This window comes from Dasypus novemcinctus, chromosome 6 (assembly GCF_030445035.2).
Source record: "Dasypus novemcinctus isolate mDasNov1 chromosome 6, mDasNov1.1.hap2, whole genome shotgun sequence".
NCBI classification, from domain to species: Eukaryota; Metazoa; Chordata; class Mammalia; order Cingulata; family Dasypodidae; genus Dasypus; species Dasypus novemcinctus.
The window spans coordinates 55,730,514-55,862,956 of record NC_080678.1 but is presented as its reverse complement, the minus strand read 5'-3'; the positions used below and the strand labels follow the sequence as shown (position 1 = coordinate 55,862,956).

At 38.0% G+C, this 132,443-nt stretch overlaps 3 protein-coding genes and 1 pseudogene across 3 annotated transcripts; 3 read left to right on the top strand and 1 right to left on the bottom strand.

Annotated features, from left to right (window-relative positions):
* The first annotated feature begins 10,031 nt into the window (after positions 1–10,031).
* Positions 10,032–10,901, top strand: LOC101447717 (nucleophosmin pseudogene; annotated as a pseudogene).
* A 15,862-nt stretch (positions 10,902–26,763) lies between these two features.
* On the top strand, positions 26,764–41,354 carry LIPN (lipase family member N). Its single transcript, XM_058299506.2, has 9 exons — positions 26,764–26,868; positions 27,465–27,582; positions 29,637–29,835; positions 31,383–31,492; positions 34,011–34,147; positions 35,851–35,997; positions 37,377–37,448; positions 38,347–38,418; positions 41,121–41,354. The coding sequence occupies exons 1-9, from the start codon at positions 26,764–26,766 to the stop codon at positions 41,352–41,354; spliced, it is 1,194 nt and encodes a 397-aa protein (XP_058155489.1).
* A 19,385-nt stretch (positions 41,355–60,739) lies between these two features.
* On the top strand, positions 60,740–101,774 carry LIPM (lipase family member M). Its single transcript, XM_058298836.2, has 10 exons — positions 60,740–60,797; positions 69,071–71,642; positions 77,855–77,972; positions 90,813–91,011; positions 92,012–92,121; positions 95,418–95,554; positions 95,689–95,835; positions 96,460–96,531; positions 97,732–97,803; positions 101,271–101,774. Exons 2-10 carry the CDS (start codon positions 71,496–71,498, stop codon positions 101,547–101,549), a joined length of 1,281 nt encoding a protein of 426 aa, XP_058154819.1. The 5' UTR covers positions 60,740–60,797; positions 69,071–71,495; the 3' UTR covers positions 101,550–101,774.
* On the bottom strand, positions 97,841–132,021 carry ANKRD22 (ankyrin repeat domain 22). Its single transcript, XM_058298837.2, has 6 exons — positions 131,685–132,021; positions 113,545–113,736; positions 109,767–109,874; positions 107,580–107,657; positions 104,480–104,578; positions 97,841–103,784 (listed from the first exon to the last, which is right to left on the bottom strand). The coding sequence occupies exons 1-6, from the start codon at positions 131,703–131,705 to the stop codon at positions 103,707–103,709; spliced, it is 576 nt and encodes a 191-aa protein (XP_058154820.1). The 5' UTR covers positions 131,706–132,021; the 3' UTR covers positions 97,841–103,706.
* Between the last annotated feature and the right edge of the window lie 422 nt (positions 132,022–132,443).

The following is a 132,443-nucleotide window of genomic DNA, read 5'->3' as shown; positions in this document are numbered from 1 at the left end:
GTTTAAATATTATACCAACCTTGCATTTCCAGAAAAGGTGCATTATCAATTTTATGTATTGTTGAGTTTGATTTGGTAATATTTTGTTAAGGAATGTTATATCTATGTTCTTGAGTGATATCAATTTATCATTTTCTTTTCCCCTTGTACTGACTTTCTTCTCTTGGTATTAGGATAACATTAGCCTCATTGAATGAGAATCAAAGTATTTCCTACTCCTTTAGCTTTTTCAAGGGAAATGTAACATTGGTGTTTTTTCTCCCTTAAATGTTTGATAGAGTTCATTGGTGAAGTCATCAGATCCTGAACCTTTCATTGTGGGTAAATTTTTCATTTCAAATTCAATTTTTTCACTTGACATCAGTCTCTTCAATTGTTTGGTTGTTTTTTTTTTGTTGTTGTTGTTTTTATTTCTTTTTGAGTCACTTTTAGTAAATGATTTTTTTTAAGTTGAATTTGTCCATTTTATCCAGGTTAATGAATTGTTTGCATACAGTTGTTCATAATAATCCCTTATTTTCCATTTAATGTTTATAACATCTGTAGTCATGCTCTATCTCTCATTTCTAATATTGGTAATTTGTGTCTATATTATTTTTTTCTCTATGAGTCTAACTAGAGATGATCAATTTTATTGTTCTTTTCAAACAACCAGGTTTTTTTTTTTAAATGATGTTCTCTGCTTTCCCCCCTCTTTTTATTGATTGCACTCTTTACTATTTTCCTTTTGCTACTTTGGGTTCCATTTTCCCTTCTTCTACCAGTTTTTTAAATTAGAAGCTGGGATAATTGATTTTAGGCCTTTGGACTTTTCTAATATAGACACTGAAATTGATATATTTCTCAAAGCACTGCTTTAGCTGCACATCATAAATTTTGGTATGTATTTTCATGATCATTCAGTTCAAATCTTTTCTAGTTTCCTTTGTTAAATCTTTCTAATACCTTGTAGCAGTTTGATAGTGCTTATGAATTCCAAAAATAGATATTGGATTATGTTTATAAACTGGTCTGTCCTCTGGGTATATTAAATTGTATAAGGTCAGAGGATTCACTTTTACTTTAAATTAAGACTGTCATTTTGATTTGGCCATATCAGTAGTATTCTCACAGAGAAAACCACACAGCAGAGGATAGAGTTGGAATATTTGATGCTGCAGCCCCCCACACAGAGAAGCAGATATGTGAGGAAAGAAAGCAGGCTCCATTAGACATGGCAGAGGCCCCGGGAAGAGAGACAAGCCAGTTGCCTGACAGTTTACAGCTGGCCTTGTGGAGAGAACAGAGCAACTGATCCTGAAAAGAAACAAGCCTTGGGGAGAGGGACAAGCCTTATGCTAACTTTCAGCTGAGAAAGGAAGGAGCTGGGACTATGAAGCCTTAGGAGGAAGAGGAAGGCTGAACTCTTACAGATGTAGGCAGCCATCTTGCTCCACACATGGCAACAGACTTTTTGGTGAAGGAAGTAATTTATGCTTTATGGCCTTGTGATTATAAGCTTCTACCCCAAATAAATACCCTTTATAAAACTCAACAGACTTCTGGTACTTTGCATCAGCACCCCTTTGGCTGACTAATACATACCTAGTTGTTTAGAAAATAAGTTGTTAAATTCCAAATATTTGTGTTTTTCTTTCAGATATCTTTTTGGTATTGATTCAGAGAACCCATGCTGTATGATTTCAATGTTTTTAAATCTTTTATTTTGTGGATAATATATTATTGATATTCCATTTTATTTCTTTTATTATATTAGTGTATTAGCTATAACTTTTTTTTATCCCCCTTGCATCTTTTTGCTTGCTGTCTGTTCTCTGTGTCCATTTGCTATGCGTTCTTCTGTGTCTTTATTTATTCTTATTTATCCATCCCCCCCCCCCCCCCCCCCCCCGCCTCGTGGCTTGCTTGCTGTCTGCTCTGTGTGTCCATTTGCTGTGCACTCTTGTGATGCTTGTGGGCTCGTGGCACTCCATGGTGCCTGGGCTGGTGGCTCTCCACAGCATGCAGGTGAGCTTGCCTCTACAAGGAGGCCCTGGAACGTGAACCCAGGGCCTCCCATATGGTAGATGGGAGCCCACCTGATCGGGCCACAACTGCTTCCCTAGCTATAACTTTTTATTTTTAAAAGTTATAAAATGGTTGCTTTAAGGATCACAGTATGAATCCTTAGTATTTCATCATCTACATTCAAATAATATTATCCTACCTTCTATATAATTAAAAAATCTGACACCAGTTCACTTACATTTCCCATCTTTGTGCTATTTTGCCATACAATTTACTTTTACACATATATTCTAAATCCCAAAATACATTGTCATTTATTTGTCTTTGAGGCAATTATTTTTGAAAAGTTAAAAATGAGAAAATATCACTTATTACATTAAGAAAACTCATTTCTAGTGAACTTTATTAATTTCTGTAGGTACAAGTTTTTATCTTGTTTATTTCTCTTACGCCTGATAAATTTCATCTGGTACATTTATTGTTTTACGTATCTGTTAGTGCTTTATCCTTTCAGTGTTTGTTCATCTGAAAAAAAAATCTTTATTTTGCCCTAGTTTATAAAAGCTATTTTTTTCTGAGAATAGAATTCTAGATTGATGTATTTCATTTTTGTCTTTATTTCAGTGCATTAAAAAATGTTGTCTTCTGGCATGCGTAGTTTCTGGTAGGGATTTCTTATTTATGGTTCTCAGTATTTAATGTACTTTTTTTTTTCTTTGCTTTTAAGACAGTCTTTTTTTTTAATTTTTAAAAATTATTTATTTATTTATTTATTTCTCTCCCCTCCCCCCCCCCACCCTGGTTGTCTGTTCTCTGTGTCTATTTGCTGCATCTTCTTCTTTGTCTGCTGCTGCTGTAGTCCGAAGCACAGGAATCTGTGTTTCTTTTTATTCTGTCATCTTGTGTCAGCTCTCCGTGCATCTTGTGTAAGCTCTCTGTGCATTCCTGGGCAGGCTGCACTTTCTTTTGCACTGGGCGGCTCTCCTTAAGGGGCATACTCCTTGAACCTGGGGCTCCCCTACACGGGGGGCACCCCTCTGTGGCACGGCACTCCATGTGCGCATCAGCACTGTGCATGGGCCAGCTCCACACGGGTCAAGGAGGCCCGGGATTTGAACTGCGGACCTCCCATGTGGTAGACGGATGCCCTAACCACTGGGCCACGTCCGCTTCCCAAGACATTCTCTTTATGAATGGTTTTTAGTAATGTGATTTTTTTAAGGAGATACTGAGGATTAAATCTGGGACTTCGTACATGGGAAGCAGACACTCAACCAGTGAACCACATCCACTCCCCAGTAATTTGATTTTGATGAGTCTTGTGGTTTGTGTGTGTGTGTGTATCCTGTTTGTAGTTTGAAGACCTTCTTGGATCTATGGATTTATAGTTTTCATCAAATTTAGAAAACTTTTACCATTTGCTCTTCAAATAGACCTCACATCTTTTCTGGGTCTCCAATGACATTCACATTAGACACTTGTTATTGACCTCCAAGTCACTATTTTTTTCCCAGTATTTTTCATTTGTGTGCTTCATCTTAAATAGTTATGAACAGTATCTCATCTACTGTAATCATATCTAAATTTTTTCATTTCTAGAAATCACACTTGGGCCCTTTTTATATTTCTTTTCATCGTTTTCATGTTTTTATTTAAATCCCTGAGCATAAGGAACATACTGTAAACCTACTTCAAGATTGTTGCGTTTGAATGTAGGACTGAGATAAGTGGGGGTTAAGAGAGGGTTTGTTCTCTCAACGTACCTTCTCTTCCAACCTCCTGCTCAACCACTTATGCTGTCTGCTCGAGACGGCTAAGGCAGGGGAGACAGGGGACACGTGGAGAGGGACGGAAGAAGCCGGACCGGAGAGAACGCACCGCAGCTTGTAGGAGGGAGTATGAGAGAAAAAAGGAGAGAGATTGAGAGAGGGAGAGAGAGGGAGAGAGATATGCCTTTTATGGGTCCCCGGCAATCTCAACTCCGGCAACAAGGTGAGCGGTGAACGGAGCAAAGTTCTCACACAGAGTCCACTCCAGAGACGCAGGCTTTGTAGCACAGGTCTGGTTTATTGAGGAAATGGGACAACTTTTATGGGCGTTTAAGGGGAAGGACCATGTAAGGGGTTGATTAGATGATATTGGCGGAGTGAAACGTACCTCAGAGCTCTAGTGCTGGTTGCCATGCCCTTATCAGGTTTGTGCAGGTCTGTGCTCACTCGGTTTCGGTTGCCTTTTCCCGGAAATGGGCTGGTTTCCAGTACATGCTGAGTCATTGCCCCAGGCGCTCTTTTGTTACTTTCGCACCGTTTGGTTGCCCCAGGTGCCATTTTGATAGCTCTAGGTGCCATCTTCCGTTAGGGACTTTCCAGTGGGGGGACTTCCCACACAAGATATTGGTTAATATTGCTTATTCCATTATCTCTGTCATTTCTGTTTGTTTTTCTATTGTTTTATTTTCTTTCCCTGGTTATGGGTTATATATTTTTTTCCTGGTTGATTCTTTTCTTGTTTATGGGTTATATTCTCCTGCTTCTTTATATGCTTAATACTTTTTTGGTTGGATATTGGACATTGAAGTTTGCATTACTGCATGCTGGATTTTGTTTTATTCATATTAGTGTAGGAGTTTTTTTTGGCAGGTGGCTAAGTTGCTTGCAAATCAGTTTGATTGTTGTGGGCTTGTTTTGCATCTCCAAGGGCTGGTCTTTAGTATCCTCTACTCTAAGAAAGTTTTGCTCTGCTACTGAAGCATGAAACTTTTGAGGTCTGTCTTAAATATCCCAGATATTCAAAAAGATCTCTTCACACAGGTGGTGGAAGCTTAAATTAGTCCCTATGTGCACTTTGTGAACTCTAGGAGTTGTTTTGCTTACAGTTACTTGGTAATTGTTCTTTCTCTAGAAATTTACTTTGCCTGGTCTTGTGGAATTTTACCCTTTGCTTATGCAGATTATTATTCAGCCAAGAGCTTACAGGAATGCCTATTCAAATTTCTGGAGCTCTTTTTCTACATATTTCCTCTTTCTCTGATACTCCGAATCACAAATTTTAGTGTTTTCAACTTCTCTGTCTCCTTAAGTCAATCTTAAAGCTCCTTAAGTCATGGAACTCTATTTAGGTTCTGCTCTCTGCTACAATATAGAAATTGATGCTAGGCAGAAAATTGAGGTCCTCATAGGGTTTATATAATTCATTTCCTTTCTGTCAAGGTTCATAGTTCTATACTACCAATGTTTAATGTCTGAAAACTGTTGTTTATTATTTTGGTTATAGTTTTCTAGTTTTTATAATGCAATAATTCCAGACCCTGTTATTCCCTCATGGTCAGAAGTATCAAGATTATTTTTTAAATTTAGATCAGACATAGTGGGAAGATGGCAAAGACTAACAGGCAGAGATGAATGCTCTCACAAAAACAATGGAGAAAGAGACAAATACTGTCTGAGGGACCTTCTTTGGGGGTCAGCAGACCAGGACAGTACTACACAACTCCCAGGAGGGTGAGGGACCAAGTGACAAAGAAGCTGAAAAAACAAACATGAGTTACTAAGCCCCCATGGCAACAGGGAAAGGATCCCCTTCCCTACCTCAAGATATTAAGCTGAGCTAAAACACCTGGCTCACTGCATTAACTGAGAGGGGTGCAAACATCTTCCTCCCTGTCAGTTGTTTCAAGGGAAAAAGGAGGGGAGGTTGGGGTACTTTTCTTCAGTGAATTCAGCCAGCAGAGCCTGCTTTGAATCTCCAGTCTAGAGATTTAACACAAGAACACAGGAAAGTCAAGACTAAACACCTCTGTGGAAAGGTATGCTGACTAGCACCATCTGCTGGCCAGTCTGGAAATTGCATGGACAAAAATTGTTCCAGTTCTCTGTATCCAACCACTGGAACAAAATCTGTGCCCCACTAGTGAGTCCCTGGCCCAATTCTGGTAACTTATACTGGGCAGTTTTAAAGACTGAGAATACGTTGAACCAAATATCAAAGAAGAGCTGTGAAAAAAACAATAGGCAAAAGAGAGAAATTAACCATCAGGGTAAATTCACCAACATATTCAGATGCCTAGACAGCAGCAAAAAATTACAGGCCATAATAGGAAACAGGAAGAGATTTCCCAGCCAAAAGAACAGTATTTCTTGAAGGGTAGGTTTCTTATTGGCATACTTTCTTAGTTTCTGTTTATCTGTGAATATTTTGAACTCTCAATCATTTTTGAATGCCAACTTTTCCTGATGGAGTATTTATGGCTGGAATTTTTTTTTCTTTTAGTACCTTGACTATATCATAGCACTGTCTTCTTGCCTCCATGATTTCAGATGCAAAATCAGCATTTAATTTTATTGAGTTTCCCTTGTATATGACAGTTTTCTTCTCTCTTGCTGCCTTTGTTATTTTCTCTTTCCCTTGAGCATTGCATAATTTGACAAGTATATGTCTTGGAGTAGGCCTGTTGGGATTTATATTGTTTGGGGTGTGCTGTGCTTCTTGGATGTGTACATCCATCTCCCACTGGAAATAATGGTTTTCAGCCATTATTTCCTCCATCACCCTTTCTGTCCCCTTTCCCTTCTCTTATCCTTCTGGGATGCCTATAATGTGTATGTTTGTGCATTTTGAGTTGTCATTCAAATCCCTAAGTCCCTGCTGGATTTTTTTCCTATCTTTTTATCTATTAATTCTACTAACTGTTTGATTTCAGATGTACTGTCTTCCACATCACTAATTCTTTTCTCTGCCTGTTCAAATCTGCTGTTATTTGCTGAGAGTGTATTTTTGATTTCTTGGATTGTGCCATTCATCACCATCATATCTGTTATCTTTTTGCATATGTTTACAATTTCTTCAGTATGCTCTCCATTGTTTTCTTAATATCCTTGATCTCTTCCTTCAGTTCATTAAGTTGGTCCATGGTATTTGTTTGGACAGCTTGAATTTCTTGCTCAAAGTTCTGCTCCTCTTCCTGGTTTTTAGTTTGTTTATTGGACTGGCCATGTCTGATTATTGGTATAGTTTGTAATTTCTTCAGTATGTTCTCCATTGTTTTCTTAATATCCTTGATCTCTTCCTTCAGTTCATTAAGTTGGTCCATGATATTTGTTTGGACAGCTTGAATTACTTGTTCAAAGTTCTGCTCCTCTTCCTGGTTTTTAGTTTGTTTATTGGACTGGCCATGTCTGATTATTGGTATAGTTTGTAATTTTTTTTTTTTTTTGCTCTCTGGTCATCATTTTATCTTGATGAGTTTGTTCAGTTGATTAGCTTCTCTGTGTAGTCTTAGGTTTTATTTACTTGCTGCTTTTGTGTATGTATTAAGTTTTCTCTTTGACACTTTGTTCTTCTTATTCTATTTCATTGTTGTTGTCTAAATTCCCTTGAAGGAAAAAGATTAGGGCCAGGGAAAGTAAAAGAGGTAATAAAAGAAAAAGTATAATAGTGATATTGATAGTAAATTTTAGTAGAAGAACTGTATGAAACCTAGGAGACTGAATATTAAATTCATGTAAGCAGTGTAGAGTTATAGGAATAAAAAGGTGGACTACCTACAATGAAATTGGAAACCGAATATGAAGAAGAAGATAGTATGAGTTAAAAGGCCAGCATGATGAGGAGAGAGGGAAAAAGAAAAGAAAGGACAAAAACAGAGCTAATAAAAGATAGAAAACAGAATAGAAGTGTTAGAAATAAAAAGCCAGACAAATTGGGGGCTAAACAAAGAGAGGTGGAATGTAAGAGCAACAACATAAGGCGGAAGATAGAACGATGTAGGAAGGAAAAGTGATAGTGTTGGTACCCAAAATCAGTACACACAGAAAAGAGGAAATCAAGGAAGAGGAAACACAGCAAACAAGAAACAAGCTGGCAGCACCTAATTAAAAAAGGGGGGAGAGGGGGAAGAGGAAGGAAAGACAAGAAAACAAAAAAACAGAAACCCACAGGCAAGGAGTCAACCAAACATTAAGAAAAACCAAACTTCCCTTGCAAGCCCCTATGGAGCTTGTCAGGCTGCTGGTGTTTCTGTTTCTCGCTACAGATTTTGAAGTGGGTTTTAGTGAGCAAACTAAGTTAAATTCTATTACAAAAGTATTCTTTTTTTTTTTTTTTTGAAAAATAAGAGACCCAAGGGAAGCTAATACAAGAATAATGTCTATGTTTTCCCTGACCTAAAGTATCAGCTAGATGTTTAGTATCTCAGTGGGTCACTAATCTAAGAGGAGCCGGGAATCAAATTAGAGACCTTGCACATTCAAGGCTGAAACTCCTCCACTGAGCTAAACTTTCTGGGTTGATTTGCTCTTCAGAAAGAGTCCCTTTCCCTGGGGTAGGATCAACTCTTTGCAACTGGATAAACTGCTGATTAGGAATCTGTCCTCCCCCACCTCCATTTTTCTCCTATCAGCTTTCTCTCTCAGGGCAGCAGGAAGCCTGCCTGAGAGTTCCCTTTTGAAATTCAAATAGGACCCTGGTGACTTAACTCATCACAGGGGAAAAAAAAAAAAAAAGAGATTGAGAAAGAGCACCCACACCTTTCCAGGAACCCTAAACATGCTCTTGCAAGCTTATTAAGCACTTCCTACTGTCCCCCTCACTTAGGAGTGTTGCACAGGGCAGGTTAATTGCCTAACTCTACCTTCTCCCAGGCCAATTTTACCTATCCCAGATAGGTTAGGTAAATCAGGCTGCCTCAGCAGATTTGCCTCTCCCCTCTTCCTGGTTTCTTCTCAAGCCAGCTGGTACGTACCTCAAAGCTCAAAAAAGGGGTTCCAGACAATTGAACCCACACTCAGGGGACCCCTCTCCACCCTTCACCAGAACCCTCCCACTCTTGGAGTTTGTCTCCTCCAGCTGAGTGACCAGCAAGTGTCAGGGAATATCACAGCTTTCTGCCCTGAGGGAGGGGCCTAGCTGTCCCTCAGCTCCAGCCTCAAGTGCCAGAAAATCACAGTTTTACCTTGAGCAATCACTCTTTTTGTCCTACTTTCTCCAGATCTATCTCCTGAAGCTTCCTACTTTGTGGGTTCTCAAAACAGCTCACTCAGGCAGGATTTGGTCCTCACTCAGGCATTTTTTGTAGGCGAGATGATGAGGGTACACTTAATCTGATGCCATCTTGTCCCTCCTCCCATTGAGACTTTAAGTGGATGTCCAGGGTCTCTGAGTTAGTGACAATAATTGCCATCACATCTCTGGAATGTTGATCCAATGCTGTTTCTACCAGATCAATCCTTCTCTTCAAAATCTTTATTGCTTCCTTCCTAATAACTCTAACTACAAGCTTTCCCATGGGTCCAACTTCCCTATTAGTCCCTGAAACAATGTTTCACTATGAAATATCATTGTACCAGCACCTACAATCATTCCCCCCTTTTTATTATATACTATTAAATCCTAATTCCTCTATCTGTCTTTCAGGGTTTTTCCATAATCTAACTCTACGTGCTTACCCAATTACATTTTTCTCTGCTTCCTAACCAGATGTACATCTTCCATTCAAGGGAAGATTTTATCCTCAAACTTCTCACATACTTTCTCATTCTTATTCATAGGATTTACCCATACTGTTTACTCTAAGCTGAATGGAACTTAAAACTAAATCACATTAGATATCTCAAGTGACATTTTCATTTTAATTGTTAAATCTTAAGAAGATTCTTTATTTATAATTTATTTCCAGTAGAAAATCAGGTACATTATATTAATTTCATATTTTTTGTTTGACTTTTTGTTACATACATATTTGGAGTGTCTGAACACACAGTTTCTAAAGGGGAGAAAATTTTAACATTGAACTATTTTCAAATCCACAATAACTCTAGTTTCTGAAGCACACAACCTAGCAATAAGATTGTGGTTTTTTGTTTATTTGTTTATTGTAATCCCTGCCAAAGCAGTTTCCTTAAGATTACAAACCATTAATTAAAAAGTATTGTCCCTAGTGTGATTCTGTCCTGCACAGTTGTTCTCTGGACCAGTGGTTGCCCATCTCTCTCCACCTTCTCTCCCACCTAACTGCATGTCACCACACCATGGAGGATTTAATGGACATGGACATGAACCCCCTGTGCCCCCAGAACTGTCTTTTCAGTTATGAACTAAAGACCAACAATGATTATCACTTTAAGGTGAATAATGATGAAAACAAGCAGAAGTTATCTTTAAGAGCGGTCAGTTTAGAAGCTAGTGTAAAGAATGAATTTCACATTGTTAAAGCAGAGGAAATGAAATACGAAGTCAGTTCAATTAAAGTAACACTGGCAAGTTTGAAACTATCTGTACAGCCCACAGTTTCTCTTGGAGGCTTCGAGATACCACCACCTGTTGTATTACAGTTGAAGTGTGGTTCTGGGCCTATATATATTAGTGGACAGCACTTAGTATTTGCAGAGGAAGATGCAGAGTCAGAAGACGAAGAGGAGGAGTTGGATGTGAAACTCTTAAGCATGTCTAGAAAGCGAGTTGCCCCTGGAAGTGGTAGCAAGTTTCCAAAGAAAAAGGTAAAACTTCCTGATGAAGATGATGGCAATGATGATGAAGAAGAAGATGATGATGATGATTTGATGATGAGAAAATGTAAGAAAAAGCTCCAGTGAAGAAATCTATCAGAGAAACTCCAGCCAAAAAGTACAAAAATTAAACCAGAATGGAAAACACTTAAAACCATCAACATCCAAAGCAAAAGGTCAAGAATCCTTCCAAAAACAGGAAAAAAACTTCTAAAACACCAAAAGGACCTAGTTTTGTAGAAGACATTAAAGCAAAAATGCAAGCAAATATAGAAAAATTTGGTTCTCTTCCCAAAAATGGAAGCCACATTCATCAGTTACATGAAGAATTGCTTCCAGATGACTGACCAGGAGGCTGTTCAAGACTTTTGGCAGTGGAAGAAGTCTCTTTAAGAAAATAGTTTTAAAAGTTTGTTAAAATTTTCTCTTATTTCGCTTCTGTAACAGTCGATATCTGGCTGTCCTTTCTATAATGCAGAGTGAGAACTTTCCCTACCATGCCTAATAAATGTTGTCCAGGTTCCTTTGCCAAAAATGTGTTGCACAAAATGCCTATTTAGTTTTTAAAGATGAAATTTAACCCTTCGCTTGGTTTTAAGTATGTATAGAATTTTATGATAGGGCATAGTCGTAGTGGTGGTCAGACAAGTGGAAATGGTGGGGAGTCAAAATATACATATGAGAAAAATTTGGTATTTTAATAAAGTTTTTTAAAAAGTATTTTTACCCTGGACCTGAAGATATGGGTGAAACAAGAAAAACATGGCCCTTTTCTTTACTGTATATTGAATTTAAAATCTGGTGGGGAATTTTAACCCTTAGAGCATAGTAATAAAAATAAGTAACATAATTTAGTACTTATGTGCCAAAGACATGGCTAAGCCATTTAATGCTGCCCACATCTCTGTGATATAGGTACTAAGATTATTTCATTTTATAGATAAGAACACTGATGCTGGAAAACTTACATATTAGCAGAGGTCAAAATTTAAGAATTAGTAGCAAATCTGGGTCTTGAACCTACATAAAAAACCTGGTCTTAAGTCTTCCTTTCATTGTGTTCCTGAAGATGTAGATAATGAAGCCCAAATGGAGTGTCCTGGTCAGGAAAGCTCAGAGTACCTGGTGGTAAGAGAATTCTTAGGAATCTGCAAAGGCAGAAGGGCAGAATTTGGGACAGATTTAAAGTGAATCGAGAGACTAAAGCAAAATCAATGTCACAAGAGCTAGAAAGAGGGAGTGGCTGAACCAGTAAGAGGGGCAGGGGAGGAAATAGGCAAAGCCAGGAAATAATAGGCGTGTACGTGTATATGTAAAACAGATTACCTAAGTGCTGAGTCAAAACCAGCTTGGCAGAGGAGGGCTAGGGCTGCCAGCTCAATTTGTCCCCATCATATTGAAATCTTTTGGCAGGTCTGTTTTTGTTTTTTTTTTTCCCAGTGTTTTTTTGTTTTTTTTTTTTGTCTTTATTTTTTAAATGTTACATTCAAAAAATGTGAGGTCCCCATATACCCCCCACCCCCCTCCCCCCACTCCTCCCCCCATAACAACAACCTCCTCCATCATCATGAGACATTCATTGTATTTGGTGAATACATCTCTGAGCACCACTGCACCTTATGGTCAATGGTCCACATCATAGCCCACACTCTCCCACAGTCCACCCCGTGGGCCATGGGAGGACATACAATGTCTGGTAACTGTCCGTGCAGCACCACCCAGGACAACGCCAAGTCCTGAAAATGCCCCCACATCACATCTCTTCCTCCCAATCCCTACCCCCAGCAGCCACCATGGCCACTTTCTCCACACCAATGTCACATTTTCTTTGATTACTAATCGCAATAGTTCATGAATAGAATATCAGTAAGTCCACTCTAATCCATACTCTATTCCTCCATCCTGTGGACCTTAGAATGGTTGTGTCCACTCCACATCCATATAACAGGGGGCTTAGATTCCACATGGATGCTGGATGTAATTCTCCTGCTTTGAGTTGTAGGCTCTCTTGGCTCCCTGGGGCAGGTGTGTTTTGATGTCTTCTTCATAAGCAGCAGTATCTGAAGACAGAAGCCAGGAGTCACAGCTTTAGCTGCCCCAAAGTAATCCCTCTCCAGGGGCCCTGCCTTGCAATACTGAAGAATTACCCAGGCCCCAAAATAACTTTCTCTCCTTCTAAGTAGAATAGAATCCACAATTTTGAGAAGTCACTAATTCCTGAAAGGGTGAAGCCTTTGTCCTATCTTCATACTGAGAGTTAGTACCTGAGGCCAAACATTTTCACACCTTGGGTTCGTCTTCCAGGCCCAGTCCCTTCTATGTTGGTTGGAACTGTTGCATCCTTCTCCCCAATATGGTGTCAGAGGGATACATTTGGCTTAGTAAAATGAGCTAGTTCTCTGGCAGGCCTCTTTTAGGGTATTACCCTGACGACAATACCAATAGTTATAAAGATGGTTGTAAGAACAAACGCTCTTGCTTCTATGGCACTTCGTGTTCTTTTCAAAATGTTTTCACAGGCATAATTTCCTTTCTTTTTTTTCCAATATTTTAAGCTGTTTTATTGAGATAAAATTCACATAAAATAATGCCATTTTAAGTGTACAATTCCATGGCTTTTAGTCTATTTACAGAGTTGCCCATCTATCACTAGAATAAATTTTAGAACAATTTCCTTTTCTAAAAAAGGGAGAATGTTCATTCTGCCTACCCTATAGATCATCATGAAGATTAAAGATGCATATGTAAGCATGTTTGTGTAGTATAGTGGTTAAATATGGGCCTTGAAGTCAAATTGTTTAGGTTTGATTCCTGGCTCCATTATTTATTATCTCTCTAGTGAAGGCAAATTAGTTAATCAATATAATCTGCATTTTTACCATCTATAAAATGGATATAGTGTTTTTATGTCTATTATTGAGTTGTAGTAGGGATTGCATAATGTTTTAAAAGAATTTAGCACAATTCCACTTACATAGAAAGGGCTTAATAAACATTATTTAGTATTATTTATAAAAGCTATGTAAAGATAAAGGCTTAATGTTAAATAGGACCAAAATCCTAAATGACTAAATAGAATTCATAGCAACAGAGAAATAAAATAAAAAATAGATTAAATAACATATCTAAATAATCCAGATATCTAGACATGCCTAAATAATCATAAGATCCATTTCCTTGGCCTAACTGAGAATTTTATATATTTCATCTTAATAATAGTTGCAGACATAATCTCTATCCATTAGTTTTAGGAATGTAGTATCTGTCAGGCACTATGCAAAGTACCTTCCATGTGTTATCTGGTTTGATTCTTCTCATAATCCTTAGGAAAGCTCTATTATTTCCCACATTTCACAGATGAGGAGACTGAACATCCAGAAGGTTAACAACTTCCTGAAATGGTGAAATCAGGGTATGAACACAGAGTTGCTACATTTGCCATATTCATCTGACCTCTTGCCAACCGGTTACCAATTCTTTAAGCATCTTGACAATTTTTAGCAAGAAAAACACTTCCACAACTCTTGCTTTCCAAGAGTTCATCAAATCCCAAAGCATGGATTTTTATGCTACAAGAATAAGCAAATTTATTTCTCATTGGCAAAAAATGTATTGATTGTAATGATTCCTATTTTAATTAATAAAGATGTGTTTGAGCCTAGTTATATTTAAAATTCATGGTCCAAAACTGCAATTCTTTTGCACCAACATAATAGTTCATAAATACTCTTAAGTTAAATATATGATGAAAAGTTATGTAGTTGAGGTGAGTACTATATGAAAATTTTGTTGAAAAAAAGTTGGGGAAAAAACCATACTGTCCAATATGCAGCTCCTAGCTACATGTGGCTGTTGAGAATGTGAAACGTGGCTAATCCTAACTGGGACATGCTGTAAGTATTGATGTGGGCTATGGGTGGGAGGCTCGTCATCTCTTTAGATAACCTAAGTTGTCTGTGACTTGTGGGTGTGGGAAGGTTAAGAGGCTGCAGTTCTGCACTTGGTCACCAAATGTGCTAAAAGCTTATCTAGAACATATAAGGCCCATGCTAAAAGTTTACCTAGGATGTGGATGAAATATGCTAATTCAAGCCTATTGAGCATTGAAACAAAGAACAATTTAACCCTTCCTCTATGTATAAAAGGAACTCAAAATTCTTGTTCAGGACTTGGGTTTAAAACAAAAAGCTTCTGAGTCCAGCTGGCCGTCAATAAACCATTTTTCCTTCTCAAAATCATTCCTGAGTCCTGGCCTTTCTATACACAAATAATTGAACCTCTCTCAACTGCTACAACAGTATAACATACAAAACAGATTCATACATAGTGGATTTCAAAGACTTAGATAAAAAAATTAAAATACCTCATTCATAATAATACTGATTGCATGTTGAAATAACATTTGGATTCATAGGTTTAATAAAATATACTATTAAAATTTATTTTGCCTGTTTCTTTTTTAATGTGGCTATCAGAAAATTTAAAAATATATATGTGATTCACATTACATTTCTACTCAATAGCACTGGTATATAGCACTGGTATATAGCACTGGTATATAGCAAAGAGTAAGCTAATTATCTCCTAAAAAATCTGACTGTAGATAAACTTGAATAAATCTGCATTTATAAAATTTTTTTAAATATATGGAGGAGTAAGAGAATATGGAATGTATAATAATCACTGGGTTTAAGAATAATTTGGTAGCTGAATATGAGAGAATATGTTATCAAATAGCAATTTTTTATTATATTAGCATGCCTTGCAATCTAGAATGGTGTACTTATTCCAACATGGTTCAAAAACAGCAAGATTGATTTTCCTGTGAAAGTCCTCTGTCCTGTAAAATTTACTAGTAATTATATTAAGAAAAATGTCCATTATATACACTGAAGAGCAAGGAGATCCAGTAGAATTTATAGGCAAGCTGATAGTATATCAATGTGAAACACCTAGCATGTAGTAAATAATTTATTAATGATTCACTGTAATCAATAATATTATCATTCCTTGATAACTAAGCTAAATTCTCTGGACTTCTGGATTCATTCATCTATTCATTTATTCACTCAGTAAATATTTTTGAGTGCGTACCATGTTGACGGTGATTAGGGGAGGGTTAAAAAATCAAGAAATTTAATCAAGTTACTTATACACTGAGAGCCATCTACTCATTTTCAAGAGCCCCGGGGAGGTTTGAAGTTGATTTCATAGTAACTTAACAAAATGGACACTTAAATCAGGAAAGAAACAACAGCAGATGACAAAACAGCCAATGTTACCTCTTTGCAAATTCCAACAACCGCTTATTTACTTCCACAAATTGATGAGACCATATCTAAAAGTAGAACCAACTTGAATTTCTCACTGTCTTTTATGTGTAGTTTTTTAAAAAGAATCACCATTTGAATATACCTTTGTATTAATAAGTCAAAGGTGTGCTGATGCAAAATACCAGAAATCTGTTGGGCTTTACACAGGGTATTTATTTGGAGTAGAAGCTTACATCTACCAGGCTATAAAATGTAAGTTACTTCCCTTTCCAAAGTCTGTTGCCACATGTTGGAGGAAGATGGTGGCTGACATCTGCAAGGGTTCAGGCTTCCTCTTCCTCCTAAGGCTCCACTGTCCTACCTTCCTTTCTCAGCTGTAGGTTAGCATAAGCCTTGTCTCTCTCCCCAGGGCTTATTTCTTTCCAGGCTCAGCTGCTCTGCTCTCTCCATAAGGCCAGCTGCAAACTGTCAGGTGACTGGCTCCTCTCTCTTCCTGGGGCCTCTGCCATATCTAATGGAGCCTTCTTTCTTTATTCACATATTTGCCTCTGTCTGTGATTATTTCCCCAGGGCTCCAGCATTAAAACTCCAACATCCAAAACTTGAACTAACTCCTGTAACCTGTTGTTTTCTTTGTGAGTCCCCACCCACCAAGGGAGCAGGGACTCAATGTCCTACTGATGTGGCCCAATATCAAAGTTGTAATCATTATTTAATCAAGTAAAAGTAAAACCTCTGAGTCCAATAACCTCTGAATGCCCAGAGGAACAGATCAGTTTACAAACATTTTACAAATATTTACAAAATTTGGGGAATTCATAAACAATATCAAACTTCTACAACCTCCTATAAAAATTCAAATATAAAATGAGTCGAAAGAGTACTACAAATAAATCCTACACCTTAGACAAGTGGTGAGGCAGATAAACCTTACTGAGGAGCAGATGGTGTCAGCTTCCTGCTGGTTGATGGTATGGTCCTTCCTCTCCATTCTTACAAGCCCTTTGCCACCAACACAGTCCTGATGCTGCCACTTCAGGATGTGGATGTCATCAAGGGCAGCCACCAGCATCTTTCTGCAATAACTTCTCTTACAAATGCAAGTGATCTTTCCTTTGAGCTTTTTGAATTGGGATGAGTGTGCATTAAATAGTTTATCATGGCCTCTTTTCACAAATCTTTAATATTTCAGTTATTTATGATCAATAGAACTTTTGATTTGTCATTTCTTCTGCATCCTTTTTTAACAAATCGATTTTATTGATACATAATGATAACGCAAACAATTTATCCAAAATTATAATCATTGGTATTTGGTATAATCACATATTTGTGCATTTATCACTTCCATCATTATTAAAGCATTTTCATTATTTGAATAATAATAATATTGACAAACAAAGAAAAAAGAAAGTTCTTCCTCTCTCAATCTTTGTGTTTCCCCTGCTGTACATAGCTGCTATTTCTGGGTATTCTTGCACAATTATTTATTTGTTTATTAAGCAGTTTTATTGAGATATATTCACATGCCATATGATCTATACAAAGTGTATAATCAGTGGCTTTTTTTTAGCAGTTTAAAAGTGCTTGTTTGTGAAATTGTAAAATAAATAGAAAAATAGATTGAAATTACAAATTTTAAATGAGAGTGCAAGCCCAGGTTAGATTTAATATAATCACTTATAAAAAATAGATACCATAGCAACAAACATTTATAAATGTAAATAATATTTCAATATAATAGAAATTATTTATAACATAATTCTAATTTTTATATTACAGCTCAAACTATTGACATAATAATCTCTAAGAATGAAATAAATTATTGATTTAGTAATTTAATTTCCATTTAGAACATTACTCTTTCTGGATAATCAAATTCCTATTTGGAAATTCTTCACACCTTATTGGAATGAATTACAGCAAACAACAATTTGCCAAGTCATAATTTTACGAGGCAGAAAAACTCAAAATCTTATTCAACATTAGTCATGATAAATCATTATTGATCCAGACAGATTATTTTAATTAAAGACTATGAAAGAAAGGGTTAAAGAATAATGAAGTATCCAAAATTATATCACTCCTCCAGCCCTCCTCAATTAAAAGCAAATGTTTATTTTATATGAAAAAAATTACAGAATACTGATCACAGGAACAATTTGCCAGTTGTAGTGACTAATTATCACTCATATACTATAATGCTGCATTTATCTGGTCTATTCCAGCTCTTTTTTGGTTACTATTTGCATGGAAAGCCTTTTCCCAACATTTCACTCTTAATCTGGTTGTGTCCTTACATCTGAGATGGTTCTCTTGTAGACAACACACAGATGGCTCATATTTTTTAATCCGTTCTATCAGTCCATGTCTTTTGATTGGGGAGTTCAATCCATTAACATTCAGTGTTATTACTGCAAAGGCATTACTTCATCCAATTTGTCCTTTGGCTCTCTATTGTCATATGGTTTCATTGTTTATCTTCTTATCCTTTAGTTTACCCTTCCTAAAAATCTTCATTTCTAAACTGTTCTCCAAATCTCTCACCTTTGTTTTTTCCTTTCAGGCTGCAATCCCTTTAGTATCTCTTGAAAATCTGTTTTTTTTGGTAACATATTCTATCAGTTTTTGTTTGTCTGTGAAGACTTTGAACTCACTCTCATTTTTCTTTAAGATTTATTTTATTTATCATCCCCCCTTGCCGCTTGCTTGCTGTCTGCTCTCTGTGTCCATTTGCTGCACATTCTTCTGTGTCTGCTTGTCTCCCTTTGTTGCATCATCTTGCTGTGCCAGCTTTCAGTGGGTGCAGGCCATCAGCTCTCTGCTGACGTGGGCTGTCAGTTCTCTGCAGGTGTGGACCAGCCTGCCTTCACAAGGAGGCCCTGGGAAGCAAACCCAGGGCCTCCCATATGGTAGACAGGAGCCCAATCACTTGAGCCATATCCACTTCCCCTCACTCTCTTTTTTGAAGAACAGCTTTGCCAGATACAGAATTCTTGGCTGGCAGTTTTTTTCTTTCAGTACCTTAAATACATCATACTAGTTTCTTCTCTACCCCATGGTTTCTGATGAGAGGTCAGCATTCAATCTTATCAAGTTTCCCTTGTATGTGATGCTTTGCTTTTCTCTTGCTGGTGTTTCAGAATCGTCTCTTTATCTTTGATATTTGTCATTCTGAATAACAGGTGTCTTGGGGTAGGTCTATTCAAGATTTATTCTATTTGGGATGTTGTACTTCTTGGGTGCTGATATTTATGTCCTTCATAAGGGTTGGGAAGTTTTCAGTCACTATTTCCTCAAATATTCTTTCTGTCCATTTTCCATTCTCTTTTCCTTCTGGGATGTTTGTGTGTTTCACATTATCATGAAATTCCCTGAGACTCTGTTCAATTTTTCCATTCTCTTCTCTTTCTGTTCTCTGTCTTTTATAGTTCAAATGTTCTGTTTTTGAAATCACTAATTCTGTCTTCAAGCAATTCAAATCTGCTCATATGTGCTGCTAATGTATTTTTAATCTCATCCATCAAGTCTTTCTTTCCCATAGGGTCTGTTACTTTTCTTTGTAGGCTTTTAAATTGTTGTTTATGCTCTCCTGGTGTCTTCTTAATATCCTTTATTCTTTTAGTCATATTTTCTTTAAATTCTTTGAAGTGATTTAGGAGAGGTGTGTGGTTATCACTGATTGTCTTTATATCTTCAGGATATTTGGTTTGTTCTTTTGGCTGGGCCATCTCTTTCTGTTTTCTAGTATGGCTTGTAAACTTTGCTGATGTCTAGGCATTTTAATATTCTGGTGAATTTACTCTAATGGCTAATTTCTCTCTCTTATCTATGTGTTTTTTTCCACAGATCTTCTCTGATATTTGGGTCAACATATTCTCAGCCTTTAAAATTGCCCAGCTTAAGTTTTCAAAATCAGGCCAGGGACTCACTAATAGGGTACAGATTTTCTCCCAGGGGTTGGATACAGAAAGCAGGATGTTTTCATCCATGCAGTTTCCAGACTGGCCAGCAGATGGAGCTAGTCAGTGCACCGTTCCACCAAGTGTTTCAGTCTTGGCTTTCCTGTGTTCCTGTGTTGAATCTCCAGTTCCAAGATTCAAAGAGAACTCTGCTGGTGGAATATACCAAATAAAGCACCCCGAACTCCCCTCCCTTTTCCACTGAAACAGCTGAGAGGGAGGAAGATGTCTGCTTTCCTCTCAGTCAGGTGTAGTGAGCCAGGTCTTTTACCCCAGCTTAATATCTTGGGGGTGGGGGAGGGGAACCCTTCCTGGCCCCAGGGTGGGGCTTGATAACTCATCTTTGTCATTTTGGCTTCTTCATCTCTCTATCCCTCACCTTCCTGGGAGTTGTGTAGCCTTGTCCTGGTCTGCTGAACCCCAAAGCAGATTCCTCAGACAGCTTCTGGTTCTTTCTCCATTGTTTCTGTGAGAGATTCAGCTCTGCCTGTCAGTCTGTTGCCTTCTTCCCACAATCCTCACATGCAGTTTTGCTCTGCATCTTTAATACAGCCATACTGTGTTTGAAGATGGGTATTATATAGTGGAGCTGAAACAGAAAATTCACTGACACCAACACTAAGAGGAACAGGCTCCATTCTAGCAAATAATTTCAAATATAATATTGTTCCTTATAGATATCATGAACATTACCAACTTTGTTTTATGCATTAAAAAATGAAATTTTAAAATGTAATTTAAAGTGTTGTTGGGAAGCGGATGTGACTCAAGTGATTGGGCTTCCATTTACCATATGGGAGGTCCAGGGTTCGATTTCTGGGGCCTCCTGGTGAAGGCAAGCTGGCCCATGCAGTGAGCTGGCCTGAGCAGAGTGCTGGCCCACACAGGAGAGCTGGCCTGAATGAAGAGCTGGTGCAGCAAGATTATACAACAAAAAGAGATACAGAGGAGAAACAATAAGAGAAGTAGCAGGCCAGGTTGCTGAGGTGGCACAAGAGATTGAGCAACTGTCTCCCACTCTGGAAGGTCCCAGGATCAGTTCCCAGTGCTGCCTAAAGAGAACACAAGCAGACACAGAAGAATGCATAGTGAATGGACACAGAAAGCAGACAATGTGAGGGGTGGGGGGATAAATAAATACATAAATCTTAATAATAAAATAAAGTTCATTCCTCCGGCCAAATGTGCTAATTAGTCATTTTATACACACACATACTTATGGCTCTGTGTGAATTTCTGGATGCAAGAAGGATTAGATAAATTATTTGGTGAGCAAGGGACAAGTGCTATGTTCTTGTCCTTGCAGGGTCTTTTATTCCGAGATAAAATGTGTCTCAAAAGTGTGAGATTTCAAATTATTCCTTTTTCCAAAATTCTAATTGGTTTCAATTTTGTTGGTTGCAGCCTCATCTTTTAACTTTCAGTTATTTTCTAGGGAAAATTAAGTCATTTTTTACAGAACACAATGTATTAAGGAAAGGCAGTCTTTGAGGATATAGGGAAGAAATCAAACAAAAGAAAGATAAAGTATTGTAATAGTAAATGTATTTTGAATTAGAACATTGAGAGGAAACTGAAAATTATTTTCACAGCTAAACACCAACATCAAGGTTCTATGTTCAACCATGTATTCTCAACTGTTATTATAATTGAAGGGGCAGTTATCATATAATTTTCTCAGTTATAATATGATCCTCAGATCAAGATACCAGGAATAACACAAGCCTTCTGACAGGTTTTCCATTAGACTACATTTTGCCCAAACTTCCTTTCAGTTTTAATATCATTAGTTCTAAGAAAAAGAACAGGGAAAATTTAAACTTTTAGAGTATAGGGATTACCATTTTGTATTCCCCAGGGCCAAGGAAAACTTTCAGTTTATTTCATTTTAATGCTTTGAATGTCATTTACCAAAACAGCAAGGTCACATAAGAAGAGTGATGAAAACATTGTGGAAAATATTCACTTTAGTTATCTGAAACATCTTTGTTTTTGTATAAATAAAGGAAACAGAAAGTTGGAAGAATTGTATACATTATTTAGATAACCTTCAAAACTGAGGAAGAAATATAAAAAGTCAATACTGTAGAACTATTTCTGAAAATCTGTGGTAGTTTACAAACTGTAAAGACCTGAGAAATTGAATTATATTCATAGTATTTGTACATGAAATCATGATAACACATCAAAATCAATATTAATAACACTGTGTTTACTCAATATTAATAACACTCTCTGAAGTGTCCATTAAAATTTTGTTAGTAGGGATTGTTTTTAAAGTCATAAACCTTAAGAGATTCCAAGCAAGTCCACGCATCTATGGCACTGTTCTGTCAATTAGTATGGTTGAATCTTTCATCAAAGACTGAGTGAGTTTGGAGTTGTGCAAACTTTTCTACCTGTTCCTGTATGTGGTGCACTTTCCTTTACTCCAATTTGGTTAATTGGCAAAAGTGTTTCCACTCAAGTGGAGTAGACCTTAGAATTTAGACATGTATGAATAATATTCCTTCTGAAAGATTTGCATATCGGTCCATAACTAAAAGAACAGAAACATCTGTGACGTGTTGAAAACAACCTTCTTTATCCTGGGATGAAAGAGATTCATTTAATGTTTAGTGAAGTAGAAAATTGAAGCATACATACCTCAGTTATCTGGACTTACAGGTGTGGTTTAGAGCTAAATTGTCATCATTATCTCTTTAGGTATCCACTTCTACCTTGCTTAAGGGAGTAGTTAAATAGTTTGTCAGTTTGTGGCAATCAAACACCAACAAGCCAGATAATCTAGACAAAATGGACAAATTCCTACAAACACACAATTTGCCTAATCTGACTCAAAAAGTAGTAGAAGATCCCAACATATTTATAACAAGAAGTTGAATCAGGAATCAAAGCTCCCCCATCAGAGAAAAGTCCAGAACCAGCTGGCATCCCTGGTGAATTCTACCAAATTTTCAAAGAAGAATAATACCAATCCTGCTCAAACCTTTCAAAAAATTGAAGACTAGAGACCTCTAACCTCACAAAATGAGTCAGGAAGTATTACTCTGATACCAAAGCCAGATAAAGACATCAACAAGAAAACTACACATCAATTTCCCTTATGCATATAAATGCAAACATTCTTAATGTAATATTGGCAAATCAAATCCAAAAGTGTGTTGAAAGGATTATATGCTCTGATTAAGTGGAATTTATCCCAGAATTGCAAGGGTGGTTCAACATAAGAAAATGAAGCAATTTAATAAAGCACATTAATACATTAATAGTATTAAGGAAAAATTCACCTGATCATCTCAATAGAGGCAAAAAAGGCATTTGACAAAATCCAACTCATTTTCATAATTAAAACACTCAGAAAAATAGGATAGAGGGGAACTTCTTCAACATTTTAAAAGACTTTATATAAAACCCACAGCTAACATTGTATTCAATGGTAAGAGACTGAAAACTTTTCCCTTAAGATTATTAACAAGGTAAGAATGCCTGCTTTCACCAATACTATTCACCACAAGCAAGAAAAAGAAATGGAAGTTATCCTAAGTGGAAAGGAGGAAGTAAAACTATCTTTATTCACATATGATGTGACCCTATATATAGAAAGCCCACAAGAGTCCACAAGAAAATTAATAAAGTTAAAAAAACTAATTCAGCAAAGTTTTAAAGTGCAAGATTAATATGCAAAACTGAATTGTGTTTCTATATGCCATTGGTGAATATTTGAAATGGGAATTAAGAGAAAGCAATTCCATTTACAATAGCATCTCCAAGAATAAAATATCTAGGAATAAATATAATCAAGGAGATGAAGGACTTGCACACTGAAAACTGAAAAACCCTACTGAAAGAAATTAACAAAGACCTAAATAAATGGCAAGACATCCCATGTTTAAGGATCAGAAGATTTACTAATGTTAAGCTGCCAATACTACCCCCAAATGATCTGCAGATTCAAATCAATCCTTATCAAAAATCTAGCAGGCTTTTTCACAGAAATGGAAAAGTTGATCCTCAGATTCATATAGACTCACAAGAGGACCTGAATAGTTAAATCAATCTCGAAAAGGAACAAAGTTGGAGGTTTTAAAATTTCCAATTTCAAAATTTACTGCTAAGTATTCATAGTCATCAAAGCAGTATGATACTTGCATAAATATAGATATACAGACCAATGGAATAGAATTGAGAGTCCAGAAATGAAACCATACATCTATGTCCAAGTTATTTTTGACAAAGGTGCCAAGTACATTAAATGGGGAGAGAACAGTCTCTTCAACAAATGTGCTGGTAAAACTGGAATGTTCATGAATGTCCACATGCAAGAGAATGAAATCATGCCCCTACTTTACACCATATATAAAAATCAACTCAAAATAGGTCAAAGACTTAAGCATAAGAGCTAAAGTCATAAAACTCTTAGAAGAAACCATAGAAGAAATTTTTCATGATCTTGGATTTGGCAGTGATTTTTAAAATCTGACATTAAAGGCATGAGCAAAAAAAGAAAAAACTTAAAATGAATGTAATAAAAATTAAAACTTTTGTGCATCAAAGGACATTATCAAGAAACCCACAAAATGAGAGAAATAGTTGCAAACCATATATCTGATACAGGTTTAATATCCAGAATATATAAAGAATTCCCACAACTCAACAACAAAAAGACAACCCAATTAAAACATGGGCACAAGACTTGAATAGACATTTTTCCAAAAAAGATACGCAAATGGCCCATAAACATGAAAAGATGCTCAAAATCATTAGCCATAGGAAATATGCAAACCAAAACCACCATAAAATATCATTTCACACTTGCTTGGATGACTATTATTTAAACAAACAAACAAACAAAAACCCCAGAACACTAATGGAAGGTGTTAATAAAACGGTGTTATATGGGAACTCTGTATATTATGCATGATTTATCTGTAAAACTACAACCTCTCTAATTAAAAACAAACAAACAAACAAACCAGAAACTAGAATACAGGTTCCCAGGGTCTGGAGTTAAGATGAAAAGTGGGAGAGTTAATGCTTAATTGGTGTTTGAGGCGATGGAAAATTTTTGGTAATGTAAGCAGTGATGGTCACACAACATTGCAAATACAGTTATCACTGATTTGTACACTTGAAAGTGGTTAAAATGAGAAATTTTGAGTTATATAGTACATGATAAAAAGTTAAAAAATAGTTTGTGGAACAGCAACAACAGTTGCTTCAAAAGTTGGCAAACTGCTGGTTCCAAACTTCTTCTGGCCTCAAGAGTTGGGAGGCATGACTGCCTCACCTTCTCCATTTAGTTGCAATCATTCAAACTCCCACGTATTCCATTGTTGATCCGGTAGTATCACAAACATTGCTTCATTTGACCCTACGAGTCATGCTGTGGGTTGGGAAGGCAGATATTAGTATGTGCTTTTGTCCCTTCGGATCCTAGACCCCTACTTGACACACTTTTGAAAATGTTGCCACCCCTCTCAACAGCAGCAGGTACTCAGGTGAAACATGCAGGATTCAGTCAAACTGGTTATTTGGCATCATGCAGGCCACTATTTCCCAACATGCAAGCACATCATGGCATTTGGTGTGTCAGGAAAACACCCTAGGAGTGTGTCACAGTTCCGGTTGCCTCATTTCCAGAGGCTTCCTGTCTCTCACCTCCCTAGCTTCTAACTGTCACTGCAACCAAACTTCATTCTTCAGCCAGATGCCAAAGGCAAAACATCAGACGTTCCTAATCAGAAAGGAGTCCTTGGGAGCTAGGTAAGAGAGAGCTTTAACACAACCCTGAGGCAAGTTGGAGTGGCGGTCAAGTGGAAAGAGATTACCGGGAGGCTTCCAGGGCTCCCATCCTGGCTCTGTCATCTGCTAGCTCTGTGAACTTGGGCTGGTCTTATATCTCTCTAAGCCTTTGTTTGTTCATGGATAACAGGAGGGTAATAATGGTACTACTTCGTGGAGTTTCTGTGAAATTTAAATAATACACATGAAACATTTAGAACAGTACCTGGCACAGGTACTCCCTAGATACTAGTGATTAGTGGCTTCAAAATTTAAAAACATACCTAGCAGTTACAGATATACAATCGACCATACAACAAATATATAGGAAGCTATTTAGATTCAAAAGCAATTTCTTAATTCTGAAAACTAGTCACTTCATCGGTTGGAGTACAGGCTTTTTATAATGCTGCTCTCCTGCTCATTGATAGAAAAAGAAAAACAGTGAAAGCATTTTTAAAGGACTTGCCCTGTGCCGAGTGCTTTGCATATATTATGTCACTTAATCCTACTATAAAACTATGAGATTTGTTATATTATTACCCTACTTTTATTAACGAATAAACCCAGAGAGACAAAGCTATCGAATAACTTGGCGAAGATCAAAAAGCTTATTCCTGGTGAGGCTGGACTTTAAATTCAGGCTATTTGACCGCAGCACTCAAATGATGAGTTCATGGCACTATTGCCAGCCTTTGAAGAGACGTGCTTATAATCCATGGCAAGAGAGTGAGACTGCACATTTTAATGCACAATATTGCCTTTGGGTGTCTGCGTGAGAAATACGTCACTGGGAGCCGGTCATAAGCTTATGAGTTTGAAAGTTCGTTTGTTTGTTCCTTAATCTTTTTGTGTGTGGCGGGGGGACGCTGGGCTAAACTAGGGGATAACCCTACCCTGCCAGGTTGCTATGGTGTGGAAACTTCCCATCTGAACCTTTAGCTGTTCTGGCAACTCACAGGTGAGCAGAGAATTTAAGTTTTTGAAAAACTGATATTAAAATAAGACAAAAATTAAGGCTCTGGACTATGTTAAGACATTTTCTGTGTGGAAAATAGATTATTAGTGCTCTAAGTTTGCTCACTGACTTTTTTCAGTGAATTTTTTCCATATTTTCTCAGCTTTCTGTGGTTATTCAAGTTTTTGTTAGGGCTCTATTTGTATTTCATTAATCAACGTGGAGGGATTAAAAAAAAATCTGTGACTATTAAATGTTTTTTGCCAGGCATTCCCAGGATGTGGCTGTTTTTAACAACAATGTGTTTGATCTGTGCAACTTTAAATGTCGATGGATTATTCAGTTTTCAAAAGGAAGCGAATCCTGAAGTGTGGATGAATATTGTAAGTCATGGAAAATTCCAAAAAGCAACAAATAAAGCAGGATTAATTATTAAAGTTCCTGATATAGCAGAAAGTTTCTGATAAGAAAACAGGTAAAACATAGGTAGTTTTTAACATCTAAATGAAAATCAAGCTACATAGATCTGGGGTTTTTTGGCAGGATAAATAATACATTCTAATATAGAAAAACCAGAATTCCACTTTTTATAGATCACCCCTATTTTGACTTAATATTTTAAGAACATTAAGCCATTTGAATGACATATGTGAATGACCTCTATTGGTCTATGGTTTTATTGTTTTAAAATCAAGAATGGTCTCAAAAGACAATTGGCTTGAGAATCTAGACTTGTCAGAAAGAATGGGCCAATACTAAATATTCTTCCCACCCAAAATATATATGCCTATACTCATCTCTAATCAACATTTTCTATTTATTTTGATCTAAACTTTATGCAGTAAATTAACTTTACAGCTACCAGGTCCTGCAGATTTCAGATAATTCATCCCAGTGAGCACACACTGGACACTGTCAATTTTCCTTTGATATTCTTTCGAGAAGAGGTTCAGCTAATGTCTATATTTTTGGTGGACAGAGTGAAATCATCACCTACAATGGCTACCCCAGTGAGGAGTATGATGTCATCACTGAAGATGGCTACATACTTAGCGTCAACAGAATTCCCCATGGGAGAAGAGATTCTGGGAGCACAGGTACAAGATGTCGCTCCTGAGAATGAGGTCTGAGTGTGTCTGAAATTCACTGCTGGCTGTTCATCAGAGGGAGTGGCTGATTCATCTTTATTGTTTGGATTATTGCCTTAGTCTTTAAAGGGTTAACAGGGAGGCTTGCCCATTCCACTTGAAATCTCTGAAGACAGGCAAGATCCTAAAAACACAAAGGGCAAGCCTGATCTTGCTAAGTATAATGATGCATGTTTGTTAGGGTATAAATGCAAAGGTGGAGGTGACATTTTGTTAGCACCTGACTGATTTCTCATGTGGAAACACTCCATGCCCCAGAAGAGTGGATTTCCTCACTTTTGGAAAGAAATTTGCTGGATCGTGTGAAGTTGGCTGTGGGGCACCCCAAAAGAGTCTCTCTTACCTCCACTAGAATCAGTGGGGCTCCCTCTGCAGGGTAAAAATCAAATAAATAACATTTCTGAAACTTTCTCCTGGAAAGGAAAAATTAATGTTCATATTTAATTATGTATGCATTTAACATAAGGGAGACATGAATTATGTAGTGGAAGAATCATGGTGTTAATAAGGCCTGAATTCTCTAATGAGAAGGAACTAGACATGAAAAAGCAGGGAAATGACATTCCTTAAAATGTGACCAATATAGTGCAAAGCCTCTAAGTGGGAAAAAATGAGTAAGCAAAATACCTGCAAAGGCTTGTGTCTCAAATAATTTACTGGCAACTTCTTACCAGGTACACCCTGTTATCTTCTCTCTCACCCTCCAGCTAAACCATGGTGTTCAGCAGTCTTTTCCCTGTGGAAAGAAATTTGTGGTAATTCAAGAGTTTCAGAATGAAAAATGGGATAGGGGAAGACAGGATTACTAAACAAACTTTGGGAAAGCCATTTAAATTTGAATTTCAGATAAACAAGAACACTCTAAAAAGTTATTAATCATTTATCTGAAATTCAAATTTAACTGGACATCCTGGGTTTCTGTTTTATCTTTTGCTAAATCTGGCAATACCAAGCATGGGAGTGGTGTGGGAAGTTGTGAAATATAAAAGGAGAAATCTTTTATACAAAGGGTTTTGCTAAAGGAAGGAGAGTTTTAGAAAGATTTGGGATTAAAAAACATTTAAGTATACTGTTCTAATGTTTTGCATGAATTAAATCAGTTAAACCTCCCAGCAATCCCATGGGGTGGGTGCTCGTCATAGTTTAACATTTTACATGTTAAAACTGAAGCACAACAGGTAGTACAGTTGTCCCCAAGTCTCACAAACAGCAAGTGTCAGAGCCAGGATTCAAACCCAGGCAGCCTGGCTCCAGAACCCTTGCTCTTAGCCATTGAATCATAATGCCTTTTCTGGACTTTCTACCCAACTTCTCATGTCCCTGAATGCTCTTTCCCTCAGATATTGGGAGTTGGCAGAGGGATGTTAAGCCGGTTTTACAATTAACATTTTCATGTGCTCTCCAGTGGGCAAAGGCTGGAATGTGGACAGGAGCTTGGTGACAAATAAGTCAGTAGCCATTCACGCTCACCTCCATTTCCTCTGTGGAAGAGATACAGGACTCCATTAAACAGGATAACGTTCATGCTTTTGTAGCCAAGCTTAGCATATATAACATATGTCAGTAATAACAGGTACAAATACACTCGTCCATACAGCAGAGCAGTTACAAATGCATGCTGTAGTATGAAAACAGAACTAAGATCATGTTCCTGCTCTATACTTTGTTGGCTGGGTGATCTTGGGAAAGTTATTAACTACCTTAAGCCTCAGTTTCAGCATCTGTAAAATGAAGGTCCTCAAAATAGCAGCTGCTTTATAGAGCTATAAGAATTTAATGAGATAATACATGCAAATCAGTTGGCATAGCAGCGGGAACAACATTTTTTAACTTATATGATTATAATGCTCTACACTAATGACAAAGGGAAAAAAATAATGCTGTTTTTTTTTGTTTTTGCTTTTTTCCCATGTATGTATGTGCATGTTTTTATCATGTTCCTGAGATGCTCAATTTACTATAAATTATTTTCTCTCCCCCCAACCCCGTCTCTGTCCTTCCAGGCCCCCGGCCAGTTGTGTACTTGCAGCATGCTCTGTTTTTAGACAATGCCTCCTGGCTTGAGAACTACGCCAGTGGCAGCCTTGGATTCCTTCTAGCAGATGCTGGTTATGATGTATGGATGGGAAATAGTCGGGGGAATACTTGGTCAAGAAGACACAAAACACTCTCAGTGACCGAAGAGGAATTCTGGGCCTTTAGGTAAACTGTATCTAAGAAAACTCAAGACAATTTCTTTACAGATATTGTTGTTAATAATATTAATAACAATCTATGAGACTTGGAGTCATATAGCTCCTTGTAGTTTCCACTATTATCATCTCAAAGGAGAGAAACAGCGAGAAGCCTTGATTCCCACTGATCCTCCCACAGGCAAAGGTTGCCATTTCAACAAGATTGTTTGAACACCTAATTCTATATAATCACATATGAATTTGCCCCAGGAAACAGCTCAGGAAATTTTGCATGGCCAATGCCTGCATGCATTCAAATGACATTTATTGAGTGCCTGCTTCTGTACCAGTTTGGGCACTGAGCATTCAATATGAATACAATAAAGTCCCTATCCTCTTCAAGTTTATATTGTAAAAGTGATGTGATTACAAGTTTTTTTCCTGAGCAGTCAATCAATTTTGCAATGATGATGTGTGTTGTATTATATTTATGCAGAGAAACCATGCTTGAGACTGCACAGAACGCCGTTTTCAGGCAAAATCCAATATGAGGTTTTTAAAATTGTGTTACTGGGCAATGGAGAAGACTCTTTGGTTATGTTGACTCTTTTCAAGGAAGTGGTTTTTGCTAGCTCCAGAGGCCAGGCCGATGCCCACAATGGACTTCCCTTCCTTGGGCCCAAACTCCCTGATTATTTGCAAGTCTGCTACTGGAACACAGTACACAAACCTGTCATGTTAATGAAATATTCTGCACCCAGTGGAGGGTTGACAGGAGAAGAAGATAGAATAAGTTTTTAGGGTTGAGCTCTGGACAGGAGTAAGCATCAGGTAATATTTTAAATCTCCTGTCCTTGGCTGAGTGTTTAGAGCTTGCTTACTTTGAGGAAATACAACAATTCTCTTATCCTTGGGAGAATCAATCTAGAAATTCCCTCACATGAGTTTTTAATAAACAGGTCTCTGGTTCTTGCGGTACCAAACTTGACTAAGTATTATGGACGGCTCTTTCAGTTCTTTTGTATTAATTCAAGTGTAAGTGGTTCTATAGTGTTTTGACATCTATTGGACTCTATATGGACTGAAATATTAAAAACAGCAATATCAAATTCAGTATCTACTGGAGGCCAGAGGCCTATCTTCATACTAGCCAATCCCTACAACAACCCTGCGAACCAGGTCCTATCACGTTCATTATGTGGATGAGAAAACTGAGGCTCAGAGCATTTAAGTAACTTACTGAAAGATCTTCAACTGATAAATTGTAGAACCATGATTTACAACTAGTCCTGTGTCCAAAGCTGGGCATTAAATGACCCTAAGAGTCTTGGAGAAGTCAGAAGTAGAGACATGCAAACTAGATTGAAAGAGTGGAGGAAAAAAAAAAAGCAAGACAAGAGAATGAAGCAGAGGGATGATAAGATTAAACTTCGGATACATATCTTAAAATCCTTTCCAGTTATTAGAAAGTAAAATATATAAATGCAGTAAACAAAATCTACAATAGCCCACGTTTGCTTTCATAATAAAATATATGCTGAGTGGATATTGACTAACATCTATTTTATTTTGCAGTTTTGATGAAATGGCCAAATATGATCTCCCAGGGATAGTAGACTTCATTGTAAATAAAACTGGTCAGGAGAAGTTGTATTTCATTGGACATTCACTTGGCACGATAATAGGTATGTTTAGAAGAGCAAACATTATCAGAGTCTTGCAAGGGTTCACCTTTAAACTGGAATAAAGTAACTGTCATATATGGCACCTTTAATTCTCTAGGCTGTGAGGGACACTCTATTGCCTTAAGTGGAGAGAATGCCCTTCCCAGCATGCCCAGGGACTGTGATTATGTAGAGCTAACCTTTCCCCATTCTGAGGTCCCACCAGCCCATTTGTAGTGGTGCTGTAAACTCTCAGGAACAACATGGACCCCAGATTCAAAGAAACAATTCCAAACAGCAAGTCTCTAGGTCCCTTCACTCTGAAAAAGTAAAGCCTAAACCATGAAATATCCCTGAGGAATGGCAAATATATACCAATCAGACCATCCTCACAACCCACATTTGACCTAAAAAATAATTTAAAATATATTATTACTAATAAATATGTCATTAATATATTAATAATAAATAATTATTATAAAAATAATAAAAGGGACCAGTTTATACTTACATTTAAACAAATTGAAAAGATCTGGTTACATATTGTTTATGGGTTGGAAAAGAAAAGCTCACTGTAATAAGTCAACTGGGCTGATCCATTTAGTATGTGATTTAATATTTATGTAAAAGCAGTTAAATGTCAGCACCAAAGGAGAAAAAAATTTAAAAGTTCAAGACCTGCTCTTTGGAAATTTATTTTTTTAATGATTGCCTAGATCTTTAGGGAAGAATTCAATAATCTAATTCTAAATAAAAATGAAAAGGAACCTATACTAGAAAACAATTAAATTTTTGTTATTGATTTTCCACTAAAAATTTTCAATTTTAGGAGATTGTTCCATGTAGAAATCCACTATTTTAGTTTGGGTGAAACTGTGAGAGACAATTAATAATATTACAATGTTCTCATTATCACCATTATCATCAATAGCAAACACATGTCGACCAGTGCTTTATGTTGATTCTCAGTTTACAAGCGTGAAATAGTCATCATCATAGAATATATACTAACAGAGTATCAATAGGAGATACTAATAGGAGACAACCCCCCCCCCAAATGCCACTAACAGCCAAATAATTATCCCAAAATAGCTAACACATGGAGTATTTACTATGCGTATGGCCTGTGTTCAGAGCCTTTCACACATTATCTCCTCCTGCTCTTCAGAACAACCCTGCTATTATTATCTCCATTCTTTAGAAAAGGAAACAGAAGTTCAGAGAAATTGAGTTGCCCAAGATCTTTTACCACCTAAGAGACAAAGCACAGATTCAAACCAGGTCAGTCTAACTTCACCAACGGGGTGCTTGGATACTGTGCAAAAAGTGCAGAAGGGAGGAAAGACTTAAATTAGGTCCAGGAAAATGGGCCTAACTTAGATGTGCTCTTATATCTTGTCTGCAAAGAAAACATGGGGAATTTCATCAGTGTTTTGTGTTGTAATTAAGTCATGACACTTTTCAATGAGCACCACTGGTGTTTTGAACAGGGCACTTTTTATTATGTGGGAAGGGCCCGCTCTTGGTAAAACATTTAGCAATCCAGGCTTCAGCCCACTGAATACCAATAGAGCTTCCCAGTCAGTGTGAGCCCCCCAAAACCCACTTCTACACATTTCCAAACACACCTTCAGGGTCAGGGTCAGTGCTATGCCTGGTTTATTCTTTATCTCAATTGCTCAACCAATTATTAACATTTCAGTTTTTCTTTTTTGCTGGCCAAGTCTTTTTCACTATTTCAACAAGAATTCCAGACAAAAGTCTTTATTAATGGCTTCACACACACACACACACACACACAAAGTGGAGACCCCTAAAAGCACCTTGGGGAACTAAAATAAAGACACTCCCCTTAGTTTTTCCTGTGTTGTGCTGTGTCCTCCCTCATCCTTCCCAGACTATATGGTTTCTACTGATGGAAGAAGAAAGTAGATGGAGACTCCTGGTCCTTAATGTGAACACGGTGGGCCCAGGGCAAGCCCTTCCCTATTGGAAGCAAGGAAGGAGGGTCTGGGGATTGGTAACCATCCAGTGCAGCACTGGAAGCAGTGAATTCTCATTCCATTGTGAAAAAGCAAACCTGTGGAATAACTGGATGATCAGAAAGAACTGGTTGATTCCCCTCCCATAAGCTTCTGGATTACTTCCTCCTGAAAGCTCTGTGACTCATTCTGGCATCTCAGATCTGGGGGTGAAATGACATTACCCATGGCAGGGAATGAGGTTGCCTACAGTTCACCCCAGCAGTAGCTACTTCGACAGGTTCTTCCTCACCTTTCCCCCACCAGCTACTCCATTTCTCCCACCAGGTTAAATTTTCCATCAAGGGAATATGAGAAAATTGGGGACCTAGGAGTAGAGAAGCCTGAGGACAGCTTATCTCTGCAGAATAACTCAGATAGAAGAGTTTCCCAACTCATCCTCAGGATCAGGGCAATAGCAGGATAACAGGAAACCAGAGCCCCACTATTAGTATAAAAGAAACATTGCATAAGTATTTCTGATTTTTACAAGATTGTCTTGTCTCTTATTCTCTCAGGGTTTGTAGCCTTTTCCACCATGCCTGAACTGGCACAAAGAATCAAAATGAATTTTGCGTTGGGTCCTCTGTTCTCGTTCAAGTATCCCACGGGCATTTTTACCAATTTTTTTCTACTTCCAAATTCCCTAATCAAGGTAGGGCTTCTCCTTTTGCTAAAATTTGAGCATCTCTTTCTGGATTATAGCCTCTTATTACTTTAAAATGTATTATGATGTAAAAGTAGGAAATTTAGGTTAAATCTATAGAAATCAGACTCTGTGAGCATGTGCTTGTGTATGTGTCTGTGCCTGTGTGAGTACATGTCTGTACAATAGTACCTATGACTCCCATCTTCAATTTACTATATTCAGTCTTTAATGTGAATTTATAGCTAGGACAAGGGCAATTTTGGTATAGGTTCTATTCACAAGTTTTCTTGTGGCATTCAGTTGGGTAGGTCAAGGGATTCACAATGCCAAAATGGAAGACTCTTTTGGAAGTTCATATAACTCGTGATGTCCTTGAATTTGATGTTAGATAAGCCTGACGGATATCACTTCCCATTTGGGATCTTGCTCTAATTTACTAAAGCTAAGATTCCAAAGCCAGAATATCTTGCAGCTCAAGTATTCATTCAAAAAATATTAGCTATTTTCCAAGGATTGAAAAAGTCATTTGGCTGCCAATAGTAAATTTATTCACTGAAAAAAATTTTTTTCCTCTTTGTTTTTGTTTCTTTAAAAATGGCATTGCTACAATGAATATAGTATTTTACCAAAATTGCTCATTCAGTCTGAAGTGAGGGATGAATTGGATTGTGGCTAAAATAAAGTCAAGGAAACAAGCTGAGTTCACAATAATTCCCCATATAATAAGATGAGGCCCTAGCTATGGGTAGTGGTGGTGGGAATGAAAAAAACTATATATTATTTGTGAATTAGCACAAGGAAAACTTTCCATAGGACCTAATGATTGATTTGGTAGCAGTTTTATTTTTTTGCTTACTGTAAGCACAGTGAGGTAACTTCTCATTTTTGTGGCTAGTATTACTATTTCAGAGGTGTTGTCATTAGTTTTGGATGTTTCCTATACTTGGGCAGGGTTGAACAGACTAATGTGTTAACTTAAATTCAGAGGCAGACACACGTATTTTTAAATAAGCCAATTTTGTATATATTTATTGTTCTGACTACCTAACTAAGGGCTGAAACAAAGAATGCCCTGTCTTCTTTCAGTTTCAATTCCCCCACTGCCAAATTTCCTGCCACTTCAAGTCCCATGCCCACCCCCACCCCCACATTTTCTGTTTCTGAACTCCAATTGCCCCCAGAAGATTCAGAGATCTAGAGATGCCTGCCCAATCTCAATTTCCAAAATCACAGAATTTTTAACCGTGCTGTCTTCCATTGAATCATCAAATCTTTTCTGCCCAGTGATCCCTCACTTCAATGCATCAATACCTGCTTTTTAGCAAGAGAGCTAGCTAATTTGGCACACTAATATTAAGCTGAAGTGCTGAGGGTAAGAGGGGAAAGGCCTGCTTTTCCTTCCTATATAAGGCAATATCTGATCTTAGGGGGGAATTTTTTGAAAAATAGAAATATTGGCAATCTCTCATTGGATAGAATGCATAGGAAAGTGAATTTGGGGTTTGGGAGGGGACTTACAGTAATCGTCTTATAAATAAGTCCCATTTTGGAGATGGATTCATAAATCACATTCCCTGACTGTCTTGGTCTCCATGACCAAAACATCAAATACAAACATATCCTCAAGTATGGTTCATTCCTGGGGTGAAGGGAAGGTCAAGACGTCTGAAGATGGTCTTTGAAAAGATAATTGTTTTTCATTTTTACAGGCTTTTTTTGGTACCAAAGGTGTCCTTTTAGAATATCAGAAAGGGAAAGTACCTTCTGTCAAAATTTGCAACCATAAAATACTCTGGGTAATATGTTCTGAATTTATGTCCTTATGGGCTGGATTCAACATGAAAAATTTCAATACGGTATGTATAATGATTATGGGATTGTGTAATAATTTAAGAAATTTCAGCTTTCCTTTGATTCATTTTGATGCAGCTCTTACACTGCCTATGGCATTCTAAACTCTCAAAAGCAGAGATTCACTGTGTGTAGAAGATATGTAATTAACAGAGCAGAATCCATGGATTCAGTCCTTTGTGAATGTTATGACTGGAAAGGAAAATAGGCAGCTTCACCCTTCCACTCCTGGTCTAATTTAGGAGAATGATGGTTCCACAATGGGTGGTATTTCCGTATGTTCACAATCAGCCACCACCAAATATGATTAATTTGCATTAACAATTAATGCAGTGCATAAATCCTAGAAAGACGCACACATAGGCATTGAACTTATTAATATTTCACATGTGCTTCACTTTTGAGTGATTTTGGCCTCAAATGAAACCACTTAAATTGAAATATGCAGACCGAAATGGAAGGGAGCTGGGATCTACTTCTATGAAGAAGCAGGAGTCTTGTTTCATTATTTCGAATATAAAAAGAAGGAAGAAGAGGAGAATAGTTTACACTAAGAGGTCTGTTATGGTTGAGGAGTTTTCTCTGTCATTTTCCAAAGGACAGCCAAGGGGACTTACAGTGAAGCTAGGCCTCAGAAAGAAAGCTATTCTCCACTAGCCCGCTTCACCCCCATTCTTTAAGAGGATAAGTTGTGTTAGACTGAAAACATTGAAGAATAATTATTCAAAGTCTGCTTCCTAAAAAGAAAAGATTTTTAATAGTTTCCCTAAGATATAGAATTATGATTACTATTATATCACTATAATTTTTCATCTGTATAATGTATACAAAAAGTGAAGTACAATGCATATGGAGGTGATTTTTTTTTCTGCTTTTCTTTCACAATGTGTTATTTTAGCCTCATAGGAGTCCAGCAAGCTGGTAGCTTCATTTAACAGATGAGAAAACAGACACTCAGAGATGTTAAATAACTTGTCCAAATACTCAAAGTTTATAATTAACAAAGTTAGGGCCTGACATCCGGGTTTTCTGATCTTCTGGTCTGTGATTGTGTTCACACGTGCACACACGCACTTGCTTGCACACGGCACTGTTCCTAGTTGCTTTGCTCTATCATGTCCATTGCTGCTCCTTCTACTTCAAAATCAGCAAATTATCCCACAGCCTCAGCTGTCAAGCTGGTGGAGGTTTGATCTCAAGCAACCCATCCCACTAGCCAGCCCATAATTTACTCACATCCAAGTGGCTGGCTTGGAACACATGTCTACATGGTCCTGCCTCCCCATTTTGAAGACTCTGATATTCATTTATTAGTTCTTAACATATTCATTCTCTGCTCCTAAAAGGCATCATTAATTTCATTAGTAATTTTTTTTTCCTTCAGAGTCGAATGGATGTATATTTGTCACATGCTCCTACCGGTTCATCAGTACAGAACATCCTGCATATAAAACAGGTAAAGTCTTTGTAATGGAAAAACCATTTCAATCTTGATTTTCAAGATATGTGAAAAGACAGAAATGACCCTGATAGCAGGCCTACTCTATGAAGCTTAGCAGCTAGCTTCCATTTTGTCCTTGGTCACCGTATTTATGCTCTGATTTCCCTAGATTTTAGTATGGTACAGACTAAACAGATAACACGAACGAAGCCCATCTTAAGCCAGACTTCGTAAAACAGATCCCAAGCTGAAGCACGAGGAAAACTGGAGAAGTCCCAAGAGAGCTGAGCCTTCCCCAGAAAGAGTCTTGGTCTTCCATAGCCTTTACTTCCAACTAGAAGAGGAACCATTGCTTCTCCCCCTCTGTTGGACCCTGTTTTTCAGTGGTAAAAAGGTTTTTACACCTTCTGGTGATCCAGAAACCTTATTTTATTCCCAATGCACAGTGTTTTTTAAGATTTGCTGTTAGCTCTTTTGATTCTTACCCTTGTAAAAAGACAAATTGGAGTCAAGTTTCCAAATTAAAGCATTTTATTTCAGGACACCAAAAGTTTTGCTGTCGCAAGGGAGCCTTTTCCACCTATAAAACTGGAAGAAGATTACATCTTCTAGGGATGGCAATGATTCCTATAGCAATAGTCAAGGGGGCTTGATTCCTATTGATTGGACAGGGGTTTGCCCATCTCAGAGGGATGGGTTTAGGACAGGTGGACTTTATTTTTATTAATGAACTAGGGACTTGATTCACTATCTGGGTTAGCCACCTTGGTGAGGATCTTAAATTTCAAAAGCTATCAAAAGGAAATCCAAGAGGAAGTGCAAAGAAGAAGGTACAGGTGTTTTGTTTTGTTTTTTACTTTGAGGGGACTTCAGGGCTTTTTCTATATTATGTTAACACCCTTATTTATTTCAGCTTTATCTGTCTAATGAAGTCAGAGCTTATGACTGGGGAAATAAAGCCAAGAACATGTATCATTACAATCAGGTGAGCTATCCTTTGTGAACCCTGTTTAGTGGGAGAAGAATCCTACCTGGAAATTTGTGGCCTTTGTACTGATAGAGCTTTAAAAATAATTCTATTTTATAATTCTAATATTTCATTGCAGAAAATTTAGAAACAAGAAAAGCACATACAAAGGAAACTAATAAATAATTTGTAATAATATTTTGGTGTATTTATTCCAATCTGCTCAGCAGCATACTGCTTTTACATAACTTGTAATCTTGCTCTTTCTTTTATATTTCTATCCAGAGATAACCAATTTTACTGAGCTGATTTTTAACACCAATTTTAATGGCTGCATAACAATGGAAAGTGTTTCATAAAACTTCTTGATACCAATGGAAAAAATCAGGATTCCACATGGAAGTTAAAAGACTATCATCTATTCTTGAAGAGTCTTATAGTATTTTTAAATTTTTTTTTTGCCTATGACTTTATGAACTAAATTTGTAGACTCATTTAGCCCTGCCCCTTTAATCACCCTTGTTGTCACCTTTTCTATTCCCACCAGCAAGGTCTGGGATTCTATATATTGACTAAGCACATTAAATTACATTTTCCCAATGCATTTATTCTTCCCCAAATTAACATATTTAAAGCTATTTATTAATTGAGAGCAGTCCTTTCTCAGTAATGGATTGAATTGTTAGAGGAATAATTCTACCAGTCCTTACAACTACAAGAGCCAGACTACGAACATTTTCTTTCTTTTATAAATCAACTTGATTAAGGCCTTATTTATATACAATTAAAATCACCAATTTTACATGTCCCATTGAGTGAGTTTTGACAAATGTTAATTTGTGTAACCACCATAACCATCAAAATCTAGAACATTTCCATTAACCCCCCCAAAATTTTTTTCCTGCCCCTCAGACTATGTATATTTTCAAATTTATATATCTGAAATGCATAGAAAAGGCTTAGAAAAAAATAAACTACAAACGTTAAACTGGTTACCTTCAGAGAAGGGAAGAAAGAAGAGAAGTGAATGAGCATGAAAGAGTAAAGGAGGACTCTCATTTTGGACTTTACTTCTTTTTTCTTCATTTTTTAAGTGAACATGTTATATTTATATATTTCTTACACTGACAATAATATGGAACAGCAAAAAAGCACTCAGGAAAATGTATAGTCAAATTCCAAAGTACATAAGAATTTACCACCTATTTGCTGGTCCAATCTGTTTTGTTTGTTATTTTAGATCATTTGAAGCCAATTTTAATTACATATACCCCACAGTAAAATAACTAGCCTCAACAATTTGCCCTCTCCTCAAGTTTCCAATCCCCTCTCTGTTTCCACTTTTTGTGTGTATGAGGAAAAGAGTATTACCACTTGTAAACTCCATGAGAATAGGGATTTCCTTTGGTATTGTTCACTGATTACGCTTCACCCAGAAGAGTACCTGATACTTACTGCGCACTCAATCTATATTTGTTGAATATGCCTTAACTGCCCTCTTAACTATTTCAAAATGTCCCTGTTGACCTGCTTCTCTCCTTCCTTGGTCTCTCAGATGAAGTTGCTTTTATATTCCAGGTTAGCCTGATCCTTGTGCCTTGACCCTATCTCCTCTCACTGCTTCCTGTCCCCTAAATGAACTCTTATCTCTTTTGAGAAACAAACAAACAAATCTTCCCTCAACCCAGTGAGTTTATCAAGTCATCATTCAATCAGGAAGTTTTTAACATGCAAAAAAGCTAAATGTCTCCCCTTCTTCCTCTCTTCCACTCACTCCTGAGCCTTGAGAAATATAGTTTCTGTCTATTTAAAGTCCCTCATGACTTTTAATTGCCAAATTCAGTTGCCTAATCTCGTCTTCTGAAATAGGTTGTGCTAGTTACCTTAATCTCCTTGTAACTCCTTCCACTAACTTGCACTACCAAAACGTAGTGATCCCTGATTTTCCTTCCCTTTTGAATGCTTGATTTGTCCTCTTCACTGGTTGTTCTGCCTCCCACCACTTTCAAATTGTTGGCATTCCCTAAGATTTTTCACAGTTCTCTCTGGTTCTTCTTTTAAAAAATTAGCCATCCCTATAGCTTCAATTATCCCCTTCTGTGAATCATCAGTACTACTTGCCTAGATTTTTCAGCGCCTACCTCCAACCTACTCATTTTTAAGTTACCCAACTGATGCCAGCCTGTTCCTCCTAAGACAGAGCTCTGAAAAATGATCATGCTTGGACTCCAAAACTTTTGAAAGATGTCCAGATACCCTGGCATTCAGACCTTGACTTTTTGCCCCCAACCTCATACCCTATTGTGCTGTCTCGCCTATTTTGTTCTCCAGTGACTCCAGACAGTTTACCATTCCTAACCATTGCTTGCATACTCTTCCTGCCTCCTAGGAAGTCCTCCCACCCAGTCCCTGCCTGTCAAAATTCAGCCATGCTTCAAGCCATTTCAAATGACTCCAATTTCTTCCTTGTGTTTACTTTCATTGTGCTTTGGGATTGTTTTATAACATTTAACATGACCTACATTGTATATAAATATTTAGCTATCTTGTCTTGCTCACTCCTTTGCAAATCCCTTGAAGGTAAGGGCCATTGCATGTTTTTTTCCTATGTCCCAAGTGCCTAACAGAGCTACTGAATAGCAGATACTCATTTGGAACTGGAATTTAATTGTCGATATGAGGACCTTTCTCTCACGAATGCTCTTTCTTTCCTTTTCCAGAGTCATCCCCCACGGTATGACTTGACTGCCATGAAAGTGCCTACAGCTATTTGGGCTGCTGGAAAAGATGTCCTTGCAACACCCCAGGATGTGGCCAGGATAATCCCCCAAATCCAGAACCTCAGTTACTTCAAACTATTGCCAGATTGGAACCACTGTGATTTCATCTGGGGCCTTGATGCAGCTCAGCGGTTATATAGTAAAATCATAGCTTTGATGAAGGCAAATCCCTAAATGCCACGCATCTATCTCTCAGTTAAAAGTTCCTTCCAAGGCCACAAAAAAGTCTAGGAAAAATACTAATCAGCAGTGAGGTTGCCCCTAGAACGCTCCACCTAGCTGTGCTGCTCAGGTGTATCCCTTTTCTCTATGAAATGGCCACATCTGAAATCATAGAATCTTATCCCCTCAGTCAGGGCAAAGACCTCTTTTTCATCCCAGATGAGCTATTAACCTCCTCTTTGCTAAATGCTCAATTGGTAAAGTAGTTAAAAGTGACCCTTTCTTTCTTAGCACAAGTAATATACATACATATTAACAATGGTCTTATGCAACAAAAATTTCCCTAACCCCTTTGTCAAAGGACTGAATTTATAGGAGTAGTGAGCTAGAGAGGAAGACCTTGTCAAGGCAGCCATTTGGGGATAAATTTTGGGGGTCTGTGACCTTGTGGCTTACCTGCAATCATCTTTATGGTCACCTAAAACAAGCCATGAAAAATAAGCCCCGGCCCATGTCAACAAGATGAAAAGAAACAAACTGAAAGAAAACGATATAATGGAAAAGTAATAAAATTGAAATATTCCAGGAGCTTGCTATCCTTTCTCTCCACAAGTTAGAATGAAAGGGACAAAATTGGGAATGACTGGGGTAAGCTGAATTACTAATTTTTAAAAGTATTCACTATTGAGTGCTGTCCTTAAAAGTGTCTTTGAAGAGTAAATTAACAAAGCTGTTGAATAATAGTGCATTGGCACTTATTAACAGTAGGCAACGGTCAAATCATAATACATGAGAAATAATTCCATCTTGTTTGGCTCTAAAGATAAACAAAACTGATATGTCCTTATGTCTTCATTGTCAAAGCAGAATTTATACTACTGCTTTTGTACCCAAGTAACATTTAAAGCAGGTACCAGAAAACCTAATTTGTAACAAGCAAGGGAAGCACTGGAAATAGCCAACATTTCAGTCTCAAAGCATGCCAGATGTTGATACTAGATTTGATGATAAAGTTCAAAGAAAACATTAGAATACTGGCCAGTTTGGTTTTTTTTTACATTTTTTGTTTTTTAAAAAACTTTAGATTGCATAAAGGATACGTAAAAAATGTAAGGGGATTCCCATGTACACTATGCCCTCCCCCTCAACACTTTCCACATTAACATCTTTCAATAGTTTGGTACATTAGTTACAAGTGATGAACAAATATTGAAGCATTGCTACTAACCATGGTCAATAGTTTACATTATAGTTGATAGTTTGCACCACACATTTTTATAGGTTTTGACAAAATGTATAATGGCCTGTATCTGCCATTGCAATGTCATTCAGTACAATTCCAATGTCCCCAAAATGTCCCATGTTACACCTATTCTTCCCTCTCCCTCACCTCAGAACCTCTGGTGACCACTGCTTTATATCAATGTTGCAAGTTCTTCCATTGTTAGAATAATAAGTCTACTTTAATACATACTTGCATTTCCCACCTTATGTTTCTTAATTCCTCAATGTTGAGGATTTTAGGATAGTGATATCACTCTTTTTTCTAATTGAAAGGGGGCTTAGGTCCCATGGGGCAGATGGATGGAACTGGCTTGCTTGCTGTTATAGATACTCTCTGTTTTTTGGAATGGGTGTTGTCCATTGTCATCTTTTTGTTAGTTGTCCTGTGTGAGTCCAGTGAACTGGAGAGTAGTTATTGGATGCAACTCTGCTGAGATTCAGGGCTCAACCAGCATATGAACAGACCAAAGATTTAAGTCTCTGGGAAATATATTTAACAAGTATAGTGTTAATTATAGGTTCAAATGAAAGGGGCAGAAGAGCCATGTGTAGGGGAATTTTAAATGTCTCAACTCTGTGACATTGGGGAACATATACTCCAAGGTAAGGCCCACTGACAGGGTACCAAATTCTTGAGATTGTCTGCCCACCTGTAGTGTCTAGATGTCTTTAGAGCCCTCAGGAGTACTGCTGCTTCATGCATTGTTTATTGTGGCAGTCAATGAGATCCCCCTGAGATGTACATAAACATAGCCTCTAGAATGACCTCCTGACTCATTTTATTTTTTTTTGTCTTTATTTTTTTAATGTTACATTAAAAAATATGAACTCCCCATATACCCCCCATCCCCATCACCCCACTCCTCCCCCCATAACAACAACCTCCTCCATCATCATGAGACATTCATTGCATTTGGTGAATACATCTCTGAGCACCACTGCACCTCATGGTCAATGGTCCACACCATAGCCCACACTCTCTCACAGTCCACCCAGTGGGCCATGGGAGGACATACAATGTCCAGTAACTGTCCCCACTGCACCACCCAAGACAACTCCAAGTCCCAAAAATGCCCCCACATCACATCTCTTCCTCCTACTCCCTACCCCCAGCAGCCACCATGGCCACTTTCTCCACACCAATGCCACATATTCTTCGATCGAAGAAAATCTGACTCACTTTAAAATCTCTTAGCCATAAAAACTCATTTGTATTTAATATTTCCTTCTTTTCATCAAGTTCTTTTTTCAAATGCATCACTAATTGGCATTTGATAATTCCTCAGTGCCTAGGAGGCTTATTCCAGGGAGTCATGTCCCATGCTGAGGGGAGCTAGTGAATTGATGCATTGAGTTTGGCTTAGAGAGAGGCCACATTTGAGCAACAAGGAGGCTTTCAGGAGGTAATTCTTAGGCAATATATAATACTAGACTCAGTTTCAATTTCACAAGAACAAGGTTCATAAGTACAACCATCAGTGTCAAGGTCCTGGCATGTTGGTCAGTCCTCCTTTTCTAGGCACTGTCCATGAACCCTAGGGATTCTTCTGGCAAGTTTTAAGAAAATTGGATTTTGAGTGTCAGTTCCTCCATTTCTGAATGGTATGAACTTGAACCAGTCCTTTACCATCTATGCATATGTAATTACTGAAAAAGAGTTTATGGCATACAGGGAATATATAAATGATGTACATGCATGCTTTCAACAGTTTATTTTAACTTAAAACAGGTAAATGTAAATTAGCTCAGCATTATTTGCTTATAGGACCAAGTTTTTTATCTTTACATATAGATTTCCTGGTTGAATCCCAAATAACCATGTTTCAATAAATAATCCATGAGTCATCATTTTCAATTTTTAGTTTTGGTGTCTTTAAAATGGAGTGAGAATTTAAAAACACTTGGAAAACTGTCATATGGAAATCCTTCTTTCTTTTTCTTTATTAGAGAATTTGTGGGTTTACAGAACAATCATGCATAAAATATAGAATTAACATATAACACCCAATTAACACTTTGCATTTCAGTGTTACAATTGATGAAAGCACTTTTTAATAATTGTACTACTAACTACAATTCATGCTTAAGATAGGGCTCACTGTTAGTGTAGCATAGTTCCATGGACTTTAAAATAATTTTATTCTGTCACCATATACACAATGTAATATTTCCCCCTTTTAACCACATTCAAATATATATTTCAGTTGTTAATTACATTCTCAAAGTTGCGCTACCATCATTACCATCAGTTACCAAAACATTGCCATCACTCCAAAAGAAGCCCTATACCTTTTAAACCATAATTTCCTATTCTCCAGTCCCATCCTATCCCCTGGTAACCTATATTTTAGATTCTGACTCTATGAGTTTGCTTATTCTAATTATTTCATATCAGTAAGATCATACAATATTTATCCTTTCATGTGTGGCTTGTTTCACTCAACAAGATGTCTTTCAGGTTCACCCATGTCACATGTATCAGAACTTAATTCCTTTTTAGTGCTTAATAATATTCCTTTGTAGATATACATCACATTTTGTTTATCCATTCATCAATTGATGGACACTTGTGTTGCCTGATCTTTTGGCATAATAATGCCACTGCGAACATTGATGTGCAAATATCTGTTTAAAAAACTGCTTTCTATTATTTTGAGTATATACCTATTTGTGGAATTGACAGACATATGATAATTCTATACTTACCTTTCTGAGGAACCACCAAACTGTCTATAAATGGTGACTGCACCAATTTATTGGCACCAGCAGTAAATGAGTGTTCCTATTTCTCCATATCCTTTCCACTTGTAATTTTGCATTTTTTAAATAGCAGCAATTCTAATGTGTATAAAATGATATCTCATGGTTTTTATTTGCATTTCCCTGATGGCTAAGGATGTTGAGCATTATTTCATATGCTTTCTGGCCATTTGTATATCTTTTTTGAAGAGATGTCTTTTGCCCATTTTTAATTGGGTTGTCTATCTTTTTGTTGTTGAGTTGAAGAATTTCTTTGTTTGTTCTGGGTATTAAATAGGCATTAGATATGTGGTTTCCAAATATTTTCTTCCATTTTATAGGTTGTCATTTTACTTTCATGATAAAGTCCTTTGAGGAGCAAAAGTTTTTTTATCTTGAGAAGATCTAATTTATCTATTTTTCCTTTTGTTGTTTGTGCTTTAGATATAACCTCTAAGAAATCATTGCCTAACACAAGGTCCTGAAGATGCTTCCCTATGTTTTCTTCGAAGAGTTTGATAGTTTTAGCTCTTATATTTAGGCCTTTGATCCATTTTGAGTTGATTTTTGTACAAGGTGTGAGGCAGGAGTCCTCCTTTTTAATTCCAAATAGAGATCAGGACCATTTGTTGAAGAGACTATTCTTTCCCCAGTTGAGTGGCCTTTGCCACCTTATAAAAACTCAATTGGCCATAAATGTGAAAGTTGATTTCTGAGCTTTGAATTCTCTTCCATTGGTCTATATGTCTGTCCTTGTGCCAGTACCATGCTGTTTTGGGTACTGTGGCTTTGTAATAAGTTTTAAGATCAGGAAGTATGAGTCCTACAATTTCATTCTCTTTTAAGATGGCTTTAGTTATTCAGGGCCTCTTACTTTTCAATATAAATTTGATGATTGGCATTTTGATTTCTGTACAGAAAGTTGTTGAAATTTTTATTGGGATTGCATTGAATCTATAAGTTACTTTCAGTAGGAGTAACATCTTAATGATATTTAGCCTTCCAATACATGAACACAGAGGATCCTTCCATTTATTTAGGTCTTCTTTAATTTCTTTTAGCAATGTTTTGTAGTTTTCTATGTACAAGTCCTTTACATCCTTCTTTAGATTTTTTCCTAGATATTTGATTGTTTTAGTTGCTATTGTGAATGGAATTTTTTCTTAATTTCTTCTTCTCTTTGTTCATTGAATGTGTATAGAAAAGCTATTGATTTTGGGGTGTTGATCTTGTACCCTCCCCTGTGTCATATTCATGTATTAGCTCTAGGAGCTTTGTTGTGGATTTTTCAGGATTTTCTGCATATTGGATCATGTCTTCTGCAAATAAGGAAAGTTTTCTTTCTTCCTTTCCAATTTGGATGACTTTCATTTCTTTTTCTCACCTTATTTCTCTGCAAACTTCCAGTACAATGTTGAGTAACTATGGTGATAGTGGGCATCCTTGATTTTTTCCTGATGTTGGAGAGAAAGCTTTCAGTTTTTCACCAATAAGTAGAATGTTAGCTGTGGGTTTTCCATATATGCCCTTTATCATGTGGAGGAAGTTTCCTTCTATTCCTAGTGTTCTAAGTATTTTTATAAAGAAGTGGTGCTGGATTTTTGTCAAATGTGTTTTCTGCATCAATTAAGATGGTCATATAATTATTTTTCTTCTATTTGTTAAAGTGGTGTGTTATCTTAATTGATATTCTTGTGTTGAACCAACACTACATAAAAGGATGAATCCCATTGATCATGGTTTATAATCCACTTAATATGCTATTAGGTTTGGTTTGCTAGTATTTTGGAGGTACCAGGGATTGAACCCAGGACCTTGTACATGGGAAGCAGGCACTCAGCCACTGAGCTACACCCACTTCCTCTGGTTTTAGTAAGAGGGTGATAATGGCTTCATAAAATGAATTGAGGAGTATTCCCTCCTCTTCAATTTTTTGTAAGAGTTTCAGCAAAAATGGAGTTAAGTCTTCTTGGGATTGTTGGTAGAATTTCCCTCTGAAGCTACCTGGTCCTAGACTTTTCTTTGTTGGAAGGTTTTTGATTACTGATTGAATATCTTTAACTAATTAATAGGTTTTTGAGATCTTCTATTTCTTCATGAGTCAATGTAGGTAGTTAGTGCATTTCTAAGAATTGGTCCATTGCATCTAGATTATCTGATTTATTGACATACAGTTGTTCAAAGTATTCTTCTGTGGTCTTTTTAAAATTTCAGCCGGGTCAGTAGTAATAACCCTTTTCATTTCTGATTTTCATTACTTGTATTCTCTCTCTCTTTTTTTTGTCAGTCCAGCTAAACATTTGTCAATTTTATTGATCTTTTCAAAGAACCAACTTTTTTTTATTTCTATCTATTGTGTTTTTGTTCTTTATTTCATTTATCTCCACTCTAATTTTTGTTATTTCCTTCCTTCTGCTCACTTTTTGTTAAGTTCACTCTTTTTTTATTTCTTCCAATTTTCATGTTAAGTCTCTGATTTGAAGTCTTTCTTCTTTTTTAATGTAAATATTTGGAGCTAGAAATTCCCATCTCAGCACTGCCTTTGCTGTATGCCATAAATTTTTTTGTGTTGTATTTTCATTTTCATTCACTTCAAGATATTTCCTAATTTCTTGAAGTTAATGAATGGTCTGTCCTTCTTTGCTATGCCCTGTCCATGTACTCAGGGGATTCTTGCCTCTTGATTAGAGAATATAGCAGTATTTTCTTGAGGATGTTAGCATCCAGGTTCATTAGCGAGATTGGTCTATAGTTTTATTTTCTTGTGGCATCTTTATGTGGCTTTGATGTTAGGGTGAAGTTGACATCATAGAATGAGTTAGGCAATGTTCCCTCTACTTCTATTTTTTGGAAGCATTTAAGCATGATTGGTGTTAGTTATTTCTGGAATAATGAAGAATTCTCCTGTGAAGATGTCCGGTCCTGGGCTTTTCTTAGTTGGGAGGATTTTTATGACTAAATCAATCTTGTTACTTGTGATTGGTCTGATGAGTTCATCAATTTCTTCTTTTGTCAGTGTAGGCTGCTTGTGAGTTTTCTAGATATTTGTCCATTTCATCTAAGTTATCCATCTTATTGGCTCACAATTTTTCGAAGTATCCTCTTATGATATTCTATTTCTGTGGGATCAGTGGTGATATCCCCTTCCTTGTTTTTTGTTTTATGTATGTGCATCTTCTCTCTTTCTTCTTAGTTAGTCTTGCAATTTTATTAATCTTCTTAAAGAAATAGCTTTTAGTTTTGTTAATTTTTCTAGAGTTTTAAAAATTCTCAACTGCATTTAGCTCTTCTCTAATCTTTGTTATTTCCTTCCTTCTACTTGCTTTGGGATTAGTTTGTTGTTCTTTTTGTATTTCCTTCAAGTGTGCAGTTAGCTCCTTGATTTTGACTCTTTCTTCTATTTTAATATAGGCATTTATGGCTATAACTTTCTTTCTCAGCACTGCTTTTGCTGCATCCCATTAATTTTGATATGTTGTGTTCTCATTTTCATTCATTTCAAGGTAGTTACTGATTTCTTTTGAAATTTCCTCCTTGATGCACTGATTGTCTAAGAGTGTGTTGTTTAACTTCCTTATCTTTGTGCCTTTTCTGATTCTCTGCCCTTATTGATTTCCAGCTTCACTCTATTGTGATCAGAGAAATTACTTTGTATAATTTCAATCTTTCATAATTCGTTGAGAGTTGTTCTGTGACCTAGCATGTGGTCTATCCTAAAGAATGATCCATGCATACTCAAAAAGAATGTATCTATCACTGAAGTTGGGTGTAATGTTCTGGATATGTCTATTAGGTCTAGATCCTCTAACATATTCTTTCAAGGTCTCCATTTCTTTATTGACCTTCCTTCATGATGTTCTGTCTGATGGTAAAAATAGTATATTAAATTTCCCCACTATAATTGTAGAGGCATCTATTTCTCCACTTAGTTTTTCCCATGTTTGCCTCATGTATTCTGTGGCACCCTGATTAGGTGCATAAGTTTTTAAGATTATTCTTTTTCTTGATAGGTTACCCCTTATATTAAAATACAGTGTCCTTCTTTGCCTCTTACAATAGTTTTTCCTTTAAAGTCTATTTTGTCTGATATTAGTATAGCTGTTCTTGCAGTTTTTTGGTTATTATTTGCCTATTAAACCATTTTCCAACCACCCACTTGCAACCTCCTTACATCTCTGCATCTAAGGTGAGTTTCTTGTAGACAGCGTATAGATGGGTCATATTTCCTTATCCATTCTGCCAATCTGTGTCTCTGGATTGGAGAGTTCATTAACATTCAATGTTATTACTATCAAGGCAGTGCTTACATTAGCCGTATTTTCTTTAGGTCACATTAAAAATGTCACATTTTGTTTTTATTTCTCTATTTATCTTCTAAGTTATTCTTGCTAATAATCTTCCTTTGTATACTCCCCTTCAACCTGCTTTCTCCTGTTTGCAGAACTTCCTTTAATATTTCTTGAAGGGCAGGTTTCTTGTTGACAAACTCTCTTAATTTCTGTTTATCTGTGAATGTTTCGAACTCTCCCTCATTTTTGAATGACAGTTTTGCTTGATACAGTATTCTTGGCTGACATTTTTTTTAGCACATTAAATATGTCATACCACTGCCTTCTCACGTCCATGGTTTCAGATGAGATATCAGCATTTAATTTTATCAAGCTTTCCTTATATGTGATGGATCTCTTTTCTCTTGCTGCTTTCACTATCACCTCTTTGTCTTGAGCATTTGACAATCTGAGAAATATATGTCTCAGGGTAGACCTACTAGGATTTATACTGTTTGGCATGTGCTGCACTTTCTGGACATGTACATCCATAGCCTTCAAAAGAGTTGGGAAATTTTCAGCCATTATTTCCTCCAAATCACCTTCTGCCCCTTTTCCCTTCTCTTCTTCCTCTGGGATACCTATAATGCATATTTTTGTGCATTTTGTATTATCATTCATTTCCCTGAGTTCCTGCAGGATTTTTTCTCTCTTTTTATCTATCAGTTCTACTATTTGTCTAATTTTAGGTATACTACCTTCAACGTCTCTAATTCTTTACTCTGCCTGTTCAGATTTGCTCTTATGTGCTTCCAGCTTATTTTTTATTTCTTGCATTGTGCCATTCATCACTATCAGATCCATTATCTTTTTGTGTATATATACAATTTCTTCAGTAGGTTGCCCCAGTGTCTTCTTAATATCCTTTATCTCTTTCTTCACTTCATTAAGTTGATTCATGATACTTGTTTGGACATCCTTGATTAGTTGCTACATGTTCTGTATCTCCTCCCATTTTTTAGTTTGTTCTTTAGCCTGGGCCATGTCTTCCTGTTTCTTAGTATGGTTTGTAATTTTTTGTTGGTGTCTAGGCATTTGCTTATCTTGATGGACTTATTTACATGGTTAGCTTCTTTTTTACTCTAGGGTTTTATTTTGTTTTGTTTTATGTTAAGGTTACTTTTGACACTTGATTCCACTTACTCTATAACCTTGTATTTGTCTGTGTTCCCTTGAAAAAATATTAACACCATAGAAAAGAAAAGAGAGAAGAGAAAAAGAGTAATAATAAAAATAAAATAGAAAAGGAACCATAAAAGAGACAGGAAAATAAATAATTAATAAGAGTGAAAAATCATTTAAAAATACAAAGGAATAAGAATTTTAAAAGTGGGATTAAAAAATGAAACAAGAAAAATAAAATCCCAGAAAGATGAGAAGAAAAGAAGGAAAAAAGAAAAGAAAAGAAAAGAGAAGACCAAATAAGAAAAGGTGGAATGAAAGAAAGCAATGGAAGAGGGAAAAGATGAAAGAAAGAAACTAAGGAGGAAAAATAAGGAAAAGAAGAAAAGAAAGAAAGACAAAAAATAACAAGCAAAAAAACAACCACCCAGGAAAAATAGGCTTCCCTCTTAGCCCCTGGGAACTATCTCAGGATGCTGGTGCTCACAAGTTAATCACCCTCCAACTTGCCTTCCACAGTAAGGTATCTGGTTTTAGTGAAGGAATAAACTAAAGAATAAAATAAAATAAAATAAAAAGTGAGAGACTGGAAAACCTACAATAAAACAAAATCTCAGTCTCTAAGTTCCCTGTCATAAGGGGTTGGCTTGTTTGCCTGACAACCCAGTGAACCACTCTCTGGATCCCTTCTCTTAGGAGGTACCCAGAATCTAACCAAAAGCATAGTATATACAAGGCAGGTGCTCCTACACCCGCTCTGCAGGTTAGGTCGGCTTCTCAAAGCTTATCTGGTTCTTCCCACCCCCTTTCCCTCAGGTGAGTTGGGCTTCTAATAGTTTGCCAGCTTTCTCTCCCGGCTTCCTTCTCTCCAGGGCTGGTTAAGCACCCATCTCTGCCTACCCCCTCACTGACCTAGTTCCTTTCTCTCCCAGGGCCATTGGGTGTATCAGCCTCCCTGATCAGATACCCTCTCCTCTCTACCTGGGGCCACTTCAGTGCTGGCTGGGGTTTTTTATTGAGATTTAAAGGGGGCTCAGCTGGCCAGACTCACTGAAGAGAAGCCCTCTACCAGACTCCTCTTCCTCCTAGAAAGGAGAACAATCTTTCTCCATTCAGTGGGCTGCAGTGGACCAGGGGTTTTACCAAGGCTATTTGCTTTGAGGGTGGTATACGTGCCATTACCAGCCACAGGGACGAGTTACTCACGGTTTTTGTTTGGCCTCTTTGTCTCTCAGTCCTTCTCCCTTCTAGCTGATACGCAGCACTCTTCTGGTCTGTAGAACCCAAAGCTGCTTCCTGGGACAGCTTTTTGCCCCTACTCCAATGCCATCATCCTGGTGTTTCAGTGTACATTTTAATATTTTAAAATGCTAACTCTGAGATTTATTCCCTGACACATCTGTTTCTTGATTTTGTTTTTTTTTTTAATTGACTTTGTAATAATATTACATTAAAAATATATATGTGAGGTCCCATTCAACCCCACCCCCCAACCCCCTCTCCCCCCCCAACAACACTCGTTCCCATCATCATGACACATCCATTGGATTTGGTAAGTACATCTTTGGGCACCTCTGCACCTCATAGACAATGGTCCACATCATGGCCCATACTCTCCTCCATTCCATCCAGTGGGCCCTGTGAGGATTTACAATTTCCGGTGATTACCTCTGAAGCACCATCCAGGGCAGCTCCATGTCCCAAAGACGCCTCCACCTCTCATCTCTTCCTGCCTTCCCCATACCCATCGTCCACCATGTCCACTTTTCCCAATCCAATGCCACCTCTTCTATGTGGACATTGGATTGGTTGTGTCCATTGCACCTCTATGTCAAGAGGAGGCTCATATTCCACATGGATGCTGGCTGCCATCCTCCCATTTTCAGTTGTAATCACTCTAGGCTCCATGGTGTGGTGATTGTCCTTCTTCAACTCCATCTTAGCTGAGTGTGGTAAGTCCAATAAATCAGATTGTAGGTGCTGGAGTCTGTTGAGACTCAGGACCTGGCTATCACATTGTCAGTCCAGAGATTCAAATCCCCTAAATATATCTTAAACCCCAACATTAACTGCACCTCCAGCACATTAGCATGAAAGTCTTATGAAGGGAGATCCCATCTGAGTCCAGATTCATCACACATAAACACCATTTCCAAAGAGGGGCCATCTGCCCTGGTAGTTAACCCCATCGGCCATGACCATAACTCCCATGGGTCCCTTTAGCCTTCAAAGGAACCAATATCTGGGGGTTGTATCTGCTTTATCTGTCTCTCTGACTCTGCTCAGTTGTGCATGAGGGCAATCCTTCTGCCAGCCTCCAGACTCTTTTTTAGAAACTCGTAGCCATATAAACTCATTTCTCCTTTCCATTTCCCCCTTACTTTAGGTCAAACAGCATTTTAAAGTGTTTCTTGATTTTGTAACCAGGTGGCGATAAGACAGATTTTCCTGAGCTTCAGTTCTCCTCTCTGGAAGGTCTGCCCATGGCATGTACAGTGTGCAGGGTCCACCCTTGTTGGGCCTGTGTCTTGTCCTGGGTTTGTGCTTGTTTTTTTTGGAGTTTCCCTGTTTACAGGGAATTTTCTGTTTCCCAGGAGACAGACCACCCTCTCCCTGGTGTTTAAAGCAGGCAAGCCTTTGCCCCAGACTGTGTGACTTTATATACTCCTTTCATTGTTGCAAGTTGTGTTTTCCCCTGGAAGGTAAATTCGGGGGGGGGGGGGGGAAGAAGGGGGGAGCACACCCTAAAAGAGTTCCCCAAGTCAGTCAAGACAGTCTTTCTTAGATGAAACAGGGCAAGGGGCCCATGAAGGGGGCATAGATGGTTCCAAAGTACCCTGTGGAGGAGATAGGGAGGGTGCCAAGACCTTCCACGCCTCCCTAAAGCTAAGCTTTCTTGGCCTGCCCAGCTAATGTAGCCCCTCAACTATCCACCACAGCCCTGAGGGGTTGTAGCATCTTTAAGTCTCCTCCACTACCACCTTTGACCGGGTTGGGTAGGACTGATGGCCGCCCTCAGAGCTGGGCTCCCAATGCTTCTTGTGAATAGGATTTTTATGCCATTTTCTGCCAGTGAGCTACTCTGGGGCAGCCTGAATTGAGATTGGGGGGTGGGGGCCAGTAGCCACTCACCCCTGAGAGAGCAATTTACTCGTCTTTACCATAATTTATCAGCCTCTTCCTACTGCTCTTCTTTGGGTGCTGTACAGAATTCTACTAGCTTCTGGGGTTTCAAAATAGTTGTTTCACACAGTTCCTGACTGTTCAATAGTTATTTTGGTGGAAAGACTGAATCCTACAGCTTCCTACTCTACCATCTTCCCACAATCCTCCAAATTATTTTTTAAAATAATTTTTCATTACCGAGATTATACTAACTAAATTGACCACACTTATTAGAGACAATCTTTTGTTTGAATTTCTCCAAAAAATACAATGTAGTTTTCATGCAATATTTTTTGTTTTGTCTCATTTGATCTAATTACACAAAATTAATTAAATAATTTAACCACACAAGAGGGCTAACTAAACCAGCCAGCAAGTCTAAGCCTCCGCTTCCTTCACATCTGATAAAATGCCTTTGCCAAGCAGTTCACATAAGCAGCAGGGTGCAGGGTGTATACTTGATCATCTGCCGGAGATACTGTCAATTTATATGACAAAAGATGAGGATATATTGTCTTACTATAGAGAAGTTAATAATTGGAGAAAATAATCCCAACTCAATGCAGACTTTTGCTTGAATCATGCAACCATTTTAGGAACTGAGAGATTGATAAACACAGTAATAATATATCTGCTGATGCTCAAACCACACTTATGACCACTGATGACAATTTTTTGTAATATTCACAAACATATTAAATTTTCTAGTAGAAAGGATCAGGCAGGGTTTGTTTCCCTTCATAAATTAGGCCCAATTTCCATGATGCCATGTCTTCTTTAAAAGTCGAAGAATGGAAAGTTACAGGTGTATCCTTCCCAAATGGGAGAAATGAGGAAAAAAGTGATAATCCCAGAGAAAGCCCAGCAAATGCCTGGTAGTTCTTTAAGACAGTCACACTCTGGTATCAGGTACAGCATAATCAGTAAAATAGAACTTTATACCTCAATGTATGCTGTAAACTGATTAGGGGTTTCCATTTGAAGATCGTGAATTAAACCTTATTAATATAATACTGCCTTCATAAGAACTCTCCCAACTCAGACTTGGAATAATTAGAAATTTATTACTTCTAAACTTAAACTACTGAGGGTTTAGGCCTCCATATTCCAAAAAATCCCACATTATTATAACATTCTGTTTACTTGCTTTACCCCTTCTCCTGGTAGCTAAGCTCCCAGAGGACAACTATGTCTGGCATATTCTCACTTGCATATAGCTGATGCTCAAAAAGTGTTAAAAGTATTAAAGTTAAAAGACAACCTACAGAACAGGAGAAAGTATTTTGAAATTGTTTATCTTATAAGGGTTTTATATTCAGAGTATTAGAGAGTTTCTACAACTCAACAAAAAAACACATGACTCAATTTTAAAATGGGAAAAATACTTGAATAGACATTCCTCCAAAGAAGAAATAGAAATGGTCAATAAGCACATGAAAAGATGCTCAAAGTCATTAACCACCAGGGAAATGCAAAACAAAACCACAACAAGATACTATCTCACAATCACTGGATTGCAACTATGAGAAACAAAACAAAACATAAACAGAGAATATCAAGTGTTGGAGAAGATAGAGCCAAATAGCAACACTAACCCATTATTGGTGGGAATATAGAAAACAATATGGAGTTTCCTCAGAAAGTTAAGTATAGAATTACCATACAATCCATCAGTCCCACTTGAAAGCAGGGATTTGAACAGACATTTGCACACCAATTTTCATAGCAATATTATTCACAACAGCCAAAAGATAGAAGCAGCCTAACTGTCCATCAACTGATGAATGGATAAACAAAATGTAATATATATATGACATGGAATATTGCTCAGCCATAAAAATGTTCTGATGTATGCTACAGCATGGATGAACCTTGAAGACATAATGTTGAGTGAAATAAACCAGACATTAAAGGACAAAAACTATGTGACTTCCTTATATAAAATAAACAGAATATGCATATTCATAAAGTCAGAAACTAGAATACAGAGTATCAGAGGTCAGATGGGGGAAGGGAATGGGGAGTTAATGTTTAAGTATATGGAATTTCTGTTTGGGATTATGGAAAAATTTTGGCAATGGATGGTGGGGATGGAGGTACAATTTTAAGTATGCAATTAACATCTCTGAATTGTACATTTGAAAAGAGAAAAAAGGGAAATTTTAGGTATATATAAGTTACCACCATACACCCACAGAACTGTCCAACACAAAGTGTGAACCCTGATGTAAACAGTGGGCTAACGTTAATAGCATAATTATAATATTATTGTTTCATGAATTGCAGCAAAAGTACTGCACTAATGCAAAATGTTAATAATAAGGAAAACTTTGTGGGTAAGAGAGGGCTGTATTGTAATACTGTACTTACTGCATGGTATTTCCATAAACCTATGTCTGCTCTAATAAATAAAAAAGCAAATGAACTATTGATATGTTTTACATGGATGAATCTCAGAATAACTTTTATGATTGAAAGAAGCCAGACTAAAGATTCTATACTGTGCAATTATATTTATATGAAATTCTGAAAAATACAAATGAATGGAAAGCAGATCAGTGGCAACCTGGGGTGGGGGTTGGGGCAGAAACAGGAGAGAGGCATGAGGGAACTGGGGAGTGTGAATATGTTCGTTATCTTGATTGTGATAGTGGTTTCACAAATGCGTATGTATATTAAAACAAAATGTATATTTTACATACCTGAAGTGTATTGTGTATCAGTTATACCTAAATAAGCCATTTTTTAAAAAAAGAAATTATTTGTTAGCAGAAAAAGTGTTGAAAAGCAAAATTAATTAAGTAGAGCTCTAATATTAAAAGGATTTTTGGGGAAGTAGATTTGGCCCAATGGATAGGGTGTCCACCTACCACATGGGAGTTCCAAGGTTCAAACCCCGGGCCTCCTGACCTGTGTGATGAGCTGGCTCACATACAGTGCTGATGCACGCAAGGAGTGCCGTGCCACATAACGGTGTCCCCCACGTAGGGGAGCCCCACATGCAAGGAGTGCACCCCGTAAGGAGGCAGCTCAGCACAAAAGAACTGAAGCCTGCCCAGGAGTGGCACTGCACACACAGAGAGCTGATGCAGCAAGATGACACAACAAAAAGAGACACTGATTCCCAGTGCTGCTGACTAGAATATAAGTGGACATAGAACACACAGCAAATGGACACAGAGAGCAGACAACTGGGGGGGGGGGGGGGGGGGGAAGGGGAGAGAAATAACTAACCAATTAAATAAATCTTTTTAAAAAAGATTTTTGAATTCAATGTACAAGTGCTTCAGTAGCAGAAAATCTACTGGTTAAATAACTGTTCCAATTAAAGTAGGAGAACCATGAAAATTCAGAGAAGGTATAATGAATTTTTTTTTCTGAGCTAATTTCAATGGTCTTGTTTACCTTGTGTAGTATGGGTTACGAAAAAATCAAACTTCAAAAGAGAGTTGAGATTCCTTTAGGGTCCTATCTGGAAACCTCTCTTTTTTATTTATATGTGTTCTCACAGCAGTGGAAGAATATGGAATTGGGGAGAGGGTCTGTAACATCTTTGTAACAGTTTCTTGACTACACTGGGTATGTATTAAATATTTCTTCTTCTCTGGTTATTTTAAACATCATAAATCCAGGAAATTTTCCTAAGATTCTCCTAGCCAAGTAGCATCCTTCTGTAATCTTTTCCCTGGTTATAGGGAGAGAGAGGTCCTTGTATCTATAACAGAATGCATAGATAAAACCATCCTTATTACTGCAGAAATCAATATATTGCATCTGCAGATCAATTTCATTTCATAATCATAGGGAGGCTTCATTGGGCAGCATTCAGTGCCCATTTTACAGGATTGTTTTTCCTTAAGGTGTTGAATATTTTATGAAAAATTGACAGATGGGAGCATGGTAAGAGATTAAACTAGATATGGAAACAGAGATTTTTCTCCCAAAAGCACCAAAGTAATTTACCCAAATGAAACCCAATCAATATATTTTGAAATGTACCTTCATTATCTTTTTCCCCTTTTGTTTTCATACTCTATTCTTTCATAATGGTGTATTTTTATTTTCTGATATTTTCTTCTGGGTCCCATAGAAAATCTTGGCATTTGCTCATCTGAAAAGCAAGCACACTTCCTCAAAAAGGTGCAAGCATTTTCATCCACTGCATCTCTGACATGGCCAGTCCTATGTGGCAATCGTATCCTCCCTGGGTGACTTTAGAGAATCAGTCACCTCTACACCATGGGCTGGTAACCGTATTTCTCAATTTATTCCACATTCTTCATGCCCTTCCCAGGATAGGACAAACATGGGACTGGGGGTCAGGTATCACAATTTCTAAAACCAAGGCTCTAGAGCTGTTTAGTCTATTTGATGTTTTTGGAGGATTATTTTCTTTGAACAAGTCACTTTCTCTTTCTGGACCTCAGTTTTCTCATCTATAAAAGGGAAGTGTTGGGTTGGGTGATCTTTCTCACTCTAAACATTTTTGAGAGTAGTCTCTATACCACTCTGTTGAATACAGTAGCTATTAGCCACATATGGCTATATAAATTTTAACTTGTAATTAACTAAAAATAAAATAACATTTAAAATTCAATCCCTCAGCCTAGCCTCCTTTCAAGTGCTCAATAGCCATATATAGCTAGTGGTTACTTTATTTGTCAGCACACATAGATTATATTTCCATCATCACAGAAACGCCTATTGCACAGTACTGTATAAGCAATAGGAAGGAGCTACCAAGTGAGAATGGGTGAACTCTAGTAGAAGCAGGATCCATTCCACTCAGTTAGCTCAATTAATTCCAGGCTGGGAGAAGCACTTGTTGGCAAATAAGGGCCACTGAGATCAGTTTATTGTAGGGGAAACTTAGCAACACTGCAACAGGACAGCACTTGAATCAGAGATCTGCTTACAAGCTGTATGATTTCAAGCAAGTAACTGAGCCTTTACATTTTATATTTTCTGTAAAGGAGGATAACAAAACCAGCTTCATCACTTTAGCACTAGTGAAGTCACACATATGAAGACCCAAGCATAGTGCCTGGCTCATGACTGACACTCAGGAAATCTTCCTAGTACTGAGGGTGTCATTAGGGGAAAACCTAAAGGGTTGGCAATGGCAAGACTCTCTCACCCTAAATTCTCTTTGGGGAAATTCCTGGTAAAGACTCTGATGAAAAGCTACCTTTGCCATGATGAATTCATTCATCATCCCTTTTCTCACTCTACTCCCTCCTTACCCATCCTCTCTTTACCCCCAAGCTAAAAGCTCATCTCTCTGTCTGAACCCTGTAGTACTTTATCATTCCTTTCTTATGGACCTAGCCTTCTTATACCTGGAATTGTTCTGATTTGTAGTCCTCTACTAGAGAGAGATCACCTGAGTGCAGACACTTAGTACCTTTCAGCAAGCCTTACCAGGAGATTTGCACATAGCCAATGCCCGATAAATGATCCCCACAGATTTTCCATAGGTGATTTGCATTTTCCATGAATAAGAAGGAAGGAATTTCTCACTGTCTTGCTGGCTCACCCTCTTCCCTTGTGCAGAACCAACTGTCCAAAGAAGGCAGAATGGAAATTGTGTCACATTCCTCAAGGGAGGTCCATGCATAGCTAAGTGAGGAACACAGTCATCCCTAAAGATTTTGATTCTTCCTGAATTTTAAGTAGGGCCCTGTCCTCCTAAGACAACATTTCCCAAACATTAGTCATTTGCTTTCTTCATTCACAAATATTTGTCATACCTGCATATCACCTGTAATGCTATTGTTTAAAAGTCTCAAAATCAATTCACCTCTTTAACTTAAATATCTTTTTAAAGGAAACTTTATGCATCTACTACAAATGGCATGAGGAATGGAGAGTATCATTTGCCAAAATGTGAAGTTAACCGCAAAAATAAAAACAATAAAAACCAAATATGTTCAATAATAAAATAGATGCATGACTACTCAGGGCTCTTGAGTTTTAGGATTGCCTTCATTTTGTTAATGTACCCTATGTTTGAAAGGGAGATGTCTTGCTAGCAAGAAAGACATAAACCAAAGCTAAGCTTTCTCTTTGATTCACCCAGAAGATGGCAAGAAATTTGATAAGATGAATAGTGTTCCCCCAAAGATGGCCATATCCTAATCCCAGGAACGTGTGACTATGTAAAAGGGACTTTGCAAATGTGATTAAGTTGAGGATCTGGAGATGGGGAGATTCTCCTGGATTGTCCAGATGAGCCCCGTGTCATCCAAGGGTCCTTATAAGAGGGAAGCAAGAGTCAGAAAAAGGAAATGTGACAATGGAACCAGAGATTGGAGTGATACGCTGTGAGCCAAGGCACACAGGCAGCCTCTAGAAGCTAGAAAAGGCAAGAAAATGGAGCCTTTCCCTGGCATCTACAAAAGAAGGCAGCTGTGCCAGGCTTTGGATTTTGTGCGTGGTAATTTGTTCTAGCAGCAATAGAAAACTAGTATAGACATTAATTCTCACACCACGTGTTTCACAGTTAATCTCATGCCCATATACCACCTAAAATCTCCTGTGGCCCCAAAGGTGTACACACTACACAAGGTGGCACCGCCAAATGAATGCCACTTGGCTGACAGGGAAAATGGTATCCATAGATTAAAGCAGCCCCACAACAATTTAGGCCCCAGGCAGGGAAGCTGGTTGCTAAGGCGATGGCTGATTATAGGGGAAGCTCTGTGCGGTCAGTGTCCAGCTTCCTCCTCTAATTCGACCTCGCTTTGTGCTGCAGCCTCTGAGCTGGGCAGACTCTTCCTCAGTCAGGTCACCTTCTGCAAATGGATTCTGCTCTGAGGTAGGTCAGACCTGTGGTTCTTCCTGCTTCTAAATTGCACGGCTTTTCTCTTAGATTAAAAGAGGCTTGAGGATATGATCTTAAACTTAAAAAAATACTGCATTTTTGTCTGCTTACAAAAGTAAAAGCTTTTTATCATAGACATTTTAGAAAACAGAGGGAAGCCAAAAAGAAAATTATTTACCCAATATCCTCACCACCCAGAGAAAACCACATGGTTAGTATTTTGGTAGATTTCTCTCTGGTCACATTTCTAGTCACATAAATTTTTTTCGTTCACTGCTGATGGCTCTTAGAAATAAATTTCTGAGTTAGGCATATTTTAAGTTTTTGAAACATATTGCCAAATTGCCCATCAGAGTGTTGTAACAGTTTACATTAAACAAATGAATATTTAAAGGGAGTTGATTGCAAGTTTGAGTGAATAAAAAAGTGGGAAATGAATGCTAATTGTTTTTGAGAGAGAGAAGAATCCTTTTTATTTCAAATTTCATGTGATTGCAAAAGAATGACCTTGCTTTCCTCTTGGCTGGCTACTAGTCAAAGGAGAGGGCAGAAAGAGATGCTCTGGAAATGGAGCAACTTTTTAAAGAGAAAAAAGATGAGGCATTTTTTTCCCCTAGGGGCATTAAAAACTTAAAAACATTTGTAGTGTCAATGGTTTCATAGTGTTATGAGGCTGTAATAGATGGACAGTGCAAAATGGGAAAATGTAGGTCTTTTCAAAGTCTTTCCCTATTTCAAAAAAATTGAATGGTACACAATCAGCCAAATAGATTTGATGATTTAATCAATATGGGTTATCAATTTGTATGGCCTTACAGGAGATTCCTGCTTTGGTTGTCTATACAGCTCGCAAGGTGGAAGACTTCCAAATCACTCACTTGCTAAGTGTTGCCATAGCAACCCCCACAGCTGCCTGAGCAGTGAACACTAGACCAAAGCAGCTTGGCCTGAGTACTGCAGTAGACCCAGCCCTGCAAACTGTAGCTACTAAAGAGCATGGGTTTATTGTTGGGATTGTGTCTGTCCCAGGTCCTCATAAATTTTAGCTGAAAAATGAGGTAGAAGATTTATGTTTTAATCATCCCCACCTCAAGCCTAAAGTTGATATTACTCCCAATACCACTACTACTACTACTAACTGCTACTAATAAAAATAATAAAATATACCAATACCATATTAAATTCCTTCTTTGTGCCAGCCACGTCACTGGGCACTTCATGAGTATGTTTTACTTAGTTTTACAATACTGCAAGGAAGTTGTGATTATTATCAATTTATAGGTATGCCACCCAAAATCAGAAATTTGTCTGAGGGCCTTTAGCTGGTGAGAGGCGGAGCTGAGATTTGGACCCAGACTGATGAGACTCTACTTTCTCTATTGTCTCTTCTACATTGAACTCCTTACTAAGTGTCTGTGTGGCTTTAGCTTCATTATTATAGACCCCATAACCAAATCCACTCTTCCCTGCACTTTCCCCTTTAAAGCCCCTGGGAAATATTTTTGAAAATTAGAAATCTAATGATAGCTACAGTCCTTCTGATCCCCAGTTCTTCCATCCTTCTTTCAGTATGTTACAGGTTTGAAAGAGCAGAAAAAATAATTTATCCTTCCATCGATTTAGGGCCACTGTTTTATGATTTATTCCTAAAGTTTCTGGGTTTGTTGTTGTTGTTATTTGTTTGTTTTAATGTGATTGTGGATGGGCTGCATTTTCCCTGTGGAAAAGATATTCTGGTCATATCCCAGAGCAGCAACCAGGAGAGGCTTCTGGGAATGTCTAATGTCAACTTCAGTCCCAGGGCCAGGACAGCAACCAGCTGCTGCGATGTGCTGGGAAGGGTGAGAAATCCAGGGCCTCCTTCCAAATGCCAGAAAGCAGAAAAAGGAGAGACATTTCCAAATGCAGAGACACTTCCGTTTAATTATGTTAAAGGACAAGAGTGGATGTTGCTAGAATGTCTCCTGAGTGCTAGTGAGGTGATAGAAGGAGCTTCTCTTATCTGCTGCCTCTCTCTTCTTGTCTCTTTTCCATTCCCTTCTACTCTTTGTGAGCCTTAGCTAATCTTAAATATTTGGGCAAGTCATTTCCCTTTTCTGATTCTGAGCTCCCTCCTCTGCAAAATAAGGCGGGAAAACTAGCTGATCCCTAAGGTCCTTGCCATCTCAAAGTGTTATATTCTTGTAAATGTGATCACTTTAAAAATCATGGCAGGATGAAAGCAGAGTTATAGAACCCTCTATTTCTGCACCCCACCATCCACAGAAATAAAAGCACCTGCTTTACTCCAGGGCCTTTGGGGGACCCCTCCCACCTTTTAGTCCACCTCCCCCTTCATCAGGGTTTGTGGAGCGTCATGCTTTTCTCTAGCTGACCACAAATCCCAATTTTAGAAGCCATCCAAGCCTAACTCCTCCCCCAAGTGCCTCAGACCTAAGATAATTCCCAGCCACTTCCCTACTACCTACATCAAAATTTCCAAAATTTCAAAGAGTGGCGATGTAAGGAGATATTACTTATTTTTTTCTAAAGGGCCCAGAATATAATGTCAGAGCAGAGAAGAATTGTAGAAATCATATTTCCCAGGGATTTTAAAACATTTTTAGAAACAAGTATCTTTTCACACGAAGAGGGTTACACAGTCTTAACCTATATATTTTAAAAAGGAGCTACTGTTAATTTGACATATAAAATTCAAGTTTATCACATTCACACATCATGAATAAGGGTGAAACTACTTTGGTGATCCCCAAAATTAAAAAAGGGTTACAAATGCCATATGGGGGCATTTTTTTGGACATTGTATTTGTTCTAGATGACATTGTAGGGATGGATACGGGCCATTGTATATTTTGTCATAACTTACAAAATTGACTGGACAGAGTTTAAACTATAATGTGAACTGTAGTCCATGGTTAGTAGCAGTGCTTCAATATGTGTTCATCAATTGTAACAAATGCACCACCCTAATGAAGGATGTTGTTAATGTGGGAGAGTGTGGGAGGGGAAGAGGTGGGGCATATGGGAATCACTTACATCATTATATTTTTATATATATATATATATATATATATATATATATATACACACAAATATATATATTTCCACATAACACTGTTTGAAAACTACTGCTCTGGTTCAAACTGAATTTTATAGATACAGTGATCTAGAAAAGGGCAGTGACATCTCTATGGACTGTCAACTTGCTACCGAGGAACCAAAGCCCAGACCCCTGACTCCATCTCATTTAAATGCCTTATGAACCAAATTCATTTGTTACTAGTGGAATTTCAGACCTTATGACCAAACAAAATGAGGAAATTTCTCATGACTAGGGGAAGGGAGAAGTTTGGATCGAGAAAGCAATTTATTTTGGTTGCCCATAACTTAGCTTCCTGCCTTCCTAGATAATCTGATCCTACATCTCATTACTATTGGGTTCATTTATCTGCATAAATTTACCGCAAATCTTAGGTAGTTTAAAATTCAGCATTTACACTTCTTTGCCTGCTAGTTTATAACAGATTTAAAAGTTCTAAGACTCTCCTTTTTTAGAATCCTTTTTTCAAATTGCCACAAGCCTGCAATCAATAGCTCAGATCTGCTCTGTAAGCCATGAACTCAGAAGTAGCCCCAAGAAGATTCTCAGTTCAGGGCTATTTGGAGACAACTTCAATGCCCTATTTCTTTCTTTTGGACATGTGCACGTGAAGCAGCATTTCCTGTTAGGTCCACAGTCACATTTGCTTGTGATGTTTTCTATCACTGGATGACAGACAACTATATACAGAGGTCACCAAACTCCTGGGATTAGCAAAAATCTCATAGTTGCTCAATTTCTGCCCCTAGCTTTCCTTAACCAAAATGCACCTCACAGGGAATAACAATGTATCTAGCTAGCTGTATGGAAAAAAAATTTTTTTTATTAGTTCCTCCATCATAAATATCTCTCAGTTTGCATACATACATTAAATTTTGTTAATTCATTTCAAATTTCTTTCTTCTTTTGCACATCCTTCAGAAAAGTATTTGGTAATAAATATAGCGAATCTATTAAAGAAGAAAAATTGGGCATGCCAAGATATGATGACTTCAAGATGACCATTCATGCTTTTCCTAACTGCTAAGTGTTTTTAAGAAAATTATTTTGTTATCACTGAAGCAATGTTGGAAATTCGAGTCCTTCACTGCTGTATGCATATCTCTTTTACTTATAGAGTTGAGTGACTCTGAATGCTAAATATCTCGATAAACCATGGAAAGTTCAGTTTATCATCAGGGCATGTGCAAAATGCCTCCAAGGGTGGCATTAGGTAATTTACTGCATTTTCCACTTGACGTCATGCAGATCAAATCCATGTGATCTTATTCTCTGTATTTTGCTATGTTTGTTTGTTAAATGCAAGTTGGTTTTTTAACACTTAATGTTTAAATCCACTTTGAGATGAAAGAAAACTGAACCAACATAAACTATCATTACCAGTCATAGAAATGAGTAATCTGCTTTTTTGTTTCTTCAACTCCTGTAGTTTCTCCTTATACATTTTAAAGCCTCAAAGAAGTCATGGCTCTTATGAATCACTATTTTACTACATTTTTCATGCTTGTATTACAGGGAAATTGTTAGCACTAGAGTATCCCAGTCTCATTTCTTTGTCTGGAACCAATTTTCTCTCTGGGGAAGGGGCCAAGCTGGGACAATATGCATTTTAGGGACTAGAGTGTATGTCCCTGCAAGGGTCTCTGAGTGCTTCATAGCAGTGGCCCCAAATCCAGCTCGTCTTAGAATCATTTCACTCACTGGATAGTAATACAAATGCCTGTGCTCCAGTCCTGGAGACTGTTGCCGTAGGTCTGGAGTGAGGCCTGAAAGCAATATCATCCACCAGGTGATCTGATGATTTTGATTTTCTTGAATATAAGATGAGCTGTAAAGCTGGGTTTGGAACCTTCAGCCCCACCTGGACTGATTAAAACCAGTGCTTTGGAAAGAATACACAATTAACATATGCATTTGTTGTCCAGGGGACTAAACAATCTGTCCTAGAGTTGGTGAAAATAAAATATTTCCATGTCATGGGGAATAGGGAGCATCTCATAGAAATGAACTGACATTGCTCACAAGATAGAAAATGAGAAAAGTTCACATTTTTCCCACCGGGAATACAGACAGCCACTAAAGCAAGGTGACAAGCCCATATGCAAACACGTTTTGGAGGATTCATCAGCAGATACTGAGAGCCAAGATTTTTAAATACTGCTTTTAAAAATATGTTCATGTAACTCTTCTAACTTGGATGGACATATTTATTCTTCTTCAGGCCCTTATTAAGATACTGTGATGACTCTAGACCCATGTTTCTCTACCTCAGCACTACTTACATTTGAGTCATGTTGGATAATCCTTTGTTGTGGGAGGCTCCCCTGCGCCTTGTAGGATGTTTAGCAGCATCTCTGTCTGCTACCACTAGATGCCAGTCATATCCTCCATTGGTCACAACCAAAAAAGTCTCCAGCCATTCCCAAACACTCCCTGGTAGGCAAAATTGTTCCCAATTGAGAACTGTTGCTCTAATAAAATCATGTGACCTTCTGGAGTTTCAGGCTTTGGTAATATAAGACAAGAGGGTGACATGGCATTCATTGTACTTTTCATATCAGCGAAACCAGAAAAGACTAGATAATGAGTGACAATGGTAAAATCAAATATGTCAGGTTCAATGTCACCCCATATTGATAAAAAATTTCAAATGGTCTAGAGTTCTAAATGAAATAATCTAAAAAATACTTCTTTAAATTAGAATACATTTTTATAATTCTGAGGTAAGGAAGACCTGCAAACCCAGATGCTAAAAGTAAAAACTTAAATATACTTAATGCAATAATATTTTAACACTTCATATGATAACACAGTAATTAAAGAAAGGTTCCATAATCAAAATATTAAAAAAGAAAAGGGAGAAAATATTTGCAATGTATATAACAAACTAAAGATGGATTTTATAATAAAGAAAAAGCACAGGCAAATCATTAAAATAAAAACAGCCCAAAGAAAAACAGGTTATTAATTTGAAAAGATAATTCATAAAGGAAAATCAGAGGACAAAATACATTAAAAATTTCTCAATCTCATGATACTCAGGAAAATGCAAATTAAAATATGAAATATCATTTTGATCCCATCAGATTGGCAAAATTAAAAAGATTTATGAAATGCAGAAATGGTAAAGGAAGATGTGGAGAAACAATTATGCCCTGTTACAAGTTACATTGGTTGAATCTTTTTGAGGCAATTTAGCAGTACCTAGTAAAATGTTGACTGTGCATAACCTTACACACAGTATCCACATCTATAAATCTATAGAAATAGTATTACATTTGCACACAATATCTATGTACAAGGGTGATTGCTACAATGTTTCTTGTAATAGGGAAGGATTGCAGTGAAAAGTTGCATCAACAAGTTAATGGTCAACAAGTTAATGATTGATATATCATCATATCTTGATATATCCACACAATGCTTTATGCAGTAGTGAAATAGAATGATACAGATTTAAAATAGTGAGATGGAAAGACTTTTTAAATGATGACAGAAAGAGCTACACATAAATACGTATATAGTGACATATACTTTATAATCCATGTACGTAAAGGAAGTTATATATGATTGTGTGTGTATAATTACATGTATATATAAACACATAGAAAAAGGCCTGGAAGTATACACATCAAACTATTAACAGGAATTAATTCCAGGAAGAAAAGTAAGATGTACACCATATTCTATGTGCTTTGTTGTGTTTGAAGTTTTACCACAAATCTGTATTCTGTATCTTACATAATTTTAAATAAATAAAAGTGACAAGGTTGAATTGAAAGATTTGTGAAGCCTGTGATTTCAGGTCTAACACACTATGACTTAATTAAACCTGGTTTAGAAACCAACTGGAAATTTTAAGCCACCAACCAGTGTCCACACCACTGGTTCTTTCAAAAAGGAAATGGAGTCGTGATTCTTTAAGCACCTACCATATGCTTGCTCCATTTGCATGTGTTTTTGTATTTATCCTCTTAGCCTCGTATTTTAATGTTAAATTAAATGAGACTGAGAGGTTAAATGGTTTGACCAAGATCACATGCCCAGGAAGAGACAGAGCCAGGATTCACACTTGATTCAGGTTGTGGGGGGTATGAAAGCTGCTCTCCACTGTAGATATTAATATTTCCTAGTTTCACTAGTTGAAGGAGAAACTCAGGTTTCTGTTGTAAGCGTCAGGGCAGAGGGCAGCAGACTCTGGTGGAGGAGAACCTGTCCAGTGGCATAATTATCCTAACTTGCATGAAGGAAATTTGCTGCTCTGCCATCAGTGCTTACTCTGCATAAGGCACTGCTTTCACATTGCATTTAGCCCTCACAGCAGGCAGAGAGGGGCAGTACCATCTCTACTCATGTCTTGCAAATGAGGACCCTGAGGCTCAGAGGATGGAAGAAAGTTGCCCAGACTCACATTTATAGCAAGTAATGAGTTCGCTGTCTGATGCCACAGATTATCTTCTTATTACTATATACAATGTAAAGTGTAAAAATTATTTGCTGCTAGCTAGACTCTGGAATGGAAGAAATAGAAGGTGTAAGATGTTAGCTGTGAAAGCAATTCCTAGGCCAATAATGATCATCAGAGATATGGTAATTTATGGAATGGTTTACAATATTTCAGTACTGGAGTGCAGGCTATGAAGAAACCATCACATGTTTATGAATATAGCCAGGATACCAATTGGAACCTAAGTAAGACTCGCACATGTGCAGGCATGTCCATGAACTAGGAGGGCAGGTATGCCAAAACCCCATTTGCCTGAAGACTTCAAGCCTCCTGTGAGACAACTCAAGTGGAGTCAAGGAGTGGGGCAGGAGCTTCACTCAGAATGAAAGTTTTGGAAATTTGAGCAAAGGGTGATTCTCATAAGAGCATTGACTCTGACTTCCACATAGCAGGCCCAGCTACTGCTAGATTCAGGGCTGTAGTTTATGAAACCAGAAAGAATTGCTATAATAAAATCAGCTCAACACTGGGGGGAAAGAAACACTAACTTGAGAGTTCTCTAACCTGTGCCTCAAAGAGAAGAGGAATTCTTGTCCCCTTTTGCAAAAAACAGTTACATTTGGACTGCTCCATGCAGTTTTGACATCTTAGGGGTTCCAATGATTGATCAGTGGCAGGAGACCCAGACATATGTGGCATTTCTAACATGTGTCCATCTAGACAGAGCAGAATCAGAGGAAAGGGTGGAAGTGAGCACTAGATGCCCAGCAGAACAGAGGGACTGCACAGCTGATCCTGAAGTAAAGAGCATACACCCAGGATAGCAGCAGACCTGTGAACTTCCTGTGACCAGTGTCAGATTACAGGTGGGCCATTTTTGTGGACATTTTACAACTTCTTCAAATCCTGATTCACCTGAGGATTTAGGAGTCAGAAAATTACTGTTGACGTGGCGTAATTTGTGCCCACAGTTTGTGAGATCTAGTCTACAGACAGTGAGAATGAGTGCGCAGGAGTCAGAAAATGACTGTTGATGTGGCACAATGTGTGCCCACAGTTTGTGAGATCTAGATTACAGACTGCGAGCATGAGTCCTAGTACTGGCAGTTCAGTGGCTGCAAGAGTAGATAGCTGCAGAAAAGGGGCAATAGCTAAGGAGGGTTATCGGGGAGATTGGCAAGGAGAGAAGAAGTATTAGAGTCTAACTCTAGGGGCTAGAACTTTGCAATTTGAAACAGGCAAATGGGAAGAGTGGTCACCAGGATGAAGAACAAGAATTTCTTCCATAAATAGAACATTCTCAGAGACAGACTCACTCAGAAGGCCAAGCAAGGACAGATTTAAAAGGAAGGCAAGGCAGGAGAGTGACTTGACAATTCATACAGACCAAGTATGGGCACCTCCAGATGTGGCTAAATGGTCGACAGTCTTCTAATTGCACTCTGGCAAACAGACACTAAAAGAACTTTTGATTCATACCCAGAGATAATCAGATGATTTTAACACAGAGGTCAGCACAGATTATAATCATTTTTAGGGAAAGCTATCCCCAAGACCATGCCCCAAATGCTTCAAGCCTCTATCCCATTTAGCATATTTCTAGTTTCCCAAATTACCTGAGAAACAAATTACCAATTCCAATATACTCAAGAAGGTTGCTTGGTGAATGTGGATGATAACCTGGCAGGGACCATGCCTGCCTATGGAACAACCTGAAGATTCACCCATCCCTAGCAAAATATCCCACCTGAAGAAGGGATTACTTCTGTTCCCCCGACTTCTTCCCACAACTTAATTATTCTGGTTCCCACCCCGTATCTGTTACACCTAGAATGTCTTTAACTCTCATAAATGGTTTCATAAAATCCTTTAAACAAAAGAGATTTCAATTGACTTTAATTAAAAATGTATGTGTGTGCCTTCTCTGAAGTCCTTTTTGGAGATGCATGCTATGAAATTATACCAGTAACATTAGAAAAGTATACCTAAAACTTGTTGGACGAGTTTTCCCTCTGCTCTTCTAATTAGATCTAATCTGTCCTCTTCAGAATGCATCAGATCAACAGTGGTGGAAACTGTCAGATTAGTCTAGATGAGTGCCCAGGACTAGCCCCTCACACCTCTCCAGCCTGCCCAGAGCCAGTGAGGTTGAGTCAGTCCCATGGGCAGATACTTTCTAAGAGGCACGTTATTCCAGTTTCAGGTTCACCAACTTCATGAACTACATTCCAAGAGTCTGCAAACTGGCTTGGCTATGTTTAGCTTAATTTTGAAGAAGCGATGTAAAAGTGAAGAAAAATTTTACTTTAAATAGCATTTTTTATCTTAAATTCTAACATATTCCTTAATATAAATGGAAACAAGACTATCCTCCTGGACTGCTAAATTATAGGCAAGCTAAAGCATTGCTCACATCTCCACATGGTCAATTGAACCAGGACATTCATTTCATAAACTCATTATTGTAGCCATTGCAGACAGTTTAATTACCAGGTATCTATCTAATCAATCTCCTAGCAATTAACTAGTGATTATAGCTCGAAATGAAATTTTCATGCATGTCTATTTTCTTGAACTAGATAGAAACAGCCTAAATCATAGAAGACAAATTTTCTTCCAATTAATGTTCTCACCCATCACTGAAAATAGAAAATGGCTTAAAAGTTTTGACACCGATCTTCCACTGAAGGACAGTGATCAGTGAAGCCCCAGAATGTGATTATATAAACTTGCAATATTTTCTGCAGACTCTGTATCTTGCTGCCTATCAAGGAAAGAAAAAGCTTAAATAATAATAATAATAATAATAAATTCCCGTGGTCCTTTCTATCTGGTGATGAAGAACAGGGGATTTCTGGACTGTATCACAAGCATATCGCGTCCGCTTCTACACACCTAGAAGCTGAAGGACTGGTGACTCCACGTTGTACGTGGGAGGAGTGGGAGGGGCCAGATGGTATTGGGACATCCCAGCCCGGCTTCTTCCTTTCCTATCACCTAAGCCTGGGAAATCTGCTTCATAGTTTGGAGAAGGAATTGCAGCTAGAAAATATAAGAAAGAGTTTTTAAAGCTACAGATCCTTCTTCTCCCTTTAGAATTAGTTGTTATATTGTTAGGAAAAAATATAAATGCAGATGTTGGACCATGTCAGAAATTTTTTCAAGAGAGTGGATTGTTTCACACAGAATGGAGATATGGCTTCTGATTCTGCTGGCGCATTTGTTCCAAAGAAATGTGAATTCAATACATATGCCAACTATAGCTGTGGACCCAGAAGCATTCATGAATATTGTAAGTTGCGATTTTTTCATCATATTTTGGGGAAATGACTTGTCTTATATGTTAATGCTTGCATCTGTGTATTATCTGCATTATGTATTATATTTATATATGGTCGTGATTCATGCTGTCAGAGAAGCATGACACTGTAGCATGTTGTGCTGGAAAGAATGTTTAACTGGGTATCAGTAGACATAGGTTATCCTTCAACAAATACAGAAAACTTTGGCAAATGACTCAATCTTCTTGTGCTGTGTGCATAATTTAACTTTTCCTTCAACTCTTAACTTTATCTTTATGAACAGAGAATTCACTGAGATCTTTTGGGCCAAGCCTAACCCTATGATTGGGTTTCTGTTTCATTCATTTTCAACTTTCTCCCATATTGTTAAGGTATAAGCCCCAATTTCTTCTTACCAGGGTGTCTGCTTCTAATAGCATCCTGTACTTTTCTAATCTACTCTTTTTATCCTCTTCTGGACTGGTAACTCTGTCTAAAATGGTAATAGGACCCTGAGTGAGTGCCAGAGAGGGTCTCCTATAAGTAAAATGCATAATTGATGTGGCATCTCTTTGGGGCTCCCAGAGAATTTTTCTGTTTCCTTTTTTATTTTTATTTTTTGCTTACATTCAGGTTCTTAGTTGGGTTTTCATAATGGTTGTCATATATTAACACTTATCTCAAACCAAACTTTGTGATGAAAGCTGCACACATACTATCTCATTTCATTGCATGCTAACTTCCCTATGCAGTAGATATGATCATCCCCATTTTTCAAATCAAGGAACTGAGAATTAAAGAGATTAAGCAACTGAAATTAGGCCATACACTAGTACACAGTAGAGCTATGATTTAAATCCAGGTATGCCTAAACCCAACGCCCATAATTGCAATCACTATGCAATAAACCCTCCCAGGTGAACAGGAAGAGAGACTTCTTCCAGATGAGTAAGATGATTGTGTGCAGTGCTCATCATGCCCCATAGACTTAAGTGATACAAAAAGGACTTTAAGATGCATTAATACGGATTTAAGACCCTTTTTACAGAAGCCTTCTTGTATGGGTCTTAAAACTCTGACAGGGCCTTAGAAATATTCTAAACTACATGATGCCAAATACCAGGTTTCTTTTGACTATTCCAGTGATTGGCAGTCTTTCAATGCTATATCCAGATAGTTACCAGATTGGTGCACATCCATAGAGGTAATCTGTCTGGCCCTTTCATGTCCCTCAAAATTCCTGTGAGTCCTTGGGTGGAGGGAAACTGTTTAGCTGTAGACAGAACCCATTGCCCAGCCCTCACCCACTGGGTGCACTAAGCACTCACACACTCTTGGGGTTTTAGGAGGCCTAAGACTCAAATCCATTGAATTGGGCTCTGCCACTGAGTAGCTATGCCTAGAGAGGAAAGTAAAATAGGAAAGTCATATAACTGTTGGTGTAAATTCAACAAAAGAGAACAAAAGAGGTTCAGAGCCTTAACTGGCTTGACAATGTGTACTGATTTATTTGGATTATGCTTTATTATCTTCTTTGGTATACAACTGGCTTCGTTCATATGTTTTTCTAGTAAACATTTATCAAGCAGCTACTAGGACTCTGATATTGTGCTAGGCATTGAGGTTAGGGAGGGAACTAAGAGTACCAAAGGATTTGACTTCATGGAGGTTAAAATACTGCGAGAAAGATACTTAATGAGTAGTTACAAGAGAAATGAGGTCAAAAAAGAGGACATAAAATAGGGGAAACTAACCCAGGTAGCTTAGGAAAGCTATTCTAAGACAAGAGCTTTTTAATCTAACATCTGAAAGATGAATTGGCATTAGTTGAGAAACTAGGGCTGCATTGGTGGGAGAAGGTAACACTTGAAAAGAGTGTTCCAGGCTGGGAAAGCAGCATGTAGAATAACTCTGGAACATTTAAGAACATACCATATTCAAGGAGCTGAAAGGAGTCCATATTTAGTTGGCCTTTTAAACATTAATTTTTTTCTTATTACAAAAGTGATACGTGTTCATCATAAAAAATCTGAAAACTGCAGTTGACCAAGAAGAGAACAACACTCAGCATGCAAAATTAACCACTGATAGCTTTGTCACATGCACTCTGCATCTTTCCTCTAAATTTATCTATGAATCTTTCTAGTTTCTTTTTTTTGGGGGGGGGCGCCATACATAATTTACTGTTATCTTTTTTTCTACTTAATCAGATATATCAAGAAGAATTTCCCATGGCTTTAAATAATCTTCTACAACATCCTTTTAACTGCCTATGTCATATTCCATTTTTTTGGGATATATATTTGTCCCAAGTTGGATTTCCTAGAGAGCGGACTCTGGGACAGAGTTCACGTGCATAGTGTTTCAGGGGAACCCTTGGGAACAACAGCTGTGTAACAGAAGGCAAAGAAGCTGGAGTGGGCAAAGGGAGAAGCCGAGCTGCAATGAGGGCTCAAAAACAGGCTTGCCCAACTCCACGTGGAGCCCTGGAGCTAGAGCAGCCCTTCAAGTTGTCCCAGTTGAACTGAGATGACCAGGCCAATATCCCCATTCCACGTACACGCGTGTGCGCGCGTGCACACACACACAGAGCAGTCCCTGAATGTGGCAGGAAGGGATGTGACCTTGGGGGAGGCCACCATCTGCAACTGAAGCCATCCTGAACAGATGAGGGCTCCTACCAACAGCACTGCCAGTAGATGGCCCACATCCTTCACTGCAGGGAGATCTGAGTGGTGCATCATAATATCCACCAAAATATTTATCTAACCAGTCCCCAGAATGATTTTTTACTATTTTAAATATTGCTGGATTAAACATCTTTACAAATATGTTTTAATGCATATCTCTGATTTTTTCACTAAGTTACATTTTCGGGAATGGACAGTGAAATTAAAAGTTATATAATGAGGGAAGTGGACTTGGCCCAGTGGTTAGGGCGTCCATCTACCACATGGGAGGTTCACGGTTCAAACCCCGGGCCTCCTTGACCCATGTGCTGTGCTGATGTGCACAAGGAGTGCCGTGCCACTCAGGGGTGTCCCCGTGTAGGGAAGCCCCACGCGCAAGGAGTGCACCCTGTAAGGAGAGTCACCCAGTGGGAAAGAAAGTGCAGCCTGCCCAGGAATGGTACCACACACACGGAGAGCTGACACAAGATGACGCAACAAAAAGAAACACAGAAACACAGATTCCTGTGCCTCTGACAACAGAAGTGGACAAAGAAGAAGACGCAGCAAATAGACACAGAGATCAGACAACTGGGGTGGGGCGGGGGGGGGGGGGGAGAAATAAAATAAAATAAATAACTCTTTAAAAAAAGTTATATAATGATAGGTTTTTCATATAGATAGATAAACTGCCCTCAGAAAATGGCTATACAAATTTGCAAACACATTTTGACTTTAGAATGTAATACTTTGGCGCCTACATTTTTATATCCACAGATGTCTATTTACCATTAATACTCATAAGCCCTTCTGTAAAGTGTTGTTTCCTGACCAACTCTTGCGTATAGACAGTGCTTACTGTGACTGTAGGTCCTCCCCTTCTGGGATGTTCACACCCTCGTCCTTACTACCTTGGCTCTTTTGGGTAACTCCTACTCAACTCTCAAAGCCCAACTCAAATTCTCTTTCCTCCATGAAACCTTGTCCAAATAGCCCTGCTTATGTTTCTTTCCCTGCTCAGAATTCCTTTGCTCCTGCCTTCACTCACATCCATCATCTCTCATTTAATACATGGCATGGCCTTCTCATTAAAGCCTTGTCGGATGCCCTCCATTCTCATGTTCTATATACTTATCTCCCTAAATAGCTGTAATGGTGTTCTTGAAGAATAATCCTGAGACCAGAAGCAACAGCAACACCTGGGAACTGGTCAGAAATACAAATTCTTTGGCTCCACCTGAGACCTACTGAATCAGGAACTCTTAGGGTGGTGTCCAGCAATTTGCATTTTAACAAGTCCTCCAAATAATTCTGATGCATGCTGAGTTTGAGAACCACTGCTCTCTAAATTCTTTAAGATTAAGTATACAGCAGTGCTATGCAAGCACAGAAAAACACTCACACACACAAAAACACACCACATTTCATAAGACTTGGTTAATTGATTTTAATTATAGTATTAGCTAATGTTGTTTGAGTGCCTACTAAGTGCTGGGCAATATAGTCAGTGTCATATGTGCATTATTATTTTACATTCCTTGCAGCAATTCCATGAAGTATGAATCATAAGTATCCCTAATTTACAGATTAATAAACTGAGGCACAGGGACATGTTAACTAAATTCCCTATGCTCATATGGCCAGTTTGTGTATTAGTGTTAGAGCCAGGATTAAAACTATGCAGTGGGACTCCAGGGCCTTTCTGTTAAGTACTATGCTATATTGCCCCACATTCTACTATGGACATTTAGGCACTTGGCCTTCTCCTCTCTTGCTCTTTTTTTTAAAATAAGGTGATAAAATAGTTCTCTCCTTTTCTGGGTGATGACAGTAATGGGGAGGAGCAGTGAGAACACTTAAACCATCTCTGCAGCTTCATGTTTTTCAAGGAGTTTCTACATGTATCTATTGTACAGAGTGGGGGTTCTTAAGCAGGGGTTCATAAATAGGCAACAAAGAATCTGAAACCATTGAAATTGCTTGCAAAATGTGTGTGTGTCTATATGCATATCCATTCCTGTAGTTCTCTTCAAATTCTCTAAGGAATCCTTGACCCCAGAATGTTAATAACCCTGCTCTTGAATATGTGGTCCTTGAATTGGAAACCCTTAAGGAATGCATGGCCCAATGATTCCCAAAAGTTGAACACATGCCTCCAATGACTGCCCTAGAGTCATCTGACCTCCTCCCTGAAGTGGGCCCCAGGAGCCTGTACGGTTAAGTGCCCCAGATGATTCTGATGCTCACCAGGTTTTTGAATCGGAGTTTTCATCCAGTTCTCAAACTTTAGAGTGTTTTAGAATTCCCTAAAAAGCTAGTTAAAACACAAATTGGCAGGACCTCATCCTCAGAGTTCCTGATTCAGTAGGTCTGGGGTAGAGCCTGTTAATTTGCATTTCTAACAAGTTCCCAAGGACACTGATGTTGTTGGTCCAGAGTCTGCACTTTGAAAACCACTGTCCTAGTCCAATCGCCAGATTAAAAATTAAGTAATTGAGGTCTGGAAGGGTCTGAATGATTTTTCCAAAAAGACACAATTAGCTAGAGAAAAGCAAAGACTTTCTTCTCTACATCTTGTAGCGTCAAGGCATCTACTCTTCACTTTTATTTTATTTTTGAATAAAATTTTAAAAATTATTTTATTAGAGAAATTTTAACTTACAGATATCACAAATAAAGTACAGAATTCTCATACACCTGTCTTTGACACACAGATTTCCCTATTAACACTTTGCATTAATGTGGTAATTTCATTAAATTTGATGAAACCCTGTTATGGTTAACTGTAGTCTATAGTTTATGTTAGGATTCACTGTTTTTGTTGTACAATTCTATAATTCTTCTGGTAGCATATACATAACTTAAAATGTTAATTTTAAACACTTCCCATTATAAATTCAATGGTGTTATTTACATTCACAATATTGTCACTACCATCACCACCCAAATTTTTCCATTACCCCAAATAGAAACTCTATACCAGTTTAAAATTATCCCCATTCCCTACACTCACCTTGACCCAGGTAACCTAGTTCTAGTTTCCCAGAATAGAATTTTTTCAGAGCAATTTTGGTTCTATGAAGAAAGTGTTGAGAAAGTATAATTTCTTCTGATATTCCCCCTTATACCCTCTGCCCACAGGTGTCTTTTTATTGTTTTTTTCCTGTGTTTTTTTAAATGTATTTTTTCTCTATTTTTTTTTTATGGGGACCTCATATTTTTTTAATGTAACATTCAAAAAAAAATCCTATTACGATCCTTTTTATTTCAGTTAGAACTTCCTTTCATTCCTGATTGTATTTATTTGTCTCTTTTTTTTCTTTGTTAATCTTACTAAGGATTTGTCAATTTTACTGATCTTCTCAAAGAACCAACTTTTGGTTTTGGTTTTCTCTATTGCTTTTTTGTTCTGTATTTCATTTATTTCTCCTCTATCTTTATGATTTCTTTCCTTTTGCTTGCTTTGAGGATTGGTTTGCTGTTCATTTCATTTAGATCATTGAGAATATAGCTATATAGAACTGAACTCAAGAGAAATTATGCTTTTTCCATAGAGTGAAATCATCCAACATCAAGGTTATCCCTGTGAGGAGTATGAAGTTACAACTGAAGATGGGTATATCCTTTCTCTGAACAGAATTCCTCAAGGTTTAGTGAAACTTAAGGGAACAGGTACGGTACATCCTCTGTCATCCCAACAAAGCAGGCTTCCCTGAAGCAGTGATTTCTCTGTCACTTGAGTATGAAGAAGAGAGTCTCGGTTCTTGAGACAGATTGGAGTTCAGTGCAGGGGCCAAGGAATGGTTTTAGTTCGTCTAGCAATCACTTTCACCCCCAACCCTATCAATGATCTCAAATAAACATAGAGTATTTGCTTTTCAAAAATACTGCCAAAAAAGTCCATTCTTTGCCCCCCTTCTAGCACTCAACCCCTTTTCCCAAACCCTCCTATATAGATATTCTAGGACATCAACTTATTGAGCCTCTTGAACAGCCCACATCAACCCCTGCCCATGAAGAATGCAGACTCCAGTGTGGCAACTGGTACTCAACCCTGCATTCTCTATGTTCACCATCCAAAGAGGATTTAAATATTTACAGTGTTACCCAGATTTTGACTAAGGAGTTTTTAACAACTAGGATCTGTATGTACATTTTCAATTTTTGATACACATTTTCATAATTCATATAACCCCCATTTCTCATATATGAAATTTTCAGCAACTGCTGGCTTTTAAAATTTTTACCTTCATCACTAAATAAAGCTCACCCCACCTCCATTTCTACTTTGGCTCTATTCCTTTTAATATTCTAGCTCCATGTTTATAGCAGTAAACACACTCTCTGTCATGAGTGTAGGGAATGTAATTTTTATTGTGTATTTTCTATATATAAAGCACTGTGCTAAGTGTTTTATTTGCATTAATGTCATTTAGGTTTCACAATGACCCCATGAAGAAGCTGCAACTTATAGAGATAAATTAATTTGCCCAGAAACTATGTGCTATTACTTGCTAGTATACGGCAAAACTTGTATTCACATCAAGATTTGTCTGCCATTATGATATCTATGCTCTTAACTAGGACCAGAAAATGCTGGGCTTTGCTGGTAAAGAAGCTTCAGGATTCTATTTTGATTGGGTAGTTCAAGCCATTAATATTCAGTGCAATTACTATAAAAACATTGCTTACTTCATCCATTTTCTGTTGTCATATCTTACTTTTGTCTGTCTTTTTACCCTTTAGTTTATCCTTCCTAATAATTCTCATTTCTACACTCTTCTCCAAGTCTCTTGTCCTTGTTTTTTTTCCTCTCAGGCTGCAGCACTCCCCTTAGTATCTCTTGCAATTCTGCTCTTTTGTTAACATACTCTCTCAAGTTTTTGTTTGTCTGTGAAGACTTTAAACTCACCCCCATTTTTGAAGGACAATTTTGCCAGATACAGAAGTCTCGACTAGCAGTTTTTCTCTTTCAGTACCTTAAATACATCATGCCACTTTCTTCTTGCCTCCATGGTTTCTGACGAGAGGTCAGCACTTAATCTGATTGAGGTTCCCTTGTTTGTGATGCTTTGCTTGTCTCTTGATGTTTTGAAAATCCCCTATCTCTGGTATTTGTCATTCTGAATAGGTGTCTGAGAAAATTTATTTGAATTTGTTCTGTTTGGCATGCATTGTCCTTCTTCAATATTGATATTTATGTCTCTCAAAAGGGTTGGGAAGTTTTTGGTCATTATTTCCTCAAATATTCTTTCTGCTCCTTTCCCATTCTCTTCTTCTGAAATACTGATAATGCATGTTCATGTGTTTCACGTTGTCATTCAATTCTCTGAACACCTGTTCTATTTTTTCCATTCTTTTTCTTTCTGTGTCCCCTGTCTTTTCAAGTTCAGATGTTCTGTCTTCATTATCACTAGTTCTGTCCTTGAGCAATTCAAATCTGCTGTTATGTGCCTCTAATGCATTTTTAATCTCATCCATTGACTCTTTCATTTCCATAAGCTCTGTTACTTTTCTTTGCAGGCTTTCAGATTTTTCTTTATGCTCTCTTAATATTTTTTATCCCTTTATTTATATTTTCCTTTAATTCTTTGGTTTGGTTTGAGATTTGTGTGATTATCATTGATTTGTTGTTTTAAATCCTGTATCTTGTCAGGATATTTGGTTGTTTCTTTGGCTGGGCAATCTCTTCATGTTTCCTAGTATGATTTGTAATTTTTTGCTGATGTCTAGGCACCTGAATATGTTGGTAAATTTACTCTGATGGTCAATTTTTCTCTCTTGCCTAGTGTTGTTTTTTTCCCACAACTCTTGTTTAATTTTTGGTTCAACTTATTCTGAGTGCTTAAAATTGTCCAGCTTAAGTTTTCAAAATCAGACCAGGGACTCACTAATGGGGTGCAGACTTTCTATCTGGAGTTCAGGTTAAGGGAGACCTAAAAGCAGTTTTATTTTTCCTTGCAGTTTCCTGGGCAGTCAGTAGATGGCACTCATTTGTGAAACTTTCCACAGATGTGTGTCTTTCAACCTCTGCTTGCTGTTGTTTCTGATCTGCCCAGAAACAAGATTCAAAGCAGGCTCTGTTGGCCAAATTCACTGAACAAAAACCACTCTCTCCCCTCCTTCACACACTTCCTCTTCCCCTCTCAGTCTGCTGCAGTGGGACAGGGGTTTTATCTAGCTTGTGTATCTTGAAGGTGGAGAGAGGGAGCTCTTTCCGGCCACCACAGGGGTTTAGTAACTGACAGTTGTTTCGGATTCTTCAACTTTCAGTCCCTCACCCTCCTGAGGGTTGCACAGTACTGTCCTGGTCTGCTGACCCCCAAAGCAGGTTCCTCAGAAGGGCTTTGGCCCTCTGTCCATTGTTTTTTGTGAGAGAACTGAGTCTTGTCTGCCTATTTCAATGCCATCTTCCTGAAACTCCTTTAGGATTCTATTTTATTCTGATTTGTACTTGTACAGCTTTTGAAAAATATGCTTCTGTTTGTACCAGCCACACAGCTATCTTATACTTGCCCACATGCTCTCACCTCAGGGCCTTTGAAGTTACAGAAACCCCTCCAGCCCATGATATCATCAATATCTACATAGCTTGCCCCAGTCCTTCTTCCAGGGCTATTTTGTGAGAGATTTCTTCACTCGCCACCCTACTTTTTAGTCACCTATTGAGCGCATTCCCTTACCCTACTTACTTTTTTTAATTAAATTTTTTATTAGAGAAGTTATAGGTTCACAGAAAAATCATGCGGTAAATACAGAGTTTCCATATAACCCCTATTATTAACACTTTGCATTAGTGTGGCACCTTTGTTACAATTGATAAAGGATATTATTATAATTGGACTATGAAATATAATTCATAATTTACATTAGGGTTCACTGTCTTCTACATGGCATTTAAAAAATTTTTATTCCACTAACATAAATTCAACCTAAAACTTCCCTTTTCAACCACATTCAAATATATAATTAGGCAATGTTAATTACATTCACAATGTTATGCTACCATCACCACAATCCATTACCAAAACTTTGTCATCACCCCAAACAGAAACACAGAAACCCTTATACCAATTAAGCATTAATGTCCAATCCCAAACACTTGTCTGGCCCCTGCTAATCTATGTTCTAGTTTCTGAGTCTATGAATTTGCTTATTCTCATTATTTCATATCAGTGAAAACATGCAATATCCTTTTGTGCCCATTTTTTTTCACTCACATGATGTTTTCAAGGTTCATCCATGTTGTCATATGTATTAGAAGTTAATTGCTTTTTATGTGAATAATACTCCATTGTATGTATAAATCACATTAAACCACATTGTGTTTATCCATTCATCAGTTAATGAACCCTTGAGTTGCTGCTATGCTTTGGCAATTATGAATAATACTACTATGAACATCAGTGTGAAAATATCTGTTTGAGTACCTGCTTTCAATTCTTTTGGGCATATACTTAAAAGTGGGATTGCTGGGTCATATGATAATTCTCTACTTAACTTTATGAGGAAGTACCAAACTGTTTTCCACAGCTGCCACACCATTTTACATTCCCACCAAAAATGAAGAGATGTTTCTTTGTTTCTTTTTCTCCACATCCTTTCCAACACTTGTTGGATTCTTTTTCTTCTTGTTTTTACTTAACAGTAGCCATTCTAGTGGGTATGGCATGGTATCCCATTATGGTTTGAATTTCTCTTTCCCTAATGTCTGATGATGTTGAGCATCTTTACATATGCTTTTGATCATTTGTATATCTTCTTTGGAGAAATGTCTATTCAAGTCTTTGGCCATTTTTCCATTGGGTTGTTTGTCTTTATGTTGTTGAGTAGTAGGAATTTTTTATATGTTCTGGATATTAAGCCCTTATAGGATATACGGTTGCCAAATATTTTTTCTCATTCTGTAGGTTGTCTTTTTACTTTCATGATGAGGACCTTTGATGTACAAAAGCTTTTGATTTTGATGAAGTCTTATTTTACCTATTTTTTCTTTTGTTACTCAAGCTTTGGGTATAAGGTCTAAGAAATCATTGCCTAAAAGAAGTTCTAGAAGATGCTTTCCTATGTTTTCTTCTGGGAATTTTATGGTTCTGATTCTTATATTTAGATCTTTGATCAGTGTATTAGTCAGCCAAAGGGGTTCTGATGCAAAATACCAGAAATCTGTTGACTTTTTAGAAGGGTATTTATTTGGGGTAGAAGCTTACACTTACCTGGCCATAAAGCGTACTTTACTTCCCTCACCAAAGTCTATTTTCACATGTTGGAGCAAGATGGCTGCTGATGTCTGTGAGGGTTCAGGCTTCCTGGGTTCCTCTCTTCCTGGGGCTTGCTTCTCTCTGGGCTCAGCTGCTTTGCCCTCTCCACAAGGCCAACTGTAGATTATCAGGCAAACTGCTCCTCAGTCTTCCTGGGGCCTTTTACCATATCTGCTTCACTTCTCTGTCTGTTTACTTTCCAGGCTCCAGCTCAAAAACTCTAACCTCCCTTTTCTGCATTATGTTTTTTCTGTGAGGCACTGCCCACCAAGGGGGCAAGGACTTGACATTCTACTAATGTGGCCCAATCAAAGTGTTAATAATTTTTTAATCAAGTAAACCTCTGAATCCAATATAATCTAGTATGCCCAGAGGAAAAGACCAGTTCACAAACATAATCCAATATCGATTTTGGAATGCATAAATAATGCCAAACTTCTACAATCAGTTTTGAGTTAATTTTTGTGTTGGATGAGGTAGGAATTCACCTTCATTCTTTTGCATATGGATTCCAGTTTTCCCAGCTCTATTTGTAGAAGAAACTATTCTTTTCCCCAATTAACGTATCTAGCACTCTTCTCAAAAATCAATTGGCCATAGATGTGAGCATTTATTTCTGAACTCTCAGTTAAATTCCATTGGTGTATATGTCTTCCTTTATGTCAGTACCATGCTGTTTCAATTACTATAGTTTTTTGCAATAAGCTCTAAAAGTGGGTAGTGTAAGTCCTCTAACTTTGTTTTTCTTTTTCATGATGGTTTAGGCTATTGGAAGTCCTTTCCCTTCCATATGAATTTGATGATTAGCTTTTCCATTCCTACAAAGAAGGCTGTTGGAATTTTGATTGACTCTTAAAATCACTTAGGGTAGAATTGACATCTTAATACTTAGTCTTCCAATCCATGAATATGAATATCCTTCCATTTATTGAGGTCTTCTTTGATTTCTTTCAGGAATATTTTGTAGTTTTCTGTATATAAGTCCTTCATATCCTTGGTTAAATTTATTCCTAGATATTTGACTCTTTTAGTTGTTATTATAAGTGGAATTTTTTTCTTGGTTTCCTCTTCAGATTGTTCATTACTAGTGTATAGAAACACTAAGGCTTTTGCGTGTTGGTCATGTACCCCACCACTTTTCTGAAATCATTTATTAGTTCTAGTAAATTTCTTGTGGATTTTTCAGGGTTTTCAATATACTTGGATCATATCTGCAAATAGGGCAAGTTTTAGTTCCTCCTTTCCAATTTGGATGCATTTTATTTCTTTCTATTGCTCTAGCTAGAATTCTCCATATGATGTTGAATAAAGCTGGTGACACTGGGTATCCTCATCTTATTCCTGATCTTTAGAGGGAAAGTTTCAGTCTTTCACCATTGAGGATGTTGTTAGCTGTGGGTTTTTCACATATGCCCTTTATCATGTCAAGGACGTTTCCTTCTATTTCTGTTGTTCTAAGTGTTTTATAAAGAAGTGATGCTGGATTTCATCAAATGCCTTTTCTGCATCAACCTAGATGGATCATTTGTTGCCTTTTCCTTCTTTCTGTTAATGTGATATATTATGTTAATTGATTTTTCTTATGTTGAATGAAGTTTTCATACCTGATTGTATTACACACCACTTAATACCCAATGTCTTTCAGGTCTAGTTGGTTTAGTATTGTTCCAGTCTTCTTCTATTTTCTTATTGGTTTTCTATCTGGAGGTTCTTTCTATTATTGAAAGTGGTATATTGAAATACCCTCTGTTAATATAGAATCATCTATTTCTTTTTTCAAATCTGTCAATATTAGCTTCGTATATTTTGGGGCTCTGCAGTTAGGTGCATATGTACATATAATTATTATGTCTTCTTGTTGAATCAATCCCTTTATCAGCATATCATGACTTTCTTTGTCCTTTATAACAGTTTTTCACTTAAAGTCCATTTTGTCTGGTCTTAGTGTAGTTACCCCATTTCTCTTTAGGTTACTTGTGTCCTTGAATTTAAAATGAGTCCCTTGTACATGGCATTTAGTTGGATCATGCTTTTTTATCTCTGCTCATATTTACCTTTTTGCTAGAGAATTAAACCTCTTTATATTTAAAGACGATACTGATAATGCAGAACTTTCTTCTGACATTTTCCTATTTGTTCTTTGTATGTCTTATGTCTTTTTACCCTCAATTCCTCTGTTTCATAGTTATTTAATTTTTTGTAGTCTTCCATTTCGAGTACCTTCTAATTTCTTTCTACATACAGCTTTTCTTTGTAATTACCATGGAGCTAAAATTTAATATCCTAAATCTAAAACAATCACATTTGATTTAATACTAGTTTAACTTCAATAGCATACACATATACTGTTCCTGTAACCCCCATCCCCCTTTTTGTTGTACTTGTTACAAATTATATCTTTCTGTATTGTATGTCCATAACAATAGATTTATCATTACTTTTTATGCATTTGCATTTTACAACTTGTAACAAGTAAAAAGTGGAGTTATATACAAAACAAAACAAAATGAAACACACAGTACTGGCATTTATAATTACCTATTTGGTTACCTTTACAGGAGGTCTTTATTTCCTTATGTATCTTTGATATACTGTCTAGTGTCCTTTCCCTTCAGTTTCAAGAACTCCCTTTAGTACTGCTTATGGAGCAGGTCTAGTGTTGAACTCCTGCAGCTTTGTTTTTCTAAAAATGTCTTAATGTCTCCCTTCTTTACAACAGACAGTCTTATCAAATATAAAATTCTCCGTTGGCAATTGTTTTCTTTCAGCACTTTAAATATTTCATCACACTGCCTTTTTGCTTCTATTGTTTTGATGAGAAATCAGTACTTAACTTGGCAGGACTCCCTTGTACATAACACTTTGCCTTTTTCTTGCAGCTTTCAGAACTCTCTCCTTGTTCCTGGCATTTGACAGTTTGCCTACTTGAGTGCCAGGGGTCAACAAAACAAACCAATGGAAAAACCTTTCAGAGTCTTTGCAGATTTGTTCTGTATTGACTGATGTTCTCCTTCACAGTATCATCCTGAGGTAAATGTGAAGTGCAGACACCTCCCCCCATCTTTTCTGAGCCTAGGTCTTGCCCTGGGTTTATGTTTGCTCTGGACCTCAGGGATTTCCCTGTTTATTGGAACTCAAATTCCTCCTATAAAATCGATTTTCTCCCCTTCCTAGCAGCTCTATTGTATATATTAAAGCTAGTCCCAGACCACTTTCTCTTAAATCCTTTTCATGCTTCTTTAGTGACTGCCAGCTGTTTCTGCCTGTGGGGCAAGTTCTGAGAGGAGGCACCATAGACTAGTTTCCTGGTTCAGTCATTCATGCTACCACCTGAGAGACTGGCACCAACATAGAGGACCCAGTATACACATAGAGATTATTCTGGTACCTCTGGGACAGGGACAGGGACAATGGGAATGCAGGCTGACTCCATACTCTATCCGTGAGGACTTGTGAGAGGAGCCAGGCAGGGCACCATGAGCTTCCCCTACCACTTTTAAAGCTGTGTTTCTTGATTCAGTATCACCCAGTTACTGAAACATTTTAGTAGTTTTCTGGAGTTTTGAGGATGATGGCTCTGCCAATTCTTGCTAGTTGATCAAAGTTCTGTGGGAGGAACAGCACCCTGGAGTAAGTTATGCTGTTATCTTGGTCGACCAGAAGTTTGCCTTGATTATTTTTGTTTATAGCACATATAACCACCAGACATGACAGATATTTATTTTATGGTTTGTATATCTGTCTCTCACCAACCAGAATGTAAACTCAGTGGGACAGAGACCTTATCTACTTTGTTTGAGGGTATAGCCAGTGCCTTAAAAAAGTGTCCAGCACATTGTAGTTCTAATGAATATATGTGGAATGAATTAATGAATTTCCTATAAGTAAATGAACAGCCTGTGAACATGGAAAGAACTTTTCACTAAGCTCCATAAATCTAGGGGGATAGGCAAGGCGTCTGCTCTCCCACTTCTTCCCCTCCATTCCAGACACTCACCTCTTCCAAGCAATTGAGTGGGTACAGCATTTCCTAAGCAGCACCCATTCATGGGAGGAATTTGTTTTCTCATATCCTGTTTACTATTTACTCATTGCCCAGGAGTTCAAGGGTTAAGCAATGAGTATATTCTGTGTAGTCTGCAGAATGCCTCCTCTAGCGGCTGATGTTGTTCCTACAGTTCACATTTGCCTCTTCTTTCCAGCACTGAAAGAGAAAAGATTTACCATCCCTTCAAAAGAAGGGCTAATCATTCTGTGGAAAACAGTTTGGCTGTTCCTCAGAAAGTTAAGTATAGAATTACCGTAAGACCCAGAAATCATACTTCTAGGAATAAACTCAGAAGAATTGAGAGTAGGGATTCAAATAGATATTTGCACACTGATGTTCATAGCAGCATTATTCATTTGCCAAAGGATGGAAGCAATCCATCAAGAGATGAATGGGTAAAAAAAATGTGATATATATATATATATTCCATTGATATATACACAATATATATACACAATGGAATATTATTCAGTCATAAAAAGGAATGAAGTTCTGATATACATATATGTATATGACAACACGCGTGAATCTTGACAACATCATATTGAGTGAAATAAGCCAGACACAAAAGGAGAAATATTGTATGATTTCACCAATATGAAATATTATAATAAGAAAATTCATATAGTCAAAAACTAGAATTTAGATTACCAGGAGCTAGAGTGGGAGTAAGGAATGGGTAATTAATGTTTAATTGGTACAGATTTTCTGTTTGGGATGATGGAAGAGTTTTGGAAATGAATGGTGGTGAGGGTAGAACAATTGTGAGCGTAATTATCGGCACCGAATTATATATTTGAATGTGCTTAAAAGGGGAAATTTTATGTTGTATATATGTTACTAGAATAAAAATTAAATAAATAAAACCTGATTGTTCAACACAAACAGTAAACCCCCATGTAGACTATAAAACAATTGGCAATAGTATAATTCTAATTAATCAGTTCCAACAAAGGTGCCACACTATGGCAAAGTGTTAATAATAAGGAAAACCATGTGTGTAAGTGGGGCTATATGGAAACTCTGTATTTTAAGCATGATTTGTATATAAACCTACAACTACTCTGAAAAAATAAAAAAGAGGGCCCATCACATTCATACTGAAAACAACTCTGAAAAAAATGCCTACAAGCTTGTGATAATAAAAAACCTTTTTGTTTTCCTTCATTGAATAATAGTTGTTAGCTTCAAATATTTACATCGAGAGAAAATAGGTCAGCCATCCCAGAAATGACAGCTTCTTTCAGTGAGGCACTTACACATTCACCTGCTGCCTATAGTTGAGAGAGGAGACCACAACTCTAGGAAATGTCTGAAAGGATATAAATGATCCAGTTCTCTCACTAGGGGAATCAAAAGTACAAGCTTTTCTGTTACTTTGGGCCAAACTGACCCTAGACAGGAGATGCACTGAGAACCCCAAGGGGAGCATTGATCCACTTTGATTTGATCACCCTGCCTTGACACAACTAAAGTCACCTCCCTGAGGGCTGAGGATGAGCTAAATTACCAGATGTTGGGGAAAACTGAAAATAAGCCCAAGTCCCTTTCTCCTGGTCCTGTGCTCACAGCCCTCATTGACTCTCTGTTCTTTCCCCAGAGGTCTAAAACGAGGCAAATGGAATTCATGAATATTGCCCAGATGTTAGACAAGCTCACTGTAGAAAGGCCTTTGTCCTACAAGGAGACTCTGCATGCCTCGGTTCAGGGTTTGGTCTTCCCCTTTGTATAATAGTAACAGGAGCTGCAATCTCATAGGCGCTTACGGTGAGTCAGGCAACATGCTGAGCCCTTAAAGCACAGGGTCTCATTTGACCCCCCCAAAGCCCTGTGAGGTGGACGATTCTTTCCTGGTTTTATTAATGAACACATTAAACCTCAGGAGGTCACTTGCCTTAGAGGTATAGCTAGAACAACAGCAGCAGTAGTATATAAAGTATGTATTACTTTACTAGTAATATATAGGCTTACTCTAAGCCAGCTGTGGACATTACACTCATGTCCGATTTAATTCTCACAGGTCTTATCGGAGCCATGTTTTTTTTTTCCTCCTAAGAGTGTAGTATTCATATGAATTTTTCTGTAGTATTTGCTAATAACAAAAAGTATGTATACCACTGACTATGGGGTGCAGTGAGGCTCAGAGATGTACTTATCAGGTGCAATGGATGTGTCATGAGGATGGGAGAGAGTGTTGCTGTGGGGGGAGTGGGGGGTGGGGGCGGTGGGGTTGAATGGGACCTTATATTTTTTTAATGTAATTTTAAAAAAATAAATAAATAATTTTTAAAAAAGTATTTATATATTAGCATACCCATAGTCATTAATCCTCCTTTATCCCTTACTGATTTTCTACAAATTTTTGTTTCGTTATAATTTCAAACTCACAGAAGACTTCCAAGAATACCTCAAGGAACTCCCATTTGTCCTCTACCAAGATTCATCAACTGTTTATATTTTGCCCTGTTCACTTTCCTCCCTCACCCTCCCTCTTTCTCTCTCTCTGACATGTTATTTTTTTGGAATCTTTGAGAGTAAGTTTGAAACATCACACCCATTTATACCCTAAATATTTTAATGTATATTTCCTAAGAACAAGGATATTCTCTTTTAAGAAAAGTTAAGGATGTAATCCAGGATCAAACATCCTTAAGCTGTCATATCTCTTTGTCTCCTTTATAAACTGGAACAATCCCTTAGGCATTCTTTGTCTTTTCTAACGTTGACATTTTTAAAGAGTTCTGGACAGGTATTTTATAGACTGTTCTTCAGTTTGGTTTGTGTGATACCTCCTCATTTGGCAGGAAGTCAAGTAGTATCCTTCTCCGTGCCTCATATTATAAGGCACATGATGTTGATTTGTCCCAATATTAAGAATATAAACTTTGATTAGCTTTGTTAAGGTAGTGTCTGCCAGTTTGTTCTACTGTAAAGTTAATATTTTTCCTATGTAATTAAATTAGTAAATAATTCATGGGGAGATACTTTGAGACTGTGTAAATGTTCTATTCCTATTCAGTTTCACCCACCAATTTTAGCACCTATTGATGATTTTATAATGCCATTAATCCTTCTTTTTTTTTTTTAAAGATTTTATTTATTTATTTAATTTCCCCCCCTCCCCTGGTTGTCTCTTCTTGGTGTCTATTTGCTGCGTCTTGTTTCTTTGTCCGCTTCTGTTGTCGGCAGCAGCAGGGGAAGTGTGGGCGGTGCCATTCCTGGGCAGGCTGCTCTTTCTTTTCATGCTGGGCGGCTTTCCTCACGGGCGCACTCCTTGCGCGTGGGGCTCCCCCACGCGGGGGACACCCTTGCGTGGCACGGCACTCCTTGCGCACATCAGCGCTGCGCATGGCCAGCTCCACACGGGTCAAGGAGGCCCGGGGTTTGAACCGCGGACCTCCCATATGGTAGACGGACGCCCTAACCACTGGGCCAAAGTCCGTTTCCCGCCATTAATCCTTCTATGTTAATTGGCATTATACTAGGAATACAAGTTTTTCCTTCTTCCCTAATTATTTGTTTATGTATTTATAACTGTATGGACTTGTGGAGTCATACTTCATTCCTGGGACTATTTCGTAACTATCATTATTTGCTTGGATGTTAAAATCTTCCCAGATTTGAATAACGGGAGCCCTTTCAAGCTGGTTCCTGGTTCCTTTTGATATGCCCCCTTGATTCTTTGAAGACTTAACTTTCTGGTACAACAAGATGTTCCTAGTTAATGCATTACTTTCCCTGCCCCAGGTCTGGAATTAGTCATATCTCCAAGGAGGAAGGCATTATTATAACAAAGGCACACATTATTCCAAAGCTGGAAATCACTAGATCATCATATATATACTGCATATATCCTACTATACTGTCTCCTGGGACACTTCCAATATTATCCAAGGAGCCCAGGCAAGTAATCATAATAACTACACAAAAACAATAGAAGCTGACTTTAATTGATTATTTCTTTGTGCCGGGCATTATGCTATCTGCTCCTCATTCACTCTTTTATTTAATAATAACAAAAATTCCATATTACTGATGAGGAAATCAAGACACAGGAGGTTAAATATTTGGCCCAGATAATTAAACTAATGGGCATTGAATCAGGATTTGAACATAGGTGTACCTGACTTAAAAGCCCTTATGCATTAGAGGATAATAGGAAAGGTGGAAGACATCCCACTTTTCAAATTCTCCTTGTTGCAGGTGTCAGGCCCGTGGTGTTACTGCAGCATGGCCTGCTTGGGGATGCTAGCAACTGGATTTCCAACCTGTCCAACAACAGCCTGGGCTTCATCCTAGCAGATGCTGGTTATGATGTGTGGTTGGGAAACAGCAGGGGAAACACCTGGTCTCGGAAACACAAAACCCTCTCCATAGATCAAGATGAGTTTTGGGCTTTCAGGTACACAAAAATCTTGAGAATGGGGTGGGCATGGATGTCTTTGGGATAACTGGGTAAAGAATTATAGCTTTATTATTTGGATAATTTAATTTGGTTGAGTCATCAATATCCTCACATGATACCCTCCCATTTGTCTTAATTAACAATTTTCTTACTGACGTTAGAGGGGAAGCAGTGGGGGAAGATTGGGTTTCCCAAGTAGAAAGTTAGATATGGCAGCTGGGGTGAGAATGGTGGTTGGTGTCAGGTGATTGGAAACTGGAATGAGAGAACTGAATATAGGTCCATCTCCTTGTAGTTGGATATTCTGGGACTAACACTTCAGTGAGTAATGACAAAGATGAGACCAGGCAGCATGACATAAATAAGGGAAACTACTAAGGCTTAGGGACCATCAATTTGACTAACGCATCTCTCACCCTCTTACAAAAGGATATTAGCATTTTCATTTAAATTACTTGACATTCAAACTGCTCTTTATACAGTTCATCAAAGTAGGGGCCCTGCAGCATCTTTAATACTTTTCTTATTAATGAACCTGTAAGGCCCCTTAAGACAGGGGTTCTTAACAAGGGGTCCATAAGCTTGAATTGAAATTCAAAAAACATTGTTCTTGTGGGGTTGTGTTGGTGATATATTTACTAAATAATACACAGTATCTTGTGGGCTTAGTAAGGGGTCCATGGTTTTCACCTGACTGGCAAAGGAGGCCGTGGAACAAAAAAAAGTTTAGAACTCCTGCCTTAGGAGGTAGATCATGTGCTCAGTAACTAATCATTGACAATGATTATCACTCTGTGATAACACCTAGAGAAAACAGCCTGACACCCAGAAACTCCAGACATCAGAGGTTCAAATTAAGTCCAGTCTGAGTGTTATGAAGGATACAGTAACAAGCTGTGGGGGCTGTCCACTCAAGAACTTGCTTGTTAACCTGTGGGTCTGTTTTGTTTGTTTTTAATTGTAACTTTTCATCTAACTTTGTCTTTTCCCCTTGTAGTTATGATGAGATGGCTAGGTTTGACCTTCCTGCAGTGATAAACTTTATTTTGCAGAAAACAGGCCAAGAAAAGATTTATTATATTGGCTATTCACAAGGCACCACCACAGGTAGGTTCCAAGGCTCACAGGTTTGTATACTTAGAAGAAATGTGAGCATATGACACAAAGCTACAGCTGTGCCCATCTCCTCCTGTTCTTATCCTCTTCATCGACTCCAAAGGCCATGAAGCAAGAGGGTCTGAATGGAGGGAGTTTTCTGGTATGGTGGGAAGAGGAAGGGCTTTGGAGTCAGGCAGATGTGGATTCAAATAATAGCTCTGCTACTTGTTAGGTATATATCCTTGAGCAGATTATTTTACTTCCTTGGTCTCAGTTTCCTCACCTATAAATAGGGATATTCATCTTCCCCCTTAGAGGTGTTTGGGGTATTCAATATGATGGAGTCTAAGCTCTGCGAAGGCAGGGACTTTGTCTAAGACACAGTTTCTGGCACATAGCATGCACTCAACATGTATAGTTGAAAGATTGAATGAAGCCCTGAGTTCAGTGTTTTATTGCTACCTCCAGGATTATTGGGGATTATTATGTCAAAATCCTTCAAACTATAGAAATAGATGACCTATGAAACCCACTGTCATACTTAAAGCATGTGAATTCAGGGCAATAGTGGTCAAATGGGCCAGCTTTTAGTTAACCAAAGTATACCTGCTGTTTCCTTACTTTAGCAGCAGACCCTGGGGTCAGTCTTAAACCATTTGGTTTCTGAGACCTCAGAAGGCTATGGATACTGATTTGCCAGGCAATCTGATAACTGCAAACATTCACAATGATCATTACTTGTTATCAGTGAGCCCTTTTCCTGACTTAATCTCCTAGCAATGGAGCAGCAACTTTACCTCTAACTTTAATTCCTCAGGACTAGTCTCTGTCCTCAAGTAAGTGACATAAAGTACTTGCTCTGAGAAATTTCAAGAGAAAAAGAAGCCACCACTGAAATGGGAAGTCCAATGTGCTTTTAAGTCCAGTGTTTTGCAACAAAGCCTCTTAGATCACTTAAATCAAATCACCTCAATCTCAACTGCGAGTTACTCAGCTTTAGCATTTGTTTTAGTTTGCCAAAGGGCTGCTGATGCAAAGTACCAGAAACGTGTTGACTTTTATATGCGGTATTTATTTGGGGTAAAAGCTTAGAATTCCAAGTCCATGGAAAGTCCAACTCAAGGCACTCTAAGTGGTGTTTTCTCACCCAAGTCAGCTGCCATTTGTTGAAGCAGTTGGCAGGTGATCTCTGCCTGGTCTTTGCCTTCCCCTCCGGGCTGTACTGTCTCCTGGAGCTCAGCTGAGGGCAACCACAAGCTATCCGGCAAACGGCTCATTTCTCCCTGGGGCCTCAGCTGCTTGAGCCTCTCCTTTCTGTCACATGGCAGGATTAAACATTGCAGAGTTCTCTTTTCCAGTGTGTCTCTGTTTTATAGGACCCAGCAAGAGGGCGGAGACTCAATCCAATTTACACCTCACTGATGTAGTCCAATTGAAAATGTTGTTCATATCCACAAGAGTGGACAAGCCCACATAATCTTTCTCCTTTTGGGATTCATAAAATAATTGCAAAATGCCACAGCATCCTAAAGAAGGATTCTAGACTTGTGGCAAACCTGGTTGGCAAAGACTAAACTATATGGCCTGGAGCTCCTGGCGACTGACTCCTTTTAATCAGATACCACATGTAGTTTAGCACACAGGATTAACCAAACTACAAAGTAGGGTAAATTAGTAGAATAATGAGCTACTTTTTGTTTCATTCTCTCCCTTGCATAAATTACAGTGCCACTGTATTTGTCTACTGAGGAAGATATGACTCATAGGGATGTCTTAGGCACTAATTGTGCCACAGAGTCTCTTTTTCTATAGAATTCCAAACAATTGTTTATGATCCTTACTCATTTCCATGACATTATGTCAAAGAATCAAATAGTGAATCAAAAGTTCTAGAACTGTTAGAACTCAAGAGTACAAGTTCAGTTGACTCAATTTAACTTTTACATTGTTTCTTTGTTTTTCAATAACATTAACTGTTAATTAGCTTTCTCCATGTGCTTTTTAGAAAGATTGTGGTGTTCTGTCTACTTCTACTCCAGTATCTAGAGGACTTAAAAATTTTTTTTCTCTGCATTCCAAGCTTTTCAGATGGACATGAACCAAAGGTGGTAATGATGGGACTAAATGCTACTTCAAGGGGGCAGAGGAGGGCAAAGAAGCATAGGATTTTTCCAAAAGTGAACCATGGAGCTGTTAATGTGAGAATTTAAAGGTGTTTTGCATAAGGAGAAGTATTGCTGGGAGAAGTTATGTAGAGTTCTCAGATCTTGACATCTGCAGGGAGTTCTAATATGAGATATAATTAATTTTCACACCAGTCCAACTGAGCACAAGGGGGAGGGCAAGAAGAGATAACAGTATACTTGGTGCTTGCCTTGGCGTGTGGCTGATCAGATGGAGTAAAAGTAGAAAAGAGTAATTCTTCCTTAATACTTGTTCACCTTCTGGGAATTATACAGAAGTTATGTGATTCTAGTTTTTCTCTGCCCATGTTCCCCCAACTGCAAATATCAATCTCTACAGAGAGAGCACAGGCTCTTTTGAAATAGACCAGTAGTACTTCAAATACAATGGCAATGCCCTGAGCTTAGGGAACTGCCTTTTCTCCCAAAGTCTCCATAGAGATTCCCCCTGTACAGTGGTAATTCAGAAATTCATCCCCCTATTTTACAGATAAAAAAACTGAGGCTTAGACGGATTTAACTAGGGTCTCATACCAAGTATATGGCAGAAATAAGAATTGGAGAGAGTGCATTAGACATCTTATCATTAGATTATGTTACGATTTGGGTTCCAGAAAAGTTAAGGATCAAGAAAAGACATCAAAATCTCTACTATTCTCAATGTCCATTATGTAACCAAACATATTTGTTATTAATTAAAAGGCAACTTCTCTGATTATTAATTTCTTTCTCTATAAAATGGAGATTATAAAAATACTCCAAGAGTCTAAGAATTGAGGTAAGAACCGAGGAACTCCCCAGCAAAGTGTCTAACAAATAGTTATATCTCAGTATACATATTTTCTCAAGTCAATATTATTGGATTTAATAATTTAATTTGTTAATTCAGTGACAACCACTACCTGATGGCAGATATGCTTGGCAACATAGGGAAATACAGAGGTGCTCTTTCTGTATTTGGGAGCAGAGAATTATGTTTTTCCCCTTCAAAGAATTTATAATTTCCTAGGAGAGTTAAGATACAATCACCCATAATTACTAAACTCTCTTAAAATGGAATAAATATTTATGGCCCCTTCTAGGATATCCAATATACATGCTGATCTATTTCTCCTCTCACAGGCTTTATTGCATTTTCCACCATGCCTGAGCTGGCTCAGAAAATCAAAATGTATTTTGCTCTAGCACCCATTGCTACTATTAAACATGCAAAAAGCCCTGGGACCAAATTTTTGTGGCTACCGGATATGATGATCAAGGTATGTGACTCAAGTATTTCTTGGTCTACCCAAAAGAGGCTACCAGTTTGCTAAAATATATTCTTTTGATATTTGAGCCATTTTTTTCTCTTCCCATAACATAGTGACTATATTTTTACTTCATATTTTTACAGGGATTGTTTGGCAAAAAAGAATTTCTGTACCAGACCAGATTTCTCAAACACTTTGTTATTTACCTTTGTGGCCAGGTGATAATGGATCAAATTTGTAGCAATATCATGTTACTTATGGGTGGATTTAACACGAACAATCTGAATATGGTAAGTGGAGCCTAGTAAATTCTCAGATTCCCAAAGCAAAGCTAGGAGTTATTAGTCTCCCTCAATCAGGGACGTTAGTGCCACTGAAGACTTAGAGAAACAATGTACTCCCAGTAATTCAGTTCCTACAAGTCATAATGATATCAGGGAACTCCTTCAGTATGGGCTGAGGCAAGGTAAACATAAGGGCATTGCAAGACATTAACTTCAGACTTAATTAACCCCTGCAAGAGCTCTAAGAGAGAGGTATTACCAATATCTGCACTTTTCTGATCAGTATTCTGTAGTTTAGTGTGATAAAGTAATTTCCCCAAGTTCACCCAAAAACTAAATGGCAGTGTCAGGATTTGGATACAGGGGCCCAATTAAGGCTCTCACTTACTCTAGTGAAATTTTAAAAAAGTAGCCAGATCTCTACTGAGACATTACTCTCAGATGAAAAATAGAGGAATAATATTTAGTAACATTTTTATGTGCATGTATATATTAATGTTTCATAGATAATTGCTGATAATTTAACAATGTTCCCATTTCTTAGTCTGACATCCTGGGGTCTTGGACTTGACAAGGTGCACAACTTGTGAGTTTTTCCATGCCCCACAAACCACTCATGCTTTGTTACAGAGCCGAGCAAATGTGTATGTTGCCCATACTCCTGCCGGAACATCTGTGCAAAATATTCTACACTGGAGTCAGGTAAGTATGTTGAATTGACAGTCTTTGCTAAGGGTTGTTGCACATTTTTTCTGGAATAATCAAAGGATAACTTCTTGACAGCTCAGGGGTCATTCCACATTTATTCCAAAATAAAATGCAGCTCTGCTAATACTGTTTCAATTGTGACTTTCATCTAAGACATTGAAACTTTTCAGGAGATGAAGGAAAGCTCAGTATTGGCCCATTGACATCTTTAGTGGATCTTAAAAGTGTGGATTAAGATGTCCACATAATACCTTTATCTGAATCCAGCCATTAAAAGATGAGGCCGGAGAAGACCTTGTTCCCACACTCTCTTTTCAGCTCCTCCAGCAGCATGGTCAAGCAGTAACCAAAAATGCTTTCAAGGCATTTGAAGTACCCAGAGAGGCTTTCACAGCAATCATCTGTGCTGCAAACATTGCTCATAAACACAGGAATGAGAGATTACCCATCTAGGGAAGGTGTGGTTGATTTAAAGTAAAGAAATTCAAATGTGATTAAAGGACATTGAAACATCACATGTGAATCGTAATCATTCTTTTGCACCAACCCCAATATTGTTCATTATAGATGATACTGTAGAGTGGTCCCAACTGGCTGTTGAAAGAGAATGGATATAAGGACAGAGAGCTAGAGCATAACTACACTTAAATTCTTATCGCCTAAAAATATTCAATTTTTAAAAGAAAATTAGCGGGGAGGGCTCTTAACCCAAGCAGAAAGTTTTAAGACTAGTGATGAGGAAATCTATAAATCATAAATAGTGGTCCCATCTGTTCCAAGAATTTAGAATCTGGTCAAATTCTTCCTCGAAGGCCACTGCTATATTTTAAGGTGTGTGTGTATGTTATTTTATAACCAAAACCAAGAAATTCTGAATTGGATTAAGCTTTTGCTGCCATCTTCCAGGACCATCACATCACAACTCCAGGGGGTGCTTTCCCATTGTAGCCTACAGAGTTGTGCAGAATACCCATCCACATAGACTGCAATGGGATGCCCTGCTGGGAGTTGTATAATGTGGGGTCAAGTATTTCTGTAAACCATTTTTCTTCCTGAAAGGGCCTCAGACTTGCCCTTGGGCTTTCCTGAAGATTATCTCTGCCTTCCCCACAACTGCACATTTTCTCAAAGGCTCCTCTACCCCAGCCCAGTACTATATTTAAATGCCATATACATTTTTCTGTTTCCTTTTAGGTATTGAATTCCGGGGAACTCCAAGCATTTGACTGGGGGAGTGAGACCAAAAATCTGGAGAAAGGCAATAAGGTAAAACAATTTTAAAATAACATCTGTTGAAAACATATCCTTTTTTTAAAAGTGCTTTCTTTAATTATTTTTTTAAAGAAGATTTAGATTATATAAATGTTACATAAAAAATATAAGGGATTCCCATATGCCCCACTCCCTCCCCCTCCCACATTTTCCCACATCAACAACATCTTTCATTAGTGTGGTACATTGTTACAATTGCTGAACACATATTGAAGCATTGCTACTAACTATGGATTACAGTTTACATTATAGAGTACACTCTGTCCTGCACAATTTTGTAAATTATGACAAAATATACATGGCCTGTATCCATTACTGCAATGTCATGCAGGACAACTCCAATGTCCCAAAAATGTCCCCATATTACACCTATTCTTCCCTCTCTCATCCCTCAGAAATTCTGTTGGCTACTGACTTTATATCAATGATAAGAGTTAAATCTATAGTAGAATAATAAGTCTACTTTACCCCAATGTTCATTCCCCAATCTCGAGGATTTGGGGATGGTAATGCTCTCTCTGCTTCTAATTGAGAGGGAGCTTAGATCCCATGTAACAGATGGATGGAACTATCTTGCTTGCAGTTACAGATACTCTCAGTTCTTTGGGATGGGTGTCGTCCATCATCATCTCCTTGTTAGTTGTCCTGGGTGAGTCCAATGAACAAGACAGTATGTGTTGCAACTCTGCTAAAATTCAGGCTCAACTGGCACATGCATGGATAAAAGATTAAAGTCTCTGTGACATACATTTTATCAAGTATAGTTCTAATTATAGGTGCAAGTAAAAGATGCAGAAAAGCCAGGTGCAGAGAACCTATAAATGAGTCTAATTCTGTTACACTGGGGTGCATAAATTCCAAAGTAAGGCCCACTGACAGAGTACCAATTCCTGAGCTGTCTGCCCTGCTTATAGTATCTGGATATCTCTAGAGCCCTCAGGAGCCCCACTATTTGAGGTATTGTTTGCTGTAGCAGTCAATGAGATCCTGCTGAGACTTGCATAGGTATAACCTCTGGAAGGACTCCCCAACTCATTTTGAAGTCTCTTAGCCATAAAAACTCATTAGTTTTTACCATATTCCCCCCTTTTGGTCAAGATCTCTTTCCAGATGCTTTGCTTGTTGGTGCTTGGTAATAATCCCTTGGTGCCAGGGAGGCTCATCCCCAGGAGTCATGTCCCATGGCAGGAGGCAGTAATGCATTTTGGTTTAGAGAGAAGCCACATTTGAGCAATAAGGAGGCTATCAGCAGGTAACTCTTAGGGAGTATACAATACTACCCTAAGTTTCAATTTCACAACAAAGTTTCATAAGTACAACCATCAATATCAAAGCCCTGGCACAATGGTCTGTCTTCCTTCACTAGACACTGCCCTTGTACTTGGGGGATTCTTGCTGTCCTATTAGAGAATGTAACAGAACTCTCTAAGATGGGAATTCAATATTCTTTCTGTTATTGTGTGGATCTCTACCCACCAAGACAATGCCCATGAACACTTGAACATATTCAAAAACATATCTTTTTTGATATGTGTGAGAGGGAAGTAGTAGTGGCAGTTCATTCTAGCTAGAAGGATAAAATACAAGAATTCAAGCAGAAAGTGATAGTTCAGGTTTATACCATTGGAAAATGGGAAAGTTCACAGCTTAGCCCAGGGACCTCACTAGTCCTGTACTAAAGAAGGAGACTTATTTTTGGCTACCTCTGTAAACCAGGCACTGGGCTTTTCAGGAGCAAGATGAAGCAATTTAAGTAAAGGGAAGAGTGTAATCTGTGTTGGACACTAGAAGGACCCTTTTAGGCTTAAAAAGGGAATGAGGATGGCCAGAGGATGTGTGTTTCTTAGTACAGTAAAAAGAGAATTTAATGGAAATGGAGATTATTGCTTTTAACCTGCCTTTGAATTATAAGCGTCCATGTTAGTAAGCAGGCCAATTCGATTTTTCAGTCCTCAGTTTTTCCATCTTAAAAGTAAAAATTATTGGACTAAGCAATCCCTAAGGATTTTCCCAAGTCACACTTTTTAATGAGTGTCACTGCTAGTAAAAAAATGAAAAAAAAATCATGTTATTACATTATCCAAGAAAAGATGTAGTCAAAGCTATGGAATAAAATTAAAAATAAAAGTTGTGGAGAATCAAGAGGATAAAGATGCTCTTTGGAGTATAAAATCTTCATTTAAGATGATTGGTTTGCATGGGTGTGAATGTAAACAAATATTGACCATACGTACAGAAAGCTGGAGGGAGCAGAGTGGACATAACCTAATCCATCAAGGGTCTTAAATCATACTTAACACCCATCTGCCAATATCAGTCTGCATATAAAAGGATGGCAAATTGGACTGACAGGAAAGTGTCCCCGGACAACAAACTCTTGGTCACAGGTATCAGCTACCTTTTTTTAGATTCTTCATTGTCTCCTCAAATATGTGTCTGGAGAAAGCATTCCATTGCCAAGATATTTTTTACTATTTTCATTTATCAACATTTAAAGTACTGATTTCTAGAGATGGTAACAAGTGCAGAGCAGGCACTAGAAAATCATTAAGGAAAAGGCAGAAAAATAAAACGTATAAAAAGATGTTATAAAATCACAGAACCTTCGAGCTAGACATGACATTTAGTTCAATCTTTCACCTCTAAGGTGAGGAAAAAATATTACTGTCTCCATATTCCCACTTTATGTATCTAATTTAGGGTATAACTCCAACATTCTAGGGAGCCACAGAGAGGAACAAGGGCCTCAGAGACCGAAGCCGAGGCGCCGTCGGGAATCTGCTAAGAAATGGGCCTCCCCGTTTCTGTGGAAAGTTCTGGGTGTTGATTGACTCTGATCTGGTAGTACTGCTAGAATTAGGGAAGTTCCCAGGAATTAGGAATTTAGGCATCCTTCTTTGGGTGACAGGAAGTGGAAGCAGAGATCCTATTTTTACCTCCCTTCCAGTGCCATAGGCTGATGTTGATTTCCCATATTTTGGGGGAGGAGGTCAAGCCAGGCCTCCCTCAAGGGCTTCCTGTGATCAGTCTCTGAAAATCCAGAGTCCTTTCTGGTAGGTTCCATTCTTCTGATTTTCTCTGTAGTATATCTCTAACTCTTGCCACATGAAACATTTGCGAAATGATGTTTTAAAAGAAGGACATTACTTTATTACAGAAAATTTACACGCAAAGCATTTATTAAAAAGGATAAGAACTAAACATTATTCAATGCCAAAAGTGCTAAGTCATTTATGTTTTCTCACTTAACCTAGTAAGTTATTAAAGTGTTATCCTCATTCCACAGATGAAGTAACTGAGGTTCAATGACGTTAAGTAGGACATAGAATAGAAAGTAACCCCATTCTGTCTGGCTCTAAAACCCATGCTCCTTCTACCACAACACTTGGAGTATTTATTATGTCTATTTCAAGATAAATTATGAATATACTTGGAGCTTAAAAACTATTCCTTTTCTCTAGCCAACTCCTATAAGGTACAAAGTTAGAGATATGACCGTCCCTACAGCAATGTGGACTGGAGGTGAGGACTGGCTTTCCAGTCCAGAAGATGTAGAAACACTGCTCTCTGAAGTGACCAACCTCATCTACTATAAGAACATTCCCGAATGGGCTCACGTGGATTTCATCTGGGGTTTGGATGCTCCTCTCCGTGTGTACAATGAAATCATACATCTGATGAAGCAGGAGGATACCAATGTTACTCAGGGAACTTGTGAGGCCAGGTTGTTAAGCATCTGATACTGACCAGTTCTAGGAACAACCTCATGGAAGATGTGGCCGGGGTGCATAAATGAATTTTAAGGATATCCGTAATTAGAAACCTAACATATCAGTAGAAGGAAAGTAGAGATGGGAGGGAAGAGATAACATAACATATACATTCTTTGAGATTTCCTGCATTTGGTAATAAGACTGACATTTAAATTTTTCTCAGTTAATTAAACTACTCATTAGGTAAAAATACATTGCTTGTGCTATTATATATTCTACCATCTTGAAGGGAAAGTTTTGCCTGACAGCCAGAAGTTATCTCGACATTCTCTATGTCTTTCAGGGAAACCTTCTTTAAAACAGTTAATTTTTTTCTATAAGCCATATTTTTGGAGCAAAGTGAAATGACAAATTGGATAGATATTGAGGTTTTGAGTCACTGGATTGCTGACTTTGACAAAACCTAGACATTTTTACCTTACTGCTATAGAGACATAGCACCACCTCAGAAAGCCGGGCTGCTTCTTTAAAAAAAAAAAAAAAGAAGTACAGTGTAGAATGAAATATATTTTTAGCATCCTCAGAATAGGCCAAAGTTTTATAGTTGGGTCTCAGGGAAGATAATGTAACTCAAATTTCCAGCAAATGCATTATGTATTACATAAAACATGCATGTGCATTTCAGTATTTAGAATCTACTCTAAGCGTGCTTGAGAGTTCACAGCCTATAGCTGGGAGACCTAATGGGTAGAAAGTTTTGGCCCAGTTTTCTGCCTCCAAAAATTAAGAGCTTGTCATAAGCATAATGAAATAAACTTATGTATTTTATCCTTTGATCTTGTCAAAGTTACTGTCAGACAATCACCCCAATTTGTTCACAAATCTAGATTTATTTCTTTAGAAAAATTGTTCAAAGTTTACACAGTTTCAAAGATGACAGTCATAAACTACATGAGTAATAGCACAATTGTGCAAAGTCTACTCTGAAATCAGATCAAATATATTCAAGTTTGTGCCGCAGGTATACTGTTGAAGGTGTACTGGTGCATAAAGTTCACCTGTTTTTTTCCTTCTCCAGAGTCACCTGGTAACTCAGTCCAATCCTACTGGATCTTCATTTATTAAGAGAACTTTAATGGCTTCAGAATCAATCTCTACACATTCTTTCTCTCACAGAACATATGCCTTAAGGCCATAATCATAGTTCAATAAATATTCCTGGATTTGATTTTTAGACTTTGTTTTATTCAAGGATGGTGAATTTTCCATTCTTAGAATATGTTTGTCATCACACATAGTGTGGCTTAGTCTGTGTCCCTAGCTATGGGTCACTCAGGCTTGATTGGCAAAATTCAGTGATGTTTTTTAAAATGTATTCCTACTCTGTCTCATTCATGAAGGAAGTGAGACAGATAATATATGTTGTTCTCACTTAATAGTATATTCCAGATACCACCTCATTATATAACTATTTCTAATAAAGAAACCCTTTACCCAAATAATTTACAATATTTTAAAAATTGTATCAATAAAAATAAACAAGACTGGCAAATCTAGGAGCTGCCTTGTATTATCAAGAGAATCATAAATATCTTTTTGAACAAACATTTTGATAGTTATACTGTCATGTTCAAAACCAAGATGGCTTTTACTTGTAAACTGATAGGAAATTGCCTAGTGGTGGCTGGTAACCTGGTTCTCTAGAAAAAAAGAAAAAAGCCCTGACTTGTAGCATTTGCCACTTTCTGTGGAATAAACACTCCCGCTACTGTCTTTGTTGAGGTTATCTCCTCAAAGGAATATTTACATGTAAACCTCTAAACCCACATACGTTGATTTTTCCTCTCAATACTGAAAGGTTCACTAAGGGAAGAGTTTCTCTCTTAGGTATTGAAGTAGGCAGAACACTGTCCCGGGTAACTCTGATCCTTTTCTTTAGGAAAGACTGAGTTTGAAACTTCATATCTTCAGGCTGAAGTAGAGTCTCCACTAGAGGGATAGTGGCCATGGTGAACTCCTCAGAGCAAAAACCATTATAAATGGAAAACTCTCCAAAAACAATACTCAAGGCAATCATCATTCTCTCTATAAAATGTGAGTAGCCCACACTCCAATAGTCCAAGATGGAAATAGGATCCAAGTCCTTCAACTTTGTCTACTTCTCCACCTGTGAGGCCACAAGGATTATGATACTTTCCTTAGCATTAATTCAATCTGGGAAAATTTTAATCTCTGTGCAATATCCAATGAACTCTCACCATTCTGAGGAGAAAAAAAAAATACAGTTATTTATTTACAACAGAGTCACATAACAGTTTAGACTCATTAACTCTTAAGCTTGACAAGGGATTTAAATATCATTCAGTTCTAACAGGAATAAGTTAATTTATTTCCTTAATGAGGAAGAGTAAGTCTACTATTACTAACATCAGAGAGAAGTAATTTACTTCAATAAAAGACCTAGGTTAGGCAATCCAATGTCCACAGAGAAAAGGTGGCATTGGAGTGGGAAAAGTGGACATGGTGGCTAATGGATATGGGGAATGGCAGGAAGAGACGATATGTGGAGGTGTCTTAGGGACTTGGAGCTGCCCTGGATGGTGCTTCAGGGGCAATCACCAGACATTATAAATCCTCACAGGGCCCACTGGATGGAATGGGGGAGAGTATGGGCCATGATGTGGACCACTGACCATGAGGTGCAGAGGTGCCCAAAGATGTACTTGCCAAATGCAATGGATATGTCATGATGATGGGAAGGAGTGTTGCTGGGGGGGGGGGGGGGGGGAGTGGTGGGGTAGGGGTGGTGGGGTTTAAGGGGTCCTCATATATTTTTTTGTAATGTAATATTTTTACAAAATCAATTAAAAAAATAAAAATAATAAAAAAATAAAAAGACCTAGGTTAGGAGCTTATGCTGCTAGAGGACTTTAAGACCATGGTCCACTGCTCCTTACCTTATTTTTTATTGTGGGGTCTGCATGGGCTTCAAGGAGCAGAGGGATGATGGCCTGGTTTTTCATTTTGCAGGCATAATGTAGTGCAGTACAGCCATACTGAAACACAAAGGACCAATACGGCGGCTCATCAATTGGGCTCTCCAGATGGCAACATATGGCTTCTTTAGCAATTTTCACATTTTGTAGTGTGCAACTAAGCAAGTCTGAAAACTATCTATGGGCAACTATATTTCTTATATAGAAAACAAGTTTTCCTCTCTGCCAAATTGTGTGCATTCATGTCCTGTGAGCCATCAGTGTCTTCTTTACTCATTTTCTTTTCTGGACTAAAAAATATACCCTATATAAAAAGCTGATGTCAAAAACATACACACACAAAAGTAAAATACATAAAGACAAATAAATAAAATAAAAACAAAACAAAACAAAAAGCTGATGCTAATTCACCCAAGATTTCTTTTTAGAATTCAGCTTGCCTAAGTAATCGCTACCTTGATCATATTACCAGTTTTTCTCTTGAGGAATCTCCACGTGGGCCTTTTACAAATATGATCCTCTGTGGTTCCTGATCAAAATCCCTATACTACATAGTTATAGCACACCTACAAGATCAGCATAGTTCTATGTAGGAGTTTCCCAACTTGGTTTAATTACAGCTTTTAGCTTTCGTTATAAAATAGTGGTTACATCATGTTGACAATTTAAAACACTAACTAGAAATCAAAAGTTTAGGGCTGGATCATTTGTGTCCAATACTTGGCCTTTCAAATACAGCCGAGCAATCGTGGTTTTGGTAAGTGAAGAAATAATATCCTTAACCATCAAGACTAACAATAAACTGGGTCTTGTTCCCTGGAAACTCTTCTAGGATCATAGGAGGTAATGCTGCAATAACTTATTTTAATTAAGTAATGGCATGATGAATACAAGATCTGGCAATGAAGTCTTCCGTGTGATAGTCTAATTCTCTAAAAACACAAAACAACTACACTATTATAACCAGAAAATGACTTTTTAATATTCAGATAATTTTTAGAGAAAGTTTTGTGGAAAGAGCATGTGCGTGTTTAAGTGTGTGCTTATGTTCATGGAAGTGTGTGCACAGGGTGTCACATCTCTGTCCAGAGGTAGAGTTTAATAGAAAATTATCCTACAGAAATTTGGGTCAAGGTACCTGTTTTAAACCCTTTGAATAGTAAATCTTCCTGTCCAAGTAACACAGAAAGCAGTTCTATGTAGAACACCTTCAACAAATCTTTTACTTAATCTTTAATAATCATTTATTTTATACATTTCAAAGGTATTTAAAGAAATGATGGCACATAGTAATAAAGTTTGTTGAAATTAATCCAAAAATTCCTTTGGAAATAAGAGGAAAACAAATAGCTCATAAACTTTCTTTCATGCATGTTGCACATACATACACGCACAGAAAACTGCCCACATTTTAATAAATGACACCAATATGACCAAAGCCAAATTGATATAAATAATTAACAGAAACAGGGATGGGGACGTTTTCTCTATCACGCAACTACGGTAACATATATGCATACACACACATAAAATAAGCCAGGCATTACCAACTGGATGTTATTTTCTTAGTCAAATTTTCAACTCATCTATTTTTTTCAAAAATTCTGGAAACCCAGAATTTTATTCAATAAATAAAAGCAAACAGAAGATACATATAAATCACCTTTTTTTTTTTAGGGGGTAGCTGGGATTGAACCAGGACCTCATGCATGGGAAGTAGGTGCTCAACCATTGACCTACATCCACTCTCCCAAATCAGCTTTTAATCCACTGTGATCATTTGAGAGAAGGATGAGTGCAAAGGCCCAGGGTTAAAAGATGAAAACAAAACCTTATACTTGTGGACAGTAAGAACTTAGCTGATGCTGATCCTGTTATCTATTCATATCACCATCATTTGGATTTTCTGTGACCTTTGACCTTATATTTTTTTAGTTTACAGATGGGAACTTCTTACTAGTGGGTTGGGATCTGGCTGCACTAGCAGCTGTTACTATTAATTGAGTAATTACTATAAGCCAGGCCCTCTGCTAACTGCTTTATATGAATCAGCCCTGTAAGGTAAGTACTATAAACAGTCCCACTTTGCAGATGAGGAAACTGAGATTCAGATAAGTTCATAATGCTCCAAAATTTACATAGGTAAAAAACGGCAAGCCTAGATTTGCACACAGGCTTTCTGACTCCAGCTTCTTAACTATTCCGAATGGTATTTCTTAACTTCCTGCTAAAATTAAAGCCAGTTCTTTTTATTTTAATTTATTTTTATTCACACACCATACAGTCCATCCAAAGAATACAACCAATGGCTCTCAGTATAATCACAGAGTTGTGCATTCATCACCCCAATCAGTTTTAGAACATTTTCATTGCTTCAAAAAGAAAAACCTCATACACTTTTTAATTCCCTACTATTGCCATTTAGCATTGGTGAGGTAACCTTTGTTACAACTGATGAAAGAATATTAAAATATTATTGTTAACTCTATTCCATAGTTTGTATTTGGCATATTTTTCCTATTTACCACCTTATTAATAACAGCTTGTAATGATGATGTACATTTGTTCTAATTAATGTAAGAACATTCTAATATTTGTATTAACCACGTTCATCATCCATAAGGTTCACTGTGTTATACAGCCCATGTTTCACCCTCTAGCTTCCCTTCTAGTGACATACATGACCCTAAACTTCACCTTTCAACCACAGTCACACAATTAAACATTGTTAATTACATTCATGATAATGTGCTACCATTACCTCTATCAATTTCCAAACATTTATAATCAACCTTATTAAAACTTCTGCACAAATTAAGAAAGTCAGTTCTTTTAAAAATATTATATAATCAATAAAGATTTCATTCCCATGAGTTTCCAGGATATAGATACCCTCAAGTTTGGTTAACTGGTGATAAAAAAAAAAAAAAAATTAAAAAGATAAATAAATGTAAAAGTGCCTAGGAAAAGAAAGCAAGCAATTCAGAGATGGTAGTTACATCTGCTACCTACAAATACTATTTTGAATATTATTTCAAAATGGCTAAAAATACAAACTTACAGAGTCTGTAGCATTAACGTCAACGCCAGCATCAAGTAGCATTCGTACAAGGTTCTCATTCTGCTTCGTCTTGGATACCTATTACAGATGGCAAGTACAAGGCAGGCTTGTTTAAAAATTCTCTCCATCTTTTGTCTGAAACCACTTTAACCAATAGGCTCCATTTTCATCACAACCCCCAGCATTCCTAAGCTTACATGCCTCTTTCTTAAAATTGCCCCCACCTCATCACGCCACCCCCTAGCATAGATTCGTTAATTCTGTGATTCTCAAGGTGTGGCCCTAGAGTAGCAGCGGCGGCGGCAGCAGCACCCGGGCAGGGTCTCAGGTCCCACACCAGTTGTCCAGTCCCACTGAGCATGCTGTCCAGTGACATTTTCCCCTTCCTGGCTCAAAACCCTTCAATATATTTCCAGAGCTCTGAGGACAAAAGGTAAACTCTGAATGTGTTTCAGCCTCCACTTACCTCTCCAGCCCCCTCTCTCACTCTATTCTCGCCTTGCTCTGGCTTCACTGGCCTCTTTTAGTTTTTTCAGTCTCACCAGACCCCCTCCTGTCTGAGGATGGTGGCACAGGATGTTCCCTCTGCCTTGAAGCCTCCGCCCTCTCTTCTTGGCCTGGTAAAGTCATCTTTAGAGCTCAGCCTACACCTCTCCTCCTGCAGGAAGTGTTCTCAGATCTTCTCCTTCCCAACACCCTCTAACTCTCATGAGGACAAACACTCTACCTGTTTTTCTCATCATTGTATCCTTAGCAGTAGCAATGTCAGGCACATAGTAGGTCCATAATAAATATTTGCTAAATAATTGAAGGAATGAATGAAATGAACAAGCTTCCTCAGCAATCCACTGGTCCTTCCCAGTCCCCCAGGATGTGACTCTGCCAGATGGAGTCTTCCCTCAACATTCTGTTGCTGGAGGAAGCACAGTTCTCTCTGCTCATGTGGCCATAGCTCTGGAATTCAGGCCCTTTGTCATGGAGGAAGCTCCATCCAGCAGTCTTTCCTGTGCTTCCCCTGTGTGAGCTTCCAAACTGTCTCTCCCTTCCTATTCTTCTCTGAAGTAACTGAATCCTCTCCAGGCTCACCATAATTTTCTCTTATGTTGCTTGTCCTTGAGGCATCATAAATTTATACTTTAAGGCCCATGAATGGATAGGGTACCTGTGAATAGAGCTGTTCATCACGGTTAGCATTTTTGCCTAGGCCTCCAACTTCTAAACATTAGACCAGCTTAGAAAGCAGTCATGTGTGTCAAGAATCTAAATGGGCCTTCCTAAATTGTGATTTTTTTTTTGTTCAGTATCTCTAAATAAGCAGGTTGTATGTTTATCGGTGAATTATAGTCTCTCTCATAAATCCAAGCATCAATATCAGCATTAGCGTATTTTATGACAGTTCCCCAAATTCTGCAGCACATTTAAATAACATCTCCAACTGGCAGGCTTTGTTCTGGAGCTTGTGTGAACAGGATAACTGGTGTCCATGGTCTATTAGTTACAGGGGAGGGAGCTTGGTTGTTTAATTTTAGTGAATTATGCAGCTCTCAAAGACAGAACTGGTCACAAGGGGAACCAGAAGAAAAAAGTGGATGTGTCAGTACAAGCTGTCAGCCTGTTGGAAATAAATAAATAAATAACTGTAGTTCATCTTCTACTCTCAGTATGGCTACCTTAGTACACAAATCACATCTATCTTTTACCAAGAAAATTCCTATTTTACTCAAGCATGAATAAATCCACTAAGGTGAAAGATGGGTTTGACAATCTCTACAAATATATTCTGTGTTTGTCAGATTCTTGATGCAAATCTCTCAGGATCTATTCTTTCCCTCATAACCAGAGGGAGTCCTTAAAAATCTCAGAAACCTAAGTATATCGGCATAAACTCCTCAAAAAAGGAGGAAATAGTAGTAGGAAGGGGCATTTTTTTCCTTAATATTCAAGATCTTTACATTTTCTTCAGTTGACTCACCAAGATTAGATATTTTTACTATTGATTATTTTCACTATCTTCTTGCTTGATTTCAATCCTAGCAAAGCATGTATGTTGGGAATGTCATTTTTAGAGTACAAACTAAGGGCTTATTTCTTTTTTTTTTTTTTTTTTGCATCTCACTGGCCAATCAGAACTTGACGAGACATGCCAGTGATGACCCACATGTTTGCTTTCACAAATGTTGCACTCACCATGAGGAAATACCCAATCAGCAGAACAGGCATTAAGAGGATAATGAGGAGGTAATCAAAGAAGGTAAATCTTTTCCTCACAGCATAATGCAAGCAGGTTCTCTCTTTCTAAAAATAAAAAGGGATTTTCTATTAATAGAACATTTCATTTAGTATTTTCATATCACCATATTAGAAAGTCTAGTTTGTGAATTGTATTTTTATGGTACCCAAGAGATTTTCACAGGCACCTTTTTCTGTGGGGCAGGGCAATTGATAATCTCAGAATTCTATTGGCTGGAAGATTGAACACAAACCAGTCTAAACAAAAAGGCAGGAAAGAGCCACAACAAGAGAGAAGAGGTGAAATGTACATTTTACAAATCATCAAAAGGTAGCTTGTGATACTTGTTTTAGTTTTTGCAAAAATAAAAAATAAAAAAAATACCCAGAGATATAAACACCGTACTGAATTTAGTGGTAAAAGCTATAGTTATTCCTTAACCATCTATGGTCTATAGATAATCCATTTTGTTATTTGTTCCTAGGAAAATCTTAACCACATGACATGTTTTCCATGTTCGTATGTGCACACTGGCAGTGTTATAAGGATGCAAATAACTTAATTTAATTCTTAAATATGTGAATATTTATCAGGTGATACACCAAAGCTTCTAGGGATTGTGGGGGATGTGAAGCTTAGGGGCTTGAAATCAAACAAAGGGGGCAGAAGCATACACGCAGTATAATAAAGTCAACCAATTGAATCAATGTGGGGAGATTGAGAAAGAAAGAGGTTCATTTCCATTTGGGTGGGAGACACTGTTCTTAAATAAGAGCACTTCTTGTTTTTCTAAATACCAAAGAATACATGTTCCCTATAAAGAACATGAAAACCAGACAAAAGTATAGAAATAGACTTCAAAATCATCCATTATCAAACAGCCAGAAGGTAATTGTTGACATTTTGGTCTGGTCTCTTTAAATGCACATAGGTGGAATTTTCAAATGTAGGATCATATTGTATATGCAAAATCATATCTTGCTTTTCTGTCACTTAATATGTAGAATATGTGCATTCTAAAAGAGTACCTAAACATTTAAAAAATAGAAAATACAAACCAAAAACTCCTCTGGTAAAATCGCTATTAATCTAGAATTTATCTGCTGAAGTTCTTTCAATGATTTTTATGATACCAGGTGGCCACAGCTGCTGGATCCAGCTTCTACTCTGCTACAGAGATAAAAGTGCCTTCCCAGCCCAAGCCTCATGTTGTCAAACATCTCCCTTCCTCAGAGTCTTAGTTCGTACATCCCTCAAAAAGAGGATCTGAACCATCCCACAGACATCTGTCTTCTGGCACCTCACTACAACTCTGCACACCTGGTTCCTCAGCTGTGTTCTGGGGACACCCTGTCATACTCTATTAAGTTGCGTATCTGTTAGATTCAGCACAGACATGACTTGTGTATTTTTACAAGGCAGTCCAGTAGTGATCAATTTCTGATAATACGTTATGACTCCAAATTAACTGGTATTTAAACTGAACTGGAAGGGGCAAGTGGAGTCCTACAGGCCTTTTCTCTCAGTAAATGCACATGAGTAGGTATAGGATATTCATGATTATTGCAAATACAGTTTTTAATTTTGAGCCAGGCTAATTTAAATGTTGCCTTTACTATGATGCAGACACTAGATAGATTCCAGAAGGGTAGTCACAGCAACACAAACATGTTCTGCTCTCCCTTGGCCCTGAAGGCTCCAATGCAGCTAATATTGTGCTTTTAAATACACACTTTATGCCTTTCTGTATGACTTCAAGTAACCTGTTTGGAGAGGTTGCTTGTTCTTGGCAAATTTCTTGATAGTGGGGTATTTGGACAATTTTAGATAGCCCACTTTTCCTTAACATTTTCAAGTGAGGATGGAAAACAGAAAAACAGACAGGAAATAAACCCACCTGTTTGTAGCTAAGGAAGGATAGTCTGCCATGTTTCCCTGCTGCAGTTCCCTTGCTAGCAGCCTACAGGTCCGTGGTCATTACCAAGGGCACACATTTAGGGGACAATCAGGTGAAGTGAGTTTGCTGTAGCAGATATCAGAAGGCACATCTAATGGCATTCCCAACTGCAACACACCTAATTGTTCACCTTAACGGAATATTTTAGGTGAATTTTAAACATGCCAAATTAATTGTTGAATTCAGTTTTCCAGTGAGGTATTTGCAGGCTTCTGTGAAGCTTTTAAAAATACAGGTTGCCAAATCCTTTGCAAACCTGCTACAGCAAACTGTCTGGGGATTGTGTATTGACCTGTAGATTCAATAATATTGCTTCAGTTGATTACAATGTTCAGCCAGCATTGAAAATCGAGACTTTTATTACTAATGAGATTAAATTTATGGCTTTTCTATTCTTTTGGTTATTTGAAGGGAGATATCCTATTTATATCAGACAATGAAGAAGATAATTTAAAATATCCTATTGATTGTTTTTAAAGCATTAAACAAATTAATGTAGTTTATGGTTATTTGCATTGTTAACTAGCAGAAATAAAAGATTTGATTATATATTCTGTTCAATAATGTTGCCTAAAGTGTGATCCATGAATGCCTAAATTAGAGCCAATAAAGGCACTTGCTGAAAATGCAACTTCTCCAGATGGTTCTGAAGCACACTAAGGACTGAAAACACTGCTTCGGAGCCGTTCACACTTCATAAAACTCAGGTGCCAATGGCAGAAAACCTGGAGTCCTTTTTTTTTTTTAACACTCTGGGGTTCTCCTAGAGCCTCTTTAAAAACAATTATCCCTTGCCCCTTTCAAACTATTCCTGTCTTAATAAGATGGGAACAGGGTATCTCACCTAAAGTCAAGTTGTCTAGAACATCTCACAAAAAGAGAGTGAAGAAGGTTCAAATTTGTAGGCCATGATGTGGACCAATGACCATGAGGTGCAGAGATGCCCAGAGATGTACTTACCAAATGCAATGGATGTGTCATGATGATGGGAGTGAGTGTTGCTGGGGGGGGAGGGGTGGAATGGGACGTCATATATTTTTTAATGTTATATTTTTACAAAATCAATAAAAAAATTAAAAAATTAAAAAAAAAAAGAAAAGAAAAGATTCTTGAACTGCCATTCTCTGGAAGCCTGCTTGGTCCTATTCCTTAAAAGCCCTTCTGCTTCCCGGACCACCATGGGAATTATGAGATCACCCCAAGCCTTGTTTTGTTTCTTCAGCTAGGCCAAATGGCCTAGCCTCTGGGAGCCCATGTCATATTACCAACAATTTCACCAGATCTTCGCTAGCATCCCTTTCAGCCCTGATACTCTAGATATTGCTGCATTCCTTCATTGTACAAGCAAAGCATCTGACTAACCATTTCTTTTCTGACATAGGAGGTAAAAATCGAGCTAATGAAATAGCACCACGAGGTCAATATTTCTTTTCCAGGAAATCTTTCCCTCCACTCTGTAGCAGTGAGGAGGAGAAAGACAAGAAAGTCAGAAACCCTACCCTGCTAAAGGAGCGAGCCATTCTCTTTCTCTTTAGAAGTACAAGGACGTAACTGACCATGAAATATGTCTGCTGATTTAACTGTTAAATACTGCTTTTTAGCCTAATAAAATACCCTCCATGTGTGTCAGTCTCTCTAAAGTATGTATTTATATATATAGCAACTACACATAGAGTAGCTATTGGGAGCTACAGGTAATGAGAGTCACTTCCATTGATGAGAAGAGAAAGGAACTACCATGATCAACTACTCCCTCCACTCGTGGGCCAGGACCTCACCTGGTTTTTGAGATTCACATCAGCATTTCTTCTTAAAAGGAAGGAAATGATTCTCAGGTGCCCTCGTCTGGAGGCACAGATCAGGGGGGTGTCTCCATTAAAGGCATCATGAATGTTGACATAGTCGTTGTCTTCCTTCACCCACTGCCACACTTGGCCAAGGTCATTCTGATAGGCTGCCTGGCAGATGGGCTGAGTAGAGAAAAACAAAGGCAGGTTTTGAAATATGTGCATAATTAAACCACTGGAAAAAATCACTACCCAATAACTTAAAATGTACGCATTTCCAAAATATAGCATAATACTCTGTAGGTCAGACTTTTGTCTCAGTTATGCCTAACCTTGAGTCTAATGCAAACATAGATCATGAGGGCCAGGAGCCTCTTAAGCTTTCCTAAATTTCTAGGCACACAGAAAGGTCTGTGGAATAGATGAATGAATGAAATATTGCAAATTCTGCTCAATAAGAAAACTGTTTATTGTGTCCATGGATAGATGGGCCTGTGAGAAAACAGGGTTTTGCTAAGTATAAAATAGTCGTATGAGGAGGAATTTAGGGCAGGACTAGGGGATGTAACAAACAGTAAGAAACCACAAGCCATCAAATATTTTAACAAGGATATCTTTATGAAATGAATAATTTAACTTTGATGTCACCCCTCACCATCCAGCATAAGCTATCAGTACTTTGAATGCCTGAATCAAACGTTCAGATTATTAGGTGAATGAAAAGACACTTATTTCCATTACTCTATACCTGTAACATTCTACACCTTTGAAAAAGAAGATGCTCTAAAATGGTGATTCTGAATCCTGGCCACATATGCACATCAGAATCACCTGGGAAGCTTTCAAAGAATACAAAGCTTTCAAAGCACCACCCCAGAGTAAGGAAATCAGAATATCCCCAAGTGACAATTAACAGGCAGCACTGAAAAGGCACTGCTTTAAAAAAGCATATATACCAAGTATACCAATGAGCCTGAGATGATTGTCTTGGACCACTCATAGATGATTTGAAGGCATGTTGTCACCCTCTCATGCTATCTGTAGCCCAGCCATGGGATGTTCAAATAGCACATCCTTGTGAATTCCCCCAGTTTTCTCTTCTGCAAAATGGGGATCATAATTATCCTCAGAGAGTTGCTCTGTTCATTCTACAAAAATGGAAGCTGAAAAAGCAGTGGTAATGACACCCTTATGGGCCCTGTCCTCAAGGAACTCAGCAGAGTGGAAAAGATAAATTTTAGACAACTGATAAACAAGTTATATAATTAAATGCAATTCATTAAATGCTGTTTGTAAAAAGTGCAACAATCACTTCACCCTCTGTTTCCTCTCCTAACTCCTACTGATCCCACAAGTCATAACCATGTTTTCATTTTATCCAAGGAGTCTTTCTTGACTCCTCTCAGTATTTCTCCTCCTATGTCCATTCACTTCACTTCACCACTATATTCCCAGCATGTAACACAGCACTGGGTGCACAAGAGGCAAATATTAAACCTTTTTATGCTGACTTTAGTTAGACAGGGTAGAAGGAGCACTTAGAATAATACCTGGAACATAGATGCTGTTCAACTTATGGAACTTACAGTTTTGCATATTAAGTTATTCTTTAATAACCATACCAAATTTCTACTGTGTAAGTCACAGGTGCTCAAAGGAAAAAAAAAAAAGAGTATGAAATAGGTCACTCTTACCAGGTGAATTTTATCTACCAGATGGGAAAATGAGATTCACACATACCTACACACACACACAAAGTAAAGAACAGGAAAATAATATCAAAAGTGTAGATGTGGGTACAGAGGTACCAGTGGTGGAGGCAGACCAACGAGAAGGTCAAGTGAGTACATTTGTTACAGTTAGTCTTAGTTTGCCAGGACTACTATGACAAATACCACATACTGGTTTGCTTAAACAATGAGAATTTATTGGTTCCTAGTTTGGGAGGCTAGAAGTCCAAACTCAAGTTCTTTAAAGTCCCCAGGCTTTCTCCTGAAGTCTGAAGCATTCTGGTGCTGGCTGGCTGTAGTCCTCGGGGTTCTTTAGCCTGCATCGCTCTGCCTCTGTCACATGGTGACCTGCTTCATTTTCTGACTTCTGATTTCTGGCTTCTACTTCCATGTACCATTTCTTTTTTTATAAGGACCTCACTTATATTGAATTAAAGCTCACCTTCATTCAGATTTACTACACCTTAACTAATAAGAATCTCTTCTGAATTAAGACTTGAGCATGTCTTTTGTTGGTTAACATAACAAAATCATGTTCTAACATCGCCACATATCACCACAAGTAGGCTATAAGATACATTTAACCTTAAAGGCCTACTCATGAAAGAAGCATCCTAAAAGAAAGCCAGCAGGAGGCAAAGTTCTGAATACCAAAGGGAAATGAGCACTATACATGAGTTCAAACTTCAACAGGAAATGAGCAGTTACACAATCACCTTTTTCATTACCCTAAAGTCTTCCCTTTACTGGGCTTTATCACCAGTTGGGCATAGCAGTGTCTCTTGTAACTTTCTGGCTGACATAGAAATGACTGGTGCAGTTGAAAGAACACTTCTGTGGAGTCAGAAAAGTGGGTTGTAGTTGTGGTTTTGTCAACTCCCTGGGTGACTGTGGACAATTCACTCCATCACAAAATAAAAGAGACATAAGTTGCTTTGGGTTCTCTCATTCTATGACTATTGTGTGTCTAGACCTCTAGTCTCTCCCCAATCAATACATCTTCCTCATCGTGGGTGAGGGTCTAGGACTATCCCAACACAAACAGTGCCTAAAAGCTTTCAGTGACTTGCCATTGTCTTAGCAGTGGTGCCCAGTCACTTAGATTTCACTAAGTAAAACAAAACAAAATAGAAGAAGACTTATGGGTAAAGTCACCAACTCTTAATTAGCCATTTAAATACATTAGAAACAATACTATCAATTCATTAGATAAAGGGTCTTTTAACATAAATATGAAGCGCTCCTGAGCATTTATGCCAAAGAAATTAAAGTTTATGTCCACAGGGGGGGAAAAAAACGGATACCGATGTATATATTAGTAATCTTCCAAAACAACTAAAATGTCCTACAGTAAGTGAATGGGTGGGCACTCTGTAGTAAAAGGATACATTAACACAAAATATATAAGGATATAATTGCAGAGGAAAGAAACAGTCCTTTATATTGGATAGATTTACCTTTATGGGAAAACTCACTTCATTATGCTTTGTTTTTGTTTTTAATTTCATTATAAATCAGTGTCCATTGACCAGTACTAATCAGGGACCAGCATCTGGGCTTTGATGGTCTACCGTGGACCTGAAAACAGGTGACCATACAATTATTTTTTGTTTCCTTAAGGTTTTAAATTACTTTCCAACATTTAAAAATCAAAATATTTCATGTAGTAATCTAGCTTTCCAGCTTCTCTTTTAAAATGTAAAGATTTTACAACACCGGGCTTATATTCCCATAGAACCCCCAAGTAACTGGTGTTTAGTGGCAGCAGCTTCAATTCTCCGTGATCCCCACCACTCCCTATTGCCTTACAGCTGGTCCATTTCATGTATCTGTGTTACCTGCCTGGACTCTGACTTTCAGGATAAATCCCCCGCTGCTTGGGGTCCTCAAAATCTTTACTGAGAGTCAACTAGAAAGAAAAAGGGAGAAAGGTGGAGAATTTTCCTGCAAGAGTGTTTCTGAATCCCACTTGAGCAATATTATTTAAAATACTAAGCTAGTCATATCTTTAACTATTCTCTAGGCTTCCGATATCCTATACGGAGTTTCTGTTTTTGACAAGGAAAGTGTCTCTTCCTGGCTCAGTCCTACACGTGCATGAATTTGTACAGCTGAGTCTATGCGGCTATAACCACCCAATGTCCACTAGGGGGCAGGTCAGTGCTATAAAGCACAGACAGCAGAGAGGCTGACCGGAAGTCAATAGAAATACATGGGTTGACAAGCTAGGAATGAAAAAGAGGAGGGGGTCGTCCATTTGGGTTGAGGGATGAATTATTTATGAATCTCTGTTGGCCTCCGTAGTTCCTGAAACTTGGAGGAATCCCGGTACAAGAATGCCAAGGCACTCTGTAGTAAAAGGATACATGTGATTGTCTTAAAGGCTCACTTTTATCACACACACACCCATCCTTGATGTAGAGCAGGATCTCTTAACCTATTTTGTTCCACAGACCCCTTTACCAGTCAGGTGAAATCCACAGACCCCTTGCCAAGTCCACACTGTACCTTGTATTATTTAATATATATATCACACCTGTACCAACACATCCCCACAAGAATATTTTTTTAATTTAAATTCAAGCTCATGGACCCCTTGTTAAGAACCCCTGGTGTAGAGGAAACTAGTCAGGAAACCTGGGGAATTATGATGATAATTTTATCCCCTAAAAATCTCAGATCCCTTCTGTCCATCCTCATTGAGAAAGGACTAGTTCAAGTCCTCATCATTTATCACCAAGAGTATTGCAGAACTAGTCCTAACTGGCCTCACTCCCTCCACCTTCACCCATCCAGCCTGCAACACTTCTTCCAGATGCTTCATACCACTTCCCTGATGAAAATTTTCATTGGCCACCAATTGGATCAGGATGCTACCTCAAACTGACATATGATTCCTCAAATCTCACACATCCTGTCTTTCCATTTTCATCTTCTACCACTCCCTCATATGCACCCCAGATCTAAGTAAATTAACATCCAACATAGTGCCCAAGACATGGTAGGCATTCAAAAGATATTGGTGAATAAATGAATAAGTGAATGACTAAATTATAATATGAACAAATGTTTATTGATTATCTCAGTTATTTTTTTTGCCAGAAAGTCTGAGGTTTGAGCTTCAGTGCTTTATTAATCAATTAATTGCAATGATATTTGAATAGATGAATGGGTTAATGACATAGGAGATGAGATGGAGGCAAGGTTGGATGAGGCTCTTGAGCATGGTGGTAAAGATTTGGGAAAGCCATAATGGAAGATGTCTATGTGAGATGAAGAAAAATATGGTAGATGCTTTATGCACTGGGTTGCAGAAACACATTAAGAACCTGTAGTGGACCAAGCCTACAATGCAAATTTGCAACTTTCTTCAGCTAACCTACGATCAGGTGTGTCAGTTTGATATTATTTATGAATTCCAAAAAGAGATATAGATTATGTTTGTAAACTGGTCTGTTCCTCTGGGCATGATATCCTTTGATTGTATTAGATTCAGCTGAGATGTCTTTGATTGAATTATGTTAAGATTAGGGCTTTGATTCAATCAAAGGGAGAAGACAGAAGTAGAAATATAGAGCAGAGGAGAGAACTTGGTTTTGACGCTGGAGCCCTGGGGAGAGTTGAGCAATTCACCTGATAGTTTGCAGCTAAAGAGAACAGAGCCCTGAGCGGTGCTGAGAAAACCCCTGGAAGAGAAACAAGCCTTCCAGCCTACAGCTGAGATCAGAAGTAGCTGGGCCTATGGAGCCTTAAGAGAGAGAGGAAGGCTGAACCCTCACATACATGCCCACCATCCTGCTTCAACATGTGGCAACAGACTTTGGGTGAAAAAATACCTCTTATGTTACCTTCAGTTGGACTCTTAGGGCCTTGTAACTGGAAGCTTCTCCCCAAATAACTACCCTTATAAAAGCCAACAGATCTGGTACTTTACATCAGCACCCCTTTGGATGACTAACACAACAGATAAGAGAGGAGAAAGGGAAGGGGGCAAAGAGCAAGTGTTAGGAAACAAGTTGGCCAGGTAAGGGGTATGAGAAAAGAGTAGCTTACTGTGGAATTCAGGATGAATGAGCACTGTTGGGGATTTAATCATATTTTCCACAAAAGAAATGTTTAAATCTTGCTTTGCTTTCCTAAAGGTGTAAACCTATTTGTAAACAGTATCTGTGAATATGTTAATGTAAGGGGGTGTGAGCTCATTTGTGAATAGGATCCTATGGCCAAATTTCATCTTTATGATGAGAGATCTTACCAAGAAAGGAAATTTAGATGCAGAAGTCAAAAGAAACCAGAAGCCAGAAGTCAGCAGATACTAGAACAGCAGACAAAAGGAGAAAGAAATCATGTGACAGAGGACTGCTGGAGCACTGCAAACTTTAAAGAAAGCAAGTCCTGCCAATACCTTGATGTTGGACGTCTGGACTCTGAAACCATGAGACAATAAATGCTTGTTGTCTAAGCCAACCCAGTGCGTGTTTTTTGCCATACCAGCTCTGATAAACTATGGAGGCATAATATGTGCAAACCAGAAAGATTGATGGGCTTGCTGAAAAAAAAAAAAAAAGAGAGACACAGCAAGTAGAAACACAGTGTAGGATGAGAGCAATCAGTATATGTGATCTAGCAGGAAAAGTGGCCAGTTAAGAAGGTATGACAGGAGGTACCAAATTCTAAGTGTTATAGATAGAACTTTGTTCAGGGATAAAGTCAAGAGTGACCATGTTGGGTAGCTGATTTGGAATGGAGACAGAGGTCATGGGAAGAAAACAAAGACCCAAGGATATTGAGGTCACTGACAACACCTGTGAACAGTAGAAAGGGGAAATTGTGCTTTAGTAATCAAGAAAGGTGGAAGAGGGCCATGTTATATGGTGAAAATAAATGAAAAGCTAGAGAAAGGGGCATAAGCAAAGACTTCAGGTAGGAAAGTGAGCCATGGTTATAAAACGACAATGGTGAACAAGGGATAGAATGAAATAGAGATTGCTGAGAGGTGATAGAACCTGGCAAAGCCAGATTTCAGTGAAGACACGGAGAAGGATGGATTGGATAGGCAATGAGGAGATTGCAGAGAAGGAATTGCCAACAGTGAGTGCAAATTCACATATGTGAATTTGTGGATAGAGCTCCCTAGAGCTGAGTTCTGCACAACCTGAAAAAGCCACAGGAACAAGGGATTAATAGAGCACAGAGCCCCCTGATAAGTGAACTTTTCTCTCCATCCTTACCCATCACTCTCCCCTTGGCTTGCAGCATTCCAGATATTTCCAGAATACTCCATATTCGTTTCTGTCGTTGGGTCTTTGTGCTTGCTTATGAGATACATGGCTGGCTTTCTTCTAAGCCAGATCAGGTATTAGCTCACAAGTCACTTCTTCCAAGAGGCGTTCCCTGATCACCCAATCTAAAATAACCATCTCCCAGCCAAAGCCCTCTCCAGCACATTATCTGGTTTTCCATTAATTTTTTAATTGTATTTATCATTACTGAGATGGGGTTTACTGCTCCCCACTTTCTGAAGAATCAGATGCCAGTGGTTTCTGCTGGTTTTCAAAGCCCCTCACTGGAGACCAACTATGTATAAACCACTGCTCTTCTGCACTCCCTCACCTGTCTGATCAGGTCAATCCCCTCACTCCTTCCTTCTAGACCTCCCTACCTGCCACCCTTTTGACTTTCAAATTGTACTATCCTGAAGAGTCACTTCCAGGTGCACTCCAGGAACCTTCATTGACCTGTCCTACCTATAGCAAGAAGTATTCACTGCCTTGAGCTGCTTATGGCCTTCTTTCCAGTGATTTAAGCCCAGTCTCCTTAACTAGATTACAACCTTCCTGAAGTTAGACTTCTGTAGTGGTGAGCAACAATCAACCATTTGTTGATTGACACACTGATCCTCTTGACTTAGCTGGAAAAGTGAGAATAGAGAAGAGGTTGAGATTAGAAGAAGTAGCGGTTTATCAGATGAGAACCAGGTCAAAGTTTTAGCTCAGTAGTTCTCAACCCTGGCTAAGTATTAGGGCACTTTTAAAACACAGGTCAACTGAATCAGATTATCTGGGAGAAGGGCCTGGGCATTAGTGCTTATTTAAAAGCTCTCCAGCAACTGCGATGCACAGTGAGGGTTGAAAACCACTCCAGAGGTCAAAGAGCCAACCCTCATCCTGAAAGCAAAGCCATAAAGAAATACTGCCAACTCTTAAACTCATGTTGTAAAGAAGCATTCAGTGCAGTTAAAAGGGAGAGATTTTAGGTTGTATATATGTTAATAAACATTTTTTAAAAATCCATAGTACTAAACAACATAAACAGTAAACCCTAAAGGAAACTATTATAGTGTTAATAGTACAATTATAATAACATTCTTTCATAGATTGAAAGTTACCACACTAATGTGAGTGGGATAGGGGATATATGGGAACTCTTTATTTTGTGCAGACCTATAAATTCTCTAATTAAAAAATTGTATATATAAATTATATGTATTTTTATATATATTCAAAACTCTGGAAACTTGGAATATTAGGAACAACTTTTTGTGCACCTTAGTCTTTTGACCTCTGAAAATAGCCAAAAATATGGTGCTAAAGCCCCATCCCTATCCCATTTTCCATATCACTTTCCCAGGCTCTAAAATTTAAGAAATGTCTCTGGATAGCACATGATACACCCAGCAAGTTGATGACTAACTAAAGTATTCTTTGAATATATTATTTAACATAATCAAGAAAAAAATAAAAAATATATATAATAAAATATTAAAAAAACATTGTCATGTTCTGTTCTGCTCTAAGTATAGTAGGTATCATAACCAGTAAAAATCTTTGGTATTATTTTAATATAGAAATAACCAACTGCTTGTACTATGCATTATGACTTCTCATACTGTGATTTATTATAATTCTTTAGTACCGTTTCTCTTTCAGACATATAAAGACTTAAGAATTTTTTTTTTTCTAAGATTGTCTTAGGCCAACTTAGCCTTTATGCAACATGAAGGATGTTTCCAGCAGTGCCGGGGTCATGAGGAACAGAAGCTATGAAGGGGAAATCAAGGCAGGGTACACACTTATCTATGCTTTCTTTTCTTTTTCCAACAAGGTCTGCTTGAGAACACAGTGTGGCCTTCCCTGGCAGGAAGCTAAAAAGCCCAGTAGCTGCACCTTAGCTTCCAGAGCCACCTGAGGACACAGTGAGGAAGAGCAGGAGGAGGGAGGAAAGCCTTTCCCTTCAAGGATAAGGAGAAAGGGTAGAGGACAGAGGACGAGTGGGTTCCAGCTGCCAGAAGCTAGCACACCAGAAGCCCTGATACCCCCTCTTGCCTCAGACCGCCAAAAAAGAGGAAGGAAGAAAGGAAGTATTGGTGTGCTAGGTAGTGTGTACCAACCAGCTCTTCGAAAGGAATAAAATAAAAGAAAACCTTCTTTGCGGTGTTTGTACATTTCAGTGGTCTAAATACTCCCATTTGCCTGATTTCAAACTACCAAGGAAAGACCCCTGATTAGGGCATAATCAGCTTTTACAGACTGGTTCACACTGGCTCCAGCCAGCTCCAGCACAGCACAGAGAGTAACTGACATCTCTGCCTAAGGCTTCTCTACCCTCTCTTCCCCAACCTAGAAGAGTGGTGGTCTGGGAAAGGGCCCAGGACTTGAACCCTCAGAAGCCCGCTATGACTCCCACGCCCCCGCAGCCCTGTGCATTATGGCTTCATGGCTTCAGGAGCCCTATACGTAACAGTTCCTGAAGCAACTATAGCTTTTGGTGGGTTTTGCCTTATGTTTTTCATCCACTTCAGCAGACTGTGAGCTCCCAGGCACTGTGCTGGCTTCTGGGGAGTCACAGAAATATAAAACACCATAGTCCCTCACTGGAGCACGTGTGTGTACTCATCACATTTATATCATAGTACATGGTAGTCCCTCCCTAGTATTCAGCAGCATTAATGAAATTACTAACATTCCCTAAAATTCATAGTTGAAGAATTTGGGTTAAGGGTGTGAATGAAACTACCAAAACTACCATAAAAATTTGACATACATGAAACAAGAATGATACTCTTAAAATAAATATCAGGGATATTTTCCACGTTGTAAGGTTACAATAGATATGGTGCCATTAATTTTTTCTTGCCAATCCTTGCTTAAAGGACATTTTATTAATTTGCTCTCATTGTAGTTTCAACAATATGCTTGCAGATTTTTTAAGAATATATTTTTATTATGGAAGTTGTGAACTTATAAGACCATCAGGCACATGTGTAGAATTCCAGTACAACAACCCTTCACCAACACACCACACCACTGTGGGACATTTTTTACAGATAATGAGATAGTATCAACAGACTGTTCCACTAACTATGGTCTATAATGTACATTTGACATATTTTATCCATACTCCCCTATTATGGACAAATAGTACATGCCAATTGTTCTTTGAGGACAATTTCTTTCTACCTGGTCCTCCATCCAAATACCCACGATCTCCCAAGTAGATACTAGCTTCTAAAGGAGCCACCGTTTCTTGCTCTCATCTTCATTTAGCTTTCCCTCCTTTATCTTTACCTCCTTTTCCTATGATCAGTTCTTAACCCCAATACCTTGTTTTTTGATTACTCTGGGTAGGAAGGAATTCTTAGTCATGTACACAGAAACAAGAAGGCCTGATGTCATTAAACAGTAGCCACCATCTCTCCTTGTATTAAGTGCTAGTGGGATCTTGGGTGCCTGTCAAAGGTCAATTATTGATGAAGCCACTAAATCATTTGTAATAAGTAACACCTCCTGCTTTTGAGGCCTCATCACACCTAATTTAAAGTATGTTGGAGAGAAACAATGTCTTTGCAGAAATGTTTGCTTTGCTTAGTTTCAAAGATTCAGGTCCTGATGACACATCACTGCAATCTGAATATATCCCACCCTACAAATATTCTTAGTAGCAGCACCAATTAACTAATAAAGGGTGTGGATAATGGTGTCAGGATCAATTCGATTACTATCAAGCCTAAGTATTAGTTATTATCAAGAAATTTCTCTGAAAGTAAATTTGATTATAAAAATTGACCTGCTGAGAAACAAACAGAAATTTAACGTGCTTTCAGTGAGCGGTAATGACAATGAAGAAAAAGAAAGCACAGTAAGAGGATAGAGAATGATAAGGCCTTTTTTCTAGATCCCTTGAAAGAGTGAAAATTTGACTAAAGATCAGTGATCTATAGTAAGAGATGGAGGGAGACAAATTTCAGAGGGAAGAGCCTTTCAGGGAAAGGGAATCTAAATGGCAAGGCTTGAGATGGAAACATATTTGGTGTGTTCTAGGGAAAGTAAGGGGGTCGGTCTGCTTGAGCAAGGAGTGTGATGGCAAGTTAGAGAGGTTAAGAAGATCAAGGAGCGTTGGGTCTTGTTAAGGACTTTGAATTTTATTCTATGTCCGATACGAAGCATTTGCAGAGTTTTTACATAAAATCAAACATAAACCTAGAAATTAAGTTTCTAGACTTAACGTTCATTCAGTTAGTATGAAAACCATTTTGTTGCAGCACTCTCTGGGTCCTCAAATAGTTAACACTTCCCATTCTCATCTCTTTTACCGAGGTTTTCCAAAAGTCGTCTCCAGTTTTAATAATTTTAAGATTAGGGAAGCTATAATAGTAGAGCACTTTACATAACACAAATAAACAGCATAGACTTTTAATTAAAGTAATTATTGCTTAGAGTCTATGTAATCTTTATGGTTAAAAGTAAGAAATCTTTTCTGTTCCTTCTTATCTCAAACAGTGTCCTGAACTGTCCTTTAAAATACGATGTGGGATTTTGTCAGTTGATTAAAACACTCCATTTATTTAGCCAAAAGATTATTTGTAATGGTAATATACATATACAAATATATATAAAATGAAAAGTTTATCTTGTAAACTGCATATTCAAATAAAATAGCTTATTTTCTTCCCCTTATAAAATAAGTTTTTTATGTTTTATTTTTCTTCTCCCCACTTTCTTCTTCGCATTAGTAAAGCTGAGATTTGAATCCAGGTCTTTCTGAGCCCAAGGCCAGCTTCTTAACCACTGTACATTCCTGCTTTGGGCTCTTAGAAGCTAAACTTCTGGGGCACAAGCTATTTTGTGCCCCTGTCCTTTTATAAGACTCAAAACTTGAGTTTCTCCTAATTTACCATATTTTGCTCTGATTGTCTAAATTCATATACAGTACTTGACTCCTGATAAATTTCCTCGCCTACTTCAATCTGTACTGATTTAGTTAACTTTATATACAGAAAGTTGGAAATCCCTAAACTTTTATTTTTAGAATAAAGAAAGAATGTGTCTAAAAAAAGAAACTCTTGTTTGACTTCATGTGGCAGTTAGAGATTATTTGTGAATCCGAAATTGGAAAAATTATGTTTGTAAACTAATCTGTTCCTCTGGGTGTGAGATACTTGGATTGTAATAAATTCAGTTGAGGGGCTTTCTATTACATTCCCAGTTAAATTGCTTTCAGGGCTTTTTGATTCAACTATGTCAGAAAAGTGTGACTCAGACTGAGTTCCTGCCTCCTGGCTGGGTCTTATATAAATGAACTCACATGGACAGATAGACACACAGGAAGCTAGAGCTCTGTCATTTTAAATCCTGCCTTGTGACAGAAAGGAGCAAGCTCAAACAGCTGAGGCCCCAGGGAGGGATGAGCCGTTTTGCCTGAGAGCTTACAGCTGAAATGGGAAGAAAGCAAAGCAGCAGAGCCTGCGAGAGGAAGCCAGAGGGGAGGGCTAAACCTAGCAGAAATCAGGGGTCTTCTTGCTTCACCACGTGGCAACACACTGGGATCAACAGCAGCTGACTTAGAAAAGAAATCATCTCTACTGATGCCTTGACTTGGCCTTGGAGTTGTAAGCGTTTACCCCCAAATAAATCCCCATTATTAAAGCCAGAAGCTTTCTGGTACTTTGCATCAGTGTCACTCCTTTGGCAGACTCACACAGCTAAGGTGTTGGTGTGTACTGAAAGTTGCAAACGCCAGACAGTGATGCTCAGGGGTGGTTGTCCCATAGTAGCACCTTACTTTTCTGGCAAATCACACCTTCCTAAAGTGACCTGATAGCTTCTGCTCCCTTATATTGTCTCCCAAGCTGAATTCATTCTTTCCCATGGCTTTAAATATCATGCATATGCAGACTCCTCCCAAATTATCTCCTGCCCCCGCCTCTCCTTGGAACTATATTCCCATATCCATCTTGCATCCCCACCTGGATGTCTCACAAGTGCCTCTAATATAAAATGTCAAAATAGAACACGGAATTTCACCCGTCCCTCTCTGAGTGTTCCCATCTCATTACCACCACCAGCCAAAGGCTTGCCTGAGGCAGAATCCTGGGTGTCAATTTTAATTCTTCTCTTTCCTTTATCACCAAACCAGGAAACTTTTCCGTTAAAAATTTATCCCAAATTCTTCTGCCAGCCTAATACAACTACCATTTTCTCCCCCCTGGACTACTGCAATAGCTTCCTTACGGCCCCTGGCTCTTTCTCTTGCATTTCTTGCATTTCTTGAAGAGAACTCCCCGTAGTTCCCAGAGTGATGTTTTTAAACACTAACTGGATCATGTATTCTCCTTCTTAAAATCCTCCATGGCTTTCCATTGAGTTTAGGATAAAATCTAAATTTCTCATCTTGGCCTACAAACCTGTATGACCTGGCCCTTGACAGCTTCTCCAGCTTCAGCTCCAGCCACTCTCACTGCCCTCTGCTCACTAGGACCTTCCATCAAACAGTGGGCACCCAAGGGTGGTGGGAGTGGTTTGTTCTGGTGGGAAGGAGAAGGTTAAACTGACATTCTAAATAGACAATATTTAGAATTACTGGACATTGGTGACAATTAAAAGCAAATTGACTTTTAGTCAGTTTTTTTTACAGTTTTCTGTAATTTTACTGCAGAAAATACACCCTTTTATTACAGCACCAAGATGAACTGCTCCCATGGTCCTTCCTTAATATAATACTCTGTCAATTATTACAACAGGCCCAATGTTTTCATTTTGTTTCTTCAGATTCTCTAGAAACATTTCATCTGTCTAAGACACTCTTCTTCCAAGCTTCCCAAAACTGGATTCTCAGCTTCAAATGACATTACTAAGAGGAGCCTTTGGGTCAAATCTAAATACATACACCCCTGCTGATCCCTCTTATAAACTGTCTCTTCATTGTGTTTGTGTCTGTGACTCCTCTTTTCATTATTTATCATTGTTATTATTATTATTTTTACAGTATTAGCTCCAAGAGTCAGGGACCACTTTAACTTACTACCATATACCAATTACTAGCATGTTATATGCTCAGTAAATGTTTGTTGATTGAATTAATGGATGGGTAAATGAATGAATGTTTACAGATTTTCAGTTCTGGTTTATGTTCAAACATTAAAGTTATATCATTTCTTAAATGTAGTTACTTACAATATAAAAGGAAAGAATTAAGAAATCAATTGGGGTAGAAGTCCCTTGGTGTTCTTTTTGCCTACAGTATGCTCAGAATTTGTTCAGGGTTCAATAATCCAACAAAGTAGATAAGGAGAGCTGGGAAGATTGTGAGTGTGTTCAGTTTTTTCCCCTGGTTTTTGTGCCTCTCTTTTTCCCATATCATGAAATGACAGGAAAGTGCCAAACTGGATCTCATCCAGCTCTATGGTATTATACATGCAGAAACTGACCCAGAGGGGTTAAATGATTTCCCCAAATCACAGGTTCCGGGCACAATCAGAACTAGCCTCAATTTTCTCAAGTCCAATGTCTTCCCATCAGTCACAATTCTATCTATCCCTGTCTCTCCTGAGTTCTCCTCACCTGTACCAGCTTACCCAATAATACCCGCCTCCCACCTAAATTACTCTCTCTAGACACTGTATTTTTCAAACCAATCTGTTTCTTTGTGGTACCATAGGCCCTTTTTCTATAGTAACATTAGCTCTTCTGTAAAATGGATCCATTCTCAAAGGATTACTCTTAAGGGTGTATGCTTGTGTCACGTGTACCCTCACTCCCCTCAGTGCATAGATAACCTTATAATTAGCTCTTCCCCAAATTTAAAGGGACTCATCATGATCTGATTAGCAGGAAACTCCTTTTGGGGCCTGTATCCACAGCTGACAGTTCCAAGCATCTATGGTAAATTCTGTAAAACTCTGTAGGTCACCTGAGTTCAGGATTCTTTGAGTTAAGTTCTCACACATCTTCTTTCCAGTTTTGTAATGCAACAGCTCTCTTTCACGAGGTGGGAATAGAATGTACCTCATTGGAACCTGGGTTTCATTTACGCCATCCCTTATCTTAGGAGAAAGGGCAATAGTCTACCCTAGTGCAAACAGCACTGGCATCATGGCAGAGCAGTAAAGACCAACTCCTTTGTGGCATATGGCATCTCTATAAGATAAGAGGAAAAAAACCCTCGTGTCATCAGTAGTATAAGAGTTGCTTCAAAAGTGTAACTACAGGATTCATAGCCCAGCTCCAGGAAGAACTTTCTAGCTGCATAACTTTGGACAAGTTACTTAAACACCTTTGCCTCAGTTTCCTCATTTGTAAAATAAGGATAAAAGTAGTGACTATCATTTAAGGTTATTGTAAGTACTAAGTGGGTTAATACATATAAAGTGCTTACAACAGGATGGGATATATAACAATCCCTCAATAGATGTTAGTTATTACTGTAAATATTAGGAACGAATATGTTTGATAAGGATTTAAATAAATCAACCTGTTTACAAGTCCAGCTTATATAACTGGGGTTGATTATTCCAAAGCTAGGTCCTCTCACCCAGCTCTAACCTTTTTCCCTACTGTAGATTTTAGAACCAATTTTGGGATACTCCCTCATTCTCCACTTCTTTCTCAGAAAGTGCAATGCATAACTAGTAAAAATGCAAAGCTCCAAGGAAAAATGAAGGCCTATGTCCCCAATCTATAGGCGCTCTCCACAATCAGGATGACGCGTAGAACTTCCTTAAAAGGTTAAATAAAACTAGATGCCTCAAGCAGCAGAGGAACAAGGAATGGAGAAGAATTGGAGGGCTCTTGCCCTCTCCTTTATCAGTGGCTCAGCATCTATACACCTGAGAAACACAAAGCAACTGGTCCAAGACAGATGAGAGACTGGCACATGGCAGAGGAGTGGGTTATGTTTAAGTACTTGAAAGACTGCTCCAGAGCTTCCCAACCTCTTTAAAATTTCAGATGGGAGAGTCCCACCACAGACCTTCTGCATCAGAATACCAGAGAGGGGACCAGACTCTTTTTAAATTCACATGTAACTCCCACATGCAACTATGAGAAACAAGTTTCAATCCAGAAGAACGCATTCCTCTTCAGTATTTTCCACAGTTTGCCTAAGTCAGATTTTTCTAGTCCTGGACATTTCATAGCACAAAATTAGTTTAGAGATCAAAAACTTGACATCAAGAGGAAATTCTGCTTAAGTTAAGGCAAATTGAGAATTTATTTGCCAAAAAAATGTAGACAACAACTATCTTCTTTCTAGACATGACTAAGGCTTTTCAAGGGGGCTCATATGTTTGTTTGTTTGTTTTTGCAGATACTGGAGTATGTGCACAAGTGAGCAGAATCAAATGTAAGGGCCTGGAATCTACTGGCAACGATATTTCATGATAACTTTGATTATCCTTGATTCAATATTGCGAGGTTAAGTTAGGGTCTTTGTTGTGTGTATGTATGTGTGGTTGTTGTGTTTTTTAAAAAATATATCATAATAAATTCCAAGTTGCCTTGTCCTCAAGATATGAGAAAAATCAAGCATTTATTCTACTTCCTAGAATATTCTCATTGATACTTGGAAATAACTCAATAAGTCTTGCCTCAAGTCACTTGCCAAATCAACTCCCAAGCCGCAGACTGCACTGATCTCGCCAAGACTTTTTAAAATCTAGACTAGATTTTAGCCTTGCTGCTTACTCACAGTGCAGTCAATGGACCAACATTCTGAAATGCAGATTCGTAGGCACCACCCAAACCTACAGAATAAGAACCTGCAGTTAAACGAGCTCTTCAGGTGACCTGTACACACATTAAAGTTTGAAAAGCACTAGCCTAGAGCAGGGTGTCTCCTCATATCGCCTATATCAGAATCGCCTGGGATGCTCCTCTAAAAAGGAGGTTCCTGCACCCTACCACACACTAAGGGAAATAGACTCTCTGGGTTGGAGACTTTTGAAATTTCATTTTTAACAAGTTCCTCTCCCTGATACTTATGCAATCTAAAGTTTCAGAATTACAAGAGTGGTATTTTAAAACAAGACAAAAGTCACGAAGCAAGACATATCCAAAATCATAAACCAGTCACACAGTACATTTTACCATAGAAAGACAAGTGCATGCTATTGCACACAACACGGCATTAAAAATAACTGAAGGAAGCAGATGTAGCTCAAGCAGTTGAGCACCTGCTTCCCACATGGGAGGTCCCAGGTTTAGTCCCCAGGGCTCCCTAAAAGCAAATAAACAAAACAACAAGCAAACAAATGAAAAAAACAACTCAGGGGAGCTGATGTGGCTCAGTGGTTGAGTGCCAGCTACCCATCTATGAAGTCCAGGGCTCATTCACCAGCCCCCCCATACCATTAAAAAACAAAAACAAAACAAAACAAACTGAAAATGAAGACTGCCTTTAATATTAGATCAAAACCAAAAACCATCATAGGTTTTGTTCAGCACCTACAATGGAATGCAGACCAACAGGTTAATTGAGTCAGAGAGGAAAGGGAGTAAATCATGAATAATAATGTCATTATGTCTCACACTCTTGTGCTCTCTTTGAAACATTATTAAAACCCATTTGATTCTAATAGGTTACTATCAATACAGGGAAAAGGTGTTTTGTTCCTATCAGATATGAAAAGAACATTTAACATTTTACAAAATGAAACTCAAACTATTAAAAAAATGTTGTTTTTATTCTTCTACACAGTCATAGCCTTTATTGATAATTGCTAAGGTGACTTTCCTTTCAAAAGATAAGCAGTGAAGTGTTGTGAACTGCACATTCCATAAGAGAACCAGTCGATCTTTCGAAGGTTTAGAAAACCTATTTGGGTACAATTTTCACTTTTCCTCTGGAGGTCGATGTCAGAAAAGCATGATTCAAACTCCATTTTGTGAAGTCCCACAAACATCTGGACATTATGAAATGTGTATCATATCATTTATTTATGCTACTTAAAGTTTTAGAGTCACAAGTTAATTGGCTATTAAAATATATCAAAAAATTAACCCACTGGACTTCACTTTTTCTGACTTAATGCTCAAAGCGAAAGTTGAGGAGAAGAAAATGAGACATATTAACCGGGTTGGGAAATTACATTTGAAAAGCATGAGCAGTCTAAAATAGCTTACGTACCTCAGAGTATAGGATGCCCATGCTAGTCCTCCGCAGGCTTATTTCAACTCTAAAGCTTCTTGAATCTTCTGGATGTATTTCTCATTCACCTCAAAATCCTTCCCAACAGGGAGAAAGGTTCTAGAAGCCCAGGTGGGTGGCAAGCCCTTTCTTTCCACACCTGTCAGTGCTTTTCCAGCAACACCGCAGCACCCCACCTCTAGAGCGCCCAGCCCGGTGAAACAAAGGCATTGGTTTACGCTGTAATGATCCAAGTGGCATATCATCTAATGTTACAATCCTGAGGAGCCGGTTTCTGAGTCATTGTGGCTCTGCCAATGGTAGCATGCAGGAAAGAAGGAAGCAAATTTGAAGGGGAAGGAAATTCTCATATTGGCCGGAAGAACTCCAGTTCAACTTAGCACACTGTGGTTGGGACATTTCCTAATTGAAACCTGGTTTTCAGCAGTCCTTGAGAAAGGCTAGAGACCAACCAACTCACTTGTGAGAACCATACTTATCTGCCATGAAAAATAATCTTGAAATAATTTCTGAAAAATAATCTCTGAAAATGTCATTTTGAACTTTTGTGCATACTAAAGCACAGGTAAGATTATTTTTCATTCCCTGAGATCTTCAGTTAATGTTAACTAATAAAAATAATAACTCACAAGTTGAGATCGGTTTATGAATTACATTATTTTATGCATAAATCACTCAATTTATGTTATTTTAAAATGTACTCATATTTTCTTTTAAGGGAAACTTTGAGCAATGTTT

Bases quoted from the DNA above. Each gene is read 5' to 3' on its own strand.
- ANKRD22 (XM_058298837.2), bottom strand. From the start codon at position 131,705: ATGGGCATCCTATACTCTGAG. The intron at 113,737-131,684 runs GTACGTAAGCTA...TTCTCTACTCAG, and splicing joins TGGGCATCCTATACTCTGAG to CCCATCTGCCAGGCAGCCTA. The intron at 107,658-109,766 runs GTGAGTGCAACA...CATCTGTAATAG, and splicing joins TGATTGGGTATTTCCTCATG to GTATCCAAGACGAAGCAGAA.
- LIPM (XM_058298836.2), top strand. From the start codon at position 71,496: ATGTCAGAAATTTTTTCAAGAGAGTGGATTGTTTCACACAGAATGGAG. The intron at 71,643-77,854 runs GTAAGTTGCGAT...CTTTTTCCATAG, and splicing joins CAGAAGCATTCATGAATATT to AGTGAAATCATCCAACATCA. The intron at 95,836-96,459 runs GTAAGTGGAGCC...GCTTTGTTACAG, and splicing joins ACACGAACAATCTGAATATG to AGCCGAGCAAATGTGTATGT.
- LIPN (XM_058299506.2), top strand. From the start codon at position 26,764: ATGTGGCTGTTTTTAACAACAATGTGTTTGATCTGTGCAACTTTAAAT. The intron at 26,869-27,464 runs GTAAGTCATGGA...TTTGGTGGACAG, and splicing joins CTGAAGTGTGGATGAATATT to AGTGAAATCATCACCTACAA. The intron at 34,148-35,850 runs GTAGGGCTTCTC...TCATTTTTACAG, and splicing joins TTCCAAATTCCCTAATCAAG to GCTTTTTTTGGTACCAAAGG.